The 144,179-nt window shown below is 42.8% G+C and overlaps 1 protein-coding gene across 1 annotated transcript; it reads right to left on the bottom strand.

Annotated features, from left to right (window-relative positions):
• Window positions 1-87,048: 87,048 nt before the first annotated feature.
• On the bottom strand, window positions 87,049-120,262 carry LOC126195593 (transmembrane protein 127-like). The gene is made up of 5 exons (XM_049934222.1): window positions 120,059-120,262; window positions 116,697-116,988; window positions 116,446-116,613; window positions 96,133-96,267; window positions 87,049-90,771 (listed from the first exon to the last, which is right to left on the bottom strand). Exons 2-5 carry the CDS (start codon window positions 116,971-116,973, stop codon window positions 90,593-90,595), a joined length of 759 nt encoding a protein of 252 aa, XP_049790179.1. The 5' UTR covers window positions 116,974-116,988; window positions 120,059-120,262; the 3' UTR covers window positions 87,049-90,592.
• Window positions 120,263-144,179: the final 23,917 nt, after the last annotated feature.

Here is a 144,179-nt window from a genome sequence, read left to right as displayed (position 1 = left end):
TACCGAGAGATGGGCCACCTGTGAACGTCGCTTACCTAAATACTGCACGACCTTGACCTGGTGGCTGGAATGTGCCAAACCTGCCATTCGACGTACTTTGATTCAGTATGGAAAGGAAGTTGCTATGTGGCGCCGGCACACTACCGACTATTTCTACGCCGTTCTCCGCGACCTGGACGCCCAACCGCCCACCCCCGACACCCAGAGGGAACGCAGCAGGATTAAGGCGCAAATTGTAACTTTGACACGCCGTAGACTGCAGGGGGCTATGGTGCGAACCCGATGTCAAGATTCGGCGGAACAAGAACATCCGACCATGCATCATATCGCCTCCGATAGGAAACGTCGACGACAACAACTCATCACCGAGATCACCACCTGCCGCGGCCAGCACGTCACTTGCCAGGCCGAAATCGTCAGTGCCTTTGTCGACCACTACCGCACAATGTACCAGGAGGAGACTACCGACAACCACGCTGAGGAGTCTGTGTTACCACACTTAACTCGCACCCTCACCAGCGACGAAGCGGACGAGCTGATGAGCCCATTACGCGTGACGAAATCCATGATGCAATCAAAAAAGGTGCTCTGAATAAGTCACCTGGTGTCGACGGATTGCCGATAGAATTTTATCGCGCTTTCTTCACACTAATGGCGTCACGGTGGACAACGATGTTTCATGAACTGCTGACGATGGGGAACGCCGTACCGCCGTCCTTCGTCACGGGAATTATTATACCCATCCACAAACCGACACCAGGTGTGACGACAGCACATTACCGTCCCCTGACTCTGCTTGACGCAGACTGTAAAATTTTTACACGCCTACTGGCAACGCGATGCCGCATGGTCCTGCCTAGCATTCTATCCCCGGAACAGACAACTCCGGGCGGCTCAGTTAATATACAAACGGCCACAGGAGAATGTCGCGATTTAATTGCACTGGCAGCGGCGTGCAGACTCCGCGCCGCAGTGGTTGCCATTGATTTTGACAGCGCATTCGACAAAGTGCGGCATCTTTTTCTGTTCTCAGTGATGAACCGCATGGGTTTTCCACCAGCCTTTACCGACGTGATCCGGCGCCTGTACGGCACCGCCGAATCGCTGATTCAGGTTAATGGCTGTGTGGCGGGACCAGTGGCGATCCGGCGTTCCGTACGGCAAGGCTGCCCACTTTCGACCCTACTCTATGCCATAAGCCTGGAGCCACTCATCGGGAGTCTGACGAGCCACCTTTCTGGTCTCACTCTGCGACAGCACAGTTTTCGATGTCGTGCGTATGCGGACTACCTCCTCCTCTTGATCCGCTCACGGACTGAAACACACACGGTACTTGATTTGATATCAACGTACGGCACTGCAGCGGGCAGTAACATGAATGTGGCTAAATCCGCGGCGATGCCCATTGGACGCGGCCTCTCACACGACGACTTAGCACGGACTCGATTCTTTACAACGTGTCCAATACTTCAATCGACATGTGGCGTCCAGAATGGTCCACATTGCACAGGTCCTCCCGCTGCCATCAACAATTGGACGCAGCCTCCAGGCTGCCTTCGGATACTTCCTTACAGCCGGTACGCTCTTTAAGGTCCGATACGACACGCTCACCCTTCCCCCGCGAGCGGGGGGCCTCGGCCTTGTCAATGTGCGACTCCGCGCGGCGTCCTTGTACATGTCCACCATGCACAAGCAGTGGCACGGGGGCACCTCCCTTACGCGCAGCTTGCTGGAAATTCTTGTGCCCGCGACCATAACACCACCAGTACCAGTCGGAAACATCACGCACCAGCTGACGCACATTTCTGATTTCATCGTCGACTTCAGTTATGCTCACACACACTTACCGACCACGCGTTCTCCTGGACCTAAAGATTTTTACACACCCCACTCCTTCGTTCCATATCCAGCAACAATATCGAACTGAGACATCCGTTCACGCGGTGGCCCACGGTTTGGCGTCACATCCACCAGCCTTTTCTTCCCTCCAACGTCCGGGCAACATGGTACCAAATCGCAAATGAAAAATTCGCCACAAATCATCGTCTTCACGCCATCGGACTAATGGACTCTCCACTTTGTTCCATTTGCCACCTCGTGGATGACGATGTCCATCAACTGACTTGTGCTGCCACCAGTGACGTCTGGAAACTTGCCCGGCAGTTTGTTGCCTGTTACCTCCGCGTTCCGCCGGCCTCCATTGACCCATGGACTTTTATCCATCCTGAGAATACTTATTTCTCCGCCACCAAAAATCATGCGATTGTATGGGTCAAGGGATGGACGATCACCTACATGTATAATGATGGCGACAAATCACGCCTTGATTTCTGGCAGTACTTACAAACCGCCCACAGTGAAGTCGACCACCGACCGCGCTACCGCGCCTTCTTCGCCAATTACCTACATGCGATCTTTACGTCACCCCCGCTCAGTTGGATGGTGCCACACGCCAACGAAACTCCCGCCCCCCCTGCTGACACCTGAGACCCCCCGCGCTACTTTCTACATTGTAACCCACAGTGGAGTAGGCGCATGGACACGCGCCTCCTTTCTTTTATGCACTACACCAGAAAACACTAGTTTTTCCCTTACTCCACTGTATATTGCTTCACACCTCTTAACTTACATCAGTATTATTATTCTTTTTTTCCGACACCTTGTTCATAAAAACAAATTGCTCGCCTTGTACGAATATAATGTCTTGTGTTATTTTCGACGGAAGGATGGCTTGCTGTTGTATTTAAGTTTGTACCAATAAAGATCTTTTGTTCATTTACCCTGTTCCTGCTAAAAAAAAATAATAAAATAAAACAAAAAAAGCTGTGTGGTAAAAAAAATGGTCAGCGCGACGGAATGTCATACCTAACGGCCCGGGTTCGATTCCCGGCTGAGTCGGAGATTTTCTCCGCTCAGGGACTAGGTGTTGTGTTGTCCTTAAGATCAACATTTCATCCCCACCGACATGTAAGTCGCCGAAGTGGCGTCAACTCGGAAGACTTGCACCAGGCGAATGGTCTACCCGCCGGGAGGCCCTAGCCACACGGCATTTCCATTTCTTCTACAGAAACGCTTTGTTTGCCATTGTCAATTTACATTTTATTTCCTCTCCACTACAGCCACCATCAGTTACGAGTATTTAGAAGATCAAAAAACAAAATTCACTTACTACTTTAAGAGTCTCGTTTCCTAATCCAGTTCCCTCAGCTTCACCTGATTTAATTCGACAAACATCTCATTATATTTACTTTGCTTTCATTGATGTTCGTCTTTCATCCTCCTTTCAAGACATTGTCCGTTCCGTTCAGCTGCTCTTCCAGATCCTTTGTTGTCACTGACAGAATTACCACGTCATCGGCAAACCTCTAAGTTTTTATTTCACCTCCGTGAACATTCTAAATTTTCTTTGGTTTCCTTTCGTGCTTGCTAAATGTTCAGCAAAAATACGGCACATCCCTGTCTATTAACTATTGTAGGTATTGTTTTGTGGAAAGCGTGGAAAACCGTCTGAAGATGAATTATGAAAAATTCGAAACTTGCATCTGCACTTTATGAATAAAGTAACCTAAAACAAATTTGTGGCTGGTTGCTACACACCAACAAAAATTTTATTTCATATAACAGCCACGGTCTCCTGTCATGTCTTTATTTGGCAAGATTGTATTCAACGTTGTTTTAAAAGTTTTAAGTTTTTATGCGACGGTGGCAATAGCCGAAACGATATTATTAATAAAGAAATATGTTAAATAAACTTTATTCACGAAATGAAGGAACACTGGGCGAAAAGGAAGGAAGGACGGATTTTTCAACGTTTTCTTACCACTTTTCCCCAAGTGGTGGTCTCTCCAACTACGCCGCAGTGTGTATTACTAACAGAAACTTGGAGGGGTGTTCTGTCCTCTGTTATTTGTGATTTTTATTGTTCTGTGCCTCAATCGGAAAAAACGGAACCGTTATAGAATCGCTTTGTTGTCCATTTGTCTGCTGCCCGTCTGTTAAGACTTTTCTCTCAGGAACATGCTTGTATGCAAGCGTCGTTCTTCTTAACAACACAAGCACTGCAATATTGTACCTATATCAATTGTTCCCGTGTGTGACACTGCTCTACTGCTCGCAGCTGAAGTCCACAAGCCTGACTCAAAAACTTCAATAAGTTCCCGAAATCCTGCAGATATTCTTCAAGTTCCCAGGCTTGTCGCCCGAAAGATTGTGAACCGTTTAATCGCGAATGACATGCAGCTTAACAACACAGATTTTATCCCACCGACCTCATCGCAAACTGAATTGTGGAAGCCTTCCACTATTGTTTACCTTAACCTGTGAGTTCATGAGAGACTATGACCCTAGTTTTTATGCCCTAAAACGTTACTCCAAATAAAATGTGACATATGTGAATAAACGCAATCTGACTAACTTTGTTTCAAATTTCGTACCGGCAAGAACTTTATCAAAGCGCAACGGAATAAGCAAAGAGGGGTTTAACAAGAGTTAAGCAAGCAAAACTGAAACTCGAATCCTTACGACAGACCTCATGCAGCTACTCAGTACACACGTGTGAGCATTTCATATTATACATGCAACTCATGCTACGCAAACGTTTTTCCTGTCTGTATCCTATAAAACCTAGTAAATTGGAAAGTCCTGCACTATTGTGATAGCAAGAATCCTGTCCATGTCTTCGCCGGCTCGTGTGGCGAAGTTAAACTGCGCCATAAACTTACCTCTATAACTGAAAACTTCATTTAATAAAATTATCTTCTCTGCTTAAGGTAGCTTATTCCTTCACGGCTTTAAATTCAATTAAAATAAATGTAGGAAATTCGAGAAAGTAGTTCTCAGATGAAAACTGGTGGAGGTGTATAAGATGTAGAACGTTAACTTGACCGCGGAGTAGGTAGAATGAAAATAAGTTCGCAGAAACCCCAAATCATGTTCACACCTAATGTTACTTTCAACAATGAAAGGTTGCTGGATATTACTACTGGATATTACTTATAAAATTTTTTGCAAGTTTCTGTATTTCAAAATTCATGAATAGCTTGATGGTGAACTAAGCGAATATCAAGGAGGCTTTCGTCCAGAACGAAGCTGTCCTGATCAAATTATTAGTCTCAAATGGATAATGAAACATCGAAGGGTCAGGAACAAGAAGCTAGTGATCACCTTCGTCGATTTTAAAAAAGCCTAAGATAGTATCCATCGTGATTCTATTCTGTCAATTCTTAAAGAATTTGGTTTACATAAGAAACTTGACAACCTCGTTGCAGTCACCCTTCGAAATACCAAAGCTAGAGTATGGTTCAGAAATGAATTCTCTGAACCTTTTGAGATTCATACTGGCTTTCGACAAGGCGATGGATTGTCTCCATTATTGTTCAATTGTGTGCTGGAGGAAATCATGCATGAATGGAACAAGATATGCCCACCATATGTTACGATTGAAAGAAAGATTCGACTTAACTGCCTTGCATTTGCAGATGTTTTGGCGCTGTTAGCAAACAATACTGATGAAGCAAAGGTTCAGATAGAACAACTAGAACTATTAGCGGCAAAGGTTAGATTGCAAATTTCGTTTGAGGAAACAGAAATGATGCCCAGCTTCCCAGTGGACACATCTCATATTATACTCCACGATTATCAAAAAATTTAAGTAGTAAAGAAGTTTAAATATCTTTGTGAGATTATTACCAGGAACTCTAAAGAAAGAGCATCAATAGATAGTAGAACATTAAAACTACAGTGAGCGCAGAGAACCACATGGCCAACCTACGAAACACGATCTCTCTCAATAAATGCTAAATTTCGACAAGTAAAATATGGCGTTTCAGTCTTCGATCGCTATTCTTTATTCTCAATAACCGGTTTCGGGCTAGCTGCCCATCTTCAGATCATATGTTGTAGTTACAGAGTAACTTGTCCGTACAGAACACACAGTTCACTGTCATAAGTAAATTACTTTACTTATGACAGTGAACTGTGTGTTCTGTACGGACAAGTTACTCTGTAACTACAACATATGATCTGAAGATGGGCAGCTAGCCCGAAACCGGTTATTGAGAATAAAGAATAGCGATCGAAGACTGAAACGCCATATTTTACTTAATGAACGATCGCGGACCTCCCAGTGAGACAACCATGTCTTGTTTTGATAAACTAAATTTCGACATTAATCCTCCGTCGTTAAACCGGAAGCAACATATGCAAGTGAAACACTATTCAAACTAAATACTCAATCAATAACAGACAAATTGCAGAAAGTTCATAGAAGAATACTCCGAACAATCATCAGTAAAAAACATCGAGTTAACGGACAGTGGAGACTTTTGCCCAATTCAGTAGTGTATAAAGAAAGTGAATCCATTATTGACACAATGCGGAAAAGAAGGATTGCATTTTTCGGCCGCATATCTCGCCTACTAAATACAAGAATTCTGAAGCAACTTTTTGACTTCTCTTGGAACAGTAAAACCAAAAACATCTGGTTTAAAGAAGTACAAAGTGATCTGGATGAATTGAACATTACCACACTCCAAATTCAACACAGAGAAGAGAAACTGCTTCTGAAGAACAAATACTCACGGATGACACTCAAACCATCAGAACGGAAGAAGTATGAGATCTGTACATCTGCAGAAGAACGGGCAGCCAGATCACAGCGAATGAAGAAATTTTGGGAAACGAAGAAACTGCTGACTGCTAAGACCCAATCATTGTAGACTCTGTTGTATTATGTTTGATTTTAGTGTTCTAATGTCGGAGTAAACTATGTAAATAAATAAATAAAATGAAAGCTTTTATACTTGAATTCAATTCAGCGGACCACTTGCATAAATGCCCGATCTGTTATTTGATGAGTGGGCGAGCAGTGAGCCAAACTACTTGAAGCCTTAAATCACGGAAGTAAAACTGGATATTGAATTCGTTCAAATGGTTCAAATGGCTCTGAGCACTATGCGACTTAACTTCTGAGGTCATCAGTCGCCTAGAACTTAGAACTATTTAAACCTAACTAACCTAAGGACATCACACACATCCATGCCCGAGGCAGGATTCGAACCTGCGACCGTAGCGGTCGCTCGGCTCCAGACTGTAGAGCCTAGAACCACACGGCCACTCCGGCCGGCTTGAATCCGTACTGAAAAGTTTATCATCATCTTGTGACACGACAGTCATTTGTTGTCATTTAGAGAGAGACGTATGATCGCGGATCGTACTTACAGGGCGTGTGCAAGGCGCCCGGTGAGGCCAGCGGAGGAAGGCGGCGGCGAGGGAGTGGTCAGCGACAGATCGCTCCACGTGAACCTGTCAGTTTCAAGCGGCTGGCGGTTACGTGACGTCACGAGGGTTTACCACGTTCCAGCGCACGGCTTTAAGACAATGACTTATCCACTTTTACGTTTATTACACGCAGACGCAAATTAGTACAACAAAGTACGATACAACAAATGAAAGAGGCTTTTGAGACGAATCAGTCGAGATGCTGAATTTTACATTAAAATATATTAAATAAAGAAATCTGCAACATGCGCAAGTTACTTAATAATTTATAACTTTTGAACGAGAGTAAAGCAAGTGATCATTTTAAGAGTTTCATCGAAACGCAAAGATTGACATACTTGTATAATTTGCAGCATTAACGTTTCACAGGTAAAATACCAGTTTCATTAATTTGTAGCTAATAATTCATTAAAATAAATAATACAAGACACATACACAAACAGCATGGCAGTGTGTGGTAGTGGGTGTCGTTAAACACATTTGAACAAGGTTAGTTTGTGATTTTTGTAATTATTATAATATGTTGTCTTTGTTTATTAATTATTTTTGCATAGTTTTGCCCATGTTTGTTTAGCTTTTACATATACATAAATTCTGATCAGTGCATCAGAAAGAGCCCTTCAAATCCGTATGGAAAGTGGTGCCTTATAAAGAACTGTAATGTTATTTAGTGGCACAAATGGACAAAAGCTATTTTCGCACTATTACAGCTACAAAATTTTGTAATGTACGTATGTTGATGAGAATTTGAGTGCTCATATAACGGTGTAAAAAGAATTAGGGAAGCAGTTATATGACGCAGCTTGGGGATTTTAGGATCGAGGGTACTTAAGCGGAACTGACACAAAGCTCCAGGTCAGAGTTCTACGCGTCTTTACTGACGCTCGACCTATGTTGCTTGACACGAGACTTTGGTGATAGTTTTGCGGTTGCAGAAGTGTTGAACTTACCTAATTTCGCGTTTGGGTACAAATGGAATATGGAATTTGTCGCGAAAAATCCGGACTTAGGATATTTTCGGTGTGAAACACAATAAGGACATGTGTCTTTTGGTGATTACGAGTATTCCTGTAAGCAAAAGGGACTTTGGTGCAAAATGGTAGTTGTGGCACCCTGTTTTCATCCGAGTGCTGCCACACATAGACGCTGAAGCGCTAGTGTGGCACACTTTTATTTTTTAGCACTGCGAACTGCGTTTTCGGGGTCAGGTTAAAGTCTAATTGTTTCACCACATTTAGGTGTCTGATTGTGAAACAGTGCCACTGGTCTTTAACTGCGTTAAAACTAGTCGTAACTTTCAATATTTTCTGGCATCCGACGCTTAGTAATTCGTACTAGTGTCGAGAGAACCTTAGATCATCGTGATAAGGCCGTATTTTAGGGAACCGATCGATTTTCAGAATTTCAATCGATGTTCTTCAGCATTCAACAACTTTTATTAAAATTTATAGTGTGTTCAGTACCATTATTGGACGCTAGAGCAATATTTAAAACGGCGCGTAACTTTTTGGAAGATACAACCAATGAACTGTATTCAGTTATGAATATAAACTTGTGAATTTCAAGTAACTTTACACACGCGTTCGATTCATCATTCGACGTCAGCCTCCTAGACTGTGCCCTGGTTAATATTTGTAATGTCGGTCAGCAGCATCGAGAGTATTTCATTTATGCTCTTCTTTTTTTTGTGCTTCATACGAGGCAGTTTGTACGAGAGTGGTTTGAAAAGTCTGGTAAAAAAGCGAGAAAAACGTTTGTTTCGTAAATAAGTCCTCTGAGGGATATACACTTGGTCCAGTGATCCTCGAGCTTTTTCATCTCATCGGAAAAAACAATTTCTGTCAGATTCTGTAAAATACTCTTTGACACTACCACTTCCTCATTTGATGAAAATTTCTTCCCAGCAAGCCGAAGTATCAAGTTAAGGAACAAGAAGTCACTTCAGACTAAGTGTTGGGTGGATGACGAACCAATGCAGAGCCCAGTTCATGCGTTCTCCGTTGTTATCGCTGATGTGTGACATGGTGCATTATCCTTGTAAAAGAGCGTACCAACATTCGTTTTTTTTCTGCCGACGCAAGTTTCAGACGATCCAGCAATGAAACATGATAGACTTTAGTTATGGTTCTGTATTTTTCCAAGTAATTTATGAGGATTATACCTTGGAATCCAGAAAAACAAGCACCATCACCTCACCAGCTGACAAAATGGTCTTTGCCTACTTCGGTGAACTTTCACAGCCTTTGTCCATTGTTGTGACTGCCGTTTTGACTCTGGTGTGTAATGATGGATCTAGGTTTCATCAACAGAGGCAAATTGGGGCAAAAAGTCTTGCGGATTACGATTAAACATCGACAGACATTATGTTGAAATGGTGTGTCGGATGCACTTTTGGTCAACTGTGAGCAGTCGCGGCACCCACCTCGCACACAGCTTCTTCATAGAAAATTCTTTGTGCTTCATTCGCTCAGTTGTGATGCCTACAGTCTCAGCAATCTCACGGAGTTTTTATATGTCTGTCTTGCATTACCATATCAACGACTTTGTCAACAGTTTCCGTTATGGTGACCTCAATTCAACAGCCGGAGCAAGCTTCGTCTTTTGTGCTTGTCCGACCATGTTTACATTCATTATTCCAAAAGTAAATGGACGTCAATTATGGTTCAGAGTGCGCGTAAAATTCATCCAATTCTGTTCTGGGTTGTACGGTAGTCCAGTCCTTCAAATGAAAATGTTTAGTTAATGTGTAAAACTCGGTTTTCTCTGTTTTCAATCGCAGTGGACACACTTGCCAATTCAGACGTCTGTCAGCAATGAACTATACGCTGTAGATTGTTGAAACTCTTTATGCGCTTCAAGCTTACCAATCACGAAAGCGCAACAAATATGTTCCATTCTCCCATGGAAAGTTACCAGACATATCGAGCGCTGCATATCTTTATGTAGACGCACAGACCTCTGGGATGACTTTCTTCATACTTGTGTATGCCCTAACGGCAGTGCAACAAGTGACGTTCTTACTCCGCGAAGCCACAAGTCTCAGTCGCACAAGACTCGATAAAACGAATTTCTTACACAGCAAACACCTCCGTGTTCGGAACAGTTTCTGAAAACTTGTAGCTTCTTGAAATTATGCTACTGAAGCAAATAGTCCACTGAGAGCACTTTTGTAAGGAAAACGACACTCACTTGTCACGCTGCTTAAAGACGCCATGACTGACACCACGCGTAACAGAAAGGTTTATTACGGTAAATTCCAAGTTCATTTCTTGGAATAATTTCTTTGTGTTTTATATACTTCACGTCAAGAATTACTGAGTAACATCACATTCGATTTGTTTTTATTTCGTTTCATGTTGATTTACGAATACAATCTTCAAACGGTGGTGGAATGGTGACGAATGAATCCAAAAGAATTCTAGCAGAAACATAAATTCTCCAGACATCAACGGTGGAGTGAGTGAGGTAACACCATTTCTGCCTCATCTACAGAATCCTACGAATAGGAGACTAAGTAAAAACAATCACGCGGAAGAGAAAAATGGAGAAAAACAATGACATTAACATTCCACTACCGGCTGTATAAAACGGCAACCGGATAATGTTAGCAGAGCGAGAATACGGTTCGAAACAACATTCTTTCATCTTATGTAGAGGATCTAACAAATTAGGAGCTACTGGTCTTTGATGAGGTCTAGAAAGTCATGTGATCAGTCATTATGAAACTGTAGTTACAAACAGACCTAGGGTATGTACAATACTCATTATAACTAAATTTTATGATACTGGACAAAGTCATCCGTAATTATGCTAAATTTATTTCATCGAAGGATTCTTTTTCAAATTTCAGCCCCTCAAACTTTTTTGAATACAGAAAAATATTTAAAAGTATTACTACACCATAAACCGTATAACTGACTTAAACACGGCTACAGAAAGTAATCAATAGCCTGATAATATGGCATCGGGTCGCTGTTAAAACATTCGCCAGATGCAACCCGCATTGCGCGGCGCCGTGACGCCTGGCGAGGAACCGCCGCAATGACGGGAAGTTTGCCTGGCTGCCTAATACACCGGCGCACGTCGCTACCTGCCGAAGGACTCAACGTCACTAGTCCGTAACAAAATAAATCCATGCTTCCAAAGCAGTTTTTCGAATAGGCATTTCAACATTTTTAGTGTCCTGTCTTGTAATGATACTACATTTCAAAAGTGTCGTACTAATTAAGCGCAGTTGAAGTTTGCTATGGTGAAAAGAGAAAGCAGGTCTTGTCCACGGCGGATAGCATGGTTCAGTGTCGCGTGACTGCGATGTCGTTAGAATCTATACCAGCCATCAGTGTCACAATAGGATGAGCAAGGAGCGTGGTATCACGCATTTGCTGACGCATACCGGGTTAACGCACGCACTGGGCTTTCCGATTGCGTGCAATTCAAGTATACAGAAACTAGCGCAGAATGTCGTAGACCCAGAGCGGAAGCGCTTTCTGATTCTGAGCGATGGGCGGGCATCGCAGACTTCGCGTACCGTAGCTCCAGGGAAAATTCCTAATAATCAAGCAAGCAAATACTTAATATCAAATTTATGCCGGAAGAGGCAATTAAACAGTATGCATTAGAGGGTAGTAAGAACTAGCTATTCCACTCGCACAACAGAAAATATGACGGAAAGTAAAAGCATCGCTGCAAAGACGTCCCAAGGCTTCACTACTTCAGGAAAGACACGGAGAAGGAAAATAAAATTTTATATGTAGGTAGGCTGTCAGAAAACTGACATACAGTTCCCACGGAAAACACGACCTTTATTTTACTTTGTCAGTATCGTAGTAAAAGGCGTAGTCCGATACGCTAGCTTTTTTACACTTTATTGCTTTATGAGATTTCCTTTTGGCAGTGCGTGGTCAGAGTTGTTTTCCTTTTGTTAACCCTTTGTCTCTGCGACTATTTATTTTTCGGTCCTCTAGTGATAAACTTTTTGACTTTGAAAACCTATATTTGTCGTATTATTGGTCATATTGACGTAACCTGTTAGAACGATAGGTTGCAGGTTATGCGAGATACCTGTTTGTACGACGATTTGAGCTGCCGAACTGTACCTCACTCTACAGTCGCAAATGGCTCTGAGCACTATGGGACTCAACAGCTGAGGTCATTAGTCCCCTAGAACTTAGAACTAGTTAAACCTAACTAACCTAAGGACATCACACACATCCATGCCCGAGGCAGGATTCGAACCTGCGACCGTAGCGGTCTTGCGGTTCCAGAATGCAGCGCCTTTAACCGCACGGCCACTTCGGCTGGCTCTACAGTCGCACGTTCGAATCCTGCCTCGGGCATGGATATGTGTGATGTCCTTAGGTTAGTTAGGTTTAAGTAGTTCACAGTTCTAGGGGACTGAAGACCACAGACGTTAAGTCCCATAGTGCTCATAGCCATTTTTGTACCTCACTTACCGTGCAGCGGCCGTTTGCAACGGAGTCCCCGTCTCCTCCACTGTCGCACCGTCTGCCCAGGTGTGGGGCAAGCCTTTTGTGCGCCCTAAGGTGATTTGCTCGACTCTGGGGCAAACTGCCTTGATGACAGGGGCACCATCGAATATCGCGGATTGAAACAGCCGACAGAGGGACTACAATTCAGCAGATCACTGGCCAGTTCAGTGATGGACAACAAGCGGTGGCGAGCCACGCCATGCAGAGCCACGAGTTCTTGATGGGGAACAGAAGTCATTGCCTCACCCATGTAAGTCCCGCTCGCATGCTTCACAAGACGCAGACACAGACTTAAGAACATCGCCACTGGTTGCTCGAACTGGAAAAATATTGCGGACTGTTGCGTGGCGGTAGACATCCGACTCCGACTCCGACACATAGGTTGTGACCACGCCAAGAAACGCGAGTATACGCTTCCCACCAAGCAAAAAAGACATTGTTCAGATAATTCTTGTCCTAAGGCTAAGTCAAAAAATGCGAGGGATCACCATGTGTGCCAAGTGTCATTCAGTAGCTTGGCTGAAGATAGATTTCTTTTCCTTTGTTTTTATTTCAGTTATCCATCATCAGGCAGGCTGGTAGCGGATAAAACTGCTCTTCAGCCAGTGTGTTTACATGTTTAACAATATTTACAATATACACTCCTGGAAATGGAAAAAAGAACACATTGACACCGGTGTGTCAGACCCACCATACTTGCTCCGGACACTGCGAGAGGGCTGTACAAGCAATGATCACACGCACGGCACAGCGGACACACCAGGAACCGCGGTGTTGGCCGTCGAATGGCGCTAGCTGCGCAGCATTTGTGCACCGCCGCCGTCAGTGTCAGCCAGTTTGCCGTGGCATACGGAGCTCCATCGCAGTCTTTAACACTGGTAGCATGCCGCGACAGCGTGGACGTGAACCGTATGTGCAGTTGACGGACTTTGAGCGAGGGCGTATAGTGGACATGCGGGAGGCCGGGTGGACGTACCGCCGAATTGCTCAACACGTGGGGCGTGAGGTCTCCACAGTACATCGATGTTGTCGCCAGTGGTCGGCGGAAGGTGCACGTGCCCGTCGACCTGGGACCGGACCGCAGCGACGCACGGATGCACGCCAAGACCGTAGGATCCTACGCAGTGCCGTAGGGGACCGCACCGCCACTTCCCAGCAAATTAGGGACACTGTTGCTCCTGGGGTATCGGCGAGGACCATTCGCAACCGTCTCCATGAAGCTGGGCTACGGTCCCGCACACCGTTAGGCCGTCTTCCGCTCACGCCCCAACATCGTGCAGCCCGCCTCCAGTGGTGTCGCGACAGGCGTGAATGGAGGGACGAATGGAGACGTGTCGTCTTCAGCGATGAGAGTCGCTTCTGCCTTGGTGCCAATGATGGTCGTATGCGTGTTTGGCGCCGTGCAGGTGAGTGCCACAATCAGGACTGCATACGACCGAGGCACACAGGGCCAACACCCGGCATCATGGTGTGGGGAGCGATCTCCTACACTGGCCGTACACCACTGGTGATCGTCGAGGGGACACTGAATAGTGCACGGTACATCCAAACCGTCATCGAACCCATCGTTCTACCATTCCTAGACCGGCAAGGGAACTTGCTGTTCCAACAGGACAATGCACGTCCGCATGTATCCCGTGCCACCCAACGTGCTCTAGAAGGTGTAAGTCAACTACCCTGGCCAGCAAGATCTCCGGATCTGTCCCCCATTGAGCATGTTTGGGACTGGATGAAGCGTCGTCTCACGCGGTCTGCACGTCCAGCACGAACGCTGGTCCAACTGAGGCGCCAGGTGGAAATGGCATGGCAAGCCGTTCCACAGGACTACATCCAGCATCTCTACAATCGTCTCCATGGGAGAATAGCAGCCTGCATTGCTGCGAAAGGTGGATATACACTGTACTAATGCCGACATTGTGCATGCTCTGTTGCCTGTGTCTATGTGCCTGTGGTTCTGTCAGTGTGATCATGTGATGTATCTGACCCCAGGAATGTGTCAATAAAGTTTCCCCTTCCTGGGACAATGAATTCACGGTGTTCTTATTTCAATTTCCAGGAGTGTATATATGAAGATGTTATCTGTTCTTTCGGACATGTCCGAAAGAGCAGATACCATCTTCATATACATATAATTAAGGCTCACCGGCCATATGACCATCTTCTTCTGTGCGGATGCACAAACAGTGCTCGAACTCTTACGGGAATCAGCAGTAACGCCGCGAGTAATGAGTATAATGGGCAGGAGCACTATGTAAATAGAGCGGGACAATAAGTTGCGAATGTGGGTCTCAAGGGAGGCGTACCAGAGATAAGTCCCTGCAGTCGCACTATCCTCTGTGTTTTTCGGTGGCTCAGGTAGATGCCGGCACGGTAGCTCAGCGTGTTCGGTCAGAGAGCAGTCTGGCCTCTGTAATTAAAAAAAAAAAAAACTGAGTGAAAAGATCAACAACGAACTTCAACGGATGTCATGTGGCGTCCGCTACGACGAAATACAACGAACCATAACGAACAAAAACGCAAAGAAAAAAAAATGGATAGAGCGTCTGCCATGTAAGCAGGAGATCCCGGGTTCGAGTCCCAGTCGGGGCACACATTTTCTACTGTCCCCGTTGACTTATATCAACGCCTGTATGGAACTAAGGGTATTCATTTCATTGTAATATTTACAGTTATGTAACATAGATTAAAATAAATAAGTTATACGAGGTCATTTCATTTTAAGTAACTCCATATGCGTAATTTCAGACGCCTCATGGATGTGACTACTTCCAGTGGTTATTCCGCAACCATGTAGTCATACAGTAATGGCTCTTTCTGTATGCTTATGTGCAATACGCTACATGTGTTTATTTGAGAACCAACCGCCAATTCCTTCACCTAGCACTGATCCTCTTTAGCTGTTTCTGCATTTTGCTACAATTTTCTAGCGTTATAACACCCCTGTCCATAACAGCTTCACCAAGAAAAACACCAAGGAATTTTCGATGGTATCCACTAGGTCGTTTACAATATGTGGTGTAAAAAAATCTGTCGATTTTAAGGAGTAATTCATTTGTAATTAAACATTTAAAAACAGCTCATCTACTGTAGAAAGATACGTAATGTAAATAATCAACAAGTAGAAAGTGAAGTATTTGACTGGCAACTTGGCAAAAGCATTCGACAAATCATTCAGACTGAATAGCACTGCAATATTATTTCTTATTCCATACAGACAGCTAACACAGAGCACAAAGTAATTAATGTCTGTCAGGTGGTTTTGAAGCGTCGGATATCGAATGTCACGCGCAAGTGCTTTCCAGAGTGGTCTGCTATCATTAGTCATTATACAAACAAGCGTCACAACTACATTTTAGTTGCTTAATAGCTTGCATCACTAATCTTTATTTATTTGTAGCTTTGAGTGTGAAATCTTATGGGACTTAACTGCTAAGGTCATCAGTCCCTAAGCTTACACACTACTTAACCTAAATTATCCTAAAGACAAACACACACACCCATGCCCGAGGGAGGACTCGAACGTCCACCGGGACCAGCCACACAGTCGATGACTGCAGCGGTTTAGACCGCTCGGCTAATCCCGCGCGGCTTGTAGCTTTGAAATTGGGCATGTTGTTTGAATATCTTATTGTGTAGTACGATTGATTGGGAGCGCACATAGGAAGTGAATCCAGCATTTTGGTAGAAAACCTGTTTTGTGGGGGGACAGTAGCGCTAATATACTTTTCTGATGGATTTATTTTTCACGAGAACGGGCTAGCTGGTATAGGCTTTACTTCAACTTCACCAGAATGAGTAGATGTACAGCAAGTACATTGAAAACACGAAACAGCATCTGCGTTAGACCAGTTGCGATCAGAAATAACAACCGAACAAAACTTCATGGCTACCAGAGCATTGGCTCAGTTTAAAAAAAGCAAGGTGTTATCGGTAGAAGAAACAACAGAAAGGGTATTTAGAGATAAAATTCACAATTAGAGCTCACGCACGATAACTTGGTCCCTGCGCAAAAACGTAATCTCTTTCGGTACTGTGCGAGTTCACCCTTCTGTTTCAAGGGGGCGGCTGTCTCAGTCTGCTACCGCCTTCTGTGCTGTGCACCTCATCCGTTATGAACAAAACATTTTCGGACTACATCATCGCGGCAAGTGCCCGTTCTCATTAACGCTGTGTGCACACGCCGTCGACCTTGCAATCTTCATCAAACTTGTTTGAAGAAACTATTCGATGGAAAAAATTTATTCTCTCGCACCTCATATCCTCATTCGTCAGCTTCATGATGAACTGCCTATCATTTCGTTAATTGTTATATTTATTGCGATGTTTCGACATTAATTCAGGTAGTGCGCAAATTTCAGTTAGTTTCTAATGAAAAATGGTGGCTGCTACGTATTTGATTTGGTGCATTTTGGTTCATACATACGTGCACGAAATGTAGCTAACATATTGAATTTTTCTTTAAAGGTGAGACGAAATATATATCTGCCCCCAGCATCGACAAATTGGGTTGTATGTATTGCATTCACTTCCCCTTCCATGCGCAAGAGATAGAGTGAAAGTGAAATATTCGTAACGTCCCTCAGATCTCTTAAATGGTTCGAGAAATCGAAATGAATTTTTGGCAAATGATAGCGTATAGAGAGGAGAGTGTATTGCCGTAAAGTTTACGCATGTGACTCTCTTAGTTATTGTGATTCACAAGTGACTACAGAAATTTAATGAAATAGTGTAATTATTTTAGTGGCCATCGAAAGCTGTGAAATGAGAATTAATACGGGTTTACAACAACATAAGTGAAGATACTGCACATTTATTTTTATACCGGGTCTGAGGTTTTCATAGCCTATTGATCTGATTTGTCCTCAGTATTTTGTTTATTAACAGAATGTTTCAGGATTCTGTTACAATTGCAACTGCGTTACCATGTTATTGGCGTGAAATTGTGTAAAGCCCGCTCTGTTTTTGGCAAAAGAAACTATTGTTAACGTGGCAAGAAGTGAAAGACAAAAAGGTTTAAAAGTCACTCCTTCTTGACGTACCGGTTGGTCTTATGGCGTGACCTGTTAATACCGGATGGTTATAATTAAGGAGCAGCTACTCACGGTAGTTCATCGTGGACTCTAATTATCGTATGGCAGCGAAGCGCGGTAGATATTCTAATGCATTAATGCGGAACAGACTAATCCTGGTAATAATTAGTTCCAACTGTGGCCATCTGGCAAATCTGACGTTGTATACTGTTTGTATGACGGTATGACATCCTCGCTGTCATTTTTTTCAGAAGGGGAATGAACAGTATGGCTACCGAGAAGACAGACTGTATGCTGTTAGCGAAACTGTTTTATGTGAACGGCACCAATTACAGACCTGCTTAGTGAAACATATGAAGAAGGGCCCCATGTCATTAAAAAGTTTAAAATAGACGATAATGCAATTCAAAAACACGAGTAAGCTTGGTGTGACACCTAGAACCGGAAGGTGTCCTATCCTGGTGGAAATTATTGGTAAACATTGTCCATATTAGGTTGTAATGTGATTTTTATGTAATCGCGCGATTAGCTAATTTCGACTACTTTTCATTGTCAAGCACCTATAAAACCAACATGGGAAAGCGCTACATTATCTGCATACATCGCCATGCATAAATAACATTTTACACACCTCAGATTAAGATAAAACATTATTGCACAAATTTCTTACACCCACCATCTGTAGGCTGTGGATCCCCATAAATACAAAAATTTATTGACAATGTTGCTGTTGCTGTAACTGGCCATGCAGCACGCGCCCTGGATAGTGCTGGTGCTCGTGCAGGGTCGCGAGAATTGTCTATCCCATGGTCAACAGTGCAGAAAGTTTTCCGGCCTATGTTACACTGGTACGGGTTCAAATGGCTCTGAGCACTATGGGACTTAACATCTATGGTCATCAGTCCCCTAGAACTTAGAACTAATTAAACCTAACTAACCTAAGGACAGCACACAACACGCAGCCATCACGAGGCAGAGAAAATCCCTGACCCCGCCGGGAATCGAACCCGGGAACCCGGGCGTGGGAAGCGAGAACGCTACCGCACGACCACGAGATGCGGGCACACTGGTACGTATCTGTACAAGATTCACACGGTGCAGCAACTGAACTCTTATGATGCATAGCAACATTCGAAATTTGCTCTACGGTTTCTGACACATATGAAAGTTGACATGTGGCCAGGCAATATTCTACGGAGTGACGAGGTACATTTTATACAACAGGGTGTAGTGAATATACAGCACTGCCGAATTTGGAGCACTGTTAAACCACGTGCTGTACACGAAGAGCCATTGCACTTGCTGGGTGTATAATGTGTGGTATGGATTCACAAGCATCTTAATGCTCGATCCGTTCTTCTTTGAAGAGAATACACCCACATGGCGTGTTAGGTGTACCGTAACGTCTGCACGTTATAGAGACCTCCTCGTACACTATGTGATTCCTGCTTTGGAAGAGCGCAACTGTGTGGAAATCACTGTTTTCATGCAAGATGGGACAACACCTCATGTCGCTTGGCCAATGAAGAACTACTTATAGCACCCTTCCCCCGTATGTGTTATCTCCAGAGGGTTCCAGGTGCATGGCCTGTGAGATCACGGAATTCGTGTGACTTTTGGCTCTGGGGACATCTAAAAGAACTTGTTTACTAGGGACACGTTCGGCCTCTACCTGACCTGAAGGTCAGTATATAGAAAGAAGCGGTTCAGATTACATCGGAACTGGAATTTAACCGCTAATATAAAAGGTTGCTTTCATATTGACTTTAACTTTCCTTAATTGGAACTTTATAGTTTAATATTCTTTAGAGTCCTGTTAGGACTATACTTCACAATACTTCAAGCATACGAGTACTGGGAAGTACCTTTCACTATTGTCGACGCGGTCTACGGATCAACATTCTTTGTTGCAACAGGGTTATGAGCAACTGTCGATTGTTTTAAGGATGCAGCAACTCGTCGACATCTACAGTGCTTATACTGAACAAATTGTGTAAACAGTGAATAAAATCAACATTATGCCTTTCTCACTTGTTTGATCTTTTCTGCCCACGTCCTGTTCCCAATCCATTACATATGGAAACATTTCTATACGTGTTTCTTGCATTCACAGCGCCAGATTTGCAACTGGTGGCCAAAACTGGTACTAATTTTTTCCGGCATAAATCGGTAGATAGTCTAATGCGTTACATTAGACTATCTACGACGTTTTGATGCTATAAGATGATTAGAGCCCACATTGGACCTGTCTGAGTAGGTGCATTATAATTATAACCATCCAGTACAATTGTTTACGGACTCAGTAGCTTTAGCTTACAAGTTCTGCTTGTAAGCAATCTTCAGGTGTTCAACTACACCTCCTCTACCATACCGCTGCCAGCCACATTGGAACCCCACTACTAACGAGGTCCCCTCGCCTATCACGCCGTCTGCGCAGGTACATATCAAGGTACTTGTGTCTGTGGCAGACAAAGGTTTGGTGCAGCTTCGGGGGTCAGGCATGGCACATCAGACGACCTTATTTTGTAATGGCGTGGCTGGACTAGGAAGTACTGAATCCGCGCAGTTCCGGGTAGCTGGAGGACGTGTGACTGCTTTCGCCATCGGTTCGGGCGGCCACTGAAGTTGACAGTTAGAACCCGCCAGACAAAGTGAAAATCTCCTGAAGGAAGCTCAGCAGAGCCCCTTGGAGCAGATAACGGAGCCAGCAAGGCAGTGGGGTTGTGGTCTGTCAACACTGGGTGTGGCCTGCTGTTAACGCGAGGCAACCTTTGGCTGTACCAGCGGACGATGTTTGCCTCCGTATGTCCAGAGGATACGGCAGCTGGAAGCAAGTTAGCAATTGCGGGTGAAAAATTTACTTTACGAGAGTTGGATGGCTATGCATAGCACTGATTTGTGCCACTTTGTTTTGCTTGCCCTTGAGTCTCTTGTGGTATTAAAGTATTGCCAAGGTTTTGAATTGATGAAGCACGGCAGGACCGCTAATGGTCCTGTAATTTGAGGAGTAATGCCTTGTATAAGTGCTTTGCATTTTAATGAAATACAGTGAATCTGTCTGGGACCTGAATAGTTTAAGGCAGTGGACGAGCTGTATTTTAGGGATAAGCTTTTTTTGCCTTTCTATCTGCTTAGATAACTGATATCGATTTGGTTATTGTGTTACTGTCGATTGTGCATGTTTTAGATGTTGTCTGTCTATGTTTGCTGAAGGTGTTGGTCATAGCGGGTAGCCTTATGCTTCCTTGTTGACTATTGTGTGTTGTAGGTTTTACCATTGTCCTTTTGTTACCTTAATTTCAGTGGGACGAAGTAGTTACAGTGGATGACATATATTTATTAGGTTAAGATTCTCTAACTGTATATTCGTTGGTGCTCCCTTAACGCTTTATTGTGATTGTGGGGTGACAGCTTATTTTCTTGAACTTTTATGTAACTACATCAGGTATTAGGTCATTTGGAAAATTAACTATAAACTCCTGCTTTGTTTTGCCTTATGCATGAGCTCTGAAAATTGTATGGCTCATACTGTGAATAAAATTGAATTGCAATTGGTTAAGAGTCCATGCTTCCACAGCCGCTATTCCACACCCATCGAAATCCTGTGGCGCAATTTAGTAACAGAGGGTGGTTGGGATTTGTGTTCGCATGATGCTCATGGTAGTTCAAATGGTTCAAATGGCTCTGAGCACTATGGGACTCAACTGCTGAGCTCATTAGTCCCCTAGAACTTAGAACTAGTTAAACCTAACTAACCTAAGGACATCACAAACATCCATGCCCGAGGCAGGATTCGAACCTGCGACCGTAGCGGTCTCGCGGTTCCAGACTGCAGCGCCTTTAACCGCACGGCCACTTCGGCCGGCTGCTCATGGTAGTATTCAGGTATTATTGCTGTGGTTCTGAATGTTACAATTAGGAATGTCCCAGGTGCCTCTTGGCTGAGAAAAGAAGAGCTGGCATATGAAATTGCCATTTGCGGGCAGGCCTCTGCGAGTACTGTGGCCAAGTTAACCCAACATCTTCGCCAGGTGATGGAGGAGCGGTTGCAGTTAACATTGGGGAATCAGACGAACGTGAGAAAGGAAACTGCTACCATACAAAACTTCCCGGCAGATTAAAACTGTGTGTCGGACCGAGACTGCCAGGAAGTTTCATATCATGGCACACTCCGCTGCAGAGAGAAAATTTCATTCTGCTACCATACAGCCACCTCTGACTGAAATATAACTAGTTTAAGATTTTTTAATGGTAAGGCGTCCTCCCTTGCACAGTTATGGAGATTAGAGGCTCATCACGTCAGCAGGATGAATGATACGTATTAACTGAGGAGTGATTTAATAACAATGAGTTAGAGCATTGTGGGATAGGATTTCTTGGTTAGCTATAATGGAACGTGATATGTTGCTGGCTACATCGTTAAAGCGCAGTAGGGTGAATTTAGATACGTTACACGAGGAGGAGAATAAGGAGGTGCGGCGAGCAGAGGCTCCAGTTGTTGAGACTTGGCAATGGTGTAAGCTTTTCACCAGATTACCGCATCCTTTACTAGGCGTTATGAGTTTTCTGTAGATATGATCCCAGTACCTGTTCAATTTCTGTACTACCTAGGAGCCTTGAAGGAACAAAAGGAGGTGTATGGATCAAGTGATACAGAGATCTTGCAGATGTTGTACCCGCATGTTAGGAACAATCTAGTGCAATGGATTCACGAGCTGTTATAGCATAAAGAAACAAACGCGAATTTTCGTGAAAAGGTATGTAGAAGGGTAATTTTGTATAGGGCCATTAGAAACCTGATCGACACTCATTACTGACGCGAATAGGGAAAAGAGTACACGAATGAGGTAACAACAGCTGACCGCACGCTGTACCTCTCAGATACTTGTTGTGAACATAGTATTACTCCAACGTCATGGTCGTGCACAGTTTTTGCTCAGTCTCCTCGAACATTCAGTGACTCCCCGAAAGTAGCATCCAAAATGAAGGTTTCAGGTATGTTGATCAAGGAACGGGCAGGAAGGAAGCCAGTGAACATAGAGGGAACGCTTGGCAGTGTCAAGGGATGAGGTCAAACAGTGGTAACTTCCGTGGGGCTCCTGAATATTTTAGATGCGGCTGGCCCGCAAGGAAAGGGAGCTGCTGCTATGTGATCTGATGGGTTCGGCAGGGCATGGTGCGAGTGCTGTGCTCTTCTCAAGTTGTAGCGTTTGTTAAATTTTATTGATAGTGTTGTTGCTGTCTTGGCGTTGTCACACTCTCTTGTGAGGTGTAGGTGGCAATCAGATTTTCAGGGAGGGAGTTTGTGCCATGAATTAGCCATTTCACGGCGCACTTGAATTCCCACCCGCGCGGTTCTTGCGCTCCAGTCGCGCCAGAAATTTCGAGTTGAAATGCGCCAGAGTATTTAAGGCAACAAACAAATGAAGTGAAATTAATCGCCAGATGAAATCAGTTTGTTGCTACATGACTACCAAAGGGTGAGCACACAACCGTACATTAATTTAATAGTTTTAATGCTTACTTAACCGCCTTTTTACATATTTAATTTTAGCAACATGTTTCATTAAATTTACAAAATTATTGTTGTCTGCAGCCAATAAATCCTCATCATGATATCTGACCCCTTAATTAAATGATTTGATATGAAATCCCTGCCGCCTAGAAATCCAACCCTTTAAATTACCGTGTCCAGCTACTACATTATCAACAGTGTCTTTCAAATTATTTACCTCACCTTCTAATTCTTTCTCGTTGCTACTTATACCTTTGCAGCATTCTGAAATATTTGCCTTAACAGATTTGAACTCTGCTTCTGTTTGCCTTTTCCATACTTTACAACACGTTTCACCAACTCAAAATCTTGGCAATACAGCAGTGCCACCATAGATTCAAAGGCTGACGCAACAAAATGGCACAACTCACTGTTGTGCAAGGCCTTCCAATCATCGTAACAGAAATTCTTTTTTCACAAACGCTTCCTTGCACCCGACTGTCATATCCTCTGGAAGAGCGATACTCAAAGTGTACTCAGTGGAGTCCTGGGGCTCCACAAGGCCTCTGAGAGGGCTCTGCCGAAATAATATCAACCTAAAGAACAAAGCACATCAAGTCTTGTCACAAACTGAGAAAAATAACACTTATAAATATTATATCAATGTCGGTTTTATGAAAGTTATTTTTTTTCTCTCAGTGCATAACACCGGAAAATGAGGAGACAAACTGCATAACACACCTACAATAATGCTACGGTATAAAACTCCAGACAAACGAAGTTAGCTAGCACGAGTAGATATAGGTACTCGTATGTGACAACTCGATACTCGTCTGCTACAGATTCACTCAGCGGCCATGCTGATACTTTCTCAGTCCCTCTTTCTCTTTCTTTTTCTGCGCGCCGTCTCCTCTACACACGCTGCGAATATTCCACTGCACTCTCTCAATCTCTCTCTCTCTCTCTCTCATTCACGTACACATCGAATCACCATGAAGGATTACTTTGCTTCGCCATCTATGCTTAACCCCCCGGGGCCATATAAACCCGCTACGTGCAGCCCAGCGTACAGTTCCTACCTGGTTTGCAATAGCAAAACCCACTCTATTTGGGCGCAGTGAATCTGCGCACAACTTTCGGACTGCTGTATATTCGATTCGTGTTTCTTATTGACTACAGTTGTAAAGTTCAATACCTTCTGGAGATATTCTATGTTTGTCAGACTACAAAATTAAACTGTTGGTTTTAAAAAATAGAATGCAGTATTGGCTTAAAGGTATTGCAACAAAATCTTCCATCAGAAGTTCAATGGTTCGCCCAGAAGATGCGGCATCAATCTCAAAGGTTTCCGATCAAGACTTTAAGATTCAAGAAGATGATGTAACTACTTCGAGCTCCATGTTTTCGTGTGTTAATATATCAAACGACTCACAGGACGTGTAAAAAAGAAAACATGATGAATCCTACATCAATCTCGGATTGATGTAACGGCTCACCTCTATGCATGTTCTGTAGCAAGCTATTTCTGAATAGTTCCATGGTACCTGCTAATATGCGCCAACATTTTATAAACACTGATTGCAGAGCAAAGAATGGAGAATTTTTTATTCGTAAGAAAGAACAATTATTAAGAAGTCAAAAAACTGAACTATCCGACCCAGACCGTGAATTAAAAAGCCATGGAGATGTTGTATTAGATCAGCTATCGCACTACACGCACAGACTTTAATAAAACCATATGTGGAAGACATAACATAATGTATGCTCGATGGAAACTCTGCAAAGTATCTTTCTACGGCGCGGTGGCTTTGGAACGACACTGGTCCCTACCGAATTAACTGCCTCCTGTTTCCTGTCGAATTAATTATCCCGCAGACTGTATCAAACAAGAACTAGTTGGTCACCTTTAACACAACATGGATGGATTGACTGATGTGGCTGACAATTGTGCATATCCATATAAACATTCACTTGAGAAAGACTTGCTTAAGAGTGCATCGTTACCAACCAACACCACCGGAAAAGAAATTTTTAACACGATTAACCATATTTTTTAACTATTATATCGATATTTGTGCAGATGGGGCCAAGGCAATGATCCATAAAACAACAGGACTGGTATCACTAATAAAAATTAAAGCGCTAAACTGTAGTTCCAGTCCTTGAATCCTGCATAAATAAGCACGCGCGATAAAGAAGATTGTCCGCAGCTCGTGGTCGTGCGGTAGCGTTCTCGCTTCCCACGCCCGGGTTCCCGGGTTCGATTCCCGGCGGGGTCAGGGATTTTCTCTGCCTCGTGATGACTGGGTGTTGTGTGCTGTCCTTAGGTTAGTTAGGTTTAAGTAGTTCTAAGTTCTAGGGGACTGACGACCATAGATGTTAAGTCCCATATTGCTCAGAGCCATTTTGATAAAGAAAATTGTAACCTTCCCGTATATAAAAATTTCTGTGCAAAATTGACTGTGAATTGAAACTGACCGCTTTCCATGAAGTGGAGCCGGGTCTGTTCCTCAGCTAAGTATCGTAGCTTGACATGGTACCACGGTACTTTAGCTTTTTATGTCTGATCGTGCCTTATTCTGGCATGTATTAGTTTATTTTATGCTTCTGAAGAAAGCTAGATTACTCTGGCTGAAAACTGGGTAACTTTTCGCAACTGAGGCGGATCTTTGTCGTATTAATTTATCACAGTTGCTGACAGGGCTGCAACATGTTAAAAATTATTACATCAACATTCAAGAAAGGTAGTAGGAGTAATCCATTAAATTACATACCCATATCATTAACGTCGATATGCAGCGGGATTTTGGAACATATCTTGGCTTAGAACATTATGAATTACCTCGAAGAGAACGGTCTATTGACACACAGTCAACACGGGTTAGGAAACATCGTTCTTGTGAAACACAACCAGCTCTTTATCCGCAAGAAGTTTTGAGTGCTAATGACAAGGGGTTTCAAATTGATTCTGTATTTCTAGATCCAAATGGCTTTTGACACTGTACCACACAAGTGGTTTGTAGGGAAATTGCGTGCTTATCGAATATCGAACGGCTGAAAGCAAGGGGAAACTACGGCCGTAATTTTTGCCGAGGGCATGCAGCTTTACTGTATGAGTAAATGATGATGGCGTCCTCTTGGGTAAAATATTCCGGAGGTAAAATAGTCCCCCATTCGGATCTCCGGGCGGGGACTACTCAAGAGGATGTCGTTATCAGGAGAAAGAAAACTGGCGTTCTACCGATTGGAGCGTGGAATGTCAGATCCCTTAATCGGGCAGGTAGGTTAGAAAATTTGAAAAGGGAAATGGATAGGTTAAAGTTAGATATAGTGGGAATTAGTGAAGTTCGGTGGCAGGAGGAACAAGACTTTTGGTCAGGTGAATACAGGGTTATAAATACAAAGTCAAATAGGGGTAATGCAGGAGTAGGTTTAATAATGAATAGGAAAATAGGAACGCGGGTAAGCTACTACAAACAGCTTAGTGAACGCATTATTGTGGTCAAGATAGATACGAAGCCCACACCTACTACAGTAGTACAAGTTTATATGCCAACTAGCTCTGCAGACGACGAAGAAATTGAAGAAGTGTATGATAAAATAAAAGAAATTATTCAGATTGTGAAGGGAGACGAAAATTTAATAGTCATGGGTGACTGGAATTCGAGTGTAGGAAAAGGGAGAGAAGGAAACGTAGTAGGTGAATATGGATTGGGGCTAAGAAATGAAAGAGGAAGCCGCCTGGTAGAATTTTGCACAGAGCACAACTTAATCATAGCTAACACTTGGTTTAAGAATCATGAAAGAAGGTTGTATACATGGAAGAACCCTGGAGATACTAAAAGGTATCAGATAGATTATATAATGGTAAGACAGAGATTTAGCAACCAGGTTTTAAATTGTAAGACATTTCCAGGGGCAGATGTGGACTCTGACCACAATCTATTGGTTATGACCTGTAGATTAAAACTGAAGAAACTGCAAAAAGGTGGGAATTTAAGGAGGTGGGACCTGGATAAACTGAAAGAACCAGAGGTTGTACAGAGTTTCAGGGAGAGCATAAGGGAACAATTGACAGGAATGGGGGAAAGAAATACAGTAGAAGAAGAATGGGTAGCTTTGAGGGATGAAGTAGTGAAGGCAGCAGAGGATCAAATAGGTAAAAAGACGAGGGCTAGTAGAAATCCTTGGGTAACAGAAGAAATATTGAATTTAATTGATGAAAGGAGAAAATATAAAAATGCAGTAAATGAAGCAGGCAAAAAGGAATACAAAAGTCTCAAAAATGAGATCGACAGGAAGTGCAAAATGGCTAAGCAGGGATGGCTAGAGGACAAATGTAAGGATGTAGAGGCTTATCTCACTAGGGGTAAGATAGATACTGCCTACAGGAAAATTAACGAGACCTTTGGAGAGAAGAGAACCACTTGTATGAATATCAAGAGCTCAGATGGAAACCCAGTTCTAAGCAAAGAAGGGAAAGCAGAAAGGTGGAAGGAGTATATAGAGGATCTATACAAGGGCGATGTACTTGAGGACAATATTATGGAAATGGAAGAGGATGTAGATGAAGATGAAATGGGAGATACGATACTGCGTGAAGAGTTTGACAGAGCACTGAAAGACCTGAATCGAAACAAGGCCCCCGGAGTAGACAACATTCCATTGGAACTACTGACGGCCTTGGGAGAGCCAGTCCTGACAAAACTCTACCATCTGGTGAGCAAGATGTATGAGACAGGCGAAATGCCCTCAGACTTCAAGAAGAATATAATAATTCCAATCCCAAAGAAAGCAGGTGATGACAGATGTGAAAATTACCGAACTATCAGTTTAATAAGCCACGGCTGCAAAATACTAACGCGAATTCTTTACAGACGAATGGAAAAACTAGTAGAAGACGACCTCGGGGAAGATCAGTTTGGATTCCGTAGAAATACTGGAACACGTGAGGCAATACTGACCTTACGACTTATCTTAGAAGAAAGATTAAGGAAAGGCAAACCTACGTTTCTAGCATTTGTAGACTTACAGAAAGCTTTTGACAATGTTAACTGGAATACTCTCTTTCAAATTCTAAAGGTGGCAGGGGTAAAATACAGGGAGCGAAAGGCTATTTACAATTTGTACAGAAACCAGATGGCAGTTATAAGAGTCGAGGGACATGAAAGGGAAGCAGTGGTTGGGAAGGGAGTATGACAGGGTTGTAGCCTCTCCCCGATGTTATTCAATCTGTATATTGAGCAAGCAGTAAAGGAAACAAAAGAAAAATTCGGAGTAGGTATTAAAATCCATGGAGAAGAAATAAAAACTTTGAGGTTTGCCGATGACATTGTAATTCTGTCAGAGACAGCAAAGGACTTGGAAGAGCAGTTGAACGGAATGGATGGTGTCTTGAAGGGAGGATATAAGATGAACATCAACAAAAGCAAAACGAGGATAATGGAATGTAGTCGAATTAAGTCGGGTGATGTTGAGGGTATTAGATTAGGAAATGAGACACTTAAAGTAGTAAAGGAGTTTTGCTATTTGGGGAGCAAAATAACTGATGATGGTCGAAGTAGAGAGGATATAAAATGTAGACTGGCAATGGCAAGGAAAGCGTTTCTGAAGAAGAGAAATTTGTTAACATCAAGTATAGATTTAAGTGTCAGGAAGTCATTTCTGAAAGTATTTGTATGGAGTGTAGCCATGTATGGAAGTGAAACATGGACGGTAAATAGTTTGGACAAGAAGAGAATAGAAGCTTTCGAAATGTGGTGCTACAGAAGAATGCTGAAGATTAGATGGGTAGATCACATAACTAATGAGGAGGTACTGAATAGGATTGGGGAGAAGAGGAGTTTGTGGCACAACTTGACCAGAAGAAGGGATCGGTTGGTAGGACATGTTCTGAGGCATCAAGGGATCACCAATTTAGTATTGGAGGGCAGCGTGGAGGGTAAAAATCGTAGGGGGAGACCAAGAGATGAATACACTAAGCAGATTCAGAAGGATGTAGGTTGCAGTAGGTACTGGAAGATGAAGAAGCTTGCACAGGATAGAGTAGCATGGAGAGCTGCATCAAACCAGTCTCAGGACTGAAGACCACAACAACAACAACATCGAATATCGTCTCAGTTAGATGACTGGATTCTCCTTTCAGAGAGGTCACATTTTGTAGTAATTGACGGAAAGTAATCCAGTAAAACAGAAGTGATTTCTGACGTTCCCCAAGGTAGTACTGCTTTTCTATACAAACGAATTAGGAGACAATCTGAGCAACCGTCTTAAATTGTTTGGAGATGATACTGTTGTTCATCGTCTAGTAAAGTCATCAGAAGATCAAAACAAATTGCAAACCGATTTAGAAAAGATATCTGAATGGTGCGGAAATTATCAATAATGAAAAGTATGAGGACATTCACATGACTGCCAAAAAGGATCCTTTAAACTTCGATTACATGATAAACCAGTCAAATCTAAACGCCGCAAATTCAACTAAGGACTTAGAACTACAATTAAGATAAATTTAAATTGGAAAGAGCACACAGAAAATGTTGTGGGGAAGGCAAACCAAAAACTGCACTTCATTGGCAGAACACTTAGAAAATGTAACAGATCTACTAAAGAGACTGCCTACAATATGCTTGTCCGTCCTCTGTTGGAGTACTGCTGCGCAATCTGGGATATTTACCAGACAGAATTAATGGAGTACATCGAGAAAGTTCAAGAGCAGCACGTTTTGTATTGTCCTGAAATAGGGGAGAGAAGGTCACTGACATGATACAGGATTTGGGGTGGACACCATTACAACAAAAGCGTTTGTCGTTGAGGCGGAATCTTCTCACGAAATTTCAATCACCAACTTTTTCCTCCGAATGCGAAAATATTTTGTTGAGGCCGACCTACATAAGGAGGAACGATCACCATAATAAAAGAAGGGAAATCAGAGCTCGCACGGAAAGATATGCGTGTTCGAGTGTGGAATAATAGAGAATTATTGTGAAGGTGGTTCGATGAACCCTCTTCCAGGCACATGTAGATGTAAATGTAGATTGCACGACACAATTTTCAGGAGATAAGACATTATAAACAGTTTGATGATTGAAATGCTGCTGAATTACCCGTGACGTTTATATGCATTACTTCTTTGCTACCAATTCTACTCTCAACACAATTCGCGTACGGTATATGTATATGCTGCTTAACGTATCTACAAAATTATATTATTGTACGACACATAGTACAGGAGATACGGCGTCATAAACACTGAGCTTTGTGAAAATGAAACTGCAGGGGGAAATTCGCTAGACATAGATGTGTAATACATGTACATATAGGTATGAAGTACATTGAATGTATGTCAAATATGTGACACGTGTATGCGGGCAAAGCCGGGGGTAAAAAAGCTCCTCCTAAAGACTTAGTCCACATATTACTTACTATCTGAAAAGAAATGCTGTAGGGGGAAGAACCAGCAACCTCTTATTGGTGTGATGGTGAGAACGTGGAGAGAGAAGAGGGAGGAAGAAATTGATAAACAGAGAGGTGGAGGGAGGAAATTAACACAGATATGAGGGAAGAGGAGATGGACAAGAGAGGTTCAAATGGCTCTGAGCACTATGGGACTTAAGATCTGAGATCATCAGTCCCCTAGAACTTAGAACTACTTAAACCTAACTAACCTAAGGACATCACACACATCCATGCCCGAGGCAGGATTCGAACCTGCGACCGTAGCAGAACCATTTTTTCAGTCTGACGTGTTATGGAACTAAAGTATTCTGGATTTTGAACACTGAACTGTAAGGTTTTTATGAGCGGCCATATAGTCTGACAATTTAAAGTGCGTTCTAAACATTAGATGAACTGGAACGCATACATCATCATTCTATAAAAGAGCGCTTCACTAACAGCTTCTAGACAATGATTTATTGAGATGTTTATGTGGGAAAAATGGGGTGTTCAAGGTTGATGATTCAACCTTTGTATGTTTCGAAATTAAATATTTTTTAGTTTAGTAAAATTTCATTATACTCTTCATATATGACTGTGGAGAGCTGTAAGACACTACCAGCGTCGACGCGGCTTTCGTAGTTATCTAGACTTATGTAAGTAAAAATCTTTTTTCTCGAAAGGTTCTTTACTCAACTGCTTTTTGCTACAGGAAAATTACATCCAGTCTTATCACGACATAGAAGAATCACAAGAGATTTGTAATTATCAGAGAGGATTGGCATGTTGATTTCGTAATCCTGGGTTACACAAATTATGAACTGCTTGTAAATACGCAACTGATGAGCCGAAACATTATGACTATTGCCTATCGGATGACTGAATGGTGCCTGGTTGCCGTGCGGGGACGAGATGCTTAAAGGAAAGTTTGTAATTGGGGCAAAGACTAATGGGGGAATCTCTTTACGCCCTTACTCGGATACTGATAGCTGATAGCGCTATGGAATCGTGTACTGAGCACCGGCGGAATGAAGAGCGGCATACAAGAGCAATCCGCGATCGACTTCCTACACGGCGTTCTTCATTCTCCGACCTGCAAGACAATGGTTTCCGACAGCCGCTCCCGAAGAAGCAAGTGCGGCCGCAGAAGTTTGTTGTTGCCAGGGAGTTGGACGTCACCAACCGACATCAGCTTCTTCAGGTGACGGGTGTCACGCTAGAAGAAGCTGTGTCGTCATTGCCGGACCAACAGCAAGATCGCGCGGCGCAAGAGCACGTCTCTGATGGACGTCAACACACGCAAGAAGAGCGGGAAGCCGACTCGCCAAAAGGAGACAAACAACGCTGGCCGCAGCTCACATAAAGATGCCACCTATCGTCCTGTAATTTAAGCAAGACTCCAAGAAGCTCCGCGCCTGGCTTAAGGAACACTGCAAACAACCTTTCACCGTCAAACAGACTAGCGAAGAAACGCAGAAGCTGAACCTGTCGTCCACTGAGGATTATGTCATGGTTATGAACATGCTTGGGAACCAGGGCATACCAATGTATACTTTCCCGACAGTATGCCCCCCCCCCCACCCCTCCACTAAACACACTTTTTTAGTAAGACGTGCACTGATTTATCCAGTAGTGATTCTCTAGCACAAGGAGGTTCTTACTCATTGGTAATTCATCGTTTTATAGCTTTATAACTTTATGTATTTTCTTTAATGTATGTAGCCCTCTAATTAAAGCTTTTATACGACTTGTAGGTCTGAAGATGACCACAGTAGTGGACGAAACCGGTCACCGTACTAAATAAATTGTGATCAAGACTGTTTTTAATAGTAAATATCTGTAACATATTGATCACTGTCACCCCCATAATGTATTCAAAAGTAACTAAAGAATATTGGTGGCTATCCCTAAGACGCCCTTAACAAAAGAAATAGCGACGTCTGAGGTGCGGCATTCTTCGAAAACAAGCGAAATGCATTTTCTTGTTTAAGCTTTAATCTAAGATTATCGCGGATATCAAGTGCAATTTATTAAGATTCCTTTGTAACACGAGTACAAAATCCACGTCATTTTCGAATGGGATCTGTCGGCGCCAGTGATGTAATGAGCTTCATCTGCAGTGCCCCTGCGGCCAAACCGTAAACAGTACCCTACTTGCATCGCTGTGAAGGCAGTATTGTTGCCGACACAAATTCTGTTCTGCGCACCGGAGTGCTCGCTTGATAGATATTTCCAGACAGATTTGTCCGACATACGAGACTATGTTTTTCATCAGCTGTATAACATGCACACCGGTGTTGCACGGTCTGAACCAGCGGCGCCACGGTGGCGGCTGTGGCGAGTCACGTGGGCTAGCGAGCACGATGTATGGTCCCGCTTCGTTACATCCTGTAATGTGAGCTTATATCTTAACGGGAGGGCAGGGGCTATTCGTGATTCTATAAAGCTTTATAAATCTAACAACAGTCAAACGTTTAATGAGGTACATCACCCCGGGCGACCATAAATAAATCTTTATTAACAACCTCGCATTTGCATGCGCCCAGCGTTTATTTCTTACCTACATTAACGATATATTCTAACAACTAGAAGAAATAATGTTTGAAAATAGGCTTTATGACGAATCACTAGTAAAATTGGTTTTACATCGCAAATACATAATGCTTATAGTGCCCAAAACATGGTTGTTAATTAAATCAGTAGCTTCATTAATTCTTTCAAATCTATGTATCACTGATGCTTATATGTTTCCTTTTGAAAAGGGACTCATATGACTAAGACTCCACCTACTTAAAATAAAATATTGTTGCTGAGTACAGGAGCATGTGAATTTGTTACGCCATTGTATAGCTCTACCTCTGATCCAAAACATACTTCGTCATCACCGTGTGCTAGGCAGGAATCATTACTCGTATTAAATGAAACGCTTTGATCATAACGTAATGCATAACGCATACAGCGTTACATTGCGGCACAGGCTGGCCTGTCAAACCGGTACGCTAAATTAACATCAGTTTACTAAGCCCTGGCGTGCTTCTCCAAGCCCGTTTAAACAAATCTATATGTATACATATTTAACTTTTATTCCAATGGACCTCTATATCAATGATATTAGGTCATAAAATATGTTATATTATATCCACAATTTATTTAAATAATAATAGTAGGAAACAGAACTATAAAATTACCGAACGAATATAAAAACGATAGTATGAGTAATGATAGTAACAAACATGCAACACAAAATGTTCTTCTTTTTACAAATCTTAAAAAGTGGCACGAAGAGAAGAAGGCGTCGACCACGGTCCGTTAGTAGGAGTTAATTTCGTCTTCTGCCTGGAATGCTATAGGCCAGTGGCTTTCAGCTAGTGGCTCCCTTGACCATCTATGTTGTTTCCGTGGCTCCCCTGTACGATAACTTGTAAAAACTGATATAATTTATAAAAAAATCACGAATAAAATACTACTCATCTCAGCGCGACACTTGGGCTTGCCTCTTGTAATACAAGGTGTCAAATCTTGGCACCAAATGAGGTACATCTACCCTCGCTTCCTTCTCCACACGAAGACTGATATGAACTTGGTTTAATGATAACCACTGGCGAAAACCCTCTCTTGTGAAGATAGTAGGTTGCAAAAGCAATCAGTACCTTCAGAGCTTCCTTACGCTAGCTTGAAAACTCTTTTCTTACTGGATACCACAATGTTGGCAATGTAATTGGCAAAACTTCTCGTTTAATGAAGAATCTGATGACAATTCTGTCAACTCCTTCTCTTCAAAAAAATGGTTCAAATGGCTCTGAGCACTATGGGACTCAACTGCTGTGGTTATCAGTCCCCTAGAACTTAGAACTACTTAAACCTAACTAACTTAAGGACATCACACACATCCATGCCCGAGGCAGGATTCGAACTTGCGACCGTAGCAGTCCCACGGTTCCGGACTGCGCGCCTAGAACCGCGAGACCACCGCGGCCGGCTCCTTCTCTTCTGCAGAAGGAGAATCATTACTGAAGACGTTTTGAGCCCACTGAAATCTGCCACATAAAGTATTTTTCAAAATGATCATCAAGTTCAGGTGAATGTCCTTTAACTATAGGCAAAATGTCTGCAGTAAGTCCTATCTCACCGCCGCTCATAAAATGCTGGAAACACGAAAAAGTTGTTCATTTCTCTCCTTCATTCGTGTTTCTTTCCCGCAGAATAAGCTTCTTTTTTAACTTCTCAAATATATGACATAAGTACGTGACCTTTAATAGAAAATCGGTGTTTAGAAAGCACTTAGAACTGAAATGATCTTCTTCTTCCAGGTTAAAAAATACTTCTCTTACGTTCAAAAATTCACTACGGCACATTTCTCCTGGAAGGCCAACGAATGCTGCTACGAAATAAGAAAGATGTACGTTCAGCCACCATATAGTGACGTATCTGTCTAAAAATTGAAAGGTGGCTGTCCTGCTTGCCATGACGATTTTCACAACGTTTGGCCGTAAATGTGAATGAAGTTGCGAATTCGACAAATGTACTCAACCTCTGTAATATCGAGAGAATCTTACTCTTTGTAAGACTTTGTTTGAAACCAGACATGTTGGTCAGAGTAAGTCAGAGTGCAGCAACAGCAGTGCGTGTTGGACAGACTGGAAATGCACTTGGTTTAAAGAGGATGGAAGCTGGCGTGCCGTCTAGTGGAGGCAGCATTACAGGGTTCTAAATGATGGACCCATTTTCAAAACTTCGTATGTATTCAAGTACAAATCCTAAATGAACAAGCTTTATACCAATGAAAAGAGGAAGTTTCAATGTTTTTGGCGGGCTGCGGCGGGCGGGCGCTGATGGTTTCAGAAACGGCCGGTACAGCCCGCTCGGCAATAGGGTCGTCATTCCGTTTCACTGTCAGTTGTGAGTGAGAAGGTGACAGTGGAGCACAAGGTTTTCTGCGTTCTTGAGTTCGCGAAAAGTGAGTAGCAAATTGCAGTGCAGCGGGCATTTCGTACCAAATTCGGTATTCAACGACCAACTCGGAAAAGCATTAGCCGATGGTTTTCAAATGGTTCAAGTGGCTCTGAGCACTATGGGACTTAACATCGCAGGTCATCAGTCCTCTAGAACTTAAAACTACTTAAACCTAACTAACCTAAGGACATCACACACATCCATGCCCGAGGCAGGATTCGAACCTGCGACCCAGCGGTCACGCGGTTCCAGACTGAAGCGCCTAGAACCGCACGGCCACTCCGGCCGGCCAGCCGATGGTTTAAGCAGTTTAAACAGACAGAGTGTGTGCAAAGGACAAAGCACAGGACGACCGCGTGTGTCAGAGGATGATGTCCGACGGATTCAAAAAAGTTTTGTGCGCAGTTCCAGTAAGTCTATCAATAGAGCCAGTCGAGAACTTGGAATATCGCAGCCAACTGAATGGAAAGTCCTGAGACGGCGTTTGCTGTACAAGCCCTACCGATTACAACTCGTGCAAGCTCTCAACTCCAATGACAAAAAGAAGTGTCTCACGTTTTGTGGTTATGTGCTAGCAAAGATGGAGGATGACGCATTTCTACAGCGTGTAATTTTTAGCAATGAAGCGACGTTCCACCTTGGTGGAAAAGTCAACAGACACAATGCTCGCATATGGGATTTGAAAAATCCACATTCACCATTGCAACGTGAAAGAGACTCACCGAAGATCAACGTGTTCTGTGCCGTATCCCATACAAAGATTTATGGAAAGAACTGTAACAGGAACCACTCGCCTGGACATATTGGAACAATGGTTGTTCCCTCAAGTTATCAGGACTTCATTTTCCAGCAGAATGGAGCTCCGCTCCATTAGCACCGCGATGTATGAGGTTTTTTGAATGACTCCCTTCATCAGCGCTGGATCGGTCGCAGGATACTTCAGGACCTGTCTCTGCACTTCTGGCCACCGAGGTCTCATGATCTCACACCCTGCTACTATTTCTTATGGGGTTATCTGAAGGGAGCTATTTACGTCCCACTTCTATCAACCACACTGAATGATCTGCGGACCCGGATCCCTGCTGCCGTGCACTCAGTAACAGCAGATACACTTTCGAGTGTGTGTGTGTGGGGGGGGGGGGGGGGGAGAATGGCTACCGCGTAGATGTTTGTCGTGTGCAGCCAACGGTGGCCACATAGAACATTTATAACACTTATCACATTTCTAATTATTAAATAATTTTTAAAAGTAATTAATTACAAATTATTACAATCATATCAAACATTCTGAAAAAAAGCTTTGAAACTTCCTCTCTTCATTGACATAAAGCTTGTTCATTTTGGATTTGTACATGAATAAATACGATGTTTAGAAAATGAGTCAATCATTTAGAATAACCCTGTATCTAAAATGGATTTTGTAACAATACGTTCTGAGGAAAAATATTGAGCAAGTGAGATTATATTAATGGAACAATGATAAAAGCCAACCGCTTAAGGTAATCCAATTTTTTATATTTGTAAATGTGTAGTTTCTTATTGTTAGAACATTGCGTGTGGTTGAGGTTTGGTGTAGAAATTTTATAATGAAGCGCATGGTCGTGTCTTACACTTGAATGATTACCAAAGTACGAAGGACAACTAAAACAAGCAGAAAGATATATCTGTCAATAAACTAGATGAAAAATCAGTTGTGTCATATCTCAATGAAGAACTTCAAACTTTCAGCACAGGTCAGGAGAATGTAGAGGAACTTTAAAAGAATAGTTGACCAAGCACTGGATAGGTATGCACTCATGGAACTGTTCAGTTCATAATGGGATGAAATCTTGATGGTATACAGTCACTGTAAAGAAACTTCTAAAGAAACAGAGATTACTGCATAATAGGTGCAAACAAGGCGTAGGACTATAGATAGGAATATACAGAAAGAAATTCGTTTGGCTGTCAAGAGAGCAATGCGTGAAAAAATAGCTATCGTAGCAGAATATTGTCTAAGGACAGTTCGCAAAATCCAAAGAAATTCTGGTCGTATGTAAAGGCTGTCAGTGGCACCAAAGTTATCCAGCCCATAGCGGATGAGACAGGAACTGAAATTGAGGGTAGCAAAGCAAAAAGGAAAACCCAGGAGTATCGCCTCAATTTAATCCTCATACCACTGAAATGATGAATGAAATAAGTATTGATGTCAGCTGAAACCATTAAAATCTAATACCGGTGGAATCCCTGTTAGATTCTATACTTAATTTGCTGATGAGTTAGCCCCTCCTGTCATATAATTTATCATAGATCGCTCGAACAAAAAACCGTGCCCAGTTCTTGGAAAAAAGTACAGGTCACATCCATCTACAAGAAGGAAAGGAGAAGGTATCCACAAAACTACCGTCCAATATCCTTAACATCGATTTCTTGTAGAATCTTAGAACATATTCTGAGCTCAAACATAATGATGTATCTTGAACAGAATGTCCTCCTCAGTGCCAACCAGCATGGATTTCGTAAACGTCGATGATGCGAGATCGAGCTCTCACTTTTCTCACGTGACATACTGAAAGCTTTGGATCAAAGCAATCAAGCAGATGCTGTATTTCTTGATTTCCGAAAAGTATTTGATTCAGTACCGCACCTACTCTTATTATCAAAAGTACGATCGTATGGGGTATCAAGTGAAATTGGTGACTGGATTCAGGACATTTTGGTAGGGAGTACACGCATGTTATGTTGGATGGAAGGTCATTGTCAGATGTAGAAGTAACTTCGGGTGTGCCCTAGGGAAGTGTGTTGGGACCCTTGCTGTTCATGTTGTGTATTAATGGCCTTGCAGACAATATTAATAGTAAAATGAGGCTTTTTACAGGCGACGCCGTTATCTGTAATAAAGTACTACCTGAGAGAATCTGCATAAATATTCAGCCAGATCTTGATAAGATTTTAACGTGGTACAGAGGTTGGAAACTTGCTGTAAATGTTCAAAAATGTAAATTTTTGTAACTCACAAAACCAAAATATATAGTGTCCTATGATGATAATGCCAATGATTCACTGTTGTAATTGGCCAACTCATGCAAATACCTGGCTGCAACGCTCTGTAGTGATAGGTTCAGTAGTGGGTAAAGCAGTGGCAGACTTCGGTTTGCCGGCCGCGGTGGTCTAGCGGTTCTAGGCGCTCAGTCCGGAACCGCGCGACTGCTACTGTCGCAGGTTCGAATCCTGCCTCGGGCATGGATGTGTGTGATGTCCAAAGGCTAGTTAGGTTTAAGTAGTTCTAACTTCTCGTGCACTGAGAGAATAAGATTGAATGAGGAATTATTCCCGTTGATGTCTCGTGCTCGAGTGCATTCGTGACTGCTTAGCACTTACTACTCTGCACTTACTGAGAAGTTGAAATCTATAGACATCTGAGGGAAGGGCACTGAGCGCTCCCAGGCATTCCCCGTATGTGTGTGTGTGTGTGTGTGTGTGTGTGTGGGCAAGAGAACAACCTTTCAATAGTAAGTTCTTCCATCTTCACATCAAGCGTATATTCAATCGTTTTTCATCCTGCAGTTAAAATTCTTTCCACATTATCAGACTTTTGTGGAGCATGGTATTACTATGTAACGTGATGCATGCATATTAACAAACGCGAAGTCTCGATTGCAACTACTTGTACGTTATTTTCGGCAGTGTTGCAGCACATGAAAATTGCAAAAAACTCTTCACAAAACGATTCTGTAGGAGATGTAAGCACATTTAAATTATTCTTCCTAAAGAGCATAACGTCTTCGATGTAAATTATGTTACCGATATTTCGTAACAACATTAGTTTTTTCGATATATCTGAAGAGACAGACATGGTAAAATCTTATAGGGTGTTCTATTACAAGGAGTGGTATAACTAGTTAAAGTTTATATGCTGATAGTTCTCTCAAAACTACATCGATTTTGCTCATAAAACTAATAGAAATCAGCTTCATCTATTCTCGTGGAATCACGACTGTTTTTATTATTATCGTCACGATTGCATATTTAAAAATAGGTGTTACCACAAGTCCTGTCTTATTTCATACTTCATAACCTCTAATTACAAAGTAGACACCACTTGAATTATAGCTCGTTATAGAACCTAGAAATGACAGTGTTTTTCCCGACAGGTGAGTAGATTGTTTGAAACAGGCTGTGGTGATTAAAATTGCTTCCAAAACTAGTATGCAAGAATCTGCTGCTATTGAGAATGATTGTCTGCTGGATGACAGAATTATTGTCTGCTGGGTGACTTACAAGACAGGCTCTTACGATTTGTTTCGTAAACGACAGTGTCATATAGCATCACATTGTTAAGAAGGACCTACCTTAGGGAACAAAACAGCAACATCCTCTTGAATTATAGCTTGCTGTTTGCGAACATTTGAGGAAATAGCTTGAAAGGCTGTATTTGAGGAAATAGCTTGAAAGGCCGTATTCTGTAATGTTATTTCACGTGTCTGAAATGTTTCTACTATACGTGTACATCACAATTTATTTACATACATTGATTTGACGAGCAAGTACACTCTGAAACCATGCAGTTTGTCCATCAAGCTAAAAGAGATCACTTAACATAGATGTTTTTTCTTCGGAGTTTAAATTCTCACTTTTTATTTACTCTGATACAGTTACGAAATAACGAGGACAAAGAAATTCCCGCCAAAATTCGAAATTCTCACCAGTAGGGTAGGTGGGTGACAGGGAGGGAGGTAGCGACAGGGACCCACATGCCGGCTGAGGAAAACACAAGACATCATCCAGGGTTGGGGTTAGTCGTAGGGGTCGGTGGACGCTAATTAATTTACATGACGTCATACATGGGCTCATGCTGTAAACTCCCAACTAACTGCACATACTGAGCGATTTAGTGTTATTGACTCTTTTGTGAAGAACATCGGCAATAAAATGACTGTGCACCCTTTGTTTAGTCTGTGTGGGCAGTTCTGAGTGTAGTGAACAGAGTTTGCAACTTTCATTCTATAGCGCAACAGCGCAACCATACCACACCAACAAGCCAATTGAAGGGGTCGCAACGTAGCCCTGTGGGAAGCTGGATGGATGTATTGACAGACTGCTGCATATGTTGGTCACAATGCTTCGGTGGCTGTGAGACAAAGATCTATATCTGAGCATGGGTGACGTGTTCTGGACACGAGTGATACGCGGCTTTGGCGCGCACCGTGATGAAGAGACCAGGCCCACATGGCCCCAGGCAGGGATGTGGTGGGCGTGTCAGCGGTCTGCAGGGACGGCGCGGCTGACCAATGGCTGAGTCCAGTCATGCCACGTCAACCTATCAGATTCAAACTAGCAGACGTGACGTCAGTTTTGCCGCTAGGGTACGCAAGGGTTATTTTATATTGTCACATTTGCGCATCTACAGCGCATACCGAAATATACACATCAAAAAATGTTTTGCATCACCCAGTGCCCAGAATTCCTGAAGATGGACGTTGACTGTGGATATTGTATCACAGACACAGTCAGGGATGTCGCTAAACACACCCATGGATGTAAACAACCATGCATGAGCAGGTCCGGCACCCGATCAGTTCCAGTCATTCCACCAGGAAGAAGGTACACGGCTCGTGCTGTCTGTAGTTCAGCCATGCCTAGTCGGTCAATAGCGCGGTTCGATCGCGTCCGTATTGTTACTTTGTGCCAGGAAGGGCTCTCAACAAGGGAAGTGTCCAGGCATCTCGGAGTGAACCAGAGCGATGTTGTTCGGACATGGAGGAGATACAGAGAGACAGAAACTGTCGATGGCATGCCTCGCTCAGGCGGCCCAAGGGCTATTACTGCCTCTGAGCCATAATACGTAGGTAGCAGTCATCCACTACTATTGCAGTGGATGACCGCTACCTATGGATTATGGCCTAGAGGAACCCTGACAGCAACGCCACCATGTTGAATAATGCTTTTCGTGCAGCCACGGGACGTCGTGTTACTACTGAAACTGTGCGCAATAGGCTGCATGACGCGCAACTTCACTCCCGGCGTCCATGGCGAGGTCCATCTTTGCGACCACAACTCCATGCAGTGCGCTACAGAAGGGGCCAACAACATGCCAAATGGACCGCTCAGGATTGGCATCACGTTCTCTCCACTGATGAGTGTCGCGTATGTCTTCAACCAGACAATCGTCGAAGACGTGTTTGGAGGCAACCCGATCAGGCTGAACGCCTTAGACACTCTGTCCAGCGAGAGCAGCAAGGTGGAGATTCCCTGCTGGTTTTGGGTGGCGTTATGTGGGGTCGACGTACGCCGCTAGTGGTCATGGAAGGCGCCATAAGGGCTGTACGATACATTAATGCCATCCTCCGACCGATAGTGCAACCATATCGGCAACATATTGGCGACGCATTCGTCTTCATGGACGACAATTCGCGCCCTCATCATACACATTATTAATATTATTATTAGTTATCATTTATTTTAGAGAAGCTGCACGGTCATCAATGGTACCAGTCCTTTCGAGAACAGTTACTATCTTCATATATAGTTAAAGGCTATCCGGCCATTGACCTTCGTCTGTGCGACTGCGCACAGGTTGTCCGAACTCTTACGGAAATCGTCACCTTAGATGGCGCGAGTAATGAGTGGATGGAAAAATTAGCTGTTAGGAACATTAGGCGCGTAAATTGTGGACAGTTGGACATGTGGGTCTCACGGGAAGTGTGCAAGGGATAAGTCCCTGCAGTCGCGCTATTCATCTGTGTCCTCGGTGGCTCAGATGGATAGATCATCTGCCATGTAAGCAGGAGATCCAGGGTTCGAGTCTCGATCGGGTCACACATTTTCAGCTGTCCCCATCGAGGTATATCAGCAACACCTGTCAGCAGCTGAGGGTTTTATCAAAGATTTTTAATTTAATGTGCCTAGCACATGATTGTACAAAGACCACAATAGTCACAAATCACGAAATGTAGACGTGATATACTGAGACACTAACCGAGACTAACTACATAAACAAGTCTATTATCATTCTAATTTCACTCACTTCACTACCCAGTTAGTTTTTTCTATTTTTCTTTCTTTTAAGAGAGCCCAATTTAGTTTTTTACATTTTCTTTCAAGTTAATTTTGGTTTTTTCTGTTGCTTAATGTAAGAAGGTGTGGCTGGGAGTACCAGAATGCAAAACTGTTCGTCATCTTTCCCATATCTATATAAACATAGAACACTGGTGTAAATGGTGATATCATGACATGAAACCGTAAATATATCCTTACTCCATAGCTATATGGTTACAGAATAATATCCATATCATGGGTATAACAGTTAATTACTTTTGTTTGATTTTTGAATAGAATACAACATCAATTATTGCCACAGTTAGTTGTGCTACTCATGAGGTTGTGAGGTTTTATTTTTCATACTCGATTAGTTTCTTTATTTTGTCCCACTGTTCAGTGTAGTCCCATGGGAAACTAGGACCAAACTACAAGAAGGGCCTTGAATCTTATGAGACAATTACATTATACACGGAAGTTTTCATTACAATATTTTTCTTTTATATTTTACTTTGTATGTTCACGTAAAGAACACTTTACACAAATAATGCTCTTCATTGGGTTAGAAGTTCTTTGTCCAGATATTTACAATTATTCGAATCTTGAATAGTGTTTACATAAAAAGGCTTTGTTCAAATGACTCATAATGTTGTATAGTATCCTTCCATCACTTGTCAAGTAGGCAATGCAGATTCTTAAACAGTCTTTTACATACGTTTTTGTCAAAGGTTCATAGTGTAAATATTTTGTTTGTTTCATAAATGTTCTGTTTTTATAAAAGTTTTTTTGTAGATTGTCTCTTTGTTTACAAAGGTTATTGCATTGAGGCAGTTCATCATAACAGCATCATTTGTCACTGATGGAGTGTCGTCTCTATGCTTCAGCTATGATTGTAGCGTGTTAATAGATCTTAGGATCCTTGGAATGATAGGAGGTACAGGCAAGGGAAGCACTATCCAGAATCATATGGCAGTAACACATGAAACAGTTACACAACTAGTGTCAAAAACACAAAACAGTGATAGTTTCCTAGTGGGAAAACAGGTCAACAATAAATTCCTAATTGGGAGACAGAGGTACCCTCTCTCATTAAAAACATTCTGTCTTAATACAAACAGTAATTGTGAGGATTAGGAAGAAGCAGTCTGCAATAAAATTTACTCAACAATGGCAAGGAGACTCTATCTGCTGGTAAAATCAGTTCAATCTTCGTCGTCTTAGAATTCGTAAGATAATCCACAGTTATATCAGTTCAGTACTGTTCATAAAATCTAAAAACACCCTCAAGTAAGGTCTTTGTAGTTAGTTGATTGCAGACTTGGCAAGCTGCCTCATATATTTTGAAAATTCCTGATGCACACAGTTTTTCACTGATAATGCCGTCTGTCAATTTTGATTGTCATCACAGAGATGGTTACCCATTAGCAGCAGCCCATACCAGCAGTCACGCAGGTAATGTCAAGAATGTTCTTTGTGACACATTGGAGTTCCTGTTCATGAATAGTAATGCTTTTGTCACACACGACAGAAATTTTCATCCTCAACAGCAGAATCACTGCCTGAATGTAAGTATTATTCATAGTTTTCCTTGAACACAGTTGCAGTTTATATTTCTTTGCTCCTCTCTCTCTCTCTCTCTCTCTAATGTTAGTTCACATGCAAGTGACCTAATCAACTAAGAGTTGAAAGTTTATATTGTCAGTCTGTGGATATTAATCGAACAGACATCCTAACAATATAACATTTAAGACTTCAATCCAAAATCACAAGTGACTTCAGGCTATACTTATGATCAAGTGAAATTAATACACCAAATATGCATAAACACCTTGGTACTGAAACAGAGGATGACAGACTAAAGGCCGAAATACTAAATGTCTTTTTCCAAAGCTGTTTCACAGAGGAAGACTGCACCGTAGTTCCTTCTCTAGATTGTCGCACAGATGCCAAAATGGTAGATATCGAAATAGACGACAGAGGGATAGAGAAACAATTAAAATCGCTCAAAAGAGGAAAGGCCGCTGGACCTGATGGGATACCAGTTCTATTTTACACAGAGTACGTGAAGGAACTTGCCCCCCTTCTTGCAGCGGTGTACCGTAGGTCTCTAGAAGAGCGTAGCGTTCCAAAGGATTGGAAAAGGGCACAGGTCATCCCCGTTTTCAAGAAGGGACGTCGAACAGATGTGCAGAACTATAGACCTATATCTCTAACGTCGATCAGTTGTAGAATTTTGGAACACGTATTATGTTCGAGTATAATGACTTTCCTGGAGACTAGAAATCTACTCTGTAGGAATCAGCATGGGTTTCGAAAAAGACGGTCGTGTGAAACCCAGCTCGCGCTATTCGTCCACGAGACTCAGAGGGCCATAGACACGGGATCACAGGTAGATGCCGTGTTTCTTGACTTCCGCAAGGCGTTTGATACAGTTCCCCATAGTCGTTTAATGAACAAAGTAAGAGCATATGGACTATCAGACCAATTGTGTGATTGGATTGAGGATTTCCTAGATGACAGAACGCAGCATGTCATTCTCTATGGAGAGAAGTCTTCCGAAGTATGATTTCAGGTGTGCCACAGGGGAGTGTCATGGGACCGTTGCTGTTCACAATATACATAAATGACCTGGTGGATGACATCGGAAGTTCACTGAGGCTTTTTGCAGATGATGCTGTGGTGTATCGAGAGGTTGTAACAATGGAAAATTGTACTGAAATGCAGGAGGATCTGCAGCGAATTGACGCATGGTGCAGGGAATGGCAATTGAATCTCAATGTAGACAAGTGTAATGTGCTGCGAATACATAGAATGATAGAGCCCTTATCATTTAGCTACAAAATAGCAGGTCAGCAACTGGAAGCAGTTAATTCCATAAATTATCTGGGAGTACGCATTAGGAGTGATTTAAAATGGAATGATCACATAAAGTTGATCGTCGGTAAGGCAGATGCCAGACTGAGATTCATTGGAAGAATCCTAAGGAAATGCAATCCGAAAACAAAGGAAGTACGTTACAGTACTTTTGTTCGCCCACTGCTGGAATACTGCTCAGCGGTGTGGTTTCCGTACCATATAGGGTTGATAGAAGAGATAGAGAAGATCCAACGGAGAGCAGCGCGCTTCGTTACAGGATCATTTAGTAATCGCGAAAGCGTTACGGAGATGATAGATAAACTCCAGTGGAAGACTCTGCAGGAGAGACGCTCAGTAGCTCGGTACGGGCTTTTGTTAAAGTTTCGAGAACATACCTTCACCGAAGAGTCCAGCAGTATATTCAAATGGCTCTGAGCACTATGGGACTTAACATCTATGGTCATCAGTCCCCTAGAACTTAGAACTACTTAAACCTAACTAACCTAAGGACATCACACAACACTCAGTCATCCAGCAGTATATTGCTCCCTCCTACGTACATCTCGCGAAGAGACCACGAGGATAAAATCAGAGAGATTAGAGCCCACACAGAAGCATACAGACAATCCTTCTTTCCACGAACAATACGAGAGGTACGATAGAGGTACTCAGGGTACCCTCCGCCACACACCGTCAGGTGGCTTGCGGAGTATGGATGTAGATGTAGATGTAGATGTAGATGTAGATGTATTTCTGCTTCTCAGATGTCTTACGTATACCCTTGCCTGGTTCCTTATTTGAACAGACAGTTCTTGTGTAAAGGGCATCGACAGTAGACAGTGCTCTATGTTTCATCAATGTTTATAGAAAACACCGCCCACCAAATGACAAAAAAGCATAACTAATTTACGGATGGCAGCTGTTTACAAATCACTTGATTCCCTCTACTGTGGAAAGAGCAGTAATCAATAATAAATAATAAATAAATTTCATTTTATTTGCAGCAGTGCACACGTTTTAGTGTAAAGCAGTTTGTGGTTACTTCTTAGACATCGAACTTCTTACACTATTGGTAAAGTGTCCAGTCAGATACACTGTGATATACATACAATCTACATTCACATAACATATACATACATCTACAAAACCCTACTGGGAGCATCTTTTTAAATCCTGATGAGGGTATAGTCCTTTTATTCTATTTGTTCCAGGATCTATCATTAAATAATCCCCAGTATGTGGTATCTTAGCTATCTAAAATGGATTTGTATATAACATTTGCTACTTTGATTTTTCTTATAAGGAGTGGGGACTTAGGATGGTTCCCAATTAGCACTCTCTCACCTACATTAAATTCCTATACCTTTAATAAGTTTTCATAAAAATATGTACAGCTTTGTCTGTCATTGTTGCTAGGGTTCATCTTACTTTTTCTTACCAAGAAACGCCATTTATATGGAATCTTACAGTGGGTCAACATAGTCATTCCTTTCTAGCTTGCAGAATAGCAGTTCATTTGGAGTGCAGTTAGTGGAGGTATCATGTAGATTATTAATTATTTCTCCAGATGGTGTGAGGTAATTTATCCAGCATACTCTGGTGAAGTTCCTTGCGCTATCTGACAAGATAGCTGCTTCCTTGCCAAGCTTGGTAATGTAGTTATTGATCAATTCTCTAACTATAGGAGAGTTCATAGCAGTTTCAAGGGTACACAGTTTTATGTGCTTAGAGAATATGTCATACAGAGTCACTAGTTATATATATGTCATACAGAGACACAATTTGCGAGGATTTGTCAGGTATGATAGCATATAATTCACCTTGCAAAACTTACTGGATGGTCTCGCATTTTGGCAGAGCAAAATGTTCTTAAGACTTGTTGCATTCCCCCCCCACCACCACCACCACTTATATTTAGAAAGCAGCAATATGAACTAATATTACCTGCGCATTTTATGAGATCAAAGTACCTGCAACCATTATACGTATACCATATTAATCTTTATTGACAAGTTGATAGGATGCTCACACATCAGTTGTCAGACAGGATCTCAGTAGAAAATTAACACGTCATTACGAATCACATAGTGTTTCATAAAATTTTTCAAAGGGTTGGTTGCAAACTGTAATTTCACTGTATTCCATATCAATTGCTGTTTTGAAGTTTATCAGTATTTCTGCACATATCAGGATAATACGTTCTACATGTGACACTTGACATTAGCAAAACCGGGAAGTTCAAAGATTATTCATCACAATTTAGAACATCTTCAGTCTTCATGGTAAGCGAAACAAAGGCGCCTGCTACCACATTGTTTTCGCCCGCATTTCACAAAGATAATCTCAAAATCATACTTTTGTCACACGACAGAAACGCTTATTTGACAATGTGTGCATGTAACAGTGCAAGGTGACGGACTGAATGAAAGTTAATTTCGCACCTTGCATGAGAGATTGCATAACTCGTAACAAGTAGATGAATATGTCACCTGCCATGCTTTGGTGATAATGAGCAGATATGCCTATCAAAATGTACAGTATTTAATGACAAGGGATGACACTCAATTCGACGGTATTGACACACCAAACCCAAATCCTGCATGTCAATGAGCAAAAGGTGAAAAAAGCTGCTGGCGGAAATATTTTAGTTTGGGAGCAGACGCACTTTGCACCGTCACGGCCTAAGTACAACGGAACACTTCTAAAAAGGGGTTGGTGACCCACGACGAGAGGGAAAACGAACGAGCCAGGCGATACATCAAAGAGACCAGGAAGCGTACCAACGCTGCTTGCGACGGAGAAATTCTTTAGAAAACAGCTTTGGGGAATTTCCAGATGGATACAAACAGACCATCAATGCAGTTGATCATGTAAAATGCTTGTGGTACGCTTGTGATGTATGCGTGTAACTTTTCGGCGTTAGGAGCAGGCACAAAATGTCTGATTGGCTGAAATAAACTCGGAAGGAGTAGAAAGGGACGATATTTCGACACAGTTTAAAGGTAGGCCCTTTGTGATTGGTAGAGGTAGTCTCCACAAGATGAAAGAACGCTCCCATTGGTCTGAAAAAACCGTGACATGAAGCAAGAAAGGACACAGGTGGGGGACTGTTTGCTACGAAAGACACAAGACCGAAAACTTCGTGGAGTCTCCTCTGAACCAGCGTCAAGTGTAGAACAGAACATTACACTCTGCACGACGCCAAAAGAGGCATTTTGTGTGAACACTGCGTTCACTTGAGCTGCCATTCAGCTAGAAATTAGTTGAAGTGTCATTGAGCACCGATAGCGGAGAAACAAAACAGCCGCGTAGTCAATTGTTCTTGCGAGAACTGAGAGAGCATTGAAGTATACATGCTGCACCACCTATGCACGTGTATATCGCCATATTTTCCAGACAAGGGATGAGTGCATGTTTTCTCGCCTAACGAGAAACATAGGACAGTTTCAGCTGATATATTCAGTAAAGATTTTGATTAGCTTTTTATAGGATTTCCAGAGGGCGACAGCAGCGATGCAACAGACAGCACATCACAGCTAAATGGTAATTGCCGCTGGCAGACCTGTAAACTTGTTGGTTCACCAGCTTGTGTCCAACTCAAGCTACCTTGAGTAATCATTTGATCATCTTGTCACAAAAACTAGCCATCCTTCATAGACTTGATCGTCATCCTGAATAGTACCGAACTTAGAACTGGAATCGGATGATTTGTCGTAATATTGGCCAACTTCAACTTGTAGAGAACGTTCTATTTAAATTTGATATTGTTGTGTTCAGTGTTATTTCGGCTAAACAGGACGTAATGCTTTATCTTGACAACTGTCCTGACATTGTCATGTCACAATCTATGTAAATTCGAGTACTTCTTTGACAACAATTCTGAAATTGAACAAATTGTGTACAGCTAAACACCAATGCGCTCTGTCCTAGAATAAGGGTCCACTCCTAATCCCACTCACTGATTCTAGAGACACTAACGCACTCCTAGGGTGTTTTTGCTGATGTCTGACAAACATGAAAAAGAGTGGAGTGTCAGATAATGGCGACCCTGCCAGGATGGCAACTGGTCTGCCAGGATGGCAATTGGTCGAATTAGAAAGAGAAATTAAAATTTGGTATTAAGAGAATTTAAAAAAAAAGTGACAAGGCTACTCAATGTATGTGTTTCCATAGTGGTCATATTACTGTAAATGTGTTATCCACAGATTAGAAAAGGTTGTATTAACAAGTAAAGAAAAAATTTTTGTGTTTTGAGTAAAAGTAGCTTGTGCATGACCTTGCTGGCACACACGAAGCAACTCACAATTCTTGTCAAGCAAGCAAATGCAGGGTTAGCAGACTTAGAAACAGAAACAAAAACAGGGTTCGCGGCTTTAGAAACCGAAACGGCCAATTTGAAAGCCGAAATAGCAAATTTATAAGCCGAAACAAATGTGGCTTTAAATGGTATCAAATTTGAAACCAATGCTGGGTTCGAAAAAGTTCGCAAGGATCAGCAAAAGTTGCGAATGGAAGTTAATGAATAGTTCATTGAAATCCGGAAGGAGGTTAGACACTCACGCAAACTAATGCAATCACGTATGGCCTATCAGAAAATTATGCTATTCACATTGACCAGGTGCAAGAGGTAGCGTCTAATATCAACCAAAGAGTTGGTAATTTAGCACATAAGGCGTCTGGTAAGGCGTAACAAATCGTCGAAGAACTTAGTGGCAGAAAACGTGTCACGCGAACCGCGTTAAAAAGATTCGATACACACATTGTAATCATCGTCTCGAAAAATAAGCAACAGTATAAACAGCTTCGCACAGAACTGAAGCAGTGTAATGAGAACCGTACAGAAAGCAGTAGTGAAGCGACAGAATCGGTAGTATCATCTGACATAGTGATGGAAAAAATCCAGAGGTAACGAAGTCCGTTATGCAATCTTCCGTGTCAGTTGCGGGAACACAAAAAAGTCATGAGATTCCACTTGTAGGTCCACAAGAGGTTGCGTCAGGATTTTCCGATCCGAAACAGAAGCAAATGGTAGGAGTACAGTTGAGACATGTGAGCGAAGCAGGTAATGTGTGTTCGCAGCAGACAGTGGTGCGAGAGGCGGTAACTCCGCGCATACCAACAGAGCGGCAGCCGACCCTCCGAACGTACGCGAATGACGCGCCACACATGCCAAACTCAATTTATGAGTTACAGTACAACAGGCCATATACCGCAGGTCAATGTGAAGCAAGTACAAAGACAAAGCACTGATCCAGTAAGGGGAAATTTAAAAGTACCTGCCAGTCCGATACACGAGGAACGGTACGGTTTAGATAATTGCACACCACTGCGGAGATGCGATGCTTGATGGGACTCAAATAGGTCGTCTCAGGATCCAAACGTGGTAGGACGAATAAAGGAAAACATGACGCAATTGAAGGGAACCGAAAATGTTGCGAAAACACAAACGCCATATGGTGCAACAGAAAAATTTGACAACGATCATTTTTTGACAGTCAGACAGTTCCAACATTACAAAGAAACCGGGAACGGCTTACACCCCCACACGTTTATACATCAATTCCAAACCGGTTTACCAGAACATTGGCCACTTAGCCACAAACTTGATTTCATTTGTGGCTATATGGAAGGCGCAATAGCGGAAACGATGCAAAGAGTCGTTGCAAACTGTCAGTCGTATGAACAATTTAAGTCTGCATTCTTACAGCGATACTGGTCCGCGGAAACCCAAAATAGGATAAAATATGAATTGTTACAGAAGGAGTCATTTGAAAATTCGGGAGAAAGGAAGCCAGTTAAATTTTTTGAAGAAATTACGAAAAAGAATCAGCGTTTAGAGAATCTATACAGTGATGGGGAACTCATACGTAGATGCACAGTGAAGTTACCCTTGCGTTATCAGTAACCGTTGGTTGGCAGAGCTGGAGATAATATACAGGCATTTAAAGGGATGTTAAGAGAACTTGAATTCATCTTCAGTAAAGATGACACGAAGAAACATCGTGCAATGAGAGAACCCAATAGTAGGGGGAATAATAGCAACCGATTGGCCTTTAATAAAGTTTACAATGGCAATAGTAATGTTGTGAAAGGTAATCGTGTTGGGAATAATAGTATGATTTTGGCAACTCATAGAGGTTAAACAATAAGTGTGGTTTTGGTGAGCCACGAAATTACAATAATGGCTTTGGTTCCAAAAATTATGGTGGTAACTACAATTCGCGATATGATCACCATGCAAACGAAACAGGAAGGTTTAGAGATTTTCCATCACAAAACCCAAATTATTCGGGTGGAACTGGAATGCCTAGAACGTAGAAAGATTGGGAGAATCAGACTTCAGCAGGACAAGACACGCGAGATGAACCGGTACAGGAAGTCGAGTTGAGGCCACCAAACAATGGTAAAAAATAGAATTGACGATATGAACGGTACAAAGACCAGACACAAGAGATTCAGACGCCAAATGAAGTTGATTTTATAATTAAATGTGTAAACAGACTTAGCTTTTACCAACAAGATTCTGAAGTAGATTTAGGGGGTGATAAAATACAAATTCCAGCATGCTGGGAAGCAGTTGACTGGCAATCGTCCGAGGATGAGGAACAAAAGTTGTCAACAGTTAATGTATGCAGCTGTACAAAAACTGATGATAACCAAGTAGTGTAGGATGTAGTTCATTTATACGAAACCGAGAGAGATATGGTATGCCAAGAGGACAATGCACCATTGGCAACACCAGTATTAATACCCAAGTTAGATGATATATATAGGACAGGAAAGCATAAAGAAATCATAGAGGCGTTTGATAAAGAATTTTGGCAAATAACTTTATCCCAGCACATTCATAACATCAACATCTAGTAAAATTGGCCCTGAGCTATTTGAAGACTGCAGCGTTAAATAGAAAGAACCGAGCGGACGAAACGGCAACCTCACAAGTATTTTCACAAAGACAAAAGGTACTTGTGAAAACCGACCATCTCTCTACCAAAAAAAAAAATATTAAAGTCACAAATTCTTTTCAATATATAAAGGCACTATGGAAGTAGTACAGTGGTTCATGATAATGCAGTCAAATTGATTAACCCAAAAACAGGAAATCATTGGGCTTGCACCATGTGAGTAACTTGGAATCGTATAAAGGATAAAACAGTAAATATTAACTCCACAAGCAAAATTAGATGAATCAAATATCCAGATTCCAATAAGAGCAAAATCTAGAAGTCAAAGAGTAGGAAAGCTAACAAAATGCATACAAATAAAAAAAATTTTATATCTATCTCAATAAAGTAAAATACGATAACTTTCTCAGTACATCAAAAGTATACTTGTGAAGGAAGAACAATAAAATAAGAACTAAAGTAACTCTTCTGCAAACTAAATGTGATATTGGGAAAGAGTAGAAAGCAAGGAGAAAGATAGAGATTACCATGTGGATAGTTTGACGAAATAGTAGATTCTCTCTTAAAATGTAGTGTAAAGTAGAAAGAAGTTGATTTTTGTGGACGAAAGGAAGTCAAGAATAGAATGGAAGTAAAGAATTAGGTAAGAAGGAGATATTCATTTGTGATTTTTTTCGTCACGGATGGTGAACATTTAGTTGAGGAGACATTTTGGAGGAAAATGAGAAGCATTTATGAGTTGTGGAAGTTACCACAAGTTGATATTAAAAGGAGATGTGAGGGAAATAGACATAAAAGATTGTTAGGAGATAAGGATGTAGACAGAGGGATGTGAGTTTAGCACAGGGATTATTTCAATAAGGAAGAGTAAGGTAGGAGGAGAAGGTAATATAAAAGTTTACTGTTTAAAAGAATAGGGATAACTACAACTAAGAAAAGTACAAGCTCTAAAATCATGGACTTGGACAATGGAGAAAGTTTTAAAAGGACACAAGAAACAGAGACATATTGTATTTTGAAGTTCTGTTACAGCTTAAGCCGAAAAGAAGAGATTGCAGAGAAAAAGACGCTAGAGTCGGAGTCAAGGTGCGAAGTTTTTATGATAATATGGTGTACCTGTACTTAGAAAAAAAACGACATACTAATACACTAACCTTCATCACCATCAATTTTTCTCTTATTATCCATCGTGATGAAGATGAGGAAACCATTACCTTTATCCTAATATTGAGAAAAAAAGGGGGAAAGTAAATGTACATATAGAATGGGGATAAAAGATGTAAAGTTATGAAGAGTATAGCAAGGAGAATCTCATGGATAGTTTAAATACGGAATTTTGTGACGTCTCTTACTAGCTTGGTGTTTGCAAAGCTTGTAATATATATTAAGGGAGAAAGGGTTGTGATAAGATAGATAACAATACCACGTAAATTAGAAAAATTTAGTGTTGCAAGATGGACAAAAGTGTGCACAATGTTGTATTATACATGACGTCATCAATAACGACGCATCATCATTGCGGTCAGAACGACAGCAAAACTGAGTAGAGCGGTTAGGCATGAGAGGAAGGAACACAGAGTGTGGGTGCCTGGCACATCATCTTTCGATATAACAAAAGGAAATGCTTTGGTCGAAGCAACAGTCCAAGAGGATAACACCTCTGGGGAAAAGTATGAGGATCTACGACGAATCCTGGATACAGTCAACATGTACCATGAAACAATCTTTATACATGTGAAAGTCATATGTGATCTTCGGAACAACAGTTTTGCTAAAGTGCTAGATCCTTAGCACTTCTGTCACAAACTGTTTCGAGCAGCGTAAGGAGATATAAGGGATGTCCACCAAACTGGAATGGAGGCAGACATGTTATATAAAGGACGAACGAATGTTTGAATTCACCAGAAGAAGAAGAAGCGCATTTCTGTAACTCAAGATACAGAATGGCTGAAACTATCATCATACCATATGGAATCTAGTGACTGTGAAACATTCCATGAAGAATAATGGGAGTAAGCAAGAGAACGATGGAAGGCTGTCCAGTCTATCTGAAGAACAACCTGATACAATAAAGGATACACAACGATTTTAAAGAAAATACCATGAACGGATTGTACAATAACGAGGTTAAGCTGGTCTTAAATCCCAATTCCCAGTCCAGAGAAGAACGAAGGCACAAGTGAGAAGACAGCAAGATGCAACAAGAAAAGAAGATTCAACACAGAAGATTAGGAAGAAAGGAGACTTGGACCAGAAGAAATCAAGACACCTTTCTAAAATCCTTCCCATACAAGATCATTATTGCATCTACCTACCAACAAAAAATCCAATTTTAACTGTTCCAGCAATACAAATGTCCAATATTCCTTATGGCAAACTACAGCACAAATGTCACACTGAGAGATGAGAGATGGCTGTTCGTATGGAAAACAGCAGACGAATTAACCAACGATGGATTAGCATAAAGATTCGAGGATTGATAAAGAATGTAAGTTTTCTGCTGCTAATAGTAGATCTCTAATATGATTTCGTCATGGGTACATGCGGAATGGAACAAAGGAAACCAAGCATTCACAATACACTCATACCTCCTGCACTCTTTCTTTCACCTGACTGCCATTCCATCCATTCCATACTCAGAGGAGACACATCAAGGCGCATGAAATTCAGGATGACGACTTCAATGAACCATGTTGTAAAATATATGAGAAAAGACTGTCTGTAACAGACTAGTATCATATTAAACTAAAATTGTTTTTTACTGGTACACGAGTTAGTTGTTTGAAAATATTTAATTTTGAAGAGTTTTGTGCAAAAAACAGATTTTTGTTAACAATACTTTTGAGTTTTAATCCTGACAGATCAATAATATTTTCTTGTGTTTTATATTTTTTTACAACACATCTAAGTTAAGAAAGCCAAATGTAGATATTTCCTTTGGAGGCTAAGATTTTAATATGTAATGTGTTTTTTTAAAAATATAGGTTATGTAGAAAAAGGGTTTTGTAATTTCATGATGTTAATTTAATATTGACAAGGTAATTCGTACATTTAGGAATTTAATATTTTTGTAAAAGACAATGAATGATTTAATTCTTCTGTAAAGTTATAATGCATAAGTTTGGGGGGTTCAAATGGCTCTGAGCACTATGGGACTCAACTGCTGAGGTTATTAGTCCCCTAGAACTTAGAACTAGTTAAACCTAACTAACCTAAGGACATCACAAACATCCAAGCCCGAGGCAGGATTCGAACCTGCGACCGTAGCGGTCTTGCGGTTCCAGGCTGCAGCGCCTTTAACCGCACGGCCACTTCGGCCGGCTAAGTTTGGGGGGTATTAATATGTTTGTGAATGGGAGTGTGCTTGTAAAATTTTGAGAAGGGTGCTGCTAAGTGTAAGATAAATTAAGAAATTATTGTAAGAGATGAAACTTGTTGAATTATAATTGCTATAGAAGCTAAGCTGAAGCTGAGAAAAAAATAAGCATTGAAAAAGGGGAGATAATTTTAAATGAAGTTTTCCTCAACTTCGAAACATCTCCATCATCATTTAACGTAAGTTTTGATGTCAAAAAAATAATCAGTCTCAAATTTAATAATTATGAGTGGTAAAAATGTATAGAGAATCTCTAATTTGTTTAAGTTTAAAATTAAAATATAGACAACCATATAGTGGAAAGAAAAGGCTTCATATTATTTAAATAATTGTATTAAATCAGAAAATTAGTAAATATATGTTAACTTATGGAAAAACATTACTTTAGTGCTCAAATCAGTAATATACCATAAATCAATTGCGGAAGAAAAATAACAAAAAAGAGGCTCTTAGATTATTCCATATTAAAATAGAGAGTTGGTCAATACAAATAATTGCTACATTCAGCAGTTGAGAACAATTTTGCACTAACTTCAATCAATTTATCAACCGTTGATTGATCCAGTGCAAAACCGAACACAGAAAGATGAGGATATGTAAAATGTCAGATTGAATGAATGTCTACTTCGCACCTTACGTGAGAGATTGTATAACTCGTAACAAGCAGATGAATATGGCACATGACATACTTCGGTGATAATGAGCCGATATGCCTTTCGAAATGTACAGTATTTAATGACAAGGGATGACACTCAATTCGACGGTATTGACACACCAAACCCAAATCCTGCATGTCAATGAGCAAAAGGTGAAAAAAGCTGCTGGCGGAAATATTTTAGTTTGGGAGCAGACGCACTTTGCACCGTCGCGGCCTAAGTACAACGGAACACTTCTAAAAAGGGGTTGGTGACCCACGACGAGAGGGAAAACGAACGAGCCAGGCGATACATCAAAGAGACCAGGAAGCGTACCAACGCTGCTTGCGACGGAGAAATTCTTTAGAAAACAGCTTTGGGGAATTTCCAGATGGATACAAACAGACCATCAATGCAGTTGATCATGTAAAATGCTTGTGGTACGCTTGTGATGTATGCGTGTAACTTTTCGGCGTTAGGAGCAGGCACAAAATGTCTGATTGGCTGAAATAAACTCGGAAGGAGTAGAAAGGGACGATATTTCGACACAGTTTAAAGGTAGGCCCTTTGTGATTGGTAGAGGTAGTCTCCACAAGATGAAAGAACGCTCCCATTGGTCTGAAAAAACCGTGACATGAAGCAAGAAAGGACACAGGTGGGGGACTGTTTGCTACGAAAGACACAAGACCGAAAACTTCGTGGAGTCTCCTCTGAACCAGCGTCAAGTGTAGAACAGAACATTACACTCTGCACGACGCCAAATGAGGCATTTTGTGTGAACACTGCGTTCACTTGAGCTGCCATTCAGTTAGAAATTAGTTGAAGTGTCATTGAGCACCGATAGCGGAGAAACAAAACAGCCGCGTAGTCAATTGTTCTTGCGAGAACTGAGAGGGCATTGAAGTATACATGCTGCACCACCTATGCGCGTGTATATCGCCATAGTTTCCAGACTGGGGCTGAGTGCATGTTTTCGCGCTTAATGAGAAACGTAGGACAGTTTCAGCGGATAAAATCAGTAAAGATTTTGATTAGCTTTTTTATAAGATTTTCAGAGGACGACAGCACCCACGCTGCCGTCAGCACATCACAGCTAAAAAGTAATTGCCGCTGGCAGACCCGTAAACCTGTTGGTTCACCAGCTTGTGTCCACTGTGAACTCGAGCAACATTGAGTAATCTTTTGATCATCTTGTCACAAAAACTAATCATCCTTCATAGACTTGATTGGCATCCTAAATAGTACCGAACTTAGAACTGGAATCGGATGATTTGTCATAATATTGGCCAACTCCATCTTGTAGAGACCCTTCTATTTAAATTTGATATTGTTGTGTTCAGTGTTATTTCGGCTGAACAGGATGTAATGCGTTATCTTGACAAATGTCCTGACATTGTCGTGTCACAATCTACGTAAATTCGAGTACTTCTTTGATAATAATTCTGAAATTGAACATACACCAATGTGCTCTGTCTTAGAATAAGGGTCCACTCCTAGCCCCAGTGACTGATTCTAGAGATGCTAACGCACCCACAGGATGTTTTTGCTGATGTCTGACAAACGTGAAAAGGAGTGGAGTGTCAGAACAGTTTTCAGCTTAATATAAAACTCGACATCTCACAGCCACAGAACTCTTTGGTAAGATTCCCTGAAAGGTAGTGGTGCAATTTTTTCATATCCCAGATTGCTGCAAGGGCTTCTAACTCAGTGGTTGAGTAGGCCCTCTAACAGTCAGACAACATACGACTCACAAACACTACTGTAAAAACCATAGGTTTATCATCTATATCTCGTACTTAACAGACAATCACCAACACCAATCAAGGAAGACAAAATTCATAAGACACGTCTGGATTCTACAATATGTTATAATGCACTAAAGCATATCTGCTTTTATCAATGGTCACATGGAGATCTTTTGGTCAGTACTCAGTGACCAGTTTCATTAACAAATTCCACATCATTTCAATCTAATAAATTGTCTAGCACAAGTCTTCTATAGATTGAGGCTTACCTGATGAACGATTTTAACAGTTTCTCGGTTTATTGAGGGTTGATTAATTCTTGATTGCATTGTTTTTGTCACTGCTCCGAGGTATTCCCTGGGGTGTTATCAAATGGCCTAATAACTTGATTCTCATGAACCTGTATTGAGGCTTATGTATGTTGGTATTTACGTTAGCCTCAAGAAATTTATGATCTTGCCATGTTTGTGTCGGTGTTGTTAGTTCATCCACAAACAGCGTTACTCTATCAAGCAGCTCTTCTCCAAGTATGAAGTTGAGTTTGTCAAGAAAAACACCTGAGGTAATGTTCAAGTCGAAGGGCAATACCCTAAACTGGTAGCTTCTCCTGCATAGATAAAAACAGTGTTCTTGTGTGACTCTTTGGATGTAGGAATTTGGCAATAACAGGCACAAAGATCTATACTCGTCAGATATTTAACAGTATAGATTTTTTTATTCTTTCCTCAAAGTCTTCTGCTTGTGTTAGGACAGATACAATGATTTTATTAATAGCTCTGGCGTTAATGACCAGACAAATAGTTTCCTCCTGGTTTCACTAATGTTACTAGTTGGCTACGTTATGGTCTCATGGATGGTTCAGTTACATTCCAATCCAACATTCTTCGTATTTCCACTGTGACAGCAGTTCTTTTCATCCACAGAATGGTGTAAGAAGTATGACAGAACGGTTCATGAGGGACCACACTGAGGTGCCATTTATAACTTCAGAGTCCTCTGACTATCCTAAAAACATACTTGTTAAGTCAGAGTGCTGATCATTGCTTAAGTATGTAGACTCATTTACTTTGTTAACGACTCGTTCCTTAATGCTGATAAGAATAGTTATCTCAGGGCAGTCAATGCCTGAAAAATCTGATTACAATGAAAAATGTTTGCAGGTGAATTGTGAATTAGCTTCTTGGATACATGAAAAGGGAGTTCAGTAAAACAATATTGAATGACAGTCACTTTACTGTAGCTCATGTGCCTACACTCATATGCTCCAGCATGGCCATGCCCATCTTGGCATAGCAGTGTGGAGGGTGCATGCTGCATGCTGTTAGCTACTGGTCATCCAATAGGGCATGATATAAGTGTCCCAGAATGCCTGGAATACTTTCAGAGGATGTCAGCCTCCAGTGGGAAATCCTAACTGTGTGAGTTCAGGCACATGGAGCCATGGCACCTGCACCAGTGTAAAATGTAGTGTGGCTTTACTGCCTCGGTCACGACTCGCTGTCTCCTAGGCAAGAGTCTAGCTGCTGCTGGTGTGTGCCTGGAACTGGCCCGCCGCTGGAGAAGCAGCAAGTCTCTGAAGGGGGGCTTGGTGCTAGAAGATAGTGTTGTGCTGATGGGTGACTGGGCTCTTGGTGGCTGCTTCCTAACCTATGATGTGGCAGTCCAAAGTGCAAATCTACCAGGCTGTGAATATCTCTGCTAAAAAGTGACCATTATTTATACCAGATAGTGGCTCATTCGTTGTGCTGATGTTCCACTCCATGTCACATATCTGTTGACATTTCTGTGGCCTGGCGGTGTTGGAACAGCATGGATCATCCCGTAAGAACTCTGTCTGACTGCTGCACTGACAGGTTTGTGGCACCAGGCCTAGTCTATTTCACAATGCGTAAACAGTCTTGTTCCTGTAATCGGCAGGCCAACTTCCTGTGTCTGTCGACTGCCTATGGCTTCCACCAACGATGCAGTGCTCTGTTATCACATCACCCAAAAACTAGTGATGGCGCTACACTAAAGGAACTCCGTACCTAAAATACAGTCCATAACTGAAGAATCAACGACCATAAATGTCACGTAATCGCTACATTTCCTAACTCATTAGGTATGCAGGCCTGCCTGTTACATTACGAGACATGGTGCCTGTCGCTCCCATTAAACTGAAGTTGCTGACAGCTAAATTTGGTACATCACATACCATCACCCACTCTCTTAAACAAGTCAGCTGGAGGTCACATTAACTACAGCTCCTATATCTAGTATTATTGTTGTCTTAATGTTGCATTTATATGCATTGATCGCTAACTGTAACATGGTAAAATGTCGATCATTAAAATGTAATGCCCATTGTCATTACATATCAAATTTATTGATCTGTCACTGGCCCTATCCCAGTCTGTGAAACCTTGGAGTGTAACTAGGTCACAATTGGTTTTCCTGTGTAGATGTGGACTGTCCATTGCCATTATTCACCATATTTCTGTCAGGAGCCTGATTGTGCCAATTTTGATCAGTCTGGTGACCTTGTTGCCTATTCTACCTCTGACTATGGTTGTTGTTATTTGCACAGCGCCGGCCGCTGTGGTCGAGCGGTTCTAGGCGCTTCAGTCCGGAACCGCGCTGCTGCTACGGTCGCAGGTTCGAATCCTGCCTCGGGCATCGATGTGTGTTAGTTAGGTTTAAGTAGTTCTAAGTCTAGGGACTGATGACTTCAGATGTAAATCCCATAGTGCTTAGAGCCATTTGAACTATTTGAATTTGCACAGCTCAGGCTGTACATATTGTCCTGACTAGTGACTTTTTTCTTGTGCCTGCTCGAATAATTATTGTGATTATTGGAACTGCTACTGTTGTCACTGTGCTGTTCTCCCAGTGCATTATGTTACTCTGTATGATCCGCATGATGATCTTGTTATTGCTGTTATTGTTTTAAAATGTTATATTATTGTCTTGGTTGTCGCATTTGCCTGAACCAGGTCTATGGAGTCAAGTATAAACATGAATTCCCCAGATTTGATTCTGGCACAGTTATTAGTTTTTCTCTTATATGTATAGATAATTTTGCCTTTAATAACCTCAATACATCATGGTGACACATGGTGTTATCCCAGAACCTTGTTTTTACTAATATATTTTTCAGAATATTTGCTCAAACGTCCTTCTGAAGCGCAGTATTTCCCTGAATGATGCCACTCAAAAAGGCTGTTTTCTGAGCACCTGAACATGAACATGGCAACATTTTGCAAAATGCTCGAATGAACACATCTGAATGAATATTTCTTCTGTCAGATAAAAACGCTTGGAACTACCCCTGTGTGATCAAATTTTCCTCCGATAACAAAGAAGTAAAGAGCAGTGCAGTCCCCATATTACGCGGCAAATCGGGCAACAGTTGAGCCACCGGCTCATATCGTGCTCACTGTGACCTGCTCAACATTGGTTCTGAGTCCTGTGCAACTAACTGGTTGTCATGCAATATGTATTTACCTAACTAATTCTGTTTTCACATTTTCCATTTGCCCACTAATAGCATTATGCCATTGTGACGAATATTGACCTGATTTTAGCGTTACATTTTTCAGGTTGGCTTCAGCCTGACTAGTTGAATGATTCTGTTTATATGTAACCTCATTTGTGATTTTTCCGACTACTGCTTGGAATTTCGAATCTGTTATCTGATGGCCACGCGTGTCCTTTTCAGGCATACAAGAAGCTAATTCACCAGCAAACTTTTTTGGTTGTAATTAAAACTGTTCATGCATTGACTTTCCTGATCAGCAACATTGCTTACTCTATGTGATACAGTTTCCGGGAGCAGTAGCGGATTCAGGGGGGGGGGGGGGGGGGGAGGGGGGCTAACAGGCTCAAACCCCCCCCCCTAAAAAAAAAAAAGCTTCTCGGTCCACCCGTGACAAATCTCAAACTTGATATTATCCTACTGTCTTAGTATTATACTACCTACAGTTCAATTTTCATCACTTTTTACGCAATCCATTTTAAGCAGGTGTAGTATGTTTTCAAACTTAACATTTCTCTAAGAAGGTGCTTATCTGACTAGTTTTTAAATTGCGCACCACCCTTTTGGAACGCAGTTACACAAACACACCACATCTACCGCCACCCGCCCGCCCGATACGAGTGTGCGGTTTGCGAATGCGCGCGACGCGCTGCTGTAAACATAGGGCATTGTTGCACGGTTTGTCGAATCAGACACAATAGAATGCGCTGTTCAGGTGGTTTTTAATTGTAATCAAGACGTGCTTTTGTTTATATTTGCCATATTTTGGAAAAAATGACAACGAAACGTGGACAAGGAGATCGTCGTTCTTTTTTTTTTTTTTTTTTTTTTTTTTTTTTTTTTTGCTGAAAACAAAGAAAGAAGAGATGTAATCGAGCGAAAATGAACCAGTATTACCTGGAAACAATGTCGGGGACTTATTATTGTCGACTCAACGATCAGCAGATACATCTTTCTGATTATTTTGTATGTACTTAATGAAATTCATACAAACACAATTAGTAGAGTTTGCGACTTTTTATTGGGTTGAGTTCGTTGATCTTTCGGTCGATGTGATGTGGTTGCCTGTGGACTGGACTCTGGATCAGTATTGCGAAGTTAGTGATTCTTCCCGCAAAATTTCGTGGTTTTGAGTACCTGTCCTGTGTGCAGATTTTGCATCTACTGGCTGGTGTGAATTACGGTGGATTTTAAAAAGATTTGGGTGGTTTATGGCAAAATTATTTTTTAAAATCACTTTATCCATTCTACATACAGCGAACAGCACTATTTAATTTGCTAACATCTAGTAGCTCTTAAATTTGTATCACCTAAACATTTATAATACACGGTATTTGTCTTCGTTTCCGTGTTGTTTTGTGGCCGTATTGTTATGCACCCGTTTTGTTATGCAGTCTAGTATTAACAAATCTGCAACTGCATACACAGTTCATCATGCCAGTGGTAATGTGGTGTTTCTTAAATCACTTGCTGTTGTTTTAGTGCTAAACATATGTAAAGTGAAGGGACAGTATATCCAGAAATTTCGTGCAAGCTATAAAGAATTCAAGGCGATGATACAAGAGCATACTGTAAATTCTGCCGTAATATTTTGTAAGCGTGTTCTGCCGCAGTAATAAGCCACAGTGACGTAAAAAACACAAGACAGCGGCAACATCATTGTCAACAAACGAAACTATCTTTCAAAACCGTGAAAGACTATTCAGAAGTGAATCAAGCTGGGGGTTCCCTTGCGTTATATGTTTCCACCCATTGTCCGATCATGTCATGTCATCACTTAACTGGTTTGTGCAAGAGTAAATCCACTGACAGTAATATTGCCACAAAACTTAAAATACGTAGAACAACATGTAGTGCAGCTATAAAACATTTAATAAGGCGGTGTTTTGTGGAAAATTTTGCGGCGAGATATCGGTGACAGCATGTATATCATTATAATTAATGGATCAACAGACATTAGCGTGACCAAATTTTTAGAAATAACAATAATATATTACAGTGCTGCAACCAATGCCATAATTTCAACGTTTTTAAAATTAGCCTATCTCTAACATTATAATGCACAGTCTAGTGTAACAGCAATTAAAGACACGCCTCAAGAAATGAAATTAGATCCAAACAAGTTGCAGGTTACAGGCACAGACAATACGAATGTAACTGTAGGTGTTCACAATGGTGTCAATCGAATTTTGAAAAATATTATTCTGGATTTGATTGTTATAAAATGTGTAAGCCATTCAGCTCAACTTGCTACTTCAGGTGCAAGTGAGACGCTCCAGGAAATCTCGACTTCTTCGTTAGGGAAACATATAATTGGTTTTTGCATTCTTCAACTCGCCAACAGTTGAATAGTGATATTTATCAGACTGTCAAAGGAGCAGAATCCCTTAAAATTCCACGCGCATGTGATACGCGATCGTGGTCCATAGAGCCTGCGGTAACACGAACTACAGATCAGCGGTTAGAGCTTAGAACGCACATTGAAATAACGCGAATCAAAGACAACTGTTACGCTGCGGAAATGCTTTATTCAGTGTTTTATGATGAATCCAGTTAGGCGTATTTAAATATTTTCCAAGACGATTCTTTCAAATTTGCATCTGGTTAATAACATTTTGAACCCAACACAGAGGTTCCGTGTAAGCTGTTAAATAACCACGTTGTGCTAACAGAATCGTTAATAAAAAAAAAGTTTTTGTCCCTGCATATCCTATGCAAAGAAAATTAAATTTAGACTTTTAAAACCACTTAGATCCCAAAACATATCTAGGATATTAGTTCGAAAATGTGATTAATGAATTGAGAAAATCTTAATTATACCCAGAACAAGAACATGTCCTACATCTGAGATGCATCCAGTTTGTGCACTAATTAATAATTCAGTTGAAACAGAGAGGTTGGAGGCACAACGAGAACTGCAAAGAGTACAGTACTGTTATTTTATGGACTTGCCACATCGGACAGCTGTCTATGCTCCATTTGTATACATTTCTTTTACTATGTTACGAGTATTATGAAAGTGGCTTTATGTCATTGATTTCCGGTTTTGAATATACATTGCATAGTAACTATGCTTGATGCCTTTTGTCAAAAGTTTAATTGATTAAATTTTCCATTACTTTTACACATATACACAGACACATTATGTGGTTCATTTGTTTTATGTTTTTATGTATTGCATTTTCTTTAGTTATACAGGGTGAGTCACCTAACGTTACCGCTGGATATATTTCGTAAACAACATCAAATACTGACGAACCGATTCCACAGACCGAACGTGAGGAGAGGGGCTAGTGTAATTGTTTAATACAAACCATACAAAAATGCACGGAAGTATGTTTTTTAACACAAACCTACGTTTTTTTAATGGAACCACGTTAGTTTTGTTAGCACATCTGAACATATAAACAAATACGTAATCAGTGCCGTTTGTTGCATTGTAAAATGTTAATTACTTCCGGAGATATTGTAACCTAAAGTTGACGCTTGAAACCTCCGACGTTCAGTTGCGTGTTGTAACAAACACGGGCCACGGTCGGCGAGCAGCATCTGCAGGGACCCGTTTCATGTGTCGCTACATCAGCAATTACATGGTGATGACTTTAATCATCGAGTGCAATTCTGTCAATGGGCATTAACAGAGAATGCGTTGCAGTTCTACCTGTTTACCGATGAAGCGGGTTTCACAAACCACGGGGCAGTGAATCTACGGAACATGTGTGGTGTCACCGCTAGACACCACACTTGCTAGGTGGTAACTTAAATCGGCCGCGGTCCTGTAGTACATGTCGGACCCGCGTGTCGCCACTGTGTAATCGCAACCTAGCGCCACCACATGGCAGGTCACGAGACACGGACTAGACCTCGCCCCAGTTGTACGGACGACATAGCTTGCGACCAGACGTACGAAGCTTTCCTCTCAATTGCCGAGAGACAGATAGAATAGCCTTCAGTTTAGTCCATAGCTACTACCTAGCAAGGCGCCAATTGTATCAGTGCTAATAGCGTACTAATATTCAAGAGAGATGTATTCCAACAAGAGAATAAAGATAAGTATTAAACGCATCTACGTACTTTTCCTCTTATTCATTAATAAGTCTCATGTTCCAGAACTTCAAGCCCGTCTGCGTTAGTTTAGCGTGCACCTAGCTACCTCATTGTGTCTATGCTGTATGAAATAGACACAACATTATTTGGCGACGAGGATGGGATGTTTGTATTAATTCGTTTGTGTCATGGCTTCGCCACAATCTCCAGATGTACTGTCCGAATTTTTTCGCTTGCAGAATCAGCAGACGCAGGCATTATTGGAAGCCCTTGGACAGCTCGTCCAGGGTCAACGTGCGCTGCAAAACGATGCGGCAGCCGCCGCTTCTTCGCTACCGCTGCCACAAAACGCTGCTGCACCTCCCTTTCGGCCATACGTGGCGGCCGAAGAGACCTGGCAAGAGTGGTCTCGCCAGTTCAACTTTCACCTAGCAGCATACAGAATTCAAGGTAAAGAGCGGCAGCCGTTTTTGCTTTCTTGTGTCGGTGTGTCTACCTACCGTATGATAGTGAAATTGTTTCCCCGACGCGACGTAGCAACTCTGTCCTACGACGAAATTTTGTCTGCTTTAGATGCCTATTTCAAAGAAACAGTTAATGTAGTTGCAAAACGGTATACGTTCTTTCGTACAAAACGTACGGCCGGTCAGACTAATAGGGAGTGGGTTGCAACTTTGCAAGGACTTACTAGGGAGTGTGCATTTGAATGTGACTGTGGACTTCCTTATTCAGACACTATGGTGCGTGATGCAATAGCACAGAACGTTTCTGATGTTCGCATAAGGGAACAGATTTTGAAACTAGTTAATCCCTCCCTTCAACAAGTGATAGACATATTGGATAGGCAAGACACACTTGACTTTGCTCAGGACTCATTTGAAACTTCGCCAGCCGTGTGTCACATTAACCGGCCCGCCGGCCGCGCTGCCCGGGACGCTACACGGCCCTCGCGCCCGTCCGCACAGCAGCGGCAGCCTAGCTCGCAAACACGTGCGCCGCGTAAGCAAGCAACTGCAGTGAAATCATGCCCGAGGTGTGCAACTAGACATTCGCGTGAAAATTGCCCGTCACGCCAAGCTATTTGCTTTTACTGTCAAAAGAAAGGACATGTTCAAAGTGTTTGCCAGAAAAAGCTTCGATCAGACAATCACACAAATTCCAGGCCTTTTGCTTCGCGCCGGAATCGACCCCAGGACAATCAGGCTCGTGAACCTTCGCCCATGGACATTCATGTGGTTCATTCCCACCCGTCCAGCGACACTTTAGCTAACAGTGACTGTGTTCGTCCCACCACAAATGTGCGTCGACGTCGCCGAAAATCACGTAAAGTCGCAAGTGCTTCTGTACCTGTATCAGTTCAAATTGCACGTGACAGTCGCTCTTGTCGTCAGCAGGACAATAAACTTTTTGTGGACTTAGACTTTGAAGGCAAAGTGATACCATTCCAGCTCGATACCGGAGCTGCAGTTTCATTGCTCAATCACGACACGTACAAACAACTGGGCAAACCGCCATTGCGTGCCGCAAATGTTAAGTTAACTAGTTACTCAGGACAACAGATCCCTGTGTTAGGACAGTGCAGCCTTCTTGCCACATACAAGGGACAAACGAAACTTGTGTCATTTTACGTTCTTCGTTCTTCTGGTGCAGTGAACTTGTTTGGTTTAGATTTGTTTCAATTGTTTAATTTGTCTATAGTAAATCAGGTCCTATCAGTGAATCCGACTGTGCCTTCCGCCAGTGTTTCTAGTCTTTGTGAAGAATTTGCAGACATTTTTGCACCGGGCCTTGGTTGCGCTAAGAACTATGAAGCACATTTGGAATTGAAAGACAACGCGCAACCGAAATTTTTCAGAGCGCGCAATGTTCCCCACGCATTGTGTGATGAGGTCGCAGGAACATTGCACGATTTAGAATCTCAAGGTGTAATTGACCGTGTGCAGGCTTCTCTCTGGGCCTCACCCTTAGTAATTTTGCCAAAACCTTCCGGAAAACTGAGACTTTGTGTGGACTTCAAGGCAACTGTGAATCCACAACTTGTGACTGCTTCTTTTCCTTTGCCCCGCCCGGAAGATCTTTTTGACAAACTGTGCCCGGGAAAATATTTTTCAAAATTGGACCTCGCAGATGCGTACTTGCAAATACCTGTGGACGAAGAATCCCAGCGCGTCTTGGTAGTAAACACGCATCTTGGCTTGTATCGCTTCAAAAGACTGCCGTTCGGGTGTGCATCCGCCCCTGCTTTGTTTCAGCAATATTTACAAACTGTTTGTGCGTCGGTCCCTACTGCTGCGAACTATCTGGACGATATTGTGATCTCAGGAACGACAGAAGCCGAACATTTGCAAAATCTCCGAACATTATTTCAGGTATTGCGTCAGAATGGTCTTCGCTTGAGGAAGGACAAATGTGTGTTTTTTGCTCGGGACTTACCCTACCTGGGGCATGTCATAAATGCCCAAGGTATACATCCGAGTACAGAGCACCTCCGTGCCATACAGGATTTACCTGCTCCGCAGAATTTGAAACAGCTACAGAGTGTGTTGGGTAAAATAAATTATTATAATAAATTTGTGCGCAATGCATCTTCCATTTCAGCTCCGCTTCATCGTTTACGCCGTAAAGGTGTTCCGTTCGTCTGGGCGACGGAATGCGAACGCGCCTTTCGCCAGTTGAAATCGGCGTTACTTTCAAATACGTGCCTTACGCCATTCGATCCCCGAAAACCTCTTTTGTTGATGGTAGATGCCTCGGATTTCGGGATCGGTGCTGTGCTTGCGCACAAAGATGGTTCGTATGATCGCCCTATTGCCTTTGCGTCCAAATTGCTCTCATCTGCGCAAAGAAATTATTCACAGATAGAGAAAGAAGCTTTAGCTCTCGTGTTTGGTGTTACCAAGTTCCATGACTTCTTGTATGGTCGTCACTTTACCATCATCACCGACCACAAACCTTTGACATCGCTTTTTCATCCGAACAAGCCTGTACCTCCACGTACGGCGCAGAAATTCATTCGCTGGTCACTTTTTCTCTCGCAGTACCGCTACGATATCTTGTATCGGTCCACTGCTAAGCACGGAAACGCTGATGCGTTGTCCCGTTTGCCTGTTGCTGAGGATAAAGCATTCGATTCTTCCGAACTTGCTTGCATGTTCATTGATTCGGAAGCCGATGACGTGGTCGCATCGTTTCCGATTGATTTTCGTCGTGTAGCTACAGCCACAGCTGCTGACCCTGTCCTTGCTACTGTTTTGCGTTTTGTTGCTACGCAATGGCCCTTGTCAAAGTCACGGATCGAGGATCCTTTGGTTCGCCGTTTTTTTGCTCACAAGGAGAGACTTTTTGTACGACGTGGTGTTTTGTTGTTGCGTTCTGATAATGATCAATCCCGAGTCGTGGTCCCACGATCGTTACAGTCCTCTGTCTTAAAGCTTCTTCACCAAGGACATTGGGGTATAGTGCGTACGAAACAACTTGCTCGTCAGCACTGTACTTGGTTCGGAATCGATGCTGCGATTACGAATATGTGCTCCTCTTGCGTGGCGTGTGCCGAACAACAATCCGCACCGCCGCGGAAGTTCTTTGCATGGCCGGAAGCCACTTCCCCTTGGCAACGCTTGCACATCGATTTTGCTGGTCCATTCTGGAATGCTCGATGGTTGGTTGTGGTCGATGCTTTCAGTAATTTTCCTTTTGTTGTCCGGATGTCTTCCACGACGTCTTCTGCCACAATCCAAGCCTTGTCTGCTATCTTTTGCATTGAAGGTCTTCCGCAGACTATTGTTTCCGACAATGGCCCACAATTCATGTCCGCAGAATTTCAATCGTTCTGCAAGGCCAATGGTATTCAACATCTGACATCCGCGCCGTTTTCGCCTCAGTCAAACGGTGCCGCTGAACGGTTGGTCCGGACTTTCAAGTCCCAGATGTTGAAATTGAAAGAGTCGCATTCTCGGGAGGACGCTTTGTTGCTCTTTTTGTCTTCGTATCGCTCTCAGCCCCGCGATGGTCGCTCGCCGGCTGAATTGCTCCATGGTCGATCTCATCGCACCCTGATGTCTTTGCTGCATCCGCCGCATCAGGTTCCTGTGCAGCGGCAGACTCCGGTTTTTGCTCCTGGCGACGTTGTCTATTATCGCAACTATCGCGGTTCACAGCGTTGGCTCGCAGGGCGCATTCTTCGCTGCCTCGGCCGCGCGATGTATTTGGTTTTGGGGGCCTCTGGTGAGGTGCGTCGGCATCTCAATCAGCTGCGCCTCTGTCGTCGCCTGGGTTCTGCCGCTCCCCGTCTGCTTTCAGCGACGGTGCCGTCAGGTCAGCGCCTTGGGGACCCATCTACTGGCTCGCCTCATCCCCAGGTGTTACCGACGCTGCCTTCCATTTTGCCTCATGGCGTCGCGCCGCCGCCGCAGCCGCCGCCGGCGCCGCCCGCAGCGGACGCTTCGCTGCAGCCGCCTGGCGCCTCCCAGGGACACGCGCCGCCGCTCGCTTCCCGTGACCAGCCGTCCTCCGCCATGGACCTCTTGCCCGCTCCGGACCAGATGTCGTCTTCGCCCGTCGGGTGCTCCGACCACATGGAGGTCGACCCTTCGGCCCCTCTTGTCTCATTACGTGAGCATACACCTCATGTTGACGTGCACCCTGGACTAGGTTTGCAGGCGTTTCCTAGCTCCCCTCGGACCGAATGGCCGGGTGCGGGTGGCACAGCCTCGCCTGATGTTAGGCTCCCCACCTCATCGCATACGTCAACATGGGGTCCTCCCCACGGCGGGCGGAAGCCTTATCTCACGACCGTTCGCCGATTTGCGGGGGAGGAATGTGGTGTCACCGCTAGACACCACACTTGCTAGGTGGTAACTTAAATCGGCCGCGGTCCTGTAGTACATGTCGGACCCGCATGTCGCCACTGTGTAATCGCAACCTAGCGCCACCACATGGCAGGTCATGAGACACGGACTAGACCTCGCCCCAGTTGTACGGACGACATAGCTTGCGACCAGACGTACGAAGCTTTCCTCTCAATTGCCGAGAGACAGATAGAATAGCCTTCAGTTTAGTCCATAGCTACTACCTAGCAAGGCGCCAATTGTATCAGTGCTAATAGCGTACTAATATTCAAGAGAGATGTATTCCAACAAGAGAATAAAGATAAGTATTAAACGCATCTACGTACTTTTCCTCTTATTCATTAATAAGTCTCATGTTCCAGAACTTCAAGCCCGTCTGCGTTAGTTTAGCGTGCACCTAGCTACCTCATTGTGTCTATGCTGTATGAAATAGACACAACAACATGCATTACTGGTCCGTGGACAATCCTCGCTGGCTCAGACAGGTAGAGCGACAGCGACCGTGGACTGTAAATGTATGGTGCGGAATCATTGGCGACCACCTCATTGGTCCTCACTTCATTGCAGGGGCCCAAACAACTGCAACATACATTGCGTTTCTACAGAATGATCTGCCAACGTTGCTCGAAAATGTCCTACTGGAAACGCGTCGACGTATGTGGTATCAGCATGATGGTGCACCTGCACATTCCGCAATTAACACTAGGCTGACCCTTGACAGGATGTTCGACGGGCGTTTCATAGGACGTGGAGGACGCATAAATTGGCCAGCCCGTTCTCCTGATCTTACACCTCTGGACTTCTTTCTGTGGGGTTCGTTAAAGGAGAATGTGTACCGTGATGTGCCTACATCCCCAGAGGATATGAAACAATGTATTGTGGCAACCTGCGGCGACATTACACCAGATGTACTGCGGCGTGTACGACATTCATTACGCCATAGATTGCAATTGTGTGCAGCAAATGATGGCCACCACATTGAACATCTATTGGCCTGACATGTCGGGACACACTCTATTCCACTCCGTAATTGAAAACGGAAACCACATGTGTACGTGTACCTCACCCCTCATGGTAATGCACATATGCGTCAGTGAAAAACACCAATAAAAAGGTGTTAGCATGTGGACGTAATGTGCTGTTCCAGTCTCTTCTGTACCTAAGGTCCATCACCGTTCCCTTTGGATCCGTACGTAATTCGGTGCTCTCCGATACACACGATCGAACAGCGGAGGAGTGGTACTCAAGCGTCAACTTTAGGTTACAATATCTCCAGATGTAATTAACATTTTACAATGCAACAAACGGCACTGATTACGTATTTGTTCATATGTTCAGATGTGCTAACAAAACTAACGTGGTTCCATTTAAAAAAACGTAGGTTTGTATTAAAAAACATACTTCCGTGCATTTTTATATGGTTTGTATTAACCAATTACACTAGCCCCTCTCCTCACGTTCGGTCTGTGGAATCGATTCGCCAGTATTTGATGTGGTTTACGAAATATATCCAGCGGTAATGTTAGGTGACACCCTGTATATGTACACCAAATCTTTTAGGGTCACGTTTTATTATTTTTTGTGTGTGACTCTTTTTTGTAACAGTTACAAACTACCTAAAAAAATAATTTTTATTTACCAAGGAAAATCGCCAAAAGGCTGTACATTTGGAGAATTACAGCTGTTTGCTACTTTTCTTAGTAAATATTTGACCACCCATCGTCGCGTATCAACAATGTATCAACAGAAATAGAAAAATAATGTTTCTAATTAATGACTTCGATTTTGTATATTGTTTTTGTAATAAGTTTGTGACAACAAGACAAATAATGTAGTATTTTTGATAGGATATTTCAATTGTTGGTGTATTATCTTCATATATATGCCATCAAGGCAAATAAGGTACTGAGGTTTTTGTGTGAGATTAATAGTGTAATATGCATATGCCATCAGGCAAATAACATTTATGTTAGACAAATGCGGTTCTTGTGTGCATTGTCGTGTAATATGTCTATGGCACCCAAGTAAGTATTGAATGAATGGATGACTTGGAGTGTAGGAATGTCAAACATGTTTTGTGTGTGGCTTAAATCATATTGAATGAATAGTCACTTATGTGCACCACCTCTCCCATCATGTCCTTCAACAAATTTAGCTTACTGTAAAAAATGCTTGGAAATGGCCTCTATTATATTTAGAAAAGCATCTCCTCCTTATTTTTTTCATATGACGATATGTGTCAGCCGCAAACTTGATACACTACCATTTATTGTTTGGAAAGAGGCGCTGTGGAGGTAAGAACCATCTACCTATCAAAGGTGTGGTGGCAGTGGTGGAAAAGAAATGTAGCCAATAATGCGTGGATACCCAGACTTTATTCATCCAATAGTTGAGAATGAAAGTACTCACTAATTTGAAACAAACTTTACACATAATTTGAAACTTTTATGAAATTTCTTCCTGGAGAATCCCCCCTCCCAAAAAAAAAAAAAATGATTCCACTGAAAATACCTACAAAATTATATCATTTACAACATATAGTCAAGGAGATATGATGTCATAAACACTGAAATGCGTGAAAAACTGCCGCATCATGCATGACGTTTTACCTGTTACTTCTTTACTGCCAAATCCATTCGCAACACATTTTGCAGGCAGTATCCACATAAAGCACTGGATGTACCTGCAAAATCCCATTATTGTACCACACATAATTCAGGAGAGCTGTGTGAAAACGAACTGCGAATTCTCTAGAGATATAGGTGAAATATGTAAGCAAATATGTGTGAAATAGGGTAAACATATATGAAATGTATGTGGCATGTGCATACATGGATGAAACTGCGGATAAAAAGCTCCACCTAAACTCCTGGATAGATTTTAACCAAACTTGATATACATATTGCTTACTATATGGAAAGAAATACTATGAGGGAAGAACCACCAGTCTCCTGTCAGAGTGGAGGTGAGGGAGAGAGAAGGGTGGGTGAAGAGGAGAGGGAGAGATGGAAGGAGGAGACTGACGGGATGGAAGAAGGAGATAACAGAGAAAGGTAAGAGGAAAAAGATGAGGCAAAAGGAAATGGGCACAGAGAGAGAGAGTGGAGAAGATGGAGAGAGAGATGAGGAGCAGATGGACAAAGAAGAGGGAAGAAGAGAGAGATGTAAAAGAAGGAAATAGGCAGAGAGAGGGGGGAAGGCGATGGGCAGAGAGAGAAGGGAGAAGGAGATGGACAGAGACAGGGGGTGGAGTAGGTGAGCAGTGAGAGGAGTGAATGGGAGATGACAGTGAGAGGGTGCCATATGAGATGGAAAAAAATCACAGGAAGGAAGAAAAGGAAAAAGAGAGGGAGGAGGTGAAAATGGACAGAGATAGAGGGAAGGAGAAGAGGATAGAGAGAGGAGGGAGGAAGAGGTGGACTGACAGAGGAGAAATGGGGAGACGGGCTAATAGAAGACAAGAATAAATCCTATAGTGACCCAGGGTGAATGAGGCTGCTATGGTGTGAAGGGGCTAGAGTAGTAGGTTGTGGAGGTAGTGGTGCTGGCCATGGGTGACTAAGGGAACTCCACTGCAAGATATTACACACTTTATTTAGCCTTGAGATACAATGATGAAGTGCTGTGACATCCCTAAATACACACTCGCAGGTGAGTGGTCTACTGAAAATGCCAATGAAATCGGCAGATCATGCCAAGCGATATGGTCATTTGATGTCTGCTTTCTGCTTTGCTGTCACTGTTTTCCCCACTCAGCAGAGAATGCCTGAGTTAGCACTATATGGCCCTGAGCGAACAGTGCCAGCACGATAATGTCTGCTGGATTCTTCGTAGGCATTCATTGCTACTGGATTAGAAGCTCACCATTGTGCAAAAGGATGGTGGCTGTACCAACCTGGCTCCGAACCACTTTCCTCTGAGGCAGGTATTTGGGGCTGCTGCGGAGCCTGGGAAGGCAGATCTTTTGCATCATTCTGGGTCCATGTATGCATACTTAAGCCATGAGCTGGTTTGGTGCAGCTGGCTGCCCAGACTAGCATCAGCTGCTGGGAGGCCCATAACACAACAGACACTTGCGTGGACCTGATGTTGCCAGACTGTGCATAACTGTGCTAGAATCAGAGGGGATTTATAGTGATTAATAGTTTGTTGTGCCGATACATTGCTTCCAGGCATGTTCAGATCAACATCTTCATACCCATATGACACAGAAGTACTCCATAGGCCAGTTCCTAGTTGCACGGTCTTCCTGTGATGTCCCCACAACTGCACAGCTTGGCCCGCCACTTCTCATTGTACAAATAGGCTCCTTGTGATATTACATAACAGCGCCTCTGTATCTGCCTGCTAGCCTCACATATGATTCCAGTGTAGCAGCTTTTAACTAAGTAATGCACAGAATTAGGAACAGCATTACAATACATATCCAGGCAATGCTGGGTACTCAGCTAGTTGGTAACTAAATCATCATTAATATCCCAACACAGAATTTAACCGTTGACATGTTAACCACTACTGTTGCTAGAATCAAGCAAGTTGAAGGCAATTACTGATTCCTTACAAACAATTGACAGGATACTAAAAGAAGCTGAGAGATTCAGGAATGAGGAAAAATGAAATCACCCACCTTGGGGCAGTGACACTGTCATGTAATGGATTCACTATAGAGCAGTGAACCCCCTACTTTCTGGTAGGTTCACAATTAATATGACTTCCTGCAATACTGGATGCGGAATAACATCTGTCTTTCAGAAAATTACTGGACCAAGGCGAAACACAAAAAAAAGTTTTAATATTTGACCTCAATCAAACAGAAGTACATTACACATTATAGTCTTACTGAAACCAGGTGAAGCAAGTGGGAAACCATAAAGTTATCAGTTCATAGCTTTACTTAGTATCCTATATACCAGTAACCTCCTGAAAAATTTGCATACAATGGAATATGTCACAAGATCTTCAAAAATATACCAGTTCAACAGGCAGGATTCAGATCTAACTGCAGCTGAACAGATCAAGTCCTCTCCCTAATAACCTTCATAGAAGCTGGTTTCCAGAATCAAGAGAAATCACCATTCGCATTCATTAATCTGACAGCTGTATATGATACTGTCTGGAAGCTAGGTGTCATTTTACAAACACTACAAGTCTTCCCAAGCCTAAAAATTTGCAACCTCATCACTTATATGCTCAATAACCATTGTTTCCAAATACAAATGGGCAAGATAAGTTCACAGATGAAGCTAAACAATGGGCTACCACAAGAATCTGTCTTGGTCCTCTCCATTGAATTTGCATCTATCACATATGAATGGAATCACATCCAGAAAGTTTGGGTATACTGATGAGGGGGCATTCACAATGAGGCATGTAGATCTTAAAGTTGCCGAGTCTCTATTGATCAATGATCTATCAACTATTAGTGAATATTTCTGCTAACTGTGGTTACAGCCAGGTGCCGCTAAGGCAGAAGTCTCAGTGTTTCACCAGAACAACAAGATGGCCAACAAAGAGCTCACAGTCCATCTTGAAGGAAGATTACTCAGACATAACAGAAACCTAAAATATCTAGGAGCTGTACTTGATAGAATACCTGGTTACAAACAGCTTCTTTTAACAACAGCTACCAAAATCAGAACTCGATATAACATCCTCCAGAAATTCTGTGGCACATCGTGAGGATCAACTGCATCAACACTCCACACTTCAGCTATGGGAGGGGCTTACCCTGAAGCGGAATATTGCTCACCAGCCTGGAGGAACAGTTCTCATAGAAAACTTGTTGACACACAGATCAACCATCCCATGCATGTTACACTTGGTACCTTAAGACCTGCAACTACTGTCTGGTTTCTCATACTTAGCCACTTATCACCTCCATCTCTATGGTGGGAAAGTGCACTTGTATAGCAGTACAAAAGACTACAGAAAAATCTTAACTTCCCTGTTCACAAAGACATTCCAATCATCAGCAAATTTAGGCTTCATTGTCACCTACCCCTGGAAACCTCAAGAATGTTAATTTGAAATGGCTTTATTATTGATGACTGCTGGAGACATTCATAGAAGACTAACGCTATGCTGCAACAACTTAAGATGCCATGCATACTTGGCTTTGAATTGCCAAGCAAGATCTGGTCGGTTCTTAACCAAATAAGAACCAACACTGGAAGGTGTGCTGACTCTTTGTGTAAGTGGGAGAAAAACCTCTCAATTTGTTGCTGTGGTGCTGAAAAGCTACCTGTTTGCTATGTAATTCCAGAATGTCTTCTGAGAGCTTTTCCTTCACAATCCAAAGCGTTCCTGGTGATGACAGAGGAATCAATAGATTATATTCATGGCCTGGATATCAATTTTCAGTTTGAGATAATTGTATTATTTTTTTGTGGTGTAGCCATATTAGTGTTGCCAGATGTCCCGGTTTTCCAGGACAGTTCTGGATTCAAATTAAAAAAATCAGTGTCCTGAAAAATACTTTCAGAATGGCAGTTTGTTTCGGATTTCAGAGAAAGATTATCATACTATCGATACCTATCTTTTCTCTAAATTCCTGCATGGGTCCTTATTTCAGCTCCACCTATTAAGCCAGAAAATGCAGTTTCTTACCATCGCAACTGAGTCCTTAAGGAAATACTATTGCATGGTAATGCTGATGAGTTTCCATTATTGTCCCAGATCTCATTCCAGTTTAAGCATTGCAATCATGTAATTTTGTTTTTCTGTCTGAGTCGTATTGTGGTCAGTTTGTTGTTAACTGACTTCAGCACAAACTTTTATAGATTCAATTTGTCAGTCCAAATTTGTAATACTAACATTAATGACACCAGTTTCACTATTATTTTTATCTATTTTTTAATCTAACCTGCCAATATCTTTTTTAGTTCTTTTGCTTCAATCTTTAAACTATCAATGACATGTTTAAATTCTCTTTTAATGCCGTTAACCATTTCTTTCAACAAGTCAAATCAAATCTGATTATTGACTCTCATTTTGACTACTCCATATTCCATGTATCTTTCTTATTATCCATTCAATTTTGCATCTGTAATACTCATCATTCCTACATTATGTTCACTGTGGCACGTATTCAGTAGATGAAGCCCTTGACATATTTTTAATTTGGCTAGCAGTAGTTTAGTGTTACATGTTGCTATAAAGTACAGCAAAACATTTCACTTTCCATTTACTAGACCAATGAAAAATGTGCTTGTGAAAAGTGTGACTTTAATTAGTAGTTTAATTTAATCAGTAGTAGTGTAAAGAGCATCTACTGTTCCCAGGCTTGTCGGAATTTATGTGTAGACATGAGAAAGAAAAATGCGGGCACAGAACAGAAAGTGACAACAGATGAGTAATTTGGATTGGTCAGTGAGGAGTCACTCGCACTTTGCAGTCATGCTTTGGGGATGCCGTGGACTCCAAAGAAGAAAGGGGCCTGATGACAATGGTCAAGCACTAAAGAAAAGTGAATGTTGTTATATGGACTCTGTGCTATACTATCTCGAGTTAAGTATTAACTTATGGCTTTAGTCAAGAATTGAAGCATCGTGTGAACGTGTTGTCTGAGAAGCTTTGTTAATTATCAATTGTTGTGAGTTGAGAACTTATTTGAATATAGGAGGATATCAGGAACCATGTTTTGTGATGTGGTAGTGAATTGTTTAAATGTAAATACCTCTCTTATAGCCCTCACCTCTCTGCAAATCGGAAACAAATTCAGCAGTTAAATATGTGGCACTGCACAGTAGATCCACAATATCAAGAGAAAGCAAGACAGTGACTGGGAAATTCAGAAAAGAAGATAACTGTTATTACAGGTATTGAGCAAAGACTTGGCATCTTGCAATATATCACTCATTTAAAATCAACCCATGACAAGAGAAACACCTCAATAGCCTCGTCAATAAAAGAAGATTCCTCCAATTTTTTACAATACTGTCATCTTCAAATTTGCTTCCAACAACTACATTATATTAACTTACAAATTTCACTTCTTCCTTCCTATCTTCAAGCACACCTTCATAGCAAGGCTTTTTCTTCATGGCTATCACCTGCTCATCATTTCCAAGTGCATTGTCTTCCTCTCCCTTGTCACTCATTTTGTCAAACAGTCAGTCACATTTTTATTGCAAAAACAGTTTACTTCTAAATCATTTCTACACCAGTCACTGCTATCATTGAAATCTGTTGCTTTTACAAATCATAAACACCACATCAGCTTGTTTGTATATCTGCTACAAACTTCCACATCAGGCTGGTATGTTTATGACAGCTGGCTCTGTACTGCTAGTTCCTCATTTGCGGCTGTCCCAAATGGTGTCAATGATGACATCGGGCAGTTTTACTCTCTCTTTGATCAAAGTCCTGTCCATCTAATGGCACCCACTTCTGTCGATATTTCAAATAATATAATTTGCACTGTCCCAGATATTTATCTATCTTTGCACTAACCTAGTTTAAACATAAAATTATTTCATTTATGTCACAGAAAAAATATATTTGTTGTGAAAACTGTGTGAGGATGCTAATGATCCTACAATGTCAAAATGTATGTGGCATAGTTGATGCTTCAGGATTCTGACTTGTTCCAGGATGGGGCGGGGCATGTTGTCCTACCTTACTCCTCTGACACAGGACACATGCCTGTGACCAAGCATGACAATCGTTTTTTATTCCTGGCCAAATGAAACATTCAGTGAACAGTTTTGTGGTAGCTTTGATACCAGGGTGGACCAGTCCATGCGGGGATACAAGAATCATCTGATGTAGAGAGGCAAGCATGACCAGGCAGATCATGTCTGTTGAGGTGTTGCTAACAATGAGTGTGAGGAGGCGATGCTCAAGCATTAAAGAGTACTTTGTATCTGTCAACATTTTGGCTAGCTCGGGATAGTCTGTAAGTGTGACAACTAGTTCACACTCAGAGAAGTCGAAATAATATTTACATGGGCCAAATGGTCCTCAACAACATTATTGGACCTGTGTATATACCATACAGTCATGGAGTGCTGGCAGATGAGGTCAATATGTTGGAAACATCAAGGAGGAATGTCCTTCCCAGTGTTACGGATGGTGTCAGCCAGCAGGCAGTGGTCTATAAAGATGATGAATTCATGTCCCTCGATATCATCACAGAAGTGTTTAATTGGCTTGGAGACTATGAGAAGTTCACAGTCAAACGTTGACCATTTGCACTGAGAGGGCAGAAGCTTCTTAAAAAAGAACCACAAAGGCTCGGTTGTGTCACAAATATGCTGCTGCAATACTGTGCCAATCAATGTGTTGCTCATGTCTGTAGTAATTGATATGTGAGCATCAGGCACCAGCTGAGCCATTGTGACAGTTTGATCGTATCATCTCTCCAAAGCACCCTTCTAGTGCTTCATGTATTCTTACCAATGAAGGCATTGATGAAGGGAGGATTGGATAGAGGCAGCTTGTGGGAGGTGGTGGTGGTAGAAATTTATGATACTGAAGAATCTAGGAAGTACACATTAATCTATAGATAAAGGTGGGTTGCAAAAGAGCTCTATACAGCCAGGCATTAAATGAAATGTTATAGCTCAGGAAGGTGGCACTGTTTGTGCATCACGTGTGACTTATTTGTGACTGATTTTGACACCATTGTGGTGCAGCCATTACAGTCCAGCATCACCTGGACCTGTGTCAGTGCTGTTCATGTTCCTCAATGGTAGATTTAAAAAATCAAAATGTCATCAAGGTAAGCATATGTGAATGGGTTGAACAAGCAAGAAACAATAATTGTCTGCCACATTTGGGTCACATTTTTGAGACTGTGAGGCATGAAGTAGTACTCGTAGAGCCCGAAGGAGGTACTAGTGTGGCTTGTGGAATGTTGTCGGTGAACATAGGTATTCAGTGGTAAGCCTTGTGGCAGTCCACGACAGTAAACACCTGTGCATCATTAAGCAACTGTGTGAAGTCTTGCATGTGATTGATTGGGTAGTTATCTATGATAGTTTGAGATTTCAGGACCTGGTAATCCCTGCACAAATGAAATGAGCCATCTTTCTTCTGGACAACTTAACATATTTCTCCTGTTTATTAACTCAACACATTATCTTCATTATTTGTGAAGAGATTTCCATCAGAAATACTTTTTCTCTACAGATCACAAATTTCTCAAGCCAAATGCACAAGTAGGAGATACTCCACACGAATGTTTCTTTGTTCTCCGTTAAGATTGTGTTATAATGTTATATGGTTCGTGTAATAAAACTATCTGCCAGCATGTAAAGTTCATATGTTATAGTGCATTTAGTTGTTTCCCAAATTCACATTGTGTGTATGTGTGTGTGTTTCAAAATAAAGTGATTGGTCTTAAAAATCACAATTTGTTTACAGTTCTGCAAATAGTGGATGTTAAAAGATACTTAATAATAAAGGAAGACGACAGAAAAGGCCAAAATACTGACTTCAGTTTACATAAGTTGTTTCATGTTGGGAACTTGTAATGTGGCTCCTGCATTCAACAATTACAAAGAACACCAGAATGCAGATATTGAGATAAGTGACTGCTGAATAGAAAATCAACTGACATTGCTCAACAGAGATAAAGAATCTGGAGTAGATTAGATACCTGTGATTCTCTTCAGAGATTGCATGGAAAAACTTGATTCTCATCTAACAGCAATTTTGCATAGTGGAGTAACAAAGGACCAAGTGATTGGAAAAAAAGTGCAGGTCATTACCATTTTTTAAGAATGGTCATCAAGACAGTTGTACATAATTATAGACCATTATTGCTGAAGTAAATCTGTTGGTTGGTTGGTTGGTTTCGGGGAAGGAGACCAGACAGCGTGGTCATCGGTCTCATCGGATTAGGGAAGGATTGGGAAGGAAGTCGGCCGTGCCCTTTCAGAGGAACCATCCCGGCATTTGCCTGGAGTGAAGTAAATCTGTAGCACAGTCATGAAATAGGGTGAATATTTATGCATTATGACCTTTTTGGAAAATTAAAATCTCCACTCTACCAATTAATGTAATTCCTAAACCAGAGACCTTGGAGAACACAGCTCACTCTGTTAGCCCATAAAATACAGAGAGCTTTTTAAAAAAAATAAAAAATAAAAATAAAATAAAAATAAAGAGGTGCCCAGGATTATAGTATGTTTGTAGACCTTTGCAAGGAATTGAGTACAGTTCCACACTGTCTTTTTGTGAATAAAATAAGAGCTTACCAAGTTTTGGACCATATTTGCAATTCCTAGCGGTTAGAACTCGACAAGTAGTTTTTAATGAGATGAAATTGACAGATGTAACAAGACATCCTGTGGAACATTACTAAATGCCTTCTCTAACAATTACTTGGAACAGATAGTTCGGAACCCCACTTACGATGAAAATACATTAGATCTAAAGGCAACAAACAGACATGAGCCTTAGAGGCTGTCCACATCAAAACTGGTATCTGTGACCATGACGTGGTTGAGGTAACAATGATTACCAAAGTACAACAAGGAACTAAAACGAGTAGAAATAATATACGTTTAGTAAATTAGAAAAAAGCAGTAGTGTCATGCCTCAATGAGGACCTTCAAACTTTCAGCACAGGAGAGGAAGTGTGGCTCAAATTTTAAAAGAACAATTGCCTGTGCAGTCGGTAGATATGTACCCAGTAGAACAGTTCATAATGGGACGAACCCTCCATGCTAAACAGTCACTATACAGAAACTTCTAAAGAAACAGAGAATACTGCATAATTGGTGTAAAATAAAGCATAGGGCTACAGACAGATGTCGAATGAATTGTGTTTGGCTATCAAGAGAGCAATGTGTTAAGCCTTCAGTGACTAACACAGCAAAATATTGTCAACGAATATTTCACAAAACCTAAAGAAATTCTGGTCATATGTAAAGGCTGTTAGTGGCACAAAAGTTAGCATCCATTCACTCACTGTTTAGACAAGGACTGAAACTGAGGGTAGTAAAGCAAATGTAGAAATGGTTAACTGTGTTTTCAAGTGTTTCCTTACAAGGGAAAACGCAGAAGAATTGCCGCAATTTAGTGTCAGTTGCGTTGAGAAACAGCTAAAACCATTAAAATTTAATACATCTGAATTTGTGGCTGAGTTAGTGTCTCTTTAGCTATAATCTATCGTAGATCCCTCGAACAAAAAACCATGTCCAGTAGTCTGAAGAAACACAGGTCACTCCCATTTACAAGAAGACTACTAGAAATTATCCAATATCTCTGACATCACATTGTGGTTGAATTTTAGATATTTCTCAATTCAAATATAATTAGGTACCTCAAGCAAAATGACCTCCTACATGCCATCCAGCATGGATTCCAAAACAATGATCATGTCAAACCCGACTCTCACTTTTTTTCACGGGTAGATGTAGTATTTCCTGATATTTGAAAAGCATTGGCCCCAGTACCACATCTACGCTTATTATCAAACGTATGATCATAGGGGGTATGAAGCAAAATCTGCAACTGGACTGAGGATTGTTTGATCGAGAGGATGCAGAGTGTCATTATCAGATGTAGAAGTAACTTCAGGAGAGCCCCAGGGAAGTGTGTTGGGATCCTCCCTGTTCGTGTTGTATATTAATGACCTTGTAGACAACACTGATGGTAACCTCAAACTTTTTGCAGACGGTACAGTTATCTATAATGAAGTACCATCTGGAAGAAGCTGCATAAATATTCAGTCATGCATTTTCCAAAATGAAAAGACATAGTACCCTAAGACTATAATATTGGTAAGTTGCGGCTGAAATTGGCAAACTCCTACAAATAACATACGATATGAAATGATCACATAGGCTCAGTCATGGGTACAGCAGGTGGTAGCCTTTGGTTTATTGGTACAATACTGGACATATACAATCAGTCTTTAAAGGAAATTGCTTACAAAACACTCATACGACCCATCCTAGAATATTGCTCAATGAATGGGACCTGTACGAAATATGACTAACAGGGGTTATTGAATGTACACAGAGGAGGGTAGCGCAAATGGCCACATGTATGTTTTATCCATGGGAAAAAGTCACAGAGATGCTGAAGAAACTGAACTGGCAGGCTCTAGTAGATAGATGAAAACTATCTCAAGAAAGACTACTTACAAATTTTCAAGGACTGGCTTTAGATGATAGGAATAGACTATAAACCCCTCTGCATCATTTTCACGGGAAGTATGAGGACAAGACTGATTACAGCGCGCGCGCGCGCGCGCGCGCGCGCGCGCGCACACACACACACACACACACACACACACACACACACACACACAGAGAGAGAGAGAGAGAGAGAGAGAGAGAGAGAGAGAGAGAGGCATTTAAACAATCTTCTTTCCCATGCTCCATATGTGAACGGAATGGGGAAAGAGCCCTAATAACTGGTAAAATGGGTTTGCTGAGAGCAAATGTAGATGTAAAATTAATTTCAGGAATACACCAAGGGAGCATTACATGACCATTACTGTTTACGATATACACTCCTGGAAATGGAAAAAAGAACACATTGACACCGGTGTGTCAGACCCACCATACTTGCTCCGGACACTGCGAGAGGGCTGTACAAGCAATGATCACACGCACGGCACAGCGGACACACCAGGAACCGCGGTGTTGGCCGTCGAATGGCGCTAGCTGCGCAGCATTTGTGCACCGCCGCAGTCAGTGTCAGCCAGTTTGCCGTGGCATATGGAGCTCCATCGCAGTCTTTAACACTGGTAGCATGCTGCGACAGCGTGGACGTGAACCCTATGTGCAGTTGACGGACTTTGAGCGAGGGCGTATAGTGGGCATGCGGGAGGCCGGGTGGACGTACCGCCGAATTGCTCAACACGTGGGGCGTGAGGTCTCCACAGTACATCGATGTTGTCGCCAGTGGTCGGCGGAAGGTGCACGTGCCCGTCGACCTGGGACCGGACCGCAGCGACGCACGGATGCACGCCAAGACCGTAGGATCCTACGCAGTGCCGTAGGGGACCGCACCGCCACTTCCCAGCAAATTAGGGACACTGTTGCTCCTGGGGTATCGGCGAGGACCATTCGCAACCGTCTCCATGAAGCTGGGCTACGGTCCCGCACACCGTTAGGCCGTCTTCCGCTCACGCCCCAACATCGTGCAGCCCGCCTCCAGTGGTGTCGCGACAGGCGTGAATGGAGGGACGAATGGAGACGTGTCGTCTTCAGCGATGAGAGTCGCTTCTGCCTTGGTGCCAATGATGGTCGTATGCATGTTTGGCGCCGTGCAGGTGAGCGCCACAATCAGGACTGCATACGACCGAGGCACACAGGGCCAACACCCGGCATCATGGTGTGGGGAGCGATCTCCTACACTGGCCGTACACCACTGGTGATCGTCGAGGGGACACTGAATAGTGCACGGTACATCCAAACCGTCATCGAACCCATCGTTCTACCATTCCTAGACCGGCAAGGGAACTTGCTGTTCCAACAGGACAATGCACGTCCGCATGTATCCCGTGCCACCCAACGTGCTCTAGAAGGTGTAAGTCAACTACCCTGGCCAGCAATATCTCCGGATCTGTCCCCCATTGAGCATGTTTGGGACTCGATGAAGCGTCGTCTCACGCGGTCTGCACGTCCAGCACGAACGCTGGTCCAACTGAGGCGCCAGGTGGAAATGGCATGGCAAGCCGTTCCACAGGACTACATCCAGCATCTCTACGATCATCTCCATGGGAGAATAGCAGCCTGCATTGCTGCGAAAGGTGGATATACACTGTACTAGTGCCGACATTGTGCATGCTCTGTTGCCTGTGTCTATGTGCCTGTGGTTCTGTCAGTGTGATCATGTGATGTATCTGACCTCAGGAATGTGTCAATAAAGTTTCCCCTTCCTGGGACAATGAATTCACGGTGTTCTTATTTCAATTTCCAGGAGTGTATGTAAAAGGTCTAGTGGATAACATTTGGAGTTACACTAGGCTCTTAGACTGTAGCAAATTGCACCAAGGCCCATGGGAGATCAACATTTGATGCAGAGAATGGCAGTTGATGCTGAATGAAAATAAATATAATGTGTTCCGCGCAAATAGACAAAGAGACCAAGTACTGTACCATTACATTAATGGCAAAACATCACTGGAATCAGTAACAACCATCAAACACCATGGCGTAGCCATCAAAAATAAGTTATAAATGCAATGACCACAAAATTAATTGCAAGAAAAGCAGTGGCCATGCTGAAATTCATTTCAAGAGTATTAAAGAAAACATTTGTAAGACCATTTCCTATGTATGTTTTATGAGGCTAGATACAGAAGACCCATAAAAGAACGGCACAGTTTGTTAAGAGACTGTTTAGCAAGCACAAGAATGTTACAAAGATGCTCAGTAAACCCCAGTGGCAGATGCTAGAAGAGAGGCACTACAGATTTACTGTTGTAATCCTGAAAGTGAACGTTTCAAGAAGAGTCAGGGAACACGTTATTTCTTGACACACATCTCACAAAACGACCGTGATCAGAAAACTGGAAATTAAGAGTTCATACGGAGGTTTATCAATAGTCATTTTTCTCATGCATGATTTGCAAATGGAACAGGGAAGTGGGGGAATGATAGTACTACCAGAATTACCCACCAAAATCACTTCAATGCGACTTTCACAGAGTGGTTGTATATCTGTTGCCCTATGCTTATTGCAAATCATGACCTGGCTCACTTCCAGGAATTTTCTCACCCCAAAATGAGTGCTGCAATGTGTCTGACCTATAAACGGAGTTGTGTAAGGACCTACTGCCTTAATCACTTTTTCTGCACTGGGAGTGGTTGTATAACACCACAGCCCAATCCTCCTGTACGACCAGATTTTATCAAGGAAAGTAAGACTTGCTTTTCCCTTGCTGCCACGTGAGATTTGATTCATTACCCATTTTATACAGGGTATAAATTTTAGAAACTTCTCCAAAAAATTGTTTACAAAGGTGTGACTGTTGAAATCATCAGAGAACTTACTCAGAGTTGTTGTTACCTACATCCAAGTCGATATTGCTTTTTCTGTTAGAGTTTCCTACAATTTTGTATCCATCAGGGGCAGATCTCAGCCTTTTATTTGGTATTTAGTTATTAAGACTGATGAAAGAATTTTTAGCTGAAATTATTAGTATACACGTGTTTTGTATTTAATCAAAATAATTCCATCTGCAAGTAGAATATGTTACGTTTTTCGCCTAACACGGAATTTTCAACTAATAAGCAGAACAAATAATTTGGTATACAAGTGCATTCATCATCTTGCATAACCTCATGTTCTTTATTTTTACATTTCCTATGGATTTCACTTGTTTTTGCGCTTTGATATTTATGTGCAATTTCTGCTGATATTTTACAGATAAGGAGACAATGTCGGTGGGGTTTGGATACTCATTAGAGGAAAAAACCTCGTGAGGAAAATATTTTGTAATATTTAATGATACATTGCATAAAATATGTACAAGACATTTTCAAAAATATAATTCAGATAAAATATTTTCTGGCTCAACAACTTTACAGGATGGATGTTGCAGAGGTAAATATTACTTCAATAAATGTTAATGGTAGCAGTAACAATGTTTACAACACATAAATGTCTCTTCAAAAAACAGTGTTGTCTGGACTGTACAACGGAGAACAAACACTAAAAATAACAACACTAGCTATACTGTAACATCAATAACACAACAGTTAACGAATGCTCAGTGGCGAAGGGCACCTTTACATATTACAGGCAATTTTTATAACATTAATAGAAAACATGATATTCACAAATGATCATCTTCCTCCTAAAATGCAACACACCATTACAGGTATAGAATGTCCAGGTAATTATAACATTGTACAAGTCAAGGGTTTAACTATTGCAGAATTCGAGAGACTACTTTAGGCAACTCTGTACCTCTACGTACATTGTTTGAAGAGTGGCTGCAGAAATATTATGATACTGTACAAAATTTACAAAAATGCAGTCCATGCAAAAGCAATCAATGAATCTTTAAGGAAAAATACAACAATAAAACAATTTATCACCATGATATCACAGGCAAGAAGTTAAATAACAGGCCAGATACAAAATAATACTGAATAATAAGCAAAATAATGAACAGATTTTGTTATTAAATTATATTCAAAGGAATTAATTATATGGCACTTACAAAACAGAATTTCAACAATATTATTCTTTCCCAGCTGCAGAATTGTGGATATATGCAAAGTATATCATTACTTTATTCCAGTAAATTGCAGACAATTTAACACCTCTAGCAAAATGATATTTTATTTCAGTTCAGATTTAGCAATAACAAGTTTTTATGATGTACCAATAAATTGTTAATGGTAGTAACATAAGCAGCGTGTCCACTTTACAGCCACTGGATTGAAAATAATTTGAGCTGAGCTGTGTAACACAAATTTAAAAATTTCCTGCAATTGTAATTTTACTTAATTTATTGTCAGTACAAAGACAGAGGATACCAAAAGAAAGGTATATGCAGAGCCCACAGTGAATGAAAAGATTTAGAAATCCTGTATCATGCATGTCAGTATCTTCTACTTCCTGTTCTCCATTGTTAATCTGATAAAGGAACTTCAGAAAATTGCAGCAACTTAGGATTCAATCTCTCACCCCCCGCCCCCTTTCTCCACCCTGTTCTGCTCCAGCTTGAAAAGCAGATGCCTTTGTCAAAAAAATTATTGTTGTTCATGATTTTATTTGAATAACTATACACAACACAAAACTGAACATAATGTGAAATGTGCTGTAATTAACATTGTCTCATTTCAAATACATTGAAGGCTGAAGGGATTATTATACTGGAGATGACAAACACTTGTCTTGCTCTGATTTGAGAATCATCTAACTTGAACAGTTTAAGATGGCTCATAGTTTAATATCAAATCTGAACCACTAACCAACTTTTTAAATTCACTCAAAGTATTGCCAGATGAAAACTTGGTGCAATCTAACAGGACAGAAAAAGACAATTTAACACCCAAAGAGCCACTTGCGGTACGCAACATAGTTTCATAACTATTGAACCATCATTGTCCCTTTTTCTACAAATTTTCAAAGAAATTCTGCAATACACTATAAACTTTCTCAAAGGCAGATGATTGAAATTTTTGTTTGGAAACTTGACACACTTTGAGATGACAAGTTTCACTAAAAATCACCACATGGAATGGAAAAATATACACTAAGTCAGATGAATCAGAAACACTGCAGCAAAACATAACATAGAAATTACCGAATGTCTGGCCTGTATGAAACAGAACGTAAATATTTAGCACAAGAAATTGTACAATCACCATAACTCTATCACCACTGTGTGTCACTTAGCAAGGGCAACAAATTATTTTCATCCATTAACTGACATTTTACCCTGCAATAAGTGTACAGTCAGTAGGGAAGTAACACAGTTATAGAGCTGGTGAAAGAAAATGGTAAATATACCAATAATCAACTGCATTATTATCAAGGATCAATTTCAAATCATCATTCTGACTATCTTCTGACAAGTTAATGGCTAACTCCTGTCCAACCCAGTTAAGTGTGTGTCTGGAGTCACAACAGTGTTATTTCAAAATTAGTGTTGCAGCACAGCAAGTACAGTCAGTTTTGTTAAACAAATCAAACTGTTTGCAGGCTACAGAAACAAGGTGCAAAACAACACGAATAGAATAGTTCATTTTAGTCTTACTGTGGCTAATAATATACGGCATTTTGTCATTAATTTATTGTCTTCTGTATTCCCAAGATGACTATGCCCCTTATCCATTTGTAATACTAAAAAATGATTATGATAGTTACTCCTCTATTCACTATCTGTGCCGAGTACCGAAACAACTCCCTCTCACTGATACCACACCACGAAATGAACTGCACTGCGAATGCGAATTAATCATAATTCTTAATGCATAAAGAACTGCAGGGGGGCAAGAGACTATAAAGTGTCCCAAACAAAACAAAAATTTAGGGACATCTCTCATACAATCTATCTTTTAGTCAACCACTTTTTGTTATTTTTCTCTAAGCCACAGTATATGACTCCATGCTTACATGCACACACACCTCCACTCCACTTAAAACCTGCAACTTCTGTTTCCTGTGTTTCGTTAAAACTATGTTTCACCTCATCCATCAATTCTGTTCACACAGTACAAAGCAGAAATTTCTCTGAGCCCACGTTATTCACAATTATCTATAACCTCTAATATTCCAAATGTTACACTTTCAGAATTGTTGTTATAAAACAAGTAGAGGTTTGAACGTTATGTTTTACTGTATTCCTGAGATATAATAATCAAACAAGCCTGTGGTGCCTCATTTCATTTATCATTATTGTACCATCAATGTATACCTATTCTTAAAACCACTAATAAACTGTTTAGTTCCCACATAAACATTCATGTAATAGTTTATTTATTATGACATCAAGCACATTTTATTTAAACATGTCTAAAAATAAAAATAAATCAACCACTTTTGTGCTGGAGATCATACACAAAGGACACAAACAGATGTCTAAAATTTTCTTAAAATAGAATTCAGCAAGAAATTTTTTAAAGAAATGTACAGATGCAGCTAGTGCAATGAAATGCAGTCTCTTCTCTTAGACATACACCTACTAAAACTTAATCTAAGCACATATTTAACAAAAAAAAAAGTAATAACAGTTAATGGTGATATGCACAAGGACGAGTTGCATTTAGATAAAAATATGCCGTGGTTTACAATGGAATACAAGCAAGTATATGTTTTTGTACACTGAGATCTGTGTACTGTTTGTAATGGAAAAGCTTTTTTAAAAAATAATAATAATAACAAAATTTCACATAACATTCAACAAAGCTATTCTCCTACAACATTTAACGACCAAGTCACTGTAAGTACTACACGCGTACGCACATATGGTTTAGGACTATTTAATGAGCTACATAAAATATAAAGCAAGTATCACAGGATGTTTTAAGGACTGTTCCACATCAATTTATGGAGAGTACGGTGGTGGAGGTGGGATGCTTTCTAGTGGAGTGCCCCTGCCCCACCCTCCAACTGAGAATGTTTCCAGCCCATCCCAATCGCCAAAGATTCTCTGACGCTCTGTGTCTTCATTTGGCGAGTAATACTGGAGCAGATTACTTGCTGTTGCCAATACTGCAACCACACCTTAAACAATTCGAACAGATAAATCAATAAACTGGCAGCTTTTGTTATAAAATTAATTACACACTACATCAGAATGGAATAAAAATACATGAAGTACATTAAGTTAAAACTATGTCTCTTAATTCCATGCCTGAGAGGTAAAAAAGCCTAAGTTCAATTTCCTCATTTTCAGCTTAGTCATATTTATAACTCCCAGACATGATTTCATTCTTGTATGAAGGGCAGCAGTTGTGTTACAGTTCCACCCAATTTAGGCTGTACCTGAATCAGTCCTGGACTGGAACAAGTGAAGCAGTTTCTGAATTATAAAAATGATCATAAGTTGAAACTGTGAAAAGTATGCCCCTTTACCCCTCAGGTATGGAATTAAATTCCACATGGCAGAGACAGAAAGACCCAATGAAGTATCCATGGACGGAAATAAAAATTACATTTTCAGTAGTAAATAAATGTTCAAAGGCATTTTAATCATGCTTAAAAACATCAACCATCATCATCATCATCATCATCTAAGACTGATTATGCCTTTCAGCGTTCAGTCTGGAGCATAGTCCCCTTATAAAATTCCTCCATGATCTCCTATTCAGTGCTAACATTGGTGCCTCTTCTGATGTTAAGCCTATTACTTCAAAATCATTCTTAACCGAATCCAGGTACCTTCTCCTTGGTCTACCCCGACTCCTCCTACCCTCTACTGCTGAACCCATGAGTCTCTTGGGTAACCTTGCTTCTCCCATGCATGTAACATGACCCCACCATCTAAGCCTGTTCGCCCTGACTGATATATCTACAGAGTTCATTCCCAGTTTTTCTTTGATTTCCTCATTGTGGACACCCTCCTGCCATTGTTCTCATCTACTAGTACCTGCAGTCATCCTAGCTACTTTCATATCCATAACCTGAATCCACCCAGCTTTCGCTCCCATACAACAAATTTGGTCGAAAGATTGAACGGTGCACAGATAGCTTAGTCTTGGTACTTACTTCCTTCTTGCAGAAGAGAGTAGATCGTAGCTGAGCGCTCACTGCATTAGCTTTGCTACACCTCGCTTCCAGTTCTTTCACTATGTTGCCATCCTGTGAGAATATGCATCCTAAGTACTTGAAACCGCCCACCTGTTCTAACTTTGTTCCTCCTATTTGGAACTCAATCCGTTTATATTTCTTTCCCACTGACATTACTTTCGTTTTGGAGATGCTAATCTTCATACCACAGTCCTTACATTTCTGATCTAGCTCTGAAATATTACTTTGCAAACTTTCAATCGAATCTGCCATCACAACTAAGTCATCCGCATATGCAAGACTGCTTATTTTGTGTTCACATATCTTAATCTCACCCAGCCAGTCTATTGTTTTCAACATATGATCCATAAATAATATGAACAGCAGTGGAGACAGGTTGCAGCCTTGTCTTACCCCTGAAACTACTCTGAACCATGAACTCAATTTACTGTCAACTCTAACTGCTGCCTGACTATGTAAAGACCTTTAATTGCTTGCAAAAGTTTGCCTCCTATTCCATAATCTCGTAGAACAGACAATAACTTCCTCCTAGGAACCTGGTCATATGCCTTTTCTAGATCTATAAAGCATAGATACAATTCCCTGTTCCACTCATAACACTTCTCCATTATTTGCCGTAAGTTAAAGATCTGGTCCTGACAACCTCTAAGAGGCCTAAACCCACACTGATTTTCATCCAATTGGTCCTCAACTAATACTCGCACTTTCCTTTCAACAATACCTGAGAAGATTTTACCCACAACGCTGATTAAAGAGATACCTCTGTAGTTGTTACAATCTTTTCTGTTTCCATGTTTAAAGATTGGTGTGATTACTGCTTTCGTCCAGTCTGATGGAACCTGTCCCGACTCCCACGCCATTTCAATTATCCTGTGTAGCCATTTAAGAACTGATATTCCACTGTATTTGACGAGTTCCGACTTAATTTCATCCACCCCAGCCGCTTTATTGCACTGCAATCTATTGACCATTTTCTCCACTTCCTCAAATGTGATACTATTTCAATCATCATTCCTATCCCATTCTACCTCGAAATCTGAAACATTAATGATTGTATTTTCACCTACATTGAGCAACTCTTCAAAATATTCCCTCCATCTGCCCAAGGCATCAACAGGATTCACCAGCAGTTTTCCTGACCTGTCCAAAATACTTGTCATTTCCTTCTTACCTCCCTTTCAAAGACTGCTAATTACACTCCAGAATGGTTTTCCAGCAGCTTGACCCAAAGTCTCCAACCTGTTTCCAAAGTCTTCCTAAGATTTCTTCTTGGATGCTGCAATTATCTGTTTGGCTTTGTTTCTTTCTTCAACACAACTTTCTCTGTCTACCCGAGTTCTAGTATGTAGCCATTTTTGACACACCTTCATTGTCCTTTTACAGGCTGCCTTGACTGTGTCAGTCCACCAAGCTGTTTGCTTCATCCTATCTTTACACACATCCAAGAGTTGTTTCCCGTTCCTGTTGGCCTCCATATCCTCTCCAAATTTACCCATAACCTTTTCATACCCTTCTGTTCGATTTCCAATCCTGGCATTAAAAATCACCCGTGAGCAGAACACTGTCCTTGTCCTTTACTCTAACAACTACATCACTGAGTGTGTCATAAAAACTATCCATCTTATCTTGATCTGTCCCTTCACAATGTGAATATACTGACACAATCCTAATTTTCTTGATAGACACTGTGAAATCTATCCACATCAGTCGTTCGTTTACATACCTTATAGCAACTATGCTGGGTTCCATTTCTTTCCTGATGTAAAGCCCTACACCCCATTGTGCTATTCCTGCTTTGACTCCTGACAGGTAGACATTGTATTCTCCCATTTCCTCTTCTTTCTCACCCCTTACCCGAATGTCACTAACAGCTAAAACGTCCAACCCCATCTTATTTGCAGCCTCTGAGAGCTCTACCTTCTTCCCAGAGTAGCCCCCATTGATATTAATAGCTCCCCATCTAGTTACCATTCACTTGCCGAGTCGTATCTTAGGAGTCCCTGGTGTGTCAATTAGAGGAGGGACTCTGTCACCTTCAAAGGTCCGAGGCATTTTGCTCTGATTGTTGCCAGCATCATATTTAAAGTACCACGGAAGCAGGTTGCTAGCCTTACTTGCCCCGGGTCCCATTGAGTTTTACCCCTAACGGTTGAGGGACTAACTGGTGGATTTTGTAGTCATTGCCGTCTCAGCACAAAGGTGACCATGACTCAAAATATGTCCAAGATGCCCAGCCTTATTCCAAAGTCACTGGTATCCCGACTGTGAGGACCACTTACTTGGCCACTCATATGTTGCCCATGGTTCATGAACTAGGGCATGACAACAGAAACCCACACCATGAACCACATCGACCTTAATTATAAAATTGTTATGGTACCTCCATAAGTGAGTGGAACTCAAAGAGAGTTTTAGTCAGATGTCCGAGCATGATGCATTTCTAAAACTTCACATTGTGCACATTAAGCACAGAGGTATTCCATTCTTTTATACGTATTATCTTCAGATGCTTGATCAGTCCCCACATTTCATTTTGCAAAAGCACTAAAGTCATTTAATACTTCAGGAGTAATTTGTTTAAAAACATGATCCATGTGTTTATTTTGCCTTTTTTCAAATCAGAAGGCCCCCTGCTAACCTGTACAGCTCTCATCCATAGTACACTCCTGGAAATGGAAAAAAGAACACATTGACACTGGTGTGTCAGACCCACCATACTTGCTCCGAACACTGCGAGAGGGCTGTACAAGCAATGATCACACACACGGCACAGCGGACACACCAGGAACCGCGGTGTTGGCCGTCGAATGGCGCTAGCTGCGCAGCATTTGTGCACCGCCGCCGTCAGTGTCAGCCAGTTTGCCGTGCCATACGGAGCTCCATCGCAGGCTTTAACACTGGTAGCATGCCGCGACAGCGTGGACGTGAACCGTATGTGCAGTTGACGGACTTTGACCGAGGGCGTATAGTGGGCATGCGGGAGGCCGGGTGGACGTACCGCCGAATTGCTCAACACGTGGGGCATGAGGTCTCCACAGTACATCGATGTTGTCGCCAGTGGTCGGCGGAAGGTGCACGTGCCCGTCGATCTGGGACCGGACCGCAGCGACGCACGGATGCACGCCAAGACCGTAGGATCCTACGCAGTGCCTAGGGGACCGCACCGCCACTTCCCAGCAAATTAGGGACACTGTTGCTCCTGGGGTATCGGCGAGGACCATTCGCAACCGTCTACATGAAGCTGGGCTACGGTCCCGCACACCGTTAGGCCGTCTTCCGCTCACGCCCCAACATCGTGCAGCCCGCCTCCAGTGGTGTCGCGACAGGCGTGAATGGAGGGACGAATGGAGACGTGTCGTCTTCAGCGATGAGAGTCGCTTCTGCCTTGGTGCCAATGATGGTCGTATGCGTGTTTGGCGCCGTGCAGGTGAGCGCCACAATTAGGACTGCATACAACCGAGGCACACAGGGCCAACACCCGGCATCATGGTGTGGGGAGCGATCTCCTACACTGGCCGTACACCACTGGTGATCGTCGAGGGGACACTGAATAGTGCACGGTACATCCAAACCGTCATCGAACCCATCGTTCTACCATTCCTAGACCGGCAAGGGAACTTGCTGTTCCAACAGGACAATGCACGTCCGCATGTATCCCGTGCCACCCAACGTGCTCTAGAAGGTGTAAGTCAACCACCCTGGCCAGCAAGATCTCCGGATCTGTCCCCCATTGAGCATGTTTGGGACTCGATGAAGCGTCGTCTCACGCGGTCTGCACGTCCAGCACGAACGCTGGTCCAACTGAGGCGCCAGGTGGAAATGGCATGGCAAGCCGTTCCACAGGACTACATCCAGCATCTCTACGATCGTCTCCATGGGAGAATAGCAGCCTGCATTGCTGCGAAAGGTGGATATACACTGTACTAGTGCCGACATTGTGCATGCTCTGTTGCCTGTGTCTATGTGCCTGTGGTTCTGTCAGTGTGATCATGTGATGTATCTGACCCCAGGAATGTGTCAATAAAGTTTCCCCTTCCTGGGACAATGAATTCACGGTGTTCTTATTTCAATTTCCAGGAGTGTATATAGGGTGCAGAGTGCTGATCAGGAAGTGGACCTAATAAGAGATACTAACACTGTACACCGTTTCAGGTGCCAGTGTGATTTGTTTAGGTTTTTTTTCAAGGCTATGATGAAGGCAGTATATACAGCAGAGATGCAGCTTGTGTTTCAAAATTATAAGAGGTTTGCATTTGAATAGGTTATTAACACAAGAGCATAAGTTTCTAACTGTAATACATAATTAAAAATAAACATAAATGAAAAATATGTTACCTGCTGCTGTGATGGTGTAACAACCATACTCGTAAGCCACTTTCACTTCCCTTTCCGGGTTGGAATTTTGAATTACTCTCTGCAGTAACGTTGTGATATAATAGCACAGTCCAATAATGGCAACTACACAAATAACTGGAAAGAGAGGGGGAGAGAGCAAGTATGAGAGCACAAACTTTACAAAAAGTCACTTGCACATATGGCCAACTAAAGAGACATGTTCAGAAAGTAAGAGTAATGTGATCATAATGGGATGTGGTTTTTTTTAACAGCATCACACTACATTCATTCCCTTATGAATTATCAATTATAGTTTGAGAACAACACTAACATTCATTAATATAATACTAGAATGAGATGCTGAATTGCCGATATGCACAAAACAAAAAGACTGTAAGAATGTGAGCTTTCAGGCGAAAAGGCTTTTGTCGAAAATACACACACACGCGCGCACACGCACACGCACACGCGCGCACACGCAGAGTCTCTGACAGGTGAAGCCAGACTGCGAGCAGCAGTGCATGACGAGAGTGGCAACTGGGTGGGGGTAAGGAGGAGGCTGGGGCACAGAGGGGGAGGGATAGCAACGTAGGGGTGGGGAATGGTGAAGTGCTGCTTGTGGGAGCGTACAGGGACGGGGTAAAAAAAGGATAGGGCAGTATGGTGCAGTCTGGAGGTTAGATTGGGGGGGGGGGGGAGGGAGGGCATAGTGGAAAAGGACAGAAGTAAAAAGTCTGAGGAAGCATTGGTGGAACAGAGGGCTGTGTAGTGCTGGAATGCGAACAGGAAAGAGGCTACATGGGTAATGACAATGAGGGTCTGTCAGGAATGTATGATATATTGTAGGGAGAGTTCCCACCTCGACAATTCATAAAAGCTGGTGTTAGTGAGAAGGATCCAGATAACACAGGTTGTGAAGCAGTCACTGACCTGATGAATGTCATATTGAACAGCAGGGTGGTCCAACTGTTTCTTGGCCACAGTTTGTTGGTGACCATTCATGTGGACAGACAGCTTGTTGATTGTCATGCTCACTTAGGATTCAACGCAGCTGTTGCAGCTTAGCTTGTAGATCACATGACTTGTTTCACAGGTAGCTACGCCTTTGGTGGGATAGGTGATGTTTGTGACCGGTCTGGAGAAGGTTGTGGTTGTGGTGGTGGTGGTGGTGGTGGTGGTGGTGGTGGTGGTGGGAGGATGTGTGGGACAAGAGTTGCATCCCATTTTATTACAGGGATATGAGCCACAAGTGCCTTGAAATGAGAAATGTCCTATCCACCATCCTTTCTACGCCTCCTACGGTGATATTCTGCTGCCTATCGAACCTACACAATATACTCGTCCATCCTTACACAACCCCTGGTCCCAACCCCTGCCTCATGGCTCATGTCCCTGTAATAGACTTAGATGCAACACCTGTTCTGTACTTTCTCCGAACCACACCTGCTCCAGTCTGGTCACAAACATCACCTATCCTATCAGAAGCACAGATACCTGTGAAACCAGTCGAGTGATCAACACAATCAAACATCTTTGCTAAATCAAAAAAGATGCCTAGCATTTGAAACCTTAATCCATCCAGTACCTTATAGAGAAAAGAAAATATAGTATTTTCAGTTCTACATTTGATAGCAGACACTTCCTTCGCAACTGACCACACAGTTTTAATTTTATCCTATAACTTAGCTATTCTATTTTCATACCACATAGCTTTACTGTGACTATTTCTAACATTTTGATGTAATTCCCACTTTGTTCTACAAGATATTCTTATCCCACTAGTAAGCCACACAAGCTACCTTTTATTGCTATTACCCCATTTAGAATGTTCTAATGGAAAGCAATTCACAAAGAGCAAGAGAAATGTGTTAAGGAAAGCATTATATTTGTCATCTATGTTATCGGCACTACAAATGTCCTGCCACTCTTGTTCCTTGACTAGGTTTAAAGAACTATCTGTTGCTGTTTTCTACAAGTTTGTAATTATATACAACACTTGTCTGAGTACAAAAATCTTTTAGTGTTAAAATTTGTGCATCATGGTCCGAAAGGCCATTCACCCTTTTACCAACAGAATGCCCAACTAGTAATGAAGAATGAAAAAAAAATATTGTCTATGGCCGTGCTACTGTTCCCCTGCACCCTGGTTGGAAAAAATACAGTCTGCGTCAGATCATATAAATTTAGGACATCTTCCAACATCCTTTTTCTTGCACAATCACATACAAAATTAATATTCACATAGAACTAATTTTTGGTACTTCCTATAACGTGAACCAAGAACCCTCTCTGGTTTTGAGCAGAAATGCTCTGAATTCAGAGTTGGGGACCTATAAACAACAACAGTTAGAGATTTAGTTCACTAAACTCAACTGCCCCAGCACAACTTTCAAATACCTGTTCAGTGCAGTGCCATGATACATCTACGGACTCAAATGGCATACTTTTTTTTATGTACATTGCCACTACCCCACTCCGCTAAGAACTCCTTGAAAAAACAGCCAGATAATCTGTATTCCGCTGAAGGAAGCCTTTGAACTGTCACATTATTTAAGTGGTGCTCTGATATATCAATAATGTCAAAGTCAACATCTATAAGCAGTTCACTAACTTTATCTCTAATACCTCTCATATTTTGATGAAATATGCTAATTCCTTCTCTATGAGAGGCTAGTTAAACTCATGAAGAAGACAGCTCACTCAAAACACACATTTGCAGGATGTGCTGTTGAAGATATCTCCAAAATAAATTACCAAGACATTGTGGCCTACTTGATGATCCTACTGTACTATGTACAGGGTTTTTGAAGTTCAAAGAACACCTGCAATCACTTATGTAAACATTCAATCTTTACTGAAGTGAAATTATGGTTAGCGAAACCTCATACTGCCATATATGTGCTCTGAAAGTGAAGTATGAGAAAGTCGTGCTCTGGACACAGCAGAAACGTTTTCAGTTTACTTCACAAAAACTTAAAATGGAAATGACTCACCATATTCCATTTATTCTTGTAATGTGTTCCAACACGTCAATAAAGCTATGAAAAGTGTCAATTGACTTCAGATTTATGTTTTCTTTGCATTTAAAATTTCCAATATATATCAAGTTACCCATTATGAGGCAATTATGCCGAATACCTTCCTAAGTATATGTGTGTGAAGTTACACCTTGAATGGCTTAACTTTGTACACAATATTTTTAACAAGTCATAAACATGATTTCCATTTATAATTTGCCTTAAGAACCCTGATGACCTACACAAACCCATTTCTATCAATTACATAACTAATCATACTTAACAAAATCAAGAAGACATAAAAAATGTACGTCAAGTAACCCCATTTGATGGTACATAGTAAGGCAAGTCATAACACAAGTAAAAAATAGATGGCAGAATTATGTACTATCTTCTTAAACCCCAGAACTTAGAAATTATTTCTCAGTGAGCTACAGATTGTCACATATTGATGGCATAATATAAACAAGTGAAAGACACATTCACTGTATGACAATTTCAGAACATTCATAAAAGCTGCTGCACACTAAAATATCATGAATGAAAGCTTTGGTCAGCACCAAGAGCACTTGCCCGAAACCAGTTAAAAAAATGAGAACAAGGTTGTCAAAGTAGTAGAAATGCATTTTTCCAAGGATCATTTGTAGAATAATGTAGGATACGTCAGCTTCATACAAGAAAAATTTAAGTCATATGTACACATAGATATACACATGTATTTAATGAGAAGAGGACTTGGTTAAAGGATGACCGGATCATACAATGCACCAGGAAAGTCTTTCGAAAACTGGTCAACTTACACAAACCTCGGAAATATTCACTTTTAAGACTTTTTGTGGGCCCCATCATGAACACCATTTGGCTTACTGTAACAGTAGCACTCTCACTCTCAAACTGTAGCTTTTTGTACAAATGGGGACTACACTGTAAAAGCAACAAGTGATTCTTAACAAAAATCTTCCCTCTGGAATGCTCGCCTCAAACAATACTGAATCAAGACAGTCTACAGTTCACACTTTAATTATTCTCAGAACTTAGTCTCATGGTTCGACAATTATCCACAGAGGCCATACAATTTTATTTTTAAGAGTTCATAGGTGGTGGTGGTTAGTGTTTAACGTCCCGTCGACAACGAGGTCATTAGAGACGGAGCGCAAGCTCGGGTTAGGGAAGGATTGGGATGGAAATCGGCCGTGCCTTTTCAAAGGAACCATCCCGGCATTTGCCTGAAATGATTTAGGGAAATCACGGAAAACCTAAATCAGGATGGCTGGAGACGGGATTGAACCATCGTCCTCCCGAATGCGAGTCCAGTGTGCTATCCACTGCGCCACCTCGCTCGGTAGTTCATAGGTAATGCCAATAAGGGAGCCAACATTCACAGTAAGTTTTCCAGAGATGGCCATAGGTCTTGAATCTCATATCTGACAGCATGACCTCTGGGACACGAAGTCCATACGCAGTATATCTATGATGCACATACTGAAGTTCACACCTTTGGGTGGATGCCAGAGTGGGTGAAAATGATGAATCTAGTCCCCTTTACTAATGGCACCAATTTGTTCACAAATGGCAAAACTTTTAGCATACATATCAAGTATCAACATGCTGATTTTAATGTAGTTGTTCTACATTCTACACATTTCTAGATAAGATTCAGATTGCTTTAACATTAACATGGATAATTTATTTAATTAAATTATTTATGCTGCAGTGGAAATGTCTTTTATGTTCAAAGTTCTTCCTTCAGGCATCAGTCGCAAGCTGTAGAGCTTTGTGTCATAGAATTAGCAGAGACCATTGCTATGGGCAGCTGCCAACCCAGTGAAGAAGGCACACGGTAGTAGTAAGGGCAAAAGCTAAGTAGTGTCTTGTTGGGGCACTTCATTGTTACTTCACGAATATAAAAGATTCAAATAGTGTGTTAGTCGGAAAAAAGTAACCAACAGATCAAGGCTGATTCAAGATAAGCAGAAATATATGACATTAACTGTGAAATGAGGCCATTTCTACCTCCTAAGAAGAGAAGGGACATTCATATCTGACTAGATTATGAAAGTAAATGTCTTTATAATACTTTATTAGAACTGATTACCAGTTTCAGTTTTGCAGCCATTAGATCTAAAAACATAGCAGCATCACACAGGCACGTAATCAGTACATCATAAATTGACTAAACACCTATGTGATGTTACTGATTTTTTAGAACTGATGGCGATTGTAAAATCCAAAATGGGTTACCAATTTTTATTAAATATTATGTGACCAACACATTGATTTATAATCCAAATGACTTTATACTGAAATTAACACATCTGTGGGACTCTTATGTTTGAAGAAAAAATTACCTATTCCTTACAACTGGGATATTCTGAATAATCACTGTATACAATTGTGAATCTACTATTTACTAAACTGATAAGAGGAACCAACACCTTGAGCAAAAACAGACAAAATATCTTGCAAAAAAAATTTTAAAAAATAGCACCCTTATTGGTAAAAAGTGCCGTAATTGCTATTAAAGTTTGAAATTTTCTGATTACACTGAATTCAATAACTGAAACGACAGAAGGGATACAAAAGTGACATTTAACTGCCACAGAGGTAATTTCAAACTACTTGTTGCTGTGGTCTTCAGTCCAGAGACTGATTTGATGCAGCTCTCTATGCTACTCTACCCTGTGCAAGGTTCTTCATCTCCGAGTACTTACTGCAACCTACATCCTTCTGAATCTGTTTAGTGTAATCTCTTGGTCTCCCTCTACGATCTTGACTAGAAGAAGTCAAGTTGTGCCACAAATTTCTATTCTCTCCAATTCTATTCAATACCTCCTCATTAGTTATGTGATCTACCCATCTAATCTTTAGCATCCTTCTGTAGCACCACATTTTGAAAGCTTCTATTCTCTTCTCTTTCAAACACAACTCCATAGAATTACTTTACACTACAACGCTGGCTGGTAACGCAGTGCAGCAATGAAGATTGTCACAGAACAAAAATATGTGTTTGTAATGTAGTTCAGTGCTCGGATGACAATGGTGAAAACCATTGTTCACTATCAATTAAACTTAGTTCTGGAAAAACAATTTCACTTGCACTCTGCCACATTATTTATGTTGTCACAGTGTTTAGCACATTCCATTAGGTTGGTTGGTTTGTGGGATTTAAAGGGACCAGACTGCGATGGTCATCAGTCCCTTTTTCCAAAAAATTAAAACCGCCCAAAGAGAATAAAAAAACGAACAGCAGGAAAGACGTCAGACGACACAGGACGAGAAAGACTCCGACAGAGAGCAGACAAAACAAAGTAAAACACACAGAGTGTGACTGTGGTTGGCCGACCATAGAGAAAAAAAGAGGAAAAGCCAACCACCAAGAACACATTAAAAACTCAGTTTAAAATCAGAGGCTAGAAGCCAGAATCAACGCTAAAAAAAAAAAAAAAAAACACTCAGATTAAACTATAAAAACCCCCTGCCCGAATAAAATGCAATACTAAGTCCACCAAGGCAGGGTCATCTAGTAAAAGGGCAGGGAGCGTGTCAGGCAGTGCGAACGTCTGCCTGAGCACAGCTAAAAGCGGACACTCCAATAAAATGTGCCCCACAGATAAAACGGAGCCGCAGCGACACAGAGGCGGGTCCTCACGGCGCAATACGCAATAAGTGGCCGTGTGTCAGCCAAGTGTGCCCAATGCGCAGCCGGCAGAGGACAACAGACTCCTTGCGAGAGACCCGCAAGGAGGAGCGCCACACACCGGTAGCCCCCTTGATGGCCCGAAGTTTGTTGCGTGAAGGTAGGGCGCGCCATTCAGTGTCCCAAAGGTCCAGAATTTTGCGGCGTAGGAATGCTCGCAAATCTGTCTCTGGGAGGCCAACGTCCAGAGATGGTGCACTAGTCGCCTCTTTCGCCAGCCGGTCAACATTCTCATTGCCGGGGATCCCAACATGGCCTGGGGTCCACACGAAGACCGCAGAGCGGCCGCAACGCGCAAGAGTATGCAGGGACTCATGGATAGCCATCACCAGACGGGAACGAGGAAAACACTGGTCAAGAGCTCGTAAACTGCTCAGGGAATCGCTACAGATAACGAAGGACTCACCTGAGCAGGAGCGGATATACTCTAGGGCTCGAAAGATGGCGACCAGCTCCGCAGTGTAAACGCTGCAGCCAGCCGGCAAGGAACGTTGTTCGGAATGGTCCCCTAGAGTGAGCGCATAACCGACTCGACCAGCAACCATCGAGCCGTCTGTGTAAACAATGCCAGAGCCCTGATACGTGGCCAGGATGGAATAAAAGCGGCGGCGGAAGGCCTCTGGAGGGACTGAGTCATTCGGGCACTGTGCCAAGTCGAGCCGAAGGCAAGGGCGACGAACACACCATGGGGGTGTATAGAAAGTAGCCCGGAAAGGAGGTGGAACAGTGAAAACCTGAAGCCCAGAGAGAAGCTCTTTGACGCGGACCGCTATTGTACAACCAGAGCGGGGCCGACGTTCTGGCAGACGGACGACCGATCGCGGGACGATAGTTAGGATGCCCGGGCGGGCTTAGAACATGGGCAGCATAAGCGGCCAGCAAACGTTGGCGTCGGAACCGCAGTGGAGGTACACCTGCCTCCACTAGTACGCTGTCCACAGGGCTGGTGCGGAAAGCACCAGTGGCAAGGCGTATCCCGCTGTGGAGAATTGGGTCCAGCACCCGTAACGCAGATGGGGATGCTGAGCCATAAGCCAGGCTCCCATAATCCAGGCGGGACTGGATTAACGCCTGGTAGAGCCGTAACAGGGTAGAGCGGTCGGCGCCCCAGCGGGTGTGGCTCAAACATCGCAGAGCATTGAGATGCCGCCAACACGCCTGTTTGAGCTGCCGGATATGAGGCAGCCAAGTCAACCGGGCATCGAAAACCACCCCCAAAAACCTGTGGGTCTCCACCACAGCAAGCAGTTCGTCGGCAAGATAAAGCCGCGGCTCAGGATGGACTGTTCGGCGCCGGCAGAAATGCATAACGCGGGTCTTGGCTGCCGAAAACTGAAACCCATGCGCTACAGCCCAACACTGCGCCTTACGGATAGCGCCCTGTAGCTGACGTTCAACAGCTGCAATGCCAGTAGAGCTGTAGTAAACGCAAAAGTCGTCAGCATACAGGGAAGCGGAGACAGAATTTCCCACGGCCGCAGCAAGCCCATTAATGGCTATTAAAAACAGACAGACACTTAAAACAGAACCCTGTGGCACACCGTTCTCCTGGACGTGGGAGGAACTATACGAGGCCGCGACTTGCACGCGGAAGGTACGACATGACAGAAAATTGCGGATAAAAATCGGCAGAGGACCACGAAGACCCCATCCATGAAGCGTAGAAAGGATGTGATGACGCCATGTCGTATCGTATGCCTTCCGCATGTCGAAAAAGACAGCGACCAGGTGCTGACGGCGGGCAAAGGCAGTACGGATGGCCGACTCCAGGCTCACCAGATTGTCGGTGGCGGAGCGGCCTTTACGGAACCCACCCTGAGACGGAGCCAGAAGGCCCCGAGACTCCAGTACCCAATTCAAGCGCCGGCTCACCATCCGTTCAAGCAACTTGCAAAGAACGTTGGTGAGGCTAATGGGACGGTAGCTGTCCACCTCCAGAGGGTTCTTTCCAGGTTTCAAAACGGGGATGACAATGCCTTCCCGCCATTGCGACGGAAACTCCCCCTCGACCCAAAGACGGTTGTAAAGATCGAGAAGGCGCCGCTGGCAGTCCACTGAAAGGTGCTTCAGCATCTGACAGTGGATGCCATCTGGCCCAGGAGCGGTATCAGGGCAAGCAGCTAGGGCACTGCGAAATTCCCACTCACTAAATGGAGCATTGTAATATTCTAGGTGGTTGGTGCGAAACGAAAGGCTCCGACGTTCCATCCACTCTTTAATGGAGCGGAAGGCCTGGGGGTAATTCGCAGAAGCGGAACTCATAGCAAAATGCTCTGCTAAGCGATTTGCAATGACGTCGGAGTCAGTACAAACTACTCCATTCAGTGAGAGCGCAGGGACGCTGACAGGTGGCCGATAGCCATAGACGCGTCGAATCTTGGCCCAGACCTGCGATGGAGTGACATGGAGGCCAATGGTGGACACATACCGCTCCCAGCACTCCTTCTTGCGTTGGCGGATAAGGAGGCGGGCCCGCGCACGCAGCCGTTTGAAGGCGATAAGGTGGTCTATGGAGGGATGTCGCTTGTGACGCTGGAGCGCCCGCCGGCGATCTTTAATCGCTTCAGCGATCTCAGGCGACCACCAAGGCACAGCCTTCCGCCGAGGGGACCCAGAAGAACGGGGAATGGCAGATTCGGCGGCAGTAACGATGCCGGTGGTGACCGATTGAACCACCGCATCAATGTCAGCAGTAGAGAGAGGCTCAAAAGCGGCAGTGGAGGAGAACAAGTCCCAGTCAGCCTTATTCATAGCCCATCTGCTAGGGCACCCAGAAGAGTGGCGCTGTGGTAGTGACAAAAAGATCGGAAAGTGGTCACTACCACACAGGTCGTCATGCACACTCCATTGCACAGACGGCAAGAGGCTATGGCTACAGATGGAAAGGTCAATGGCGGAGTAGGTGCCATGCGCCACACTGAAGTGTGTGAAGGCACCATCATTTAACAGCGAGAGATCGAGCTGCGACAATAAATGCTCAACAATGGCGCCTCGACCTGTTGCCACTGACCCACCCCACAGAGGGTTATGGACGTTGAAGTCGCCCAATAGCAAGAAAGGTGGCAGCAATTGGGCGACCAGTGCAGCCAGGACTTGCTGCAAGACATCACCATCCGGTGGAATGTAAAGACTGCAGACGGTAACAGCCTGTGGCGTCCACACGCGTACAGCGACAGCCTCTAAAGGTGTCTGGAGAGGGACAGACTCGCTGTGCAGAGTGTGAAGGACATACATGCAGACGCCACCAGACACCCTTTCATAAGCTGCTCGGTTCTTATAATAACCCCGATAGCCACGGAGGGCGGGGGTTCGCATTGCTGGAAACCAAGTTTCCTGGAGAGCAATGCAAAAGAAAGGGTGAAGGCTGATAAGTTGGCGGAGCTCAGCTAGATGGTGGAAGAAACCGCTGAGTTCCACTGGAGGATGGTATTGGCCATGGCTGGGAAAGGCGTGACGGGACGGGGAAGGCAGATTACGCCGCTGGGTCACCTGCTGCCTCCAAGTGAGCACCTGTGCCAGTGCTTTCCATGGCGTCGGAGGGACTGGCGAGATCGAGGTCCTCAGCAGACGCCAGGATCTCCACCTCGTCCTCAGACGCAGAGTTTGAAGGTTGCGGTGGGACAGGTGCCACCGCAATGTCAGGATGCTTGGGAGCCTTTTTCTTCAACTGCTTCGCACGCTGTGCCTTTGGAGGGTCTGGCTGGGAGGGCCCCACTGGGTCAGTCTCGGGGACGGACGACGACCGTGAAGCCCTATGACCAGCGACCGGTTGTTGTTTCAAACCTTTGCGGGTTTCCGCTTTGACACTGGGCGGAGCCTGGGAAGGGAGGGCCCCAAGGGACCCCTTCCTGGCTAGAGTAGCCGAAGAAGCCCCACGCTTCTCCGGCTGGGAAGGGGGGACGAATGTCCCCGATTGTTGGGGTGGTGTTGCTCCTGGAGTAGATGGAGCAACAGAGGGGGAAGTGCCCCCCACAACCAAGGGGGCCAGTTCATTGTGACATAGCTGAGAGGCAACAGTACGTGACGACACAGGAGAGGATCGGATCGCTGTTGCAGCAGCGGCATAGGAGGATGTCATGGGCACGGGATGTAGCCGCTCATATTTCCGCCTTGCCTCGGTGTAGCTCAGGCGGTCCAGAGTCTTATATTCCATTATCTTCCTTTCTTTCTGGAAGATGCTACAGTCCGGCGAGCAGGGGGAATGGTGTTCTCCGCAGTTAACACAGATAGGAGGCGGGGCACATGGAGTATCAGGATGCGAAGGACGTCCACAATCCCGACATGTGATGCTGGAAGTACAGCGAGATGACATGTGCCCGAACTTCCAGCATTTAAAACACCGCATCGGAGGAGGGATATATGGCTTCACATCACAACGGTAAACCATCACCTTAACCTTTTCGGGTAATACATCACCCTCAAAGGCCAAGATGAAGGCACCGGTGGCTACCTGATTATCCCTCGGACCCCGATGGACGCGCCGGACGAAGTGAACACCTCGTCATTCGAGGTTGGCGCGTAATTCATCGTCGGACTGCAGAAGAAGATCCCTGTGGAATATAATACCCTGGACCATGTTGAGACTCTTATGCGGCGTGATGCTAACTGAAACATCCCCCAACTTGTCACAATTGAGCAACCTCCGTGACTGGGCAGAGGATGCCGTTTGGATGAGCACAGAACCAGAGCGCATCTTGGACAAGCCCTCCACCTCCCCGAACTTGTCCTCTAAATGCTCCACAAAAAACTGGGGCTTGGTTGACATAAACGATTCCCCATCAACTCGCGTAAACACAAGGAACCGAGGTGAATAGTCTCCACTGCCTTCTTTTGCCATACGTTCCTCCCATGGAGTGGCCAGGGAGGGAAATGATCGTGGTTCGTATTTCCTGCCGTTGAGGTTAGACCTCGATCGCTTAGAGACTGCTGGTGGAGGCCCACCAGCGAGAGATGATGTACCACGCTTAATTGCGGGTCATCCGCCCTGATGCCACCTACTCCGACCAAGGGCCCTCCCCACGGGCGCCACCCAGCCGCAGCAATAGCCACCTGGCAGGACGGCCATTGCCGGGAGTCCTGATGCCCCAAGGAGATGGGCATCTACTCCTTGGCATACGTGGGGAGTTAACGGCGCAGGCATCAGTAGAGCGATCCCTGTGTTGTCAGGGGGCTACAACCAAGAGGGTACATGGCGGCCCCACCACAACGGGCTGGCTACCGTGCTGGATCTTAAGTGCAAAACTGTCCAAGGGCGTCGTCGCAGTTAAAAGAAACACTGCAGAGTGCAGCGTGGAAACGCCCAAGAGATCGAAAACGAGCGGGACACCATTGCAACGACGAGAAAGCCGGCTAAAGGTCTAATTGCACGACGGATACAGTGCACCATGTGAGGCGCCCTTCCCCAATTGGCTCGCTCTTCGGAATAATTCAGAAAAATGGAGGTCAAACCCGAGAGGGGACCTTCACATAAGGCCGAAACATTTGAGACTCCTTTTAGTCGCCTCTTACGACAGGCAGGAATACCGCGGGCCTATTCTTACCCCCGAACCCGCAGGGGGGGCACATTCCATTACTTTAGGAATATTATAGCCTGGTGATGGGAGTGGAGAGGGGAGGTGGAGATGGCAACTTGAGGTAGGTGAAGGGAAGTTGCAACTGCATCAGTCAATCGACTACCTCACTATAAGATCACATAGTGTCAATTCTTGATAACTGTACATCTCCTAACATGAGTAATATTGTTTGCGCATGTTCGCGGATTTCTTATACTCTGCGATGTCCAGTAAGTGTGTTAATTCAGCAAATTTTTTCTGTTACATGCATGACGAGTTTATGACAGACTCACAGACATACCATTTCACCAGTCATCAAAAAGGCATTTCAATTTTATTTTGAATCAAAGGGATGTGAGAGTAAGTGCTGGGTAGTTGGTTGGTTTAAAAGAGGGGGAGGAGGGAGGGGGGGAGGAGGTAATAAACTGCTAGGTCATCGGTCCCTTTTTCCGATTAAAATAATTCCACAAGGGTGGGAGTAAAATAATCGAGACATACAAAAAACAACTGGAAGAAAGGAGAAAACCACAAGAATGACAGAAGGGCAACAAACACTAAAATAGACAAAATCAGACAATAAAACCACAGAGACACACAAGAAACATGTAGAAAAGATAAAAACAAGAGAACAGATTACCATGGCTGGCTGACCATGAGAGTATAAAGTCTCACCAGCCACTCTGCAACACATTAAAACCTCCGCCCTGAAAGCACTAGGGTGCAGGACACACAGGGACAAAGGACATGTGCTAAAACTTATTGGCACCTAACACTGAAGGTTAGGTGCTGGGAAAGTTAAAAGTCCACCGCAGAATGGCTAAAAGTGGGCAGTCCAGCAAGAGGTGGACGACAGTCATTTGTAAGCCACAGTGACACCGAGGTGGGTCTTTGCGACGGAGGAGGTAACCATGCGTTAACCCGATATGGTCAATGCAGAGCCGGCAGACAACAACTCATTCCCTGAGTGAGGACCACATGGAAGACTTCCACACATTCGTAGTCTCCTTAATGACACGCAGTTCGTTGTGTGACTCCAAAGCCAAAAAACCCTTTAGCGTAAGACGGAACATAGGTCAGTTTCAGAGATGCCCATCTCCAGAAGCAGCTTCCATGTAGCCTGTTTGGCCAGCTGTCGGCAGGTTCGTCGCCTGGGATTCCAACGTGTCCTGGGGTCCGCACAAACATCACTAAACGAAGGGACCATTCCAGGGCATAGATGGACTCTGAATGGATGCTACCAAAGAATGGCGAGGGTAGCACTGCTCGATAGCTTGTACGCTGCTCAAGGAGTCAGTACACAGGAGAAATGACTTGCCAGGGCAAGAACTGATGTGATCAAGAGCAGTGAAAACACTGCAGCCATCTGGCAAGGAGTGCTGTTCAATATGTCCTCCATGAACATACGTAATGCCTACATGACCATCAGCCATTGAGCCATCGGTGTAAACCACTTCATGGCCCCGGTACATGTTGAGAATCGAGAGGAAGTGATAGCGGAGATACGCAGGGTTAACGGAGTCCTTAGGGCCATGTGAAAAGTCCAGAAGAATCTGCAGCCTAGGCATACACCATGGAGGTATACGTTAATGGACCTCAAGGAGAGGTGGTAACGGGAAGAAATCCAGTTCTGACAGAAGGGACCAGGCGCGAACCGCAATCGTAAGCCCTGACCTGGGCCACCAATGCGGGAGATGAACCGCCAGGGTTGGGAAAAGGAGACGGTAATTCGGATGCACAGGAGAACTACAAATGTGTGCAACGTAACTGGCGAGCAGTTGTGCATGCCTAACCTTCAATGGAGGGACTCCGGCCTCTACCAGGACACTGGTCACCGGACTCATTCTAAAAGCTCCCGTCACTAAGCAAACACCACAATGGTGCACTGGTTCGAGTAAACAAATTGCTGAGGGTGCTGCCAAACCGTAAACCAGACTCCCATAGTCAAGGCAGGATTGAACAAGGCCTCTGTCGAGATGCAATAGTGTAGGGTGATCTGCACCCCAGTTGGTGTTACTCAGGCAACGGAGGGCATTGAGGTGTTGCCAGCACTGTTGCTTAAGCTGATGAAAGTGAAGTAGCAAAGTCAATTGGGCATTAAAAACCAATCTAAAGAATCAATATGTCTCCTCTACAGGGAGTGGATTGTCATTAAGATAAAGTTTTGGTTCTGGATGAATGGTGCTATGCCGACAGAAATGCATGAAACACGACTTCACAGCTGAAAACTGGAAGCCATGGGCTTGAGCCCATGACTGTGCCTTGTGAATGGCTCCCTGTAGGCGCTGCTCAGCAACACCAGTACTGGAGGAGCAGTACGAAATGTAGTCATCCACACACAGAGAAGGTGAGACCGACGGTCCTACAGCTGCCACACCGTTAATAGCCACTAAAAATAGAAAGACACTCAATACAGAGCCCTGTGGAACATCATTCTCATGAATACAGGGGGAACTAATTATAGGAGGCACCGACTTGGACATGGAAAGTACGGAGTGACAGGAAGTTTTGGATAAAAATTGGGAGCGGACCGAGGAGACCCCACTCATACAATGTGGCAAGGATATGACGACGCCAGTTCGTGTCTTATACTTCACATAAGTAAAAAAGAAAACGGCAACCAGATGGCATCTTGAAAAGGCTGTTTGGATGGTAGACTTGAGGGACACAAGATTATCAGTGGTAGAGCGACCACGGTGGAAGCTGCCCTGACATGGAGCCAGTAGGCCACGTGACTCCAGGACCCAACCAAACTGCCGACACACCATATGTTCCAGCAGCTTACAAAGAAAGTTGGTGAGGCTGATGGGCTGGTAGCTGTCCACATCAAGTGGGTTTTGACTGGGTTTGAGCACCGGAATGATGGTGCTCTTCCATCATTGAAATGGAAAGACACCATCACACAAGATCCAGTTGAAGATGACAAGGAGATGTCACTTGTAGTCATACGAGAGATGTTTAATTATCTGACTGTTGATCCGATCCGGTCCTGGAGCTGTGCCGGGGCAATGTGCAAGGGCGCTCCCACTCTGTAAATGGAGCATTATAGGGTTCACTGTGTCACATAGTGAACGAAACTTCCTTTTCCATCTGCCGTTTGAGGGTGCGAAAGGCTGGGGGGTTTTTCTTCGACACAGAGGCTCAAGCATAGTGCTCAGCAATCGCTTTTGCGTCGGCAGACAACACGCCATTGAATGTTAATGCCAGTGACACCTGTCAGCGTCTGGTACCCACAAAAACGTCTGAGCTTCGTCCAGACTTGGAAAGGTGACTTATGGCACCCAATGGTCAACACGTACCTCTCCCAACACTCCTATTTCTGTCGTTTTAAAAGCTGGCAAACACGGGCACGGAGCCGCTTAAAGGCTATTAGGTACTCTAGGGAAGTACTGTAGAGCTTCTTGACACTCTTTACTTGCCTCAGCAACTTCTTGCGACCACTAAGGGACTGTCTTTCGCTGGGGGCACCCTGAAGAAGAGAGATCTAGGTCCTCAGCGGATGCCAGAATCTCCACCTCATCCTCAGACAAAGAGCTTGTAGGTAGTGATGGTGTGGGTGCCACCACAGTGCATTGGTTCTTGGGGGTTGTTTTCTTTCTAGGTTTCTCTCACTGCTCCATAGGTTTGTCCGGCTGGGAGGGCTTCACTTATTCAGTCTCAGGGAATTAGGAGGAACATGAAGCCCTATGACCAACTACCTGTGGTTGCTTCAGCCACTGGCGGGTGTCAGCTTTGCCACTGGTAGGAACCTGGTAAGAGGGTGACCCAAGGGAACCCTTCCTGTTGAGAGGAGCCGAAGAAGACTTACGCTCCTCTGGCTGGGAAGTGGGGACCGACACCCCCCATGGTTGGGGGGAGGGAGGTGGGGTGTTGCTCCTGAAGTAGGTTGTGCAGGAGCAACAGGGAGGGAAGTGCCCCTCACCATCAAGGGGACAGGTGGAGTCTGACGGCTCAGAGCCAACTGTACACAGTGGAACGGAATACAGTAGACCGATGTCTTAGCGGCGGCGTAGTTTGACATCATATGCACAGGCTGTAGCCTCTCATATTTTCTCTTAGCCTCAGTGCAGGTCAGTCGGTCCAGGGTCTTTTATTCCATTACGTTTCTTTCTTTCTGGCAAATCCTGCAGTCTGGCGAACAAAGCGAATGGTGCTCTCCGCAGTTGACACAGATGGGAGGTGGAGGACGTCCACAATTCGGACAGGTGATGCTGGAAGTACAGAAGGAAGACATATGACTGAACTTCCAGCACTTAAAGAACCGCATTGGGGGAGGGACATATAGCTTTACATCACAGCAGTAGACCATCACCTTGACCTTCTCAGATGTGTCACCCTCGAAGGCCAAGATGACAGCACCACTGACAACCTGATTATCCCTTGGACCTTGGTGGATGGGCCGGACGAAATGGACACCTCACTGCTCTAAATTGGTGCGCAGCTCATCATAAGATTGCAAAAGAAGGTCCCTGTGAAATATGATACCCTGGACCATATTTAAGTTCTTATGAGGCGTGACGGAAACAGGAACATCCCCCAGCTTGTCACAAGCGAGTAGTGCCTGTGACTGGGCAGAGGATGCCGTTTTGATCAAGACCAGCCTGACCGCATTTTGGACAAGCCCTCCACCTCCCCAATCTTGTCCTCTAAATGCTCCACAAAAAACTGAAGTTTTATTGACAACAAAGATTCCCCATTAACTCTCGTACATACGAGATACCGGGATGAATAAGCTTCGCTGCCATCCTTATCCTGGTGTTCCTCCCATGGTGTGGCCGGGGGGGGGGGGGGGGGGGAGGATGATTTGGGGTCATATTTCATAGCATTGAAGTTAGACCGTGACCGCTTAGAGACTGCTGGTGTTTGACCACCAGCAAGAGATGATGTACTACACTTCATGGCGTGTCATCCGCCCTGATGCCACCCACTCCAAAAAGGGGCCGTCCACACGGGCACCACCCAGCCGCAGCAAAGGCCACCTGGTGGGATGGCCATTGCCAGGAGTCCGGACGCTCCGGGGCGACTGGCATGTACTCCTCAGCATACGTGGGGTGTTAACGGCGTAGGCATCAGCAGAGCGATCCCTGTGTGGTCAGGCGGCTACAACCAAGAGGGTACATGGCAGACCCACCACAACGGACTGGCTATCATGCTGGATATCAGGCACAAATGAGCTAAGAAGTACATTGTAGCTGACAGCACAGAAAGCGGTACTGCATAGAGGATGGAGGAAAACACACCCAGGAGGGTGACCTCACCCAACAGCTGGAGAATGAGTGGAAGTGCAGATCCACATTGACAAAGGATGTGGGAGATCTCGGCACATGATGGACACTATGCACCACGTAAGGCGCCCTTCCCCAATTAATTCTCTCTTCAGGAAAATTTTGAAAAATGGAGGTCAAACCCTACAGGGGGCCATTACATAAAAGTCAATACACATGAGACTCGTTTTAGTCACCTCTTACAACAGGCAGGAATACCTCGGGCCTATCCTAACACCCGGACCCACAGTGGGAGGGGGCAGGGGGGGGGGGGGGGTGCTCATGTTGGTTCTGCTACTTTAAAGGCTGGTTGTATCCCACAGCGATTGTCACAAACAGCTTTCAACAATCTTATAAGAGATCTAAATCTATCAGAGACCCAAGCAGAATTACTTGGGTCTTATCTTCAAGAAAAGAACCTGTTAAAAAAACCACATCCTAGTATTACATTCCATAAACGATAGCTTTGCCTTTCCACTTTTCTCTCAATAACAGGGAGTGTGGTATACTGTAACAACATTAAAGGACTGCTTACAAAACTTTGGACAATTCACAATTCGAAAGAATAGCACCTATTTAAAGAATCCTCAAACAGTAGTCTCAAAGCTATTCTCTTACATAATGTAAATGAGAAACCTTTGATACCAGAGGCCCATTCCATTTAGTTAAAGGAAACCTATGAGACCACTAGACTACTCTGTTCTGGGACTTCTGAGAATCCAGACTGCTTACACAAAATATTGCTCTTCCTTGTATCACTGGAACAGTAGGACAAGGAAAGACCATTATGTAGTCAAAGAGTAGCCTTTTAGAGATGCATTCAATCCCAATGAAAAAAAAAAAAAGTCACATGAACCCCTTGTTGACAAATACAATGTGCTGTCACCACTACTCCATCTTAAGTTAGGCTTTAAGAAAAATTTTGTGAAAGCAATGGACAAAGGTGGCCAGGATTTTCAATTTCATTCCCTAAATTTCCTGTGATTAGTATTGCAAAAATTACAGAAGGAATTTTCATTGGGTGTCAGATGTATGACTCAAAAGGTATTACCTTCGAACAGTTGCTGACAGATACTAAGAAGTCAAAAACCTAATGTCTGAGAATTACAGGAAACTGACAGAACCCATATTGGACTGTTACATACCTATAAGCTATGACATGTCTCTGAAATTACATTTCCTTCATTTCTATTTGGATTTCTTCCAACCTAAGCTTGGAGATGTCAATGATAAATGTGGTGAGTCATTTCACCAATGCATCGCTGCCATGGAAAGACTATATAAGGGAAGGTGTTCACCAAACCTTTTGGCAGAGTACTGCTAGACACACTTACAAAGAGTTTCACTACCCAACCACAAACAGAAAGTTTCTAGGAGAAGTTTCTAACTTGTCAGTATATTTCAAGCTTTATTCAGCTTTCTCGTTCTATTTTCATTTTATTTTACGTTTTGTAATGCAAACATTTACTCTTGTATCTAAAAACAAAGATGATGTAACTTACCAAATGAAAGTGTTGGTATGTTGATAGACACAAACAAACACAAACACACACACAAAATTCAAGCTTTCGCAACCCACAGTTGCCTCATCAGGAAAGAGGGAAGGAGAGGGAAAGACTAAAGGATGTGGGTTTTAAGGGAGAGGGTAAAGAGTTATTCCAATCCCGGGAGCGGAAAGACTTACCTTAGGGGGGAAAAAAGGACAGGTATGCGCGCGCGCCCACACACACACACACACACACACACACACACACACACACACACGCACACACACACAGATATATATAAAGCAGTCATATGTAAAGGCAAAGAGTTTGGGCCATCTCTGCCCAAACTCTTTGCCTTTACATATGTCTGCTTGTGTCTATATGTGTGTGTGTGTGTGTGTGTGTGTGTGTGTGTGTGTGTGTGTGTGTGTGAGCGCGCGCGCACGCATGCGCGCGCGAGAGAGTGTATACCTGTCCTTTTTTCCCCCCTAAGGTAAGTTTTTCCACTCCTGGGATTGGAATGACTCCTTACCCTCTCCCTTAAAACCCACATCCTTTCGTCTTTCCCTCTCCTTCCCTCTTTCCTGATGAAGCAACCGTGGGTTGCGAAAGCTTGAATTTTGTGTGTGTGTTTGTGTGTCTATCAACATACCCACACTTTCGTTTGGTAAGTTACATCATCTTTGTTTTTAGATATATAAACAATTACTCTTGTTACATAATCTGTATTTTAATCAACTACAGATTCCATCTGTATTGTTATTGAGTAATTTCCAAGTTTCTCAAAAGTGGCATACCTTTTACAGAAAAACTGGTATGTGATGGAACATTTCTGGTTTCATTTTTGCTATCAGCCTATGTGATTTAGTAAAGAACACATACTTTCATCTCACGGCAAGACAATTTCAAATTTGTTGCACTGTGTAGTAAGAATTATGGGCACTGCCCTGCAAAAACCGGTGTTATCTTTAAGTCTCAAGGAAGAATAGAATAGCAATTCTGAAGTTGATTCATAATATATAACAGGGTCATTTGAGGCAATAATCTGCTGAAAGAAAGAGAGTGACCAAAGTGATTTGAAATCTCATTCTTTAAAATCTTCAAAAAGTATACAAGGTGCAGCAGTGTGTCTGCAGATTTTGCAAAGTAAAGAGTTATTGACAATAATAATAAAAAAAAATCACTTTTCATTTTCCTCTACGACTCTGGATCCTTATTCTCTCTGCCTCATTTACTTGTAGAACTTGCCTTACAAAGACAGGGCGATTATGTTATACAATTCTTTTGTTGGATAATTACCCGTGAAAATGCTTGGAATTGCATTTCTTCTGATTGTGCGCAGTATTTTGCTCGTTGGCCCAATTATATCCAGGAAGAAACCCAGAAGAGAGGATGACATAGCCATAAAACACAATAAAATAACGGTCCTCATCAAATTAGCTATTTCTTGATTCATACACCGTGGTGCTAGAAAGAAAAAGAAAAATAATTCCCTTCTGTTTAAAATGAAATTAAATGACACTAGGAATCAAATACTACTGGAAACATACTCTCTTTCTGAGGGTAATACTGAATAGTTACAGGTGGTGAAAATTCACTGAATGTGTAGTCTCGCTCCGGTTCACTTGGATAATCAGCACTGAAAAACTGATACACAGCTAAATGAGGAGAACAGATACTGCCTCGAATTCTAAACCATCCGAGCTGAGCAAGAGAAGTGCAAGTCAAAGCAATTGTAGCCATGTGGAAAAAGGCTGCAACAAAATTCCTTTCTTGGTCCTTTGGCAATGACCATCTCTGACGTGGAAAACAATTTTGATTGTGCATTTCCAAACCTTAAATCTGAAACAAAAAAACCTTCTGTAATTTGATAGTGTTTAATTGAGAAATAGAAATGGAAATAAGTCACATGGAATTTCAGTATTAGTAAAAGATAAACATGCCAACTGAAAATGAAGGGAATATAGCTTAAAAAAACAAGCATCTGTTTAAGGAAATAATTTAACTATGACTTATTATGGTCCTCAGGAACTTATTACTTACTTCTCACTACTATAAAGTGGTATAGAATTCTTGATTTTTTTATTTAAAAAAAGTAGAAGATGAGCAACACAATTATGTCTTCCTGTTCACAGCCATAGATTACTTTGAAAAAAGAAAAAAATTACAATGTGCTCATTCCCAATTTCAGATACATTTTAAGAAAAAAGAAAAAGAAGGAAACTGATGCACCATCAAGGAATTATCTGAATGGAATGGAATCTGTTGATATGATGAATATGTATAGACAAAACAATTACAATTTCAGAAAAATTGGACAATTCATTTGACATAAAGAGCACCGCAAACTGAGTAAATCAATAATCTGTATGTAACCTTTGCCCTTATGCAGGCAGTTATTCAGCTGGGCGCTGATAGAGTTTCTGTCTGTATATTACATCACATCTACTGATTTCCACCCCATTCGGATAATTCCTTCACAGTGCGTCTCCCTCCCCCCTACTTTTTCTTCTTTTTGTCTTAGAGTGAATGTCCAGACACCTACCAAAAGTCAACTATTACACCACCAGTAATATACCTCACTACAATTTCCTGGTTAATCTCCCATAAGTAGGGTCGACGGTCGTACAAAACTATTAGAAAGCCATCACTACCACCTTTGACTGCTAAAACTATTTACTCACAAAATTCACCGTTGTATTTTGGCCTATTATTGATTTCCAACTGGAGTACAACAAAGTGTTTTGGTTGCCATCAGAAAGTTGAAAATGTGTTCTGATACAATCTTACTTAGGTAAAAGCTACCTTGTGTCCCATTCTCTACATTTTTTTTATGATTTATTTATGATACATGTACCTAATATGCACCAAAATACTTGTCAGAGATTTGGCTATTATCTAATATAGCATCTGTGTATGTTACACATCAATATGTTGTCACAACCTTGATTTTGCATACACATTCACTGGGTATGTCAATGCTCAACCAAATTGTTGCCTTCCAACCTAACCTACATGCTACAAATTAGTCTGTTCCAATAATCAATATTTCAGATGGAGCACTATCACACACTAGCTATTAATTTATGCAAATGAAACATACAATTATGATATATATACTATTACGTCGTCGTCATCGTCCTGTCTCATGTTAATTAATGTCTTTTCCTTTAATTTCTTTCAGCAGCTGTTCATTAGAATTTCTTTCAGTTCATGGGGTTTTTGTAGCTTTTCTCCACATTCACATCTCTCTTGCTACTTTTTTCCCCATTTCTTGATTCCCCAGAGTCCATCTTGCACAAAAATAGTTTAAAATGCTCCAAATAAATGTCTTGATGAATTTCCTTCTTGTTTCTCACCCTTTTTTATTGGTTGTATTGCACTTTCTATACATAAATATGGAGAAAGCATAGCATTTTCAGCCCCCCCCCCCCCCCGAGATTCTTACCCTAGCCCCTTGTTAGTGCCACTGGTATCTATTTCTGTACTCTAGTTTCTAAACCGACTCAATCTTTTCTCTCTCCAATTAATTTCAATTTATTTAGTTTTTCAAAGAGTATCTTCTTGTCCACTATATCAAAAGCCTTTTTCTAGATCAATAAATGCAGCACGTTTTTCCCATAGATTTCAGTTCTTCTTTCTAAGACCATTCATAAAGCAATTACAGGTTCCCTGGTTCCTTCTCCTTTCCTAAATCCAAATTTGTCTTCTATATGTGGCTTAGAATTGCAAGATTCTATAATTTGAAAAATCATCAATATTTTTCTTCTCAGCTACATCTACACAGGTTAAAGACAAAAAATATAAATATAAAACTGTAATATCCTGAAACATTTTACTGTACTCACTTTAAAGTGTCTAAACAACCAAAGTGTAATATTGGATAGGATGGAGAAATAGTTTTAACAACCAAAGGCAACATTTGTGTTTGGAATAAGCTCTCTTAGCACACACAACATCTAATTATGTCTATAATAAATAAGTACTTTTTAAAATGGCATTATTTAGTCATTTTGTATACAAGATTGCATTTTTTTCCACACATACCTATCACTTAGATCTGAATACATCACAGACTTCCCAGATATACAAGCCATTTTCCATATACTGGAAATCCTAGGCTTTCACTGAATTTGCATTTCTATTTGGCATCCCAGAATTAAAGTTTCAACCTGCCTATGTATTGACAGCACTATTTTATTTCCTTACAGATTTTACGATTCTTAACACTTAATAACAGGCAGACAACGTACCATTGACACTCAAAAACTTAAAATATTGTTGACTTCGCAATCGATAAACAAATCTTGCACTCATGACATTATTGATGGATATGGTGCAACTATGTTACAATGTACACACCCATAGTTTCAACTGACACAGCTGCATGGTACAATAACAGAGTTACAAAAACAGTAACTATACTAAGTTTTCAGTACCATTGCCGCCATGAAGATGGTACCCACAGTTCCTGTACAGATATGTCTGTTACCTTCCTTATTACTATATTAGCTAAATAACTACATCATCAAAATACCAAGTCATGGCTGTAAATAAACAAGGTTTCTACTGGCACAAAAAGCCGTGAATAGAATGTCTTAACTGAATGGTACTGACGATCTCCTTCGTCAAAACCTCTAGTGAATTATCGTACAAGCTATGGGCACTGACGTTTATATAGTAAGCAAATTTAATAGCATGGTCATCTGAATCCTTGAATGCCACTACATACAGTCTCTTTCCAACCATTTAACTGCAAGCGTATACCTGATCCCTACAACACAAACATACTATCATTAAAATTTGTATGGAATTACGTCCTTACGTTAAGAGTTATTTACAGTTCATTAAGAAGTGTCTACATTTTATGAAGGTTGTATTGCTTTTGACGTATATCTGACAGCGTAGTTACCTGCGGCTAATGTCACGTAAACCACTTATTCCCTACCGAAAATGTCATTCATGGTTTCTTATTACTAGCATAGTCAAGTTCGAAATCTTTTAACATGGCAAAACGACAATGTATTGAGAAACAATTTTATATGTCATTCACTCAGCTGCTTTTCTTCCGTGTTTCTGAGCCTGAAGTATAACCACATCTACGGTACCAACATTCAGACAACAAATACTTTGGATAAGGGTAGTGCGTATTTGACTGTGTTACACTTTAGTTGCCAGGCCCTCTGATTTTTGGTTGGTCTCCCAACTGTTTTTTAAATATCCCAGAAAATATGTGATTATTGTCAACCTTCCGAAGTTATCCAGTGTTACATAAGCGAAAAAAAGTAAAAAAACAGTCATGAGCATGCAGCAACGAAGTATGTGGCATAAGCCCGGTCCACACGCAACGATCTGTCTGCGCAGACATCGGTGCAGATGTCTGTACATGCAAAAGATCGCTGCAAATGTGGTGTGTTCACACGACACAAACCCCAATCTACTACTCGCCCGCCATCTGTCGGTGTAGAAAAGAAATATCAGTGGCAAGCGACTACGCTCCCCGTAAACGTCAAACATTTAATTCAGTTATTTTGAAATATAGAAATGGAGGAAGTTCTGTTGTGGTCTGTGTTCGCAACTTGTGTTGCAAAAAACATTCAGACCAACCGCAGGAAACAGAGAAAGCGGGCAAAATGGTGTAGACAGTGGCCTCTAAAGCGAAAGCAGTTTTCTCACGTAAATTTACTGAGAGAGTTGCAGGACGAACCTAACGACTGGCGAAATTATTTTCCGGATGGATGTCGAAACTTATAATTATCTCTTAAAGCTTGTAACCCTTCATATTATGAGAAAAAATACTTGTATGGGCAGGGCAATTTCTCCTCATGAACGGCTGACGGTAACATTGACACTCCAATTTCATCTTCAATTGTACTCCTGCTTGGTCTTGGTGTTTCTTGATCACTAAGAAAGCCAAGCAGATCAAAATACCATAACGTTGGCTGGTATACTTGATCTACTCCTACACCAGATCTAGATTTCTGAACTTTGGATAACTCAATTAGAGCATTGTATGCTGCAGTCTTTTTGTCTCGGTCACTATATTCTTTACTTTTAATCTTCCACAAACATGGGTGGTTTCTACATATTTCAATGAATTCACTTACAAACTCTCGAGAACACTGACGAGTATCAGCCAATTTAATGCCCGGTGTGCACAAATACAAACACTAGACTGAGCAAACAGCTGTTTCGCGCCAGATTTGCGGCGATCTCCTGTCCACACGCTCCAACTTGTCTGCGCAGATGTGGTTTGAACCCACAGATTTGAGAGGTTTCGCTCAAACCTCCAACTCCAACTTCCAGGTTTGCACACACCTCAGGTTGGTGCAAATCTTCTGTCCACACGCAACGATCTGTCTGCGCAGATGTGATGTGCGCAGACATTTGCACAGACAGATCGTAACGTGTGGACGGGCCTATACTAAACAGTGTATTTTCCTTGGCGCGAAACATGCAAGAGGTCGAAGAACGACAAATTTTATTTTTTGGTACTGGTTTCTGCTCTACTATTGATTAATTTATTCGTAGCGATTACAAAAATATACAACGATCTCATTTCGGTGGTTTTTGCCATTCTAAATCGTATGTGTGTAGATGGTATAATATTTAGGGATCAGTTGAGAATTGGATAGAATCGCTGAGGTAAAAATATAAGGGAGGTTTCATTACGTCACAAACTTGACGCCGATGTTCGCTATCTTAACTAGCCCAAACCACTAGGTTCACCGCATTCATACCCCCATACATATAGTCTACGTCCCAGTAGTTCAATGCAGTGGCTGAGTGGCACGTCCCCGAGACGTCATTCTGAGACGTATTGCTAGAGCAAATACGCAGTCAAGAACAGAAAAACGTTCGAAATTGCTTTCCTGACATTATGTAATTCATGCAAACTCTATAATTTTACTATTTAAAACAATTGTTGCACGCACACGACAAAAATAATGAACAAGAAGCACTCGTAATTAGTAGTCTGCTAGCGTTTTGCGCTTTTTAAAATGGCGCCCACTCTGGCTTCAAAACAATGTTCAGCACAAGTCTGGGGTGCCACCTCCCATCTGTTTGTACCTACATGGATAAAATCCCTCAGCTTTGACCAATGATGTCATAATTTACTCATAAGGCCCGTCCGCACGCAACAATCTGTCTGCGCAAATGTCTGTGCACGTCACATCTGCGCAGACAGATCGTTGCGTGTGGACAGGAGATTTGCACCGACATGAGGTGTGTGCAAACCTGGAAGTTGGAGTTGAAGGTTTGAGCGAATCGTCTCAAATCTGTGGGTTCAAACCACATCTGCGCAGACAAGTTGGAGCGTGTGGACAGGAAACTGCCGCAAATCTGGAGCGAAACAGCTGCTTGTGCAGTCTAGTGTTTGTCTTTGTGCGCACGGAGCATTAAAATTGCTGACGCTCGTCAGTGTTCTAGACAGTTTATCAGTGAATTCATTGAATATTATTGAAATAACCCATGTTTGTGGAAGATTAAAAGTAAAGAGTACAGTGACAGGAAGAAAACGACAGCTGCATACAATGCATTAATTGAAAAATTACGAGAAGTTGACGCACCGGCGAACTGAGAAACGGTAATAATAAAAATCGTTGTGGACTGTTTACTGTAAATAATTATCAAAAGTTCAAAAATCTCGAAGATCTGGTGTTGGAGTGGATGAAATATGGCAGCCAAGTTTGTGGTATTTTGTGATTCAAACACGTCTAAAACAGCAAAAATATTGTGATTCTTCATCAGCAAAAATATTATTTGTAACTTGACAGAATTAATGTACTTGACTTGCCTTCCTGAACTCATCCTTCAGGACAGCGTAAATAGCTTCACTTGTGTTGGGTATAATTTCACTCAATGCTTGTTTAGAAATTGCAGTTGAAAATTTAAAGTCCTTATAGCTCCTTCCTGTTGCCAGGAATCTTAATGTCACCGTCAGCCGTTCATGGAGAGAAATTGCTCTTATCATTCAAGTATTATTTCGTATAATATGAGAGGTTACGAGCGTTAAGAGACAATTATAAGTTTCGACATCCATCTGTAAATAATTACGCCAGTCGTTAGGGTGGCCCTGCAACTCTCGCAGTAAATGTACGTGCGAAAAATGCTTTCGCTTTATAGCAGCCACATGTATACCTTTTTGACAGCTCTCTCTGTTTCCTGCGTTTTGTCTTAATGTTTTTTGCAACACAAGTTGCGAACACAACCACAACAGAATTTCTTCAATTCCTAAATTTCAAAATAAATTAATTAAACTTCTGACGTAGTCGCTTGCCAATGATATTTCTTTTCTACACCGACAGATGGCAGGAGAGTAGTAGATTGGAGTTTGTGTCTTGTGAACAGAACACATATGCAGCGATCTTTTGCATGTACAGACATCTGCGCAGACGTATCGTTGCGTGTGGACCGGCCTATAAATATTATTGTGTCTATTTTCGAGGCACATATAATAAATCGATTGTCTTCTGTGCCGCGGCGTCATCATTGTAAATTGAAAGATATGAATGTGTTTTCAAAAGCCAGGGCCAGACGTTGTATACGTATTTTGTCGCTTGTATTAATTTACATACTTTGTTCGTTCCAATACATTCGCTACTTATTTTCATCCTTAGTGAGTTAGAGATTTTTGGAAGAATTGTTTTTTTCATTCTATACAATTTTTACTTTCTGGTTTTTGATTGTAGGAATAGGTTTACCTATCTTAACTGCAGTACGGGATACAAATTTTATAGTTGCCACTGTTTTTCGCCTTCGCTTCCACTATATATTATTCTGTTAATACTAGTACTGTCGAAGGGGAAAGGGCTGACGTACGAAAAATTTGTATCCCGTACTTCAATTGGAACTGTGTAGGTCAACTGAAGAATAGGATACTAATGCTAGCAAAAACAAAAAAAGCGACATACATAACGCTGGCATCCTTTAGCTCAGTTGAACTACGAAGGAAGTATCCAGCTCGTCAGTTGACCTGTATAGGTGTTAGCTATTTTTCGCCTTCGCTAGCATTAGTATCTTATTCTTCAGTTACAGGACACAAGTTTTTCGTATGTCGGTTCTTTTCGAATTCGCTAGCACGTCAGTGCGCGTCATACACTCCTGGAAATGGAAAAAAGAACACATTGACACCGGTGTGTCAGACTCACCATACTTGCTCCGGACACTGCGAGAGGGCTGTACAAGCAATGATCACACGCACGGCACAGCGGACACACCAGGAACCGCGGTGTTGGCCGTCGAATGGCGCTAGCTGCGCAGCATTTGTGCACCGCCGCCGTCAGTGTCAGCCAGTTTGCCGTGGCATACGGAGCTCCATCGCAGTCTTTAACACTGGTAGCATGCCGCGACAACGTGGACGTGAACCGTATGTGCAGTTGACGGACTTTGAGCGAGGGCGTATAGTGGGCATGCGGGAGGCCGGGTGGACGTACCGCCGAATTGCTCAACACGTGGGGCGTGAGGTCTCCACAGTACATCGATGTTGTCGCCAGTGGTCGGCGGAAGGTGCACGTGCCCGTCGACCTGGGACCGGACCGCAGCGACGCACGGATGCACGCCAAGACCGTAGGATCCTACGCAGTGCCTAGGGGACCGCACCGCCACTTCCCAGCAAATTAGGGACACTGTTGCTCCTGGGCTATCGGCGAGGACCATTCGCAACCGTCTCCATGAGGCTGGGCTACGGTCCCGCACACCGTTAGGCCGTCTTCCGCTCACGCCCCAACATCGTGCAGCCCGCCTCCAGTGGTGTCGCGACAGGCGTGAATGGAGGGACGAATGGAGACGTGTCGTCTTCAGCGATGAGAGTCGCTTCTGCCTTGGTGCCAATGATGGTCGTATGCGTGTTTGGCGCCGTGCAGGTGAGCGCCACAATCAGGACTGCATACAACCGAGGCACACAGGGCCAACACCCGGCATCATGGTGTGGGGAGCGATCTCCTACACTGGCCGTACACCACTGGTGATCGTCGAGGGGACACTGAATAGTGCACGGTACATCCAAACCGTCATCGAACCCATCGTTCTACCATTCCTAGACCGGCAAGGGAACTTGCTGTTCCAACAGGACAATGCACGTCCGCATGTATCCCGTGCCACCCAACGTGCTCTAGAAGGTGTAAGTCAACTACCCTGGCCAGCAAGATCTCCGGATCTGTCCCCCATTGAGCATCTCTACGATCGTCTCCATGGGAGAATAGCAGCCTGCATTGCTCCGAAAGGTGGATATACACTGTACTAGTGCCGACATTGTGCATGCTCTGTTGCCTGTGTCTATGTGCCTGTGGTTCTGTCAGTGTGATCATGTGATGTATCTGACCCCAGGAATGTGTCAATAAAGTTTCCCCTTCCTGGGACAATGAATTCACGGTGTTCTTATTTCAATTTCCTGGAGTGTATATGTTGGCGGCCGAGTTTAGGTTTGTTCTGCGCATCTGACGTCACAAAACACAGTCAGCCAATGAACAGAGAACGACGTTGCCAGATCTCGACTGCAGAGCAGAGCACGGACGAGTGTCTTCAGTTTTAGAAACGTTCAGTCATAAATAAAGTAATAGAACAAAAGCAATGTCTTGATAGCAGATATTCTTTTATAGAAAGTTTGGAAAAAGCATTCTTTATACCAATTGCTTCATATTCTATTAATTAATTAAACCAAACAAGCAATAAGACTCCTAATTCAGGCGATAGCAAGGAAAGGTGTTTGTATCAATCTCACGAACCGCTTTTTCGCAATAAAGAACAGCGGTAATTGTTTATTTCCTATTGTACTTCGACGAAGTGTGAGTAATTCATAATCATACCAGTAGTGTTTGTCAGTATTTTGCGTGACGTGTTAGATGCTTCGTGGTGTCACATTACAACAAAAGTCGCAGTAGTGTAACAGTGAAGGCGTTGGGATAGTAAGCGAATGGTGCAGAGTTCAAACCTTGTGCGGTGCCTGTTATTTTCTTTATTTAAAAACAATATCGAAGTGTCTTACTTTATGAATTTTATTCGTTTGAATACAATTTTTTGAAATTTCTAGTGCGTTGTCTCTTCATTAACCCTTTCGCTGCTGCAGACACGTGCTCCCCGCATTCCGCGCTGTGCGCGATTTTGTCATCACTGCACTGCTCGCCTGTGCAGACACATGGTGTTCCCACTGCTTTGACACACTTATCAATCGATTTCACAAAAACTATTTGGCCCAAAAATGAGATTTATACATATCTTCTTGACTGATACCTTCCCCCCATAAATGACTTAATTTTGTTTCGATGTTCAACCCAGTTATTGTGCAGCATTAAATATAGTAAACCATTGCACGAAATTTTGAAGAGTTTGCAGAGGTAAAAGTCCGTAGCGTATACTTTCCGTAGTCGATTTTAGTTGACACAATGTTGAGAATGAAATGTGGACAAGATACCTAAATTTCATATAAAATTTACTGTATAACAATATCTCATTTAATTTAAGTACCACATAGGTGTCGTATGTAATATTGAGAAATATTCCGTCTTTCGCGACTGTAATAAAAGTTTTATTTACACTGGGTGCGTTTGGCTTTATTTTAAAGCACTTTGATCAATGAAAGGTATGGCATATACACAATGGTACTCATGTTCTCTATCTTGTTTTTGTTCCACAGTCGCAGTTTTACCAATGGTATTGAAAGATATTCCTCTTCTGCAACTGTAATAAGCGACGTATTTAGACCAGACACATTTCTCTCTTTTGAAGCAGCTTCAGTGGACAGAATTTTGTCTCCTCCATTGCCAAGTCACCTTTCGTAGTTTTGTGCTGCGATAACACAATATTCAACGTTTGTGTCGGCTGATCAATGTTCTAGCAAATAAATGCTGTTTGTGTGTGCCACACAAAAAAATTATATTTGACATAGCTCAGAGCACTTCACTGATAGACGGTATATTCAAGTCCTAATGTTTTTGTAAGTCCACAGCTTTGTTTAATGCATTTTGTCTACTTCCTTTTGGTTGACTGAAGTGCTTTAAAATAAAGCCAAACGTGCCCAGTGTAAACAAAACTTTTGTTACAGTCGCGAAAGACGGAATATTTCTCAATATTACATAAGACCCCTATGTGGTACTTAAATGAGATATTGTTATACAGTAAACCTAATATGAAATTTAGGTATCTTGTCCACATTTCATTCTCAACATTGTGGCAACTAAAAACGACCATACGGAAAGTATACTCTATGGACTTTTACCTCTGCAAACTCTTCAAAATTTCGTGCAATGGTTTACTATATTTAATGCTGCATAATAACTGCGTTGAACATCGAAACAAAATTAGGCTAAGTCATTTATGGGGGGAAGGTATCAGTCAAGAAGATGTGTAAAAATCTTAATTTTTGGGCCAAATAGTTTTTGTGGAATCGAATGACAAGAGTCGGAACACCATGTGTCAGCACAGGCGAGCAGTGCAGTGACAAAATCGCGCAAAGCGCGGAATGCGGGGAGCACGTCTCTGTAGCAGCGAAAGGGTTAATGCGGCCGTGGTGGCTTTATTTCATGAACTGCGTGCTGCCCCCTAAACGTAAACTTGCGAACTATGCTATACTATGGTGCTGCTTCTCTTGTCGTGTGAGTCGTGTGCAACTGGCAACGCAGCAATCTCCCGCGTCTGGGCGGGCATGCGCGAGCCGCCAAGATAAAAGAATTGAACTTATAGTACCCTGTTCTTCTGTTGACTTATATAGCTCACCTGAAGGACAGGTAGTTGTGGTTCAGCTGAGGTACCGGATGCCAATATTACATGTGTTGGTTTTGTTGTTTAGCTAGCATTAGTTTCCTATTCTTCAGTTGGCCTATATAGTTCAACAGAAGTAAGGGATTCAAATTTAACATATGACAGCTCAACTGAAGAACAGGATACTATCTTGATAGTGCAATTGAGGTACAGGACACCAATATTATGTAAGTTGACTTTTTCGTCTTCGCTCTCCTCCATACGGCGAGAGAAGAGCTCTGACAGTTAACGCAGTCTTGTCGCATTTGCTTCTTGCACCCACCACGGCCAGTCAGATCGTGAACTTTTGTTTACATTACCGTGGCAACGTCTCAGTGTTACCGTAGTGCTGGGCGACCACTGCTTTCAGTCGCTTGCGCCACGTGCTACGTTCTGGTTTGTGTGTATACATGTGCATTCCTCTACTTCTGTGAGTTTCTTGCCATATGTTTAAGTGGAAAAATGTGTATAAGTGGAAAATGGCTGCCTGTAGTGCAGAGAAGAGGGCTTTTGGGAATGGAGCTAAGCTGAAATACCAAGCATGCGAATTTATATACAGATTGCGTGTTTACTTTGAAAGAAAAGTGACAATAGTGGGCCTTTGATATCAGTGAGTAAAGTGGTTGACACATTGGCACAGGCGTTGTACATCTCTCCAGCGACAGTGAAGTGAGTCACAAATGATAAAGAGGCTGCCAATTCAGATGCGAACCTTATTATTGTGACGCCTGGAAAGTCAAGGAAGAGATTGTGTCGTGTGACTGAAACATACAACATTGACGAAAGTGCTGTCAGGCAACACATATGCGTGTACTACAGCAGGAAGGAGTATCTGACACTTAAACAGTTGATGGCATCACTGTTGGACACTGGTTTGTTCTCAGGCAGAATGACATGCCTCTCCATTGGTTTGAAAATAATTGGCTTCCGTTGGAAAAAGTTCTCAGGACGAAAGGTATTAACAGAACATGGACATATTGTATCATGGAGATGTTATTTCCTGCGCGAGTTGCTAGCAATTAATCCGGAAAATGTAATATGGATTGACGAAACATGGGACAATGTGCATCATGCATGTTCCGTCACATGGACAAACGACACGCGCCATGGAACTATGAGTGTGCCAACTGGTAAGGGAGGGCGACTAATTAAGTTCATGCTGGCTTTATGAACGGTTTTGTGCCCGGTGCTGTGATGATGTTTCAGTCGAAAAAAAAAAAAAAAAACTGTCGACTACCACGAGGAGTTGAATGCAGATACATTCAAAGACTGGTTCGTAACTCGTTTGCTACCAGACGTAGTTCTGGTAGTGTTTTTGTAATGGACAATGCGACATACCATTCTGTACAATCAAATAAGGCACCAACGGATGCTGCAAGGAGAGACGAAATAGCCATCTGGTTGAAAGAGAATAACATAGGCTTTGAACAGAATATGCAGAAAGCGGAACTTCTGGCATTAGAGAAGCAATACAAGCCACAGAAGACACATTATGTGATTGATATATTAGCAGAGAACCACGGCCACAAAATTATACGTCTTCCTCCGTACCACTGCCATTACAAGACAATTGAACTCATTTGGGCTCAAATAAAAGCAGATGTTGCGGAGCGAAATAAAACCTTTATGTTGCGAGGCAGAGCAGCTGATAAATGGGGCTGTCACACGAATAACGCCAGAAAATTGGAAGAACGTCGTGAGCAATGTGTGGAAAGAGATTACAAGGTCAAACATAGAAGAAGGTGTAAGAGAAGAATCCGTTCATAATATTGTAATCTCTTTAACAGACGATAAGGACAGCAGCAGCAAAGATACCGAAAACTATGTGGCCATGACAAGAGATGACCAGTCAGATGAAGATGAAATGGGTTTTCCGTTCTCCCACACGAAAAATAGAGGTAACCTCCTTATTCGATATGTTACCCATAACATTTGTGCGATTTCCTTTACCTTGTTAATGTTGAAAATCTGGTTGTGGTTAATTTTTATTTTGGCTGGAAGCACAGTCATGGTAATTTTTTAAAAATGTATTTTATTGTTATATGATCCAGAGTTCGGCCATAGGCCATTTTCAAGTACAGTGACTTATTTATATGTCAAAACAAATCAGACTGGTATGAAATACAGCGAAATCTGAATTGTATAACAATATTAAAATAAAAATTGTTGGATGTGAGGTCCGCCAGCTACGCAAAACACCGTTTTTTTTTTTTCAGTACCCAAACATGTTTCGGCACCACTGTGCCATCATCAGTGGGTTTTCGTTTTTATTTATTCTGCACTATGAACAATTTTGTTAAATGATCATCGTTTGGTTGCAGATAACAAGCTACCTCTAGTAATTAACACAAAAGTGATCCAGAAAATTCATGCACACCAAATGTAAAGGTATTTAAAAAAAGAAACGATTTCTTGTTTGAACTAAAAATGCACATAATTTTATCATCGTTTAACAAATGTTCACAGTGCAGAATAAATAAAAACGAAAACCCACTGATGATCGCACAGTGGTGCCGAAACATGTTTGGGTACTGAGAAAAAACGGTGTTTCGCGTAACTGGTGGACCTCACATCCAACGATTTTTAACTGCAAACACGGCCAATTCAAGGAGCTGAAAATCAAAAGATGAATAAAATAAAAATTGTTGCAGTCAAGTGGTTGTGACATCACTAAAGACAATATTTATGTGTGTGTTGGCGTAAGGTGATAAACACTGGTAGCGCATATGAAAAAATATTCCAAGGAATACATCGGTCAGCAGAATGGTGCCCCTACAGGAATGCTACAATGAATAACGCGGCATTGTTAGGTTCTGAAGGAGCTGAGTGTTGCCACGGCCCAAAGAGTGAGATGGGAAGGTCTGTCACTCCGCTCCCCCACCACTGGCTTTTTTTCGCCTTTCTATAGTTCAGCCGAAATACAGGGCGCCAATGCTATGTACGTCGGTTTTTTCGTCTTTGGTAGCGTTAGTATCTTATTCTTCTGTTGGTCTACATAGGTCAGCTGATCTATATAGGTCAACTGAAGTATGAGATACAGATTTCACATATGCTGGTCTTTTCCACCTTTGGTGGTACTAGTATCAACTGAAGAGTACGATGCTAGTAGTAACGAATGTGAAAACACAAAAATTGTAAAATTTGTAACCCATACTTCAGTTGACCTTCATAGGTCAACAGAAGAATGGTTTACTAGTGCAAGCAAAGCCAAAAAAATCGACATACATTAAATTTGTATCTCATACTGCAGTTGACCTATACATATCGGCGAAAGTTCAGGATATAAATCATATACATCAACTGAGGCAGCCCATGTAAACGTTACATTTATCGCTTTTTTTTTTACACTAGTATCCCATTCTTCAGTTAAGCTACATAGATCAGCTGAAGTATGGGAAACAAATTTCACAGTTGTTGCTTTTTTTCGCCCCCACTACTACTAACATCCTGTGCAGGTTATCTTAAGTAAGAGATACAGATTTTTCGTATGTCGGTGTTTTCACTTTCGACAGTACTAGTATCGACTGAAAAATATTGTAGTAATACTAGTGCTAGTGAACGTGAAAACAAGAGATAACTGTAAAATTTGTGTCCCATACTGCAGTTAAGATGGCTAAATCTATTCCCACAAATGAAAAGCAAAATGAAAAAAATGTCCAGAAAGAAAAACAGTTCTTCCAAAATATCTCAAACTCATTGAGAATGAAAGTAAGAACCGAATGAATTGGGATGAAGAAATTATTTAAATTAGTACAAACAACAAAATATGTCTAGCTCTGTCTTTTAAAAACACATTCATTTCTTTCAATTTACATTGATGGCGCCTCACCACATAAGATAACCAATTCATTATCTGTGACTTGAGAATAAAGACATTAATATCTGTGAGTAAACTATGTGTCATTGGTCAAAGCCAATGAGTTGTACCATTCTTTAGTTGAGCTGTTGTTGTGAAGCCAGAATGCGCAGCGTCTGCCGCCATCTTAAATAGCGAAAAATATTAGCAGCCTACTGTTTACAGGTGCTTCTTTTCCATTATTTCTGTCGTGTGCACGCAACAACAGTTCGAAATACTAAGAATTACAGTGCTTACATGAATAATATAGTATCAAGAAGGCAATTTCAAACGTTTTTCTATTCTTAAATGCGTATTTGCTCTATTAATACGACACATTTGACCTTGTGGATATTATGAGTCGTAGATCTACATCTACATCCATACTCCGCAAGCCACCTGACGGTGTGTGGCGGAGGGCACCTTGAGTACCTCTATCGGTTCTCCCTTCTATTCCAGTTTCGTATTGTTCGTGGAAAGAAGGATTGTCGGTATGCCTCTGTGTGGGCTCTAACCTCTCTGATTTTATCCTCATGGTCTCTTCGCGAGATATACGTAGGAGGGAGCAATATACTGCTTGACTCTTCGGTGAAGGTATGTTCTCGAAACTTCAACAAAAGCCCGTATCGAGCTACTGAGCGTCTCTCCAGCAGAGTCTTCCACTGGAGTATCTATCATCTCCGTAATGCTTTCGGGATTACTAAATGATCCTTTAGAGAAGCATGGTGCTCTCCATTGGATCTTCTCTCTCTCTTCTATCAACCCTCTCTGGCACGGATCCCACACTGCTGAGCAGTATTCAAGCAGTGGGCGAACAAGCGTACTGTAACCTACTTCCTTTGTTTTCGGATTGCATTTCCTTAGGATTCTTCCAATGAATCTCAGTCTGGCATCTGCTTTACCGACGATCAACTTTATATGATTATTCCATTTTAAATCACTCCTAATGCCTACTCCCAGATAATTTATGGCATTAACTGCTTCCAGTTGCTGACCTGCTATATTGTACCTAAATGATAAGGGATCTTTCTTTCTATGTATTCGCAGCACATTACACTTGTCTACATTGAGGTTCAGTTGCCATTCCCTGCACCATGTGTCAATACGCTGCAGATCCTCCTGAATTTCAGTACAATTTTCCATTGTTACAACCTCTCGATATACCACAGCATCATCCGCAAAAAGCCTCAGTGAACTTCCAATGTCATCCACAAGGTCATTTATGTATATTGTGTATAGCAACGGTCCTACGACACTCCCCTGCGGCACACCTGAAATCACTCTTACTTCAGAAGACTTCTCTCCATTGAGAATGACATGCTGCGTTCTGTTATCTAGGAACTCTTCAATCCAATCACACACTTGGTCTGATAGTCCATATGCTCTTACTTTATTCATTAAACGACTGTGGGGAACAGTCTCGAACGCCTTGTGGAAGTCAAAAAACACGGCATCTACCTGTGAACCCGTGTCTATGGCCCTCTGAGACTCGTGGACGAATAGCGTGAGCTGGGTTTCACACGACCGTCTTTTTCGAAACCCATGCTGATTCCTACAGAGTAGATTTCTAGTCTCCAGAAAAGTCATTATACTCGAACATAATATGTGTTTCAAAATTCTACAACTGATCGACGTTAGAGATATAGATCTATAGTTCTGCACATCTGTTCGACGTCCCTTCTTGAAAACGGGGATTACCTGTGCCCTTTTCCAATCCTTTGGAACGCTACGCTCTTCTAGAGACTACGGTACACTGCTGCAAAAAGGGGGGCAAGTTCCTTCACGTACTCTGTGTAAAATCGAGCTGGTATCACATCAGGTCCAGCGGCCTTCCCTCTATTGAGCGATTTTAATTGTTTCTCTACCCCTCTATCGTCTATTTCGGTATCTACCATTTTGTCATCTGTGCGACAATCTAGAGAAGGAACTACAGTGCAGTCTTCCTCTGTGAAACAGCTTTGGAAAATGACATTTAGTATTTCGGCCTTTAGTCTGTCATCCTCTGTTTCAGCACCATTTTGGTCACAGAGTGTCTGGACATTTTGTTTTGATCCACCTATCGCTTTGACATAAGACCAAAATTTCTTAGGATTTTCTGCCAAGTCAGTACATAGAACCTTACTTTCGAATTCATTGAACGCCTCTCGCATAGCCCTCCTCACACTACATTTCGCTTCGCGTAATTTTTGTTTGTCTGCAAGGCTTTGGCTATGTTTATGTTTGCTGTGAAGTTCCCTTTGCTTCTGCAGCAGTTTTCTAACTCGGTTGTTGTACCACGGTGGCTCTTTTCCATCTCTTACGACCTTGCTTGGTACATACTCATCTAACGCATATTGTACGATGGTTTTGAACTTTGTCCACTGATCCTCAACACTATCTGTAATAACACAATTTTGCAGTCGAATGAACATTTATTTAAGCACTGAACAAGGCAAATGCAATACGGTTGTAAGAGCATAGCACGCAGGGAGAGCTAGAAAGAAGTAGAGTCAAAGATAATCGGGTCCAAAGACATGATGCTTCACACCAGAGGCGCCACAGAGACCCTCCCCCCACCCTGGCAGTGCAGAGCACAGCTGGGAGAAGCTAGCTCACTTCAACACAAAATCATGGTGCCAGCTCGGCAGATCAATGCAGTGTCCAGCACATGAAGTGGTCTCCTCGAAAGCCGCGCCGACAAGGTCACATGCGTCGGGCTGCTGTGCAGCTGGTGGAGAGTCATTGGAGGCCACATCGGTGGCGTCAGAGATGGCAGACTGCCTGAGGGCGTTGGAATGCGGCTCGGAGAAGGACCATGCAAGTTTTAATTGGTTAACTGAAACTGTATTCGGTTGTCCATTGAGTAGTATCACGAAAGTATTCACTCCACGGCATAAGACACAGTGCAGACTAGAGTAAGGAGGCTGCAGGGTCACATGTAAGGATCCGTCTCGTTGCATGATGTTTCCAAACAATGCCGGCGTCGTGGAATGAGGGCGAGGCAGGGATGGGCGCACGCACTCGTTCTACAAACGCCAGAAGGTCGACTGCATAAGTCAGGGGTGTGTCCTTGATGAATTCAGCTGACAGGACAAGTGGTTCTCCATATAAGACCTCTGCCAGAGAACCATTCAGGTCATCCTTGTGCGCGGAGCAAATGCTGAGTAAGACTCAAGGAAGTGCCTCAGACCAAAGCCCACTGTGCCACATGAGTGCACCTTTTAGAGTTCAGTGCCATCGCTCAACGGGCCGTTCACCTGTGGATGATAGGCCGTTGTGTGGAATTTCACTACTCTGCACAGTCGAATGAAAAGCGTGGACTCGAATTGTCATCCCTGGTCTGTAATAAGTGAAAGGGGGCAACCAAATCTCGCCACCCACACTGATAAGAAGGCGTGAGCTATTGTCTCTGCTATAATGTCGACCAGAGGGACCGCTTCAACCCAATGGGTGATACGGTCGATCATAGACAATATGTATTTGTACCCCTCAGAAGGGGGGAGAGGACAGACTACGTCAGTGTGCACGTGCCACAGGCGACCACTGGAGACGTCAAACTGTCCTATAGGACGCTGTGCATGTCATTCCACTTTACTACGTTGGCAAGGGACACTCGCACGTGTCCAGGAGCGGCAATTGTGCCGCATGTCTGGCTAGACGAAAAGGTCAGTGAATAGTCTTGTCATTGCCCGCATTCCGGGGTGGGTCAGATTGTGTAAAATGTCAAAGCCAAGGGGTGAGGGAAGCCAGTAGAAACGTCGCAAAGTACCAGGGTCGATGACCCATGCAGGGTAAGATGTTTGATGGCGAGTGAAGATTCGTCGTTCGAAACCAGTCGCTGTGTGTCCACGTCTTGTCTGAAGTCGCACGAGTTCATCTAAGTCAGGGCTTAATAACTGGCCAGTTTTGAGCGCGAGTACTCGCGTCTGCTCAGGCATGTGCTCGCGAGCAGGTGCAAGGTCGCGGAGTAGGGAGGGAGGGGAGGGAGGGGAGGGAGGGGAAATGCGCGCGCACGTTTGAATGTGATCTCGCGTTGGTAGCAGATTTAACTAGCCATCTGAATGCTTTGAACATTTTACTACAAGGTAAAGATCTGCTAATTACTCATTTCATAGATCGAATACGAGCTTTTAAAATGAAATTGACACTTTGGGTGAGTCAGCTGGAAACAGGAAATCTAGCTCATTTTCCTAAATTATCATCCATGCAAGATGTTCACAAAGACTGTGAACGTTATTCACATAGTTTAGTTGATCAGCGCTTTCAAGATCTGACAGCACTAGACAGTGATTTTGATCTGTTCTCTCCATATTCAGCGAATATTTAAGAGATTCGTCCTGAGCTGCAGCAAGAAATTATTGACCTGCAGTGTGACAGAGAATACAGAGACAAATTTCAGAACAAGAAAAACATTTTGGAAGTCTACAGACACTTCCCTCAGGATACATTTCCTCGTTTGCACAAACTGGCGGCTACAATAATATCAATGTTCGGTTCCACGTATGTCTGTGAACAACTGTTCTCTGCAATGAAATGTAACAAGATGCGCCTGAGAAACAAGAACAATTACTCCGAACATAGACGCAATTGTAAAGGGCAAAAAGTACAAGATAACCGAGAATCCCACACTTCAGTGACACTTTTTATTGTGTAACAGTTCACAAATTAATGCGAAAGTAGAGGCATACACTAAGCTAATAAAATTATGTGGCACGTGTACATTCTCCTTTATTTGTTTCATTTGTCGCAGTAATAATTCGTGAGTGATATCCCTGCAGGTGGCCGCGGATTTACATTGACTGGCGGCAGCTGTTGTGTGCCCCACTTGACTCTCCCCACTCTCCGCTCTGGTCCGGTAGTGGGGGTAGCGTGCTCGCGCTGCTCCGTGCTCGCGCCTTGCTGCTCACAGCTTGCTCCGCGAGCACGTATGTTGTGAAGCCCTGATCTAAGTTAAGGGTGCGGAGATCACATACATATGAGATAGCTACAAAATTTTCTGCACCATGGATGTAACAAGCGTCCGATGAATGTTGGCAAATAAAGTCCATGTGCTGGAAACATCACGGCAGGAGACCCTTTGCTGGGTTGCATATTGCATCAACAAGAGATTTATGGTCCGAGTAGACAGTGAAAGGATGGCCCTCCACGTCGCTCCTGAAGTGTTTGACTGCCTCATAAACTGCGAGAAGCTCGCGGTCGAAAGCCGACCATTTACACTGACTCCTGGTTAGTTTTTTTCGAAAAGAAACGAAGCAGTTGCGTGGAGTCCACGGTGTGCTGTTGTAATACAGTACCCACAGCTGACTCACTAGCATCGGTAGTAATAGAAATACGGGCCTCGGGGTCAGGTTGGGTGAGAGAGACTGCTTTCGCGATGGCCGTTTTCAGATTGTCGAATGCGTCGAGCATGGGCTTAGTCCAGTCCAACTTTCGTTTCCCCGTGGTATTTTAACCAGAGAGGCGTCGGTAAGCGCCGACTGGACAGAGGCAGCCCGAGGGATATGGCATTGATAAAAGTTTACCACATCCAGAAAAAGGTGGAGTTGAGCGTAATCCTCAGGAAGAGGCAGTGTGAGAATGGTTTCGACATAAGAATCCGTTGGTCAGGGCAAAAAATGTAGCTGATGTAGAACAGAGTTGAGTTTTGTCGTGGTTGATAATCACACCATTGGTCGTGAGATGTGCACGAACTGTGTCAAGGTGAAACTGGTGTTTCTTGGCAGATGAGGAAGAGATCAGTATGTCACCCAAATAGGCAAAAGCGAAAGGCAGAGGTAGCAAAATTGAATCAATGATACGTTGCCATGTCTGCACAGTGTTTTTCAAGCCGTAACGCATGTAACAGTATTCAAATAGGCCAAAGGGTGTGATGATGATGGTCTTTGGAATATCTGGTGGGTGCATGGGAGTTTGGTGATACGCCTTTGAACAGTCTAAGACAGAGAAGAATTTCAGACCATGTAGTAACTGAGTGAAATACTGGATATGAGGAATGGGATAGTTATCGATTATTGTCCTAGCATTAAGGGACCTGTAGTTCCCACACATGCATAGCAAGCAGTCCTTCATAGGCACAACACAGGAGCGATGCAGAATGAAGACAAAGTAGACGCGGATGATGGTTCCAAAAGAAGCGGCTCTATGGGTAAGCTGCGTATAGTACTCCATACATGAGCCAATTCAGCAGAGGTGGCTCCTCGTTATGTGAGGGAGCAAGACGATCTGTGTATGCATGTCAGATAAATCGGAGAGACGTGCAGAAATGCCTTCAAGCAGAGATGCACATGTAGAAAGCGTAGCCAAGGATGTGGAGAGCAGAGTCATGCTGAACTCGTTCGAGCACAGAATGGTAGACCCAGATGCATGGTGGAGCATTGCAGCCTGCAGGTCAGGCGAAAGTCCATAATGGTGTAGAAGGTCCAACCTGATCACAGGTTCATCCATGTCGGCGACATGGAAGGTCCAAGGAAAGGTCGCGACCGATGATAGGCGAAACGACATCTTGATGGAGCCAAGGACTGTGATATCAGAGTTATTTGCGGCGATCAAAGTGAGGTTAGCAGGAGAAAGTGTGTTGCCCACTTGCATGGCTGGGATAATGCTGACATCGGCGCCGGTGTCAATGAGAAGGCGTGTGCCCGATGACAAGTCCGTGATGTAGAGGCGATGCTCCGAAGGAGCAAGCAGTGCGACGTCGGAAGGTAGGCGCCATGGACAATGGCAGGCGCCTTATATGCCTGACGTCACTGCATTCCCCGCCCCACCCCCCACATACCTGAACATAACCACTGGACCACTGGAAACGTTTGGGTATGCACAAGGCGTGCGGCAGTTGCGACAGATGTCACCTTAGGTTGCATGGTACCAGTGTAGCAAGCAAGCTTGGAGGTGAGGCGGTGTGGAGTGGGCAGAGCACGCAGCTGACTATGTCGTAGCCCAAGACTGCTAAAGCTGCTGTTCGGACAAGGTCGGTTGCTGTCGGGAGGTCGCAGGCAGTACCTCCTGTAGGCCACCAGCAGGCAGCTTCTGGCAGATCACTGGGCTGTTGAGGTGCCTGTGCTGGCCCCTATCACCAAGGTGCGGAACCAAAGGTGCAGGCATGCCAATTGAAGGCGAAGGCAATGTCGTCCGTGACAGGTGGTGATGGTGACGAATGATTGCATAGGCCCGATCGGCCATGCATAGACAAACCGCGAGAGGGTCAGTTACGTGAGATAGTAGGTGAAGCTGTAGGTCCGACAGAAGCTTGACCATCCACAAGTTCCATAGCACGGCGTCTGGTAGTGCTTGGTTATCAATTAATGCACGAAGGCACCGCCAAAGGCGCGAAGGTGTGTGGTCATTGTGGTGCTCGTCATGGATGATGTGATGGATAACCTCTGCTGGTAGACGAGAAAGACGTTTGGTGAGCAATGTTTTTGCCATTAAATACTTGTGCGAGGCAGGCAGTGAGAGGAGCAGATCACTGATGAGGTCGGGATGAGCATGGAGGTGGCTCACCAGATAGACGAAACGTGCGTTGTCGTCCGAAATCCCGTGGATATCCAGTAGATGATCCAGCAATGTGAACCAAGTCTTAGGGTTGTCCTTTTGCAACGCACACAGCTTAGGATACCTGCTGGGTAACACATGTTGATGTAGAGCTGGGAGACGAAGATCTGTGTGAGCGGTGTAGGTAGCACCCAACGCCGGGAGTGCAGCAGTGGTGGACGGTGCATTGCTTGAGATCTGTGTGGGGCAGCGGCTGCAAGCAGCACACGATGTGGAGGGAGCCAGTGCATCCAACTATGTGTCCCAACTGCAGGCCCGGAGGTGGACGCAGCACAGGTGTAACAGCCAGTGCTGTTGTAAACAGCAGGCAGAAGGTAGTCGCGATGTAGCCAAAGGGGGGGGGGGTGGCTGATCCAGAAACTGGCATGGAAGAAACAGCCAGTGCCACTATGAGAGCGGGCAGTAGGTGGTCATGGTGTGACCAAGGAGTGGTGATCGTGGAAACCAGCGCAGTCGAGCCAAGTGGAGTCGCCAAGACAGTGTGCGGAGGGGGGGGGGGGGGAGGGTGTAGTGATGTCAGGCACATAAGAATGTGCGACCCCACCCCAAGTGCATGAACGTTCGAAATACAGTTCTCGAACAGCGTCGGCACATCAGACCAAACCGAAGGCGACTGCTAAGCTGACAGGTGAACACAACGTCCTTCACATGATTCTCGTTCACAATGCCACTAAGTGGCGTGTGGCGTGCAGTATCCATGTAGCAGCTGTTGCTGTGTAGTAGCATTTGATAGTGGACATGTTGGGCCGGTTACAGTTAAGTGGCCACCGGTATGGCTGGGGCCAGGTAATTGTTCACTTTTAACCAAACGTACATTAGGAACACTAGGAAGAACGCAAGCACACTGGCACAAAACGACACTGGTAGATCCATTGTTCCAAAGACAATGTGGACCGGCACACGAAGTCTGTTAAAGAAGAAAAGAAGCAAAAAATAATTCCTGAACACACAACGACAATGTTGGGGTCCTAAACTGTGGATATTACAAGTCGTAGATGGGTAATAACACACTTTTGCAATCAAATGAACATTTATTTAAACACTGAACAAGGCGAATACAATATGGCTGTACGAAAATAGCTCGCAGAGAGAGCTAGAAAGAAGTAGAGTCAAAGATCATCAGGTCCAAAGACATGACGCTTCACACTAGAGGCGCCACAATCTCTTTAGTGTAATTTGTTTTTTGCTGGTATATTTCGAATAACCAAAACGAGGTTGATGTGATGTGAAAAGAAAGCTTTTGTAATACATTTTATTCCACTTTCTTGTATTCATGTCAATAGCAAATGAAGTTGGAACTCCAAAAGTAATGCTTGTTGCTTACTGATAGTGGTTCTCGTTTGTTTTCAGCTTCCAACTCATATGCACAACACTTTTAATGTTCACGTCTGCAACTAACTCACCTATATGATCTATGTTAGCCCATAAACGTGTTCAATAAGGAAAGAAGCAAGAGATGATATCGTGTCTTGTGTGTGTCAACAAAGTGCAGTAGTATTACTCAGTTGCCCTATATAAGTTGGCTGAAGTATGGGATACAAATTTTACATTTGTCGCTTTTTTTCGCTTTTGCATAGTTCAACTGAGGTACAGGATGCCAATGTTACATATATTGGTTTTTTTCGTCTTCAGTAGCATTAGTTTCCTATTCTTCAGTTGACCTAAGTGGGTCAACTGAAGTATGGGATACAAATTTTACATATGTCAGTATTTTAGGCTCCGCTAATACTAGTCACTGAAGTATGGGATACAAATGTAATGTATGTCCCTATTTTTCACTTTCGTTAGCAGTAATATCCCGTTCTGCAGTTGACTTATATAGCTCAACTGAAAAACAGGATACTGTCTTCATAGTTCAACTGAGGCACAGGATGCGAATTTTAAATATGTTTTTTTCGTCTTCGCTATCAATGGTATACTATTCTTCAGTTGACCTATATAGTGCAGATTAGCTGAAGTTCGGGATACAACGCATATATATCAACTGAGGCAGCCCATGCTAATGTTACTTCTGTCCCTTTTTTTTTCTTTCTTGCACTAGTATCCCATACTTCAGTTGAGCTATATAGGTCAACTGAAGAATAGGATACTCGCACTCAAAGAAGTGTAATACCTAACATTATGTTCGAGATATAGATGTACATGATATATGTCTACCACATGTTTTCTCTGTTCTGTATTCCTTTGTTTCTCAACATTCGTCTTTAATGTTAAATCTGTGCAGTACATGATACAAATGTAACATTCGTCGACTTTTTCGCCTTCGCTAGCAATAGTATCCCATTCTTCAGTTGCCCCTGTAGGTCAGCTGAAGTACGGGATACAAGTTTTGCATATTTTGTTTTTTTTCGCCTCTGCTACTACTAGCATCCTATGTAGGCCAACTGAAGTATGACGTACAAATTGTTCGTATGTCGGTCTTTTCGCCTTCGACAGTACTAGTATCGACTGAAAAATAGTGCAGTAATACGAGGGTTAGCAAAGGTGAAAAAAAACGATAACAGTAAAATTTGTTTCCCATAATGCATTAAAGATGACAAATCTATTCCTACAAACGAAAATCAAAACATAAAAATTGTCCAGAACGAAAAACATTTCTTCCAAAATATCTCAAAATCATTAAGAATAAAAAAAGTACCGAACGATTTGGAAAGAACAAATAATTTAAACAGATACAAGCAACAAAAATCGTACACAATGTCTAGGCCTGTTTTTATACACTACTGGCCATTAAAATTGCTACACCAAGAGGAAATGCAGATGATAAACGGGTATTCATTGGACAAATATTATACTAGAAGTGACATGTGATTACATTTTCACGCAATTTGGGTGCATAGATCCTGAGAAATCAGTACCCAGTGCCCAGTACCCAGAACCACCTCTGGCCGTAATAACGGCCTTGATGCGCCTGGGCATTGAGCCAAACAGAGCTTGGATGCCATCTACAGGTACAGTTGCCCATGCAGCTTCAACACGATACCATAGTTCATCAAGAGTAGTGACTGGCGTATTGTAACGAGCCAGTTGCTCGGCCACCATTGACCAGACGTTTTCAATTGGTGAGAGACCTGGAGAATGTGCTGGCCAGGGCAGCAGTCGAACATTTTCTGTATCCCGAAAGGCCCTTACTGGACCTGCAACATGGGGTCGTGCATTATCCTGCTGAATGTAGGGTTTCGCAGGGATCGAATGAAGGGTAGAGCCACGGGTTGTAACACATCTGAAATGTAACGTCCACTGTTCAAAGTGCCGTCATTGCGATCATCATGATTCTGTAAACAGAACCTGGATTCATCTGAAAATATGACGTTTTGCCATTTGTGCACCCGGGTTCGTCGTTGAGTACACCATCACAGGCGCTCCTGTCTGTGATGCAGCGTCAAGGGTAACCGCAGCCATGGTCTCCGAGCTGACAGTCCATGCTGCTGCAAACGTCGTCGAACTATTCGTGCAGATGGTTGTTGTCTTGCAAACGTCCCCATCTCTTGACTCAGAGATCGAGATGTGGCTGCACGATCCGTTACAGCAATGCGGATAAGATGCCTCTCATCTCGACTGCTAGTGATACGAGGCCGTTAAGATCCAGCATTCCGTATTACCCTCCTGAACTCACGGATTCCATATTCTGCTAACAGTCATTGGATCTCGACCAACGGGAGCAGCAACGTTGCGATACGATAAACTGCAATCGCGATATGCTACAATCCGAACTTTATCAAAGTCGGAAACGTGGTGATACGCATTTCTCCTCCTTACACGAGGCATCACAACAACGTTTCACCAGGCAAAGCCGGTCAACTGCTGTTTGTGTATGAGAAATCGGTTGGAAACTTTCCTCATATCAGCACGTTGTAGGTGTCGCCACCGGCGCCAACCTCTTGTGAATGCTCTGAAAAGCTAATGATTTGCATATCACAGCATCTTCTTCCTGTCGGTTAAATTTCGCATCTGTAGCATGTCACCTTCGTGGTGTAGAAAGTTTAATGGACAGTAGTGTAAAATACATTCATTTATATCAATTCACAGAGATGACGCTTCGCCACAGAAGATAAGCGATTTATTATATGTGGCTCGAAAATAAAGACGTTAATATTTATGAGTAAACTATGACATCATTGTATCCCGTTCTTCAGTTGAACCATTGTATTGAAGCCAATGTGGGCGGGTGTTCGCTCGCTCGCTCGCTCAAAATGACAAACCTTTCCTGGGCTTGAATGAGTAGGTTAAGCGCCTAGTGCGCTATTCCTACCATTCTTCTTTGGTCTGGGTAGTTGTGCCTCGCTTCTTGGATATCCTTTTGAGGATGGCTCCTAGACCTTCCTCAGGGTGGTGGGATAGGTTTCTATTCCCTCAGCAGGTCAGGCCAGCGCGTGGTTGGCCTATGGTGGACCTGCTGGCCCAAGACTTTGATGAGCCAGTTTTCGAAGTTTTTCGTCTTCGCATAGACCTAGCGTGCTGTTTGCTCGTACCTATTTCGCAGTTGCGGGATGCCATTGTCTTCGTGTAGCATTTGCGTGAGATATCTGCTAGGAAGGCGCAGATCGAGTTTCAGAGCCTTGTTTTTTACCCTCTGCAGCGTCCCGGTGTTCGTGTCGGTCGCGTTTCCCCATAATACCGCTGTGTAGTCTAACACTGACCTGATTAGATTCAAGTACAGTGTGACGCCGTGGTGTGAAGACAACGAGGACGGCGGGTTGATTAGTGGGTATAGTGCGCGAAGTCGCCCGAGTGCTTTGCCCTTGACGTCTCTGACGTGCGGCAGCCATGTCCGTCTTTGGTCCAGAGTGACTCCAAGGTAGCAGCTGGTCTTGGTTCAAAAATGGCTCTGAGCACTACGGGACTTAACAACTGTGGTCATCAGTCCCCTAGAACTTAGAACTACTTAAACCTAACTAACCTAAGGACATCACACACATCCATGCCCGAG

The sequence above is a fragment of the Schistocerca nitens genome, chromosome 1, assembly GCF_023898315.1.
Source record: "Schistocerca nitens isolate TAMUIC-IGC-003100 chromosome 1, iqSchNite1.1, whole genome shotgun sequence".
NCBI lineage: Eukaryota > Metazoa > Arthropoda > Insecta > Orthoptera > Acrididae > Schistocerca > Schistocerca nitens.
The sequence above is the reverse complement of the archived record's forward strand: the minus strand, read 5'-3'. Positions and strand labels throughout refer to the sequence as shown.

What these genes read in the sequence shown, in the direction of transcription:
- LOC126195593 (XM_049934222.1), bottom strand. Translation starts at nt 116,973, where the DNA reads ATGCACAATCAAAATTGTTTTCCACGTCAGAGATGGTCATTGCCAAAG. An exon ending in AATTCCAAGCATTTTCACGG is followed by an intron (nt 96,268 to 116,445) that starts GTAATTATCCAA and finishes CTCTCTTTCCAG; the next exon opens with TTATTTGTGTAGTTGCCATT. An exon ending in TTACACCATCACAGCAGCAG is followed by an intron (nt 90,772 to 96,132) that starts GTAACATATTTT and finishes GAATTGTTTAAG; the next exon opens with GTGTGGTTGCAGTATTGGCA.